Source organism: Aquarana catesbeiana, linkage group LG09 (assembly GCF_042186555.1).
Source record: "Aquarana catesbeiana isolate 2022-GZ linkage group LG09, ASM4218655v1, whole genome shotgun sequence".
Classification (NCBI taxonomy): domain Eukaryota; kingdom Metazoa; phylum Chordata; class Amphibia; order Anura; family Ranidae; genus Aquarana; species Aquarana catesbeiana.
In genome coordinates this window covers 226,930,932-227,075,110 of record NC_133332.1, presented here as the reverse complement: position 1 = coordinate 227,075,110, position 144,179 = coordinate 226,930,932, and the positions used below count along the sequence as shown (strand labels likewise).

At 43.1% G+C, this 144,179-nt stretch overlaps 2 protein-coding genes and 1 non-coding gene across 6 annotated transcripts; 1 reads left to right on the top strand and 2 right to left on the bottom strand.

Annotated features, from left to right (window-relative positions):
- The first annotated feature begins 28,991 nt into the window (after positions 1 to 28,991).
- On the top strand, positions 28,992 to 42,375 carry LOC141108347 (leucine-rich repeat neuronal protein 1-like). Its single transcript, XM_073599883.1, has 2 exons — positions 28,992 to 29,568; positions 39,692 to 42,375. Exon 2 carries the CDS (start codon positions 39,742 to 39,744, stop codon positions 41,950 to 41,952), a length of 2,211 nt encoding a protein of 736 aa, XP_073455984.1. The 5' UTR covers positions 28,992 to 29,568; positions 39,692 to 39,741; the 3' UTR covers positions 41,953 to 42,375.
- Positions 42,376 to 62,936: 20,561 nt separating this feature from the next.
- Positions 62,937 to 108,719, bottom strand: ELK1 (ETS transcription factor ELK1). 4 transcript variants are annotated; one of them, XM_073599881.1, is made up of 7 exons: positions 107,739 to 108,719; positions 107,427 to 107,567; positions 95,840 to 96,048; positions 84,235 to 84,663; positions 79,142 to 79,543; positions 75,838 to 75,939; positions 62,937 to 72,766 (listed from the first exon to the last, which is right to left on the bottom strand). In XM_073599881.1, the coding sequence occupies exons 3-7, from the start codon at positions 96,044 to 96,046 to the stop codon at positions 72,668 to 72,670; spliced, it is 1,239 nt and encodes a 412-aa protein (XP_073455982.1). In that variant the 5' UTR covers positions 96,047 to 96,048; positions 107,427 to 107,567; positions 107,739 to 108,719; the 3' UTR covers positions 62,937 to 72,667. The 4 variants fall into 4 exon arrangements, with proteins under 4 accessions (XP_073455982.1, XP_073455981.1, XP_073455983.1 ...); XM_073599880.1 differs by having other exon boundaries at positions 107,427 to 108,719; XM_073599882.1 differs by lacking the exon at positions 107,427 to 107,567.
- LOC141109120 (U5 spliceosomal RNA) lies at positions 97,061 to 97,171 on the bottom strand. Its single transcript, XR_012236136.1, has one exon. It is a non-coding gene; the product is annotated as a U5 spliceosomal RNA (small nuclear RNA).
- Positions 108,720 to 144,179: the final 35,460 nt, after the last annotated feature.

Here is a 144,179-nt window from a genome sequence, read left to right as displayed (position 1 = left end):
TTCACAGATAAAGGACCTTTAAGCATTCTGTGAAATCAAGGGAGAGGCTACCACACTTCAGTCAATGACCAAGCTTCCATCATCTTTTCAGATCCTCTGAGGTCTGCTGCCTGAGGACCATGTGCCTGGAAGACCAGGTTAGAGGCCTAGTTTGCTGAACACCAGTGGCGGCTGGTGCTCAGTATTTACCCGGGTGGGGGGGGGTGGGCTGGGGGGGGGGCAGGGGCGGCAAACCAAAACCTATTGCTAGGGACTTTCCCCAGCAGCAGGTATAAGCTCTATCACTGGGTGATTACACATCTCAACAGACTGATTTTTCTGGCAGTGTTAAGCCTCGTACACACAATCGGATTTTCCGCAGACAAAACCTCTGACTTTTGTCCAAAGGCGTGTGCCTGGATTTTGTCTTGCGTACAAATGGCAAGGAATTGTCGGCCAACAAACACAAAAGTACTGATGTACTACGTGGTTTTTCAGCTCTTTAGTGCCACCCTTTGGGCTCCTTCTGCTAATTTCATGTTAGTAGAAGTTTGGTGAGTGTTGAGTCGTGCTTTGCATTTAGCGCTTTTCAGTTCGCGCTTTTCATTTCATGCTTTTCAGTTAGTTTCTGAACGGCCGTTCGTCAACCAGACATGTTGCGGAATCGAAGGAGATAACGTCTTATTTATTATTGGCCTTGGAGTTATTGCTTTGACCCAAGTCCAGTCCAGGAACAGGAGGGGGAGGAGTTCTTGGACCAAAAATTGGTTGCTTTATTAATCGTGACCAATTATGTCATATGCCTTTGCTGCGGAAGCTCCATGAGAATAATCCAGATGATTTTAAGGAATTATCTCCGGATGACGGACCCCTGCTTTCACCAACTCTTGGCATTGTTGACTCCCTATATTAAGAGGCAGGACACATGCATGAGGCTTTTATTTTATTTTTTAGTTGAATAATGATTTGATTTGTTATATTTTCTATATTTTTGGATGCATAGAATGCACTTTTTGGTTAAGTTCTCTTGGCAGATAGCATGCCTACTTTTATTTGTCTTCTTTTTTAATGCACAATAAAAAAATTGTGGCGAATAATACTTGGCTATGTGTTTTACTTCAAATGACAGTTTGGGAGTAGGCAGTTACATTTAAAAAAATACAATGTAAAATTGACAAGGGACACCAACATAGTTGTATCTTTGATCTTAAAAACTACGGGATAATGGTGTGATATCACTAGAAAAAAAAAGCCTTTGAAAATACGTTTGTAATAACTCCATCAGTATCACCAGCAAAGCAGCTTCATTATTATCCCATTAAAGACGAAGAGAATTGTGCGCTGCATTTCGAGATTTCATAATTTGCTGCGTCACGAATGTTAATTCTCTATTACAAACGCTAGTTTACAAGACCAACCGCTTCTGGCTCATCCTTGCTTCCGAGCATGTGTGTTTGTACTTTGGACTTTTGTCCGATGGACTTGTGTACACACGAACGGAAAATCCGACAACAGACATTTGTCCGTGGAAAATTTTAAAACATCTGTCTGCGGAATATCCGACAACAATTGTCCAATGGAGCGTACAAACGGTTGGATTTTAGGCCAACAGTCTGTCATCAAACATTTCCCGTCGGAAAATCCGATCGTGTGTATGAGGCTTTAGCCTGCTGTAAAAAACCATGCCAGGTGGTCACTTTGTAGGAAGATGCTGGGTGCCATCCTAACAAGTTGGAACTACCACTCTAGCCACCCTGACTCTCCACCTTGTCCAATCAGTGAATGCTTTGCATTCATTCAGAAAATGTAAAACATTCTATGGTGGTGTGCGTGCAAAGCAGGCTGATCTGTTTTCAAAATGCAGCAGGGCAACCTCTCGGCAAGGGACCCAGAAGCAAGTGGAGCTCACTGGAGTAGCAGTATCTACTTTTTTGATTTCCATCTTCCAGGGGCTTCAGACAGGTATGGTATGTACATAGTTGCATTGACCAAGCTGGACCAATATAACTATATATACTATCCATACCTGAAATTCTTTAAATGCTCCATTTTTGTTTGTAGATGGAACATAAAAAACATTTTTTTATGTTATCCCTTGCTCCTGCAAGCTTCCTCCTACCTGGTCACAGGCACTCTGACATAATCACATACAATGCAGAACAAGCTGTCCTCTATTGTGAGAGCTGGCCCACAATCAGAGGGAATCTGCTTTTTAGTGTCCATTTACACTTGTGCGATGTAAAAATCACGCAATTTCCATTGCGACTTTAACCGTGCGACTTGATGCAACTGTGATGCAATTTTAATGCATTTTGGATGAGTGTGACTTTGTTACAACTTTGGCTTTGATCAATGTGATCATTTTGTTTGTGCTCTACAAAGTCGCTAGACGTGCAAAACAGAAAAATCAGATACAGTGGGGCAAAAAAGTATTTAGTAAACCACCAATTGTGCAAGTTCTCCCACTTAAAAAGATGAGAGAGGCCTGTAATTGTCATCATAGGTATACCTCAACTATGAGAGACAAAATGTGGAAACAAATCCAGACAATCACACGTCTGATTTTTGAAAGAATTTATTTTCAAATTATGGTGGAAAATAAGTATTTGGTCAATATCAAAAGTTCATCTCAATACTTTGTTATATATCCTTTGTTGGCAATGACAGAGGACGTTTTCTGTAAGTCTTCACAAGGTTGTCACACACTGTTGCTGGTATGTTGGTCCATTCCTCCATGTAGATCTCCTCTAGAGCAGTGATGTTTTGGGACTGTCGCTGGGCAACACGGATTTTCCACTCCCTCCAAAGGTTTTCTATGGGGTTGAGATCTGGAGACTGGCTAGGCCACTCCAGAACGTTGAAATGTTTCTTACGAATCCACTCTTTCTTTTCCCGGGCGGTGTGTTTGGAATCATTGTCATGCTGAAAGACCCAGCCACGTTTCATCTTCAATGCCCTTACTGATGGGAGGAGGTTTGCACTCAAAATCTCACGATACATGGCCCCATTCATTCTTTCATGTACACTGATCAGTCGTCCTGTTCCCTTTGCAGAGAAACAGCCCCAAAGCATGATGTTGCCACCCCCATGCTTCACAGTAGGTATGGTGTTCTTTGGTTGCAACTCAGCATTCTCTCTCCTCCAAACACGATGAGTTGTGTTTCTACCAAACAGTTCTACTTTGGTTTCATCTGACCATATGACATTCTCCCAGTCCTCTTCTGGATCATCCAAATGCTCTCTAGCAAACCTCAGACGGGCCAGGACATGTACTGGCTTAAGCAGGGGGACACATCTGGCACTGCAGGATCTGAGTCCCTGGCGGTGTAGTGTGTTACTGATGGTAGCCTTTGTTACGTTGGTTCCAGCTCTCTGCAGGTCATTCACTAGGTCCCCCTGTGTGGTTCTGGGATTTTTTCTCACCGTTCTTGTGATCATTTTGACCCCACGGGGTGAGATCTAGCGTGGAGCCCCAGATCGAGGGAGATTATCAGTGGTCTTGTGTGTCTTCCATTTTGTAATTATTGCTCCCACAGTTGATTTCTTCACACCAAGCTGATTGCCTATTGCAGATTCAGTCTTCCCAGCTTGGTACAGGTCTACAATTTTGTTTCTGGTGTCCTTCAACAGCTCTTTGGTCTTCACCATAGTGGAGTTTGAAGTGTGACTGTTTGAGGTTGTGGACAGGTGTCTTTTATACTGATAACAAGTTCAAAGAGGTGCCATTAATACAGGTAATGAGTGGAGGACAGAGGAGCCTCCTAAGGAAGAAGATACAGGTCTGTGAGAGACAGAAATCTTGCTTGTTTGTAGGTGACCAAATATTTATTCTCCACCATAATTCGCAAATAAATTCTTTCAAAAATCAGACAATGTGATTGTCTGGATTTATTTCCACATTTTGTCTCTCATAGTTGAGGTATACCTATGATGACAATTACAGGCCTCTCTTATCTTTTTAAGTGGGAGAACTTGCACAATTGGTGGCTGACTAAATACTTTTTTGCCCCACTGTAATGCCCCATACACACGGTCGGATTTTCCGACGGAAAATGTGTGATAGGACCTTGTTGTCGGAAATTCCGACCGTGTGTGGGCTCCATCACACATTTTCCATCGGATTTTCAGACACACAAAGTTTGAGAGCAGGCTATAAAATTTTCCGACAACAAAATCCGTTGTCGGAAATTCCGATCGTGTGTACACAAATCCGACGGACAAAGTGCCACGCATGCTCAGAATAAAAAAAGAGATGAAAGCTATTGGCCACTGCCCCGTTTATAGTCCCGACGTACGTGTTTTACGTCACCACGTTCAGAACGATCGGATTTTCCGGACAACTTTGTGTGACCGTGTGTATGAAAGACAAGTTTGAGCCAACATCCGTCGGAAAAAATCCTAGGATTTTGTTGTCGGAATGTCCGATCAATGTCCGACCGTGTGTACGGGGCATAAGTGTCCTTAAGCTTCTTTATTTTCTAATGAATTCCAAATTTTCAAAACTATTCAAATTAGTTGAAAATTGATTGACCAATTAGAATTCTGTGTGAAGAATAGCTGGTTGTTAAGGAGCGGGTCTGGAAGCTGGAAGCCGGACGTTGAGTCCTTAACAGCCAATGACTCATCAGCGGTCAGCCGGTTTCCCCACTGACAGATGAATTTCAACAAAAGAATACTGGCAATGAAAAATAAATGAAAAAAAACTGGATGGGGTCTCGCCCCCTATTCATACCAGGCCCTTCGGCTCTGCTATGGATTTTAAGGGGAACCCCATGACAAATTTCTTTTAAAAAAAACAACATGATGCCCCCCAAAATCCATACCAGACCCTTATCAGAGCATGCAGCCCAGAAGGTCAGGAAAGGGGGGGACGAGTGAGCACCCCCCTCCTGAACAATACCAGGCCACATTCCCTCAAAATTAAGGGGGGTACTTTGGGGAACAAGGGCCTCCTCCCCACAACCCTGGCTGGTGGTTGTGGGGGTCTGCGTGTGGGGGGCTTATTGGAATCTGGATGCCTCCTTTAACAAGGGCCCCCCCAGATCCTGGCCCTACCCCATGTAAATAAGTACCACTACACCAGAGTAAAAAGTAAATAAAAACACAACACACGTTTTTGACAATTCCTTTATGAAAAAAAATCTAAAATAATGTCCCCCGGTGAAGATCCATTGTCAATCACGATGCCTGCCACCACCCCTGACCCGAAAAAAGAAAAAAAGAAACAACCTCTGGTCCCAACGAAGGCTCCCACCATCTGCCAGCTCTGCTGTCTACCACTCCTAAATAACTTAGGTGCGGGGACACCCAGAGGGAGGGCTGACTTCTTACCTCAGAGCCAGATCCATTCCTTGGCAAGTATTTGGGGGTCTGTAAAGAACTGGGCACTGGTCATGTTCTTAAAATTAGGAGTAGGTTTATTAATCCACATGCTGTTGCACAGGAAAGGGCCTTTAAAGAGGAAGTAAAGCCTGATGGGTTTTACTTCCTCTTTTTTCCCCTGCAAAGTAAAAGCATAATGGGCTAGTATGCATCACATACTAGCCTATTATGTGGCACTTACCTGCATGTACGCGGGAGCTGTCAGTCATGGCGAATGAAGAAACATCACGAAGGTCCGTTTCTTCACAGCACATGCGCCGATGACATCATCAGCACACTACACGGTAAATATCTCCTAAACGTTGCACTTTAGGAGATATTTCCATCCCAAATAGGTAAGCTTTATTCTAGGCTTACCTATAGGAAAAAGTGAGGATCAGGGTTTTACAACCACTTTAAGGTGGAACTCACACTCCAATCTTCTAGCAACCTCCAGCAGACATCTTGGCCTGCAATAATATTCTTCTTCAGGTTAGTCAACCAACTTCTTTGGGATAGGCACAGGCCTAAGCTCCAGGCATTATCACATACAGGCTTCCTCAGGAAGGCAGGCAGGCCTAAAGAGACAGCTCTGGAACGTATGCACCTCCCCAGGCTGCAGCCAGCGGAGAAGAAAGTTTGCTTCAGCTCACCCCAAATATTTATAATCTTTACCATGATGCTTTACTGGTAGGGATGAGCCGAACACCCCCCGGTTCGGTTCGCACCAGAACCTGCGAATGGACCGAAAATTCGCACGAACGTTAGAACCCCATTGACGTCTATGGGACTTGAACGTTCGAAATCAAAAGTGCGCATTTTAAAGGCTAATTTTCATGGTATTGTCCTAAAAAGGGGTTGGGGACCCGGGTCCTGCCCCAGGGGACATGTATCAATGCAAAAAAAACTTTTAAAAACGACCATTTTTTTAGGAGCAGTGATTTTAATGATGCTTAAAGTAAAAAAAAAAAGTGAAATATTCCTTTAAATATCGTACCTAGGGGGTGTCTATAGTATGCCTCTAAAGTAGCGCATGTTTCCCGTGCTTAGAACAGTCCCTGCACAAATTGACATTTTTAAATGAAAAAAAGTCATTTAAAACTGCTTGCTGCTTTAATGTAATGTCGTGTCCTGGCAATATGGATGAAAATCAGTGAGACAAACGGCATGGGTACCCCCAAGTCCATTACCAGGCCCTTTGTGTCTTGTATGGATATTAAGGGGAACCCCGCACCCAAATTAAAAAAGGAAAGGTGTGGGGCCCCCAGGCCCTATATACTATATGCATTTTCAAAGTGTAGCTCCAGCCAAAAAATCTGTTTTTAAGCTTTTTGGAAAACATAGGGAAGGGTTATCACCCCTGTGACATTTGATTTGCTGTCTGTGCTCCTCTTCAGAAGATTTCACCTCACTTTTTGTCGCAATGACAAATGTTTTTTGAAAATTTGGGGTTTTTAGTGAAACAAGGATTGGTGATAAAGCATCAGTGTAAAGGAGAAAAGTTTTTCCCATATTAACTCTTACAGGAGAGAATTTCCCTTCCTATGGGGTAGATTTCATCTGTTGTCTCCTTCCATTTGCAAGTAGGAGTCGTTTGTAAGTTGGATGTTTGAAAGTAGGGGCCTGCCCTATATACTCAGCAGAAATTTGGGCCTTAGGTGTTGTTGTGGCCACAACACTGTAAGCCCTCACAGGGCCCTGCTGTGAAAGTATTAGATCAAGAATTGTAATTACATGCACCTGTTGAACAGGGTCAGAAAAATTGGGCCTTTGGTGATGGTGGTGGTGGTGCTGGTGCCACAGCACTGTAAATCCTCACAGTTACACTTGGTGGGCGCAGAAACGGGCCCTGCTGTGAAATATTAGATCAAGAATTGTAATTACATGCCCCTGTTGAACAGAGCCAGAAAAATTGGGCCTTTGGTGGTGGTGCTGGTGGCACAACACTGTAAGTCCTCACAGTTACTCTTGGTGGGTGCAGAAACGGGCCCTGCTGTGAAATATTAGGTCAAGAATTGTAATTACATGCCCCTGTTGAACAGGGCCAGAAAAATTGGGCCTTTGGTGGTGGTTGTGGTGGTGCTGGTGGCACAACACTGTAAGTCCTCACAGTTACTCTTAGTGGGTGCAGAAACGGGCCCTGCTGTGAAAAGATCAAGAATTGTAATTACATGCCCCTGTTGAACAGGGCCAGAAAAATTGGGCCTTTGGTGGTGGTGGTATTGCTGGTGGCACAACACTGTAAGTCCTCACAGTTACTCTTGGTGGGCGCAGAAACGGGCCCTGCTGTGAAATATTAGATCAAGAATTCTAATTACATGTCCCTGTTGAACAGGGGCTGAAAAATTGGGCCTTAGGCACTGGTGCTGTTGCCACAACACTGCAACACCTCACAGATACTCTAGTTGGAACGCAGGAACGAGCCCTGCTGCAAAGTATTGCATCAAAAATTGTAATTACACGCCCCTGTTAAACAGGGACTGAAAAATTGGGCCTTAGGCACTGGTGCTGTTGCCACAACACTGCAACCCCTCAGAGATATTCTAGTTGGAATGCAGGAACGAGCCCTGCTGCAAAGCATTGCATCAAAAATTGTAATTACACGCCCCTGTTAAACAGGGGCTGAAAAATTGGGCCTTAGGCACTGGTGCTGTTGCCACAACACTGCAACCCCTCACAGATACTCTAGTTGGAATGCAGGAACGAGCCCTGCTGCAAAGTATTGCATCAAAATTGTAATTACACGCCCCTGTTAAACAGGGGCTGAAAAATTGGGCCTTAGGCACTGGTGCTGTTGCCACAACACTGCAACCCCTCATAGATACTCTAGTTGGAACGCAGGAATGAGCCCTGCTGCAAAGTATTGCACCAAAAATTGTAATTACACGCCCCTGTTAAACAGGGGCTGAAAAATTGTGCATTAGGCACTGGTGCTGGTGCCACAACACTGCAACCCCTCACAGATACTCTAGTTGGAGCGCAGGAACTAGCCCTGCTGCAAAGAATTGAATCAAAAATTGCAATTACGTGCCCCTGTTAAACAGGGGCTTAAAAATTGGGCCTTAGGCACTGGTGGCGGTGCCCAGAACCAAAATTGTCCTTACAAGCTATCAGCATGATCATTGAGGAGGAAGAGGATAATTACTCAGCTATCAGCATGATCATTGAGGAGGAAGAGGATAATTACTCAGCATAACAAGATAGTCACTCAGCATCAGCATAGGCAGTCTTTGAAGGGATCTGACATTTCCAAAAAAAATTATTGGGTTACATCAGCATCAGGTGCTTGGTATCTGGTGGTGATCCAAGACTGATTAATTTTTATGAAGGTCAGTCGATCGACCGAGTCGGTGGACAGACGCACCCTGTGATCGGTTACAAAGCCTCCAGCAGCACTGAATGTACGTTCCGAAAGAACGCTGGATGCAGGACAGGCCAGTAGCTCAATTGCATACTGTGCAAGCTCTGGCCAGTGATCCATCCTCAAGACCCAGTAACCCAGAGGATTTTCGGTGGTAAAGGTGTCCAAGTCAGATCTTGCCCCTAGGTATTCCTGCACCATGTAAAACAGACGCTGGCGATGGTTGCTGGAACCGATCATACCTTGGGGCTGCGGACTAAAAAATTGTCTGAACGCATCGGTCAGACGGCCACCTTCTCCACCGCTCCTTTGACTGACCGAAGCCTCAGCAACACGTTGTCCAGAAACAGGAGTTTGTAACCTCCCTGTCTCTGGGAATGCACAGACCTTTCTGCAAGGTCTCCCGAAGATGTTTCATCCTCTGCGACAGCAAGGTAAGGTCCGCAACCTTACCCTTGTAACGTGGATCAAGGAGGGTTGCCAGCCAGTATTGGTCCTTCTCCTTGATACCACGAATACGAGGATCCTTCCGCTGGCTTTGCAGGATCAGGGAGGCTATGCAGCGTAGGTTTGCTGAGGCATTCGGTCCGGAGTCCTCTGGGTCACTAAGGACGACATGATCCGCAGCCACCTCCTCCCAGCCACGTACAAGTCCATGTGTTTCTTGGGACTCTAAATGATCCCTTAAAGACTGCTGCTGATGCTGAGTGCCAGGCTCCACCTCCATAATGACACAATCCTCCTCCTGCTCCTCGTCCTCTTCCTGTGTGATCGGTGGGCACGCAGGAACACTGTCTGGATAAAGGGGGCCTTGAGAGCTATGGAAGTCCTCCTCTTCCTGCCTCTGTTCTGCCTCAAGTGCCCTGTCCATTATTCCACGCAGCGTGTGCTCCAACAGGTGGACAAGGGGGACAGTGGACAGTGTCACTAATGCATGCATGCACTGTCACTGCTCACCATCCTCGTGGCCTCCTCAAATGGTGACAGGACAGTGCATGCATCCCTGATCATGGCCTACTGGCGTGGGGAAAAAAAAACAAGCTCCCCTGACCCTGTCCTGGTGCCATAGTCACACAGGTACTCATTGATGGCCCTCTGCTGCGTGTGCACCCGCTGCAGCATGGCCAACGTTGAGTTCCACCTGGTGGGCATGTCACAGATTAGGCGGTCCTTGGGCAGGTTAAATTCCTTTTGGAGGTCTGCCAGCCGAGCACTGGCATTATATGACCGTCGGAAATGCACACAGACTTTCCTGGCCTGCCTCAGGATATCCTGTAAGCCCGGGTACCTGCCCAAGAACCACTGCACCACCAAGTTAAGGACGTGAGCCAAACAGGGCACATGGGTCAGTTGTCCCTGTCGGAGGGCGGAGAGGAGGTTGGTGCCATTGTCGCAAACCACCATTCCTGCCTTAAGTTGGCGTGGCTTCAATCACCTCTGAACCTGCCCCTACAGAGCTGACAGAACCTCTGCCCCAGTGTGGCTCCTGTCCCCCAAGCACACCAGCTCAAGCACCGCATGGCATCATTTGGCCTGCGTACTTGCATAGCCCCTTGAACGGCTACAGAGCACTGCTGGTTCCGAGGACAAAGAACAGGAAGAGGCCATGGAGGAAGAAGAAGAGGAGGGGGTGGAAGAGAGAGGTGTGTCACAATCATTAGTAGTGGCATTTTGGAGGCGTGGTGGCGGAACAACCTCCAACACTACTGCACCTTGTCCTGCATCCTTCCCAGCTGCCAGCAGAGTGACCCAATGCGCCGTGAAACTTAGGTAACATCCCTGTCCATGCCTGCTGGACCATGAGTCAGCGGTAATATGCACCTTACCACTGACTGCCCTGTCCAGCGAGGCCAAGACACATGCCGGTAGAGAGCCGGAATCGCCTTCCGTGAGAAAAAGTGGCGTTTGGGTACCTGCCACTGAGGAACCGCACATTCCACAAACTCACGGAAGGGGGCAGAGTCTACCAACTGAAAAAGTAGCAGTTAAAGTGCTAACAATTTTGCCAAGCTAGCATTCAACCGCTGGGCATGTGGATGGCTGGGAGCGAACTTCTTTCGGCGGTGCAGCAGCTGGGGCATGGAAATTTGCCTGGTACAATCTGACGTCGGTGTACCGAAAGGAGATTGCCCACAAATACTTGGCCGTGACACACCTAATTCTACACCTTCATTCCTCTCAGTGCAGGTCTCAGAGAGGACTGAAGATATAGTGGGGTTGGAGATCTCAGCTGATGAGGAGCAAGGGGAGGTCCTCTTTGTTCTTTGGTGTAGGTCTTTTAGATACGCTTGCCAACGAACTGCATGGCAGGTCAACATATGTCTGGTCAAGCATGTGGTGCCCAAGCGGGAGATGTTTTGGCCACGCGAGATACGCTTGAGACATATGTTGCAAATAGCAGTGGTGCGATCTGATGCACTCATCTCAAAAAAGGCCCACACCAAAGAACTTTTGGAATAACAACAGAGACAGCAACGCCCTGCACATGCGGAGCTTTGCGGTGTGATGCAGTCAGTGTGCTGCCCTTAGGCTGGCCCATGGAGGGCATCCTGCCTCGTTGGTGATGTGCCTCCTCCTCCTCCTCCTCTCTCCTATCAGGCACCCACGTTGAGTCAGTGACCTCATCATCTCCTCTCTCCTCATTACTGGAGCAAACCTGGCAGTATGCTGCAGCAGGGGGAGCATGACTGCCAGATTGCTGTCCTTCTTGGACACCCCCTCTGTCTGTGCTTACGTTACTGCCTTCATCTAGCTCAGTATCATCATCAGAGCCTTCTAAACGCTGGGCATCCTCCTGGAGCATGTACCCAACACTGCAGTAAAACAGTTCGAGGGACTCCTCAGGAGGACATGGTGGGGCTAGGGAAGGAGTCACTTATGCCATTGAGCCGAGGGAAGAGGCCGCGTTGGCAGCTGCTTTGCCAAAATACCCTGAGCATGGGTGAGGGAGGATGAGGAGGATGAGGACGGCTTGGTCATCCACTTGACCAAGTCTTCCACATGTTGCGGCTCAACACGGCCAGCTGCCAAAAAAAAGGCCAAGCGTGTCCCACGGCCACGTGCTGATGAGGATGCACCGTCTACACGACCAGCACCGTTGCCTCTAGACACAGAGCCTGCTTGCCCTCTTTTATTGGCTTGTGACTGTCTGCCTCTCCTTGTTGGCCTTCCAGACATACTAATGGCCTGTAGCTGCACTAAGCTGGGATATATATATATATATATATATATATATATATATATATATATATATATATATACTGATACTGCAGCTAGCAAAATCAACTGCCTGCCTACAGTATGAGAACACCACCAACCTTCTACAGGTAGCTTTAGCTGAACACTGTGCAGAGGTCGCACTACACTAACGTGTAAATAATTTAGTTGCCTGCGGTAGTGATAGGATCAGGAAAACACCACCGACCTTCTACAGGTAGCTTTAGCTGAACACTGTGCAGAGGTCGCACTACACTAACATGTAAATAATTTAGCTGCCTGCGGTAGTGATAGGATCAGGAAAACACCACCAACCTTCTACAGGTAGCTTTAGATGAACACTGTGCAGAGGTCGCACTACACTAACGTGTAAATACTTTAGCTGCCTGCGGTAGTGATAGGATCAGGAAAACACCACCAACCTTCTACAGGTAGCTTTAGCTGAACACTGTGCAGAGGTCGCACTGCACTAACGTGTAAATATTTTAGCTGCCTGTGGTAGTGATAGGATCAGGAAAACACCACCAACCTTCTACAGGTAGCTTTAGCTGAACACTGTGCAGAGGTCGCACTACACTAACGTGTAAATACATTAGCTGCCTGCGGTAGTGATAGGATCAGGAAAACACCACCAACCTTCTACAGGTAGCTTTAGCTGAACACTGTGCAGAGGTCGCACTACACTAACGTGTAAATACTTTAGATGCCTGCGGTAGTGATAGGATCAGGAAAACACCACCAACCTTCTACAGGTAGCTTTAGCTGAACACTGTGCAGAGGTCGCACTACACTAACTTGTAGCTTTAGCTGAACACTGTTCAGAGGACGCACTAAACTAACTTGTAGCTTTAGCTGAACACTGTGCAGAGGTCGCACTACACTAACTTGTAGCTTTAGCTGAACACTGTTCAGAGGACGCACTACACTAACTTGTAGCTTTAGATGAACACTGTTCAGAGGATGCACTACACTAACTTGTAGCTTTAGCTGAACACTGTGCAGAGGTCGCACTAAACTAACTTGTAGCTTTAACTGAACACTGTGCAGAGGTCGCACTACACTAACTTGTAGTTTTAGCTGAACACTGTGAGGAGGACGCACTACACTAACTTGTAGCTTTAGCTGAACACTGTGCAGAGGTCGCACTAAACTAACTTGTAGCTTTAGCTGAACACTATGCAGAGGTCGCACTACACTAACTTGTAGTTTTAGCTGAACACTGTGAGGAGGACGCACTACACTAACTTGTAGTTTTAGATGAACACTGTTCAGAGGACGCACTACACTAACTTGTAGCTTTAGCTGAACACTGTGAGGAGGACGCACTAGACTAACTTGTAGCTTTAAATGAACACTGTTCAGAGGACACACTACACTAACTTGTAGCTTTAGGTGAACACTGTGCAGAGGTCGCACTAAACTAACTTGTAGCTTTAGCTGAACAATGTGCAGAGGTCGCACTAAACTAACTTGTAGCTTTAGCTGAACACTGTGCAGAGGTCGCACTACACTAACTTGTAGTTTTAGCTGAACACTGTGAGGAGGACGCACTACACTAACTTGTAGCTTTAGATGAACACTTTTCAGAAGACGCACTACACTAACTTGTAGCTTTAGCTGAACACTGTGAGGAGGACGCACTACACTAACTTGTAGCTTTAGATGAACACTGTTCAGAGGACACACTACACTAACTTGTAGCTTTAGCTGAACACTGTGCAGAGGTCGCACTAAACTAACTTGTAGCTTTAGCTGAACACTGTGCAGAGGTCGCACTACACTAACTTGTAGTTTTAGCTGAACACTGTGAGGAGGACGCACTACACTAACTTTTAGCTTTAGATGAACACTGTTCAGAGGATGCACTACACTAACTTGTAGCTTTAGCTGAACACTGTGCAGAGGTCGCACTAAACTAACTTGTAGCTTTAGCTGAACACTGTGCAGAGGTCGCACTAAACTAACTTGTAGCTTTAGCTGAACACTGTGCAGAGGTCACACTACACTAACTTGTAGTTTTAGCTGAACACTGTGAGGAGGACGCACTACACTAACTTGTAGCTTTAAATGAACACTGTTCAGAAGACGCACTACACTAACTTGTAGCTTTAGCTGAACACTGTGAGGAGGACGCACTACACTAACTTGTAGCTTTAGATGAACACTGTTCAGAGGACAGTAAGGATGCACATCACATTTAGTGCCCAGTTGGGTGGTGTAGAGGTTGGGAGGTGCAGGAGCATTAGCAATCTAAGCTGTGGTCAGAATTTGCAGTGTTGTGGGTTTTATGGCTCTCCAGGTACTGTGGAAGTAAACAGAAGCTTCAGGTCCCTACAGATTTGCTTTATCCTAGGTTCACACCTATGCGTTTTTTAGTGCATTTCCACAGTCCAAGGGTCAAAGGGTCAATCACTTTTTTCCCACGTTTTGCGGGTAATAGACTTCAATGGAATCGCACCAAAAATACAAGTGTTGTGTTTGTGATGCGATTTTTGAGGTGTTTTGCTTACTGCGGTTTTTATTTTCTAACACTGTTAATAGCTGATTGTTAAGCAGGGGGCCGGGAAGCTGGCCGCCGTGTCCTTAACAACCAATGAGTCATCAGCTGTCAGCGGGATTCCCCACTGACAGCTGAATGTAAAAAAAAGAAATTGGCGGCAAAAAAAATTGCAAAAAAACGGCGTGGGCCCCCCTCCCCCAGATCCATGCCAGGCCCTTCAGGTCTAGTATGGATTAGGAGGGGACCCCCCCACGTCAAAATGTAAAAAAAAAATGGCGTGGGGTCCCCGCCAAAATCTATACCAAACCCTTATCTGAGTATGTAGGTCAGGAAAAGGGAGGGGACAAAGGAGTGCCCCCTCCTGAACCATACCAGGCCGCATGCCCTCAACATGGGGGGATGGGTGCTTTGGGGGGGCGGGATCTGGGGGTTCCAGATTCCAATAAGCCCCCACTCGCTGACCCTGACAACCACTGGCCAGGGTTGTCTGGAAGAAGCCCTTGTCACCATCAACATGCTGGTTGGTTCAGGAGAGGGGAAGCACTCACTCGTCTCCTCCCTTTCCTGACCTGCGGGGCTGCATGCTTGGATAAGGGTTTGGTATGGATTTTGGGGGGGCCCCACACTATTTGAAAAAAAAAAAAATTGGCATGGGAGGTCTATTCCAAATCTATACTAGACTCGAAGGGCCTGGAATGGACCTTGGGGGGACCCCACGCCATTTTTTTCACAATTTTTTTTTTACATTCAGTTGTCAGCAGGGAACCCCGCTGACAGCTGATGACTCATCGGTTGTTAAGGACGTGGCGGCTTCCCGTCCCCCTGCTTAGCAACCAGCTATATACAGTGTGTTTACAGTGTGTTTAAAGATGAGCACATTTCTATGGCACATGGGTGATTCTGATCAACTGTTTAGGAAACTGTTTAGGAAACTTCTACAAATCATAGCCAAGCTGACACTGTCTGCAGCTGCTGTCATGTAATTGCCCATGGAGTGATTACTTGCAGTTGAGGTTGGATATGTGCCCCTGGATGCAAATTTTCTGTATCCAGGCATGTACATCTATCCCTAACCACAGGTAATCGCTCCATGTAAGATTACATGCAAACAGCCATGGACAGTGTTAGCTTGTAATTGGTTTGTACTGGCTTCCTGACCATGGCTGTTCATAAACACATGGCTGTACCCGCCACGAAAATACACTGATCTGCGTGATGTATGTCTCTAATGGGCCATGTGCTTAAACACTAATTCTATATTTTATTATTTTTTTAGGGATGAAAAGTTTACAACATTCTGTTGTTTTGTGGTTTTGTCTGTGAGAGCAACCAAAACTTACACGAACCATGCACCATGGTAACATCCTCCACCCCCTATGTGATTTCTGGGTCTTGTAAAGAGGGGGTAGAGGATGGAACCATGGTGCATGGTGGGGGACACAGGTATCTGACACACTTGTGTTGAAATCCAAAGAAAGAGTCTTACAGAGACCGCAGTGCCAAAGCAGGAGGAAAATTGGAGACATGGCTCAGAGAGGTGAGTATAATAGCTTTCCTCCTATGGGGCAACTTTATATGTCTTTGTTTTAACCTGATAAGGTCTCTTTAAGACACTGACCTTGAACAGGCATCCAGATCAAGAACAAGTCAGAACTCTTAACATGTATACATATGCCAAGAGTCACTAAGAATGTAATGAAACCACTGGATCACCATGACAGCCAGATGACCAACATTTTCAAAAAGAGAAGCTGGCAATGACAGCTTTCATACATTCTCACTATATGTTTTTTTTCATTTATAAAGGAACATTCTTCAGACAAAACACAATTACTGCTTATGGGATTTGCATGCCATTTACAGTATTAGGCCTCATGCACATAGACATTTGGCAACTCCTGTGTGCTGAGGCATAAAATCCCATTCAGGCGCCTGGGGGGGGCGTTCATGTACAGCCGCCAATACAAGAGAATGGCTGTACAGGCTCCAACACTAAAGTTGTTCATTATGTCAGGTACTTCACTGCTAATTCATCTTTTACTTATTGCAAAGAAGTTAAGTAAAAGTGATTACTAGTTGCATTTGGTCATTTCAACAACCCTGCCTCTTTAGAATAAATTTCTGCTTGTAAAATAGATTATAGTTGAACTCCAGGCACACAACTGAATACATGTGAGCCGTCTTATCTGGCAAAGAATTCATAATTCTGCACAGCCACTTTTGTAATCCATATACCTCTGACAGGCAGGCGACAAACATTTTTCCACTTCCATCCAGACACAAGGAACAATTTTTGAGCTTGGTTTTTGTTGTTTATTAGGGGTAATAGCTTGGATGGGGAATTGCCCTCTTAAAGATAGCTAAAAAGAGAAATGGTGTCAGTAGGAACTTATCTGAAAGGCAGACATTGCTCATTACTCAAGGAACCCCTAGTAACCTCTGGAGGAACCCTAGGGTTCCATAGAACCCTGCTTGAGAAACCCTGGCATAGTAGGTGATAATCTAAAGCAGAATCTGTGGCCCCCAAAGAGCACAAAAAAATAATTTTACAGTGAATACAAAGACTCTTATTCTCTTCTCCTATTCTTCTCTTTAGTTTATTGGAGGACATAGATTCTGATTCAGATCTTCACCTCCTGCAGGTGGCACTATAATGCTCAGGGGTCTCCAAACTTTATAAACAAAGGGCCAGTTTACTGCCCCTCAGACTTTGAAAGGGCAGGACTGTGGCCAGTGTGAGTGGAAAATGTGCTTGTGTCAATTAACGTAAACATTGACCTGCAGAATAGTGCCCGATTGTTGGCATCAGGGGAAGGAATGGTGCCCCATCATTGGTATTAGTGGGAGAAATTGTGCCCCGTTGTTGGTATCAATGGCAGGAATTATGCCCCATTGTTGGTGTCAGTGGGAGGAATAGTTTCAGTGGTGGCCCGTGCACTGTGGGCGCAAGGGGCTGCCCCCCCCGTCCATGCGCCTGACCCCTTTCAGAACGTCGGACGCATGGATTCCTATGGCTGGGGTGGGAGGGGGTGTTATTTTTTGAAGCACCTGATTAGAGCCAGAGGCCAGAAGGATTCAGCCAGAGCCGCAAACCCCGTGAGTGGGAGGGGGGGATCAGTGGACAAAGTGGCTGCATTTGATGGGCACAGTGGCTGCATTTGATGGGCACAAGTGGCTGAATTTGATGGGCACAAGTGGCTGCATTTGATGGGCACAGTGGCTGCATTTGATGGGCACAATTGGCTGCGTTTGATGGGCACAAGTGGCTGCATTTGATGGCAAGTGGCTGAATTTGATGGGCACAAGTTGATGCATGGGCACAGTGGCTGCATTTGATGAGCACAAGTGACTCCATTTGATGGGCAAGTGGCTGCATTTGAAGGGCACAGTGGCTGCATTTGATGGGCACAAGTGGCTGCATTTGATGGGCACAATTGGCTGCATTTGATGGGCAAGTGGCTGCATTTGATGGGCACAGTGGCTGCATTTGATGGGCACAAGTGGCTGCATTTGATGGGCAAGTGGCTGCGTATGATGGGCACAGTGGTTGCGTTTGATGGGCACAAGTGGCTGAGTTTGATGGGCACAATTGGCTGTGTTTGATGGGCACAATGGAATGCGTTTGAAGTCCAAAATGGCTGCGTTTGATGGGCACAAGTGGCTGCATTTGATGGGCACTAGTGGCTGTGTTTGATGAGCACAATGGCTGCATATGACGGGCACAAGGGGCTGCATATGATGGGCACAGTGGCTGCATATGATGGGCACAGGTGGCTTCATTTGATGGGCACAATGGCTGTGTTTGGGCACAAGTGGCTGCATATGATGGGCACACGTGGCTGCGTTTGATGGGCACAATGGCTGCATTTGATGGGCACAGTGAGGCTGCAATGGATGGGGGAGGTTTCAGTATTTTTCAGTTTGTTTGCGCCCCCCCACAAATTTTGAGCACCAGCCACCACTGAATAGTTCCCCCTTGTTGGTATCAGTGGGAGGAATTATGTCTCATGATTGGTTTCAGTGGGAGGAATAGTGTCCCAAGGACCAGATAAAGGCAATTAAAGGGCCACATTTGCTCCCGGGGCACGGTTTGGAGACCAATGCTCTAAAAGCAGAAGCTGTGTCCTCCTACAAATGCCGGTATTTACGGTGAGTACCAAAAAAAATCCTATTTATTACTATTACAACTATCATTAGTAGTAGTTGTATATAAAAATGTGCTTTTCATATTTGCTCAAAGTTCAGCTTTAAATGTTTTTCTTTTAGAAGAAGAGCAATTTTCCGGTTACAGTTCCTTTAAAGGCTATGTTTTCTGTGACGCGCTTAGAGTGCTGCTCGCATAGCCGTGAAATTCAGATTCTCTAATAGTAATCGAGGCAAGCTCAGGATTCCATGGCTACAGCATCTGCATATTGTTTTCTGATTGGTCTCAGCAGAGAAATCCCAGAGGGCATCGTTCCTGAAAATCAGACACTGAGATGGCTAAGATGGAGTCACCTGAGGCTACAAGGCATGATTCCCATCATGTCACCGTCTCACGGAGGGAAGACTTCTCAGTATCGCATTAGATCATGTTGTGGATCAATACGGGGGGGGGGGGGGATCTGTGTGCTTCAGCAAAGTAATTTATCAGCAATTCCATACAATAATCATTTTTATTGATTTGTAGAGTGGAGTAATTTCCCAGAAGGCTGTGCGAAGTAATGACAACATAGAAACAGTCTGTTTATATGACCTAAGCTGCTCAAAAAAAATAAGTCTTTGCTCATGTAATGCTGCAAAAAGGTGAAATTCCAAAAAAAAAATGTTAACTACTTCAATACAACTTCAACAGTTTTACCCCCTTCCTGCCCAGGCCAATTTTCAGCTTTCAGCGCTGTCGCACTTTGAATGACAATTGCGCAGTCATGCAATGCTGTACCCAAACAAACTTTTTATAATTTTTTTGAGACAGATAGTGCTTTCTTTTGGTGGTATCTAATCACCACTGGGTTTTTTATTTTTTGCTAAACAAATGAAAGAAGACCAAAAATTTTGAAAAAAAAAAAAAACGTTTTTCTCAGTTTCTGTTAAAGAATTTTGTAAATAAGTAATTTCTCTCCTTCACTGATGTGCGCTAATGAGGCTGCACTAACGGGCTCCGATAGGCTGCACTGATGAGGTGGCACTAATGAGGAGGCACTAATGTGCAGCACTGATGGGCACTGATAGGCAGCACTGATATTCAGCACTAATAGACACTGATGGGCAGCATTTATGAGCACTGATGGGTACTGATAGGCGGTACAGATGTGCACTGATAGGTGTCACTGGTGGGCACTGACAGGCATCACTGATGGGCACTGAAAGGCAGCACTAATAGGCACTAATTGGCATCACTGGTGGGCATTGATTGGCATCACTGGTGGGCACTGATGAGCATCACTGGGGGGCACTGACAGGTACCACTGATGGGGTTGCACTGATAAACATTGCACTGATTATCAGTGCAGATGTCCCCACTGAGGAGAGTCGCTTATCGGCTCTCCTCTCCTCATGCGCTGTCAGCGTGAGTAGAGGTAAGCTGATATCCGGCACTTCCTATTTACATTATGATCAGCTGTGATTGGACATAGCTGATCACATGGTAAAGAGCCTACGTCATAGGCTCTTTACCGTGATCTAACACACTGCACCACCAATGGCCATGCTACGAGCCCCCAGGGGCGTGCACGAGCGGCTCTTTCTGAAGGACGTCCACTCAGAACAATGAAACCCCCGCCCAGCCGTCATTCTGCTATAGGCCAGGTGGGAAGCGGTTAAAGAGTAAATTTGGTGGAATCAACCAAATTTTAACTTTGATTTTTTAGCTTTTTTTTAATTCTCATTGACAGGCAGGCTTTATTTACTTTATGGTTTTTTTTTTTCTCCTTTTTTTATACAATATATTTTTATTAAGTTTTTCATCATAAAAAGAAAGAAAAAAAACAGGTATGCGGTAGAGCCTGTAGGTAAATTAAATACACTTAATGACATGGTTATAGCTCTTGGTATATGTTGCTATACAAATATTAAAACAACATTGTAAATATGCATTTAAAGTTTTGGATACCAAAAACAATGGTTAAGTATAAAAAAAACAAGGGGATAAAAGAGAAAAGGGGAGTGGGCCTATTGGCGAGGTATCCAATACTATATAAAAAGATGGAGTTTCTGGAGATCAGGTACTGTAGAAGAATTCTACAGTTGCAAAATTAGGGTTATTCATAAAAGATATCCAGGGGAGCCATATGTCCTGGAAATGAGAATGTCGGTCATGTAACTGCGCTGAGAGTTTTATCCATGCAATTTTATTATCCATTCTGTTACAGAGGGTATACGCTGGGATTTCCAATATTTCAGAATTACCGCCCTGGCAGCCACTAAAAAGACACGTAAAATCCCCTTCCTAACCCTTGAAATAGGTTCTGGAAGCAGGGATAATAATGCTATGGGGGGGGGGGGGGGGGATTGGGGGCACTGCCTTTTAGGCGAAAGAATTATATATTTTGAAAACATTATCCCAGAATGGACACAAAATGGGGCTATTCCATCATATATGTTGCATGATGAGATAAACATCGCCAACATTGGTCTGATGTGTTTGGAAATGTTTATATCCAGCTGCAACAGTACCATCTCGTAATACCTTAATAGTTTCACTCCTGTACTTTACTCACGACAGAGACAATATACAAGATTTATGAACTTCTTCCTCTATGAAAGTAACTCCTAGCTCCTTTCCCATTCAGCAACAGGCTGTATTTATAATAATGCCACTTGTGTGCCAGTGCCAAGGGCAACACCAAGCCCCAAAATGTACAAATTGTGATAAAATGTCCTTATTTTGTTTCCCTCTTTTGGCCACCTCTGGATATTTGAGGCTAAATTCGGCTAGAGAACTTGTAGGGGAATTGAGAGCACTGAGAGGTGACAGAAGACTCGTAACAGCTCAGGAAACATAAAGCCATATCTCTTTTCTCTGTGCTGGTTGTCTGTACAGAAGAAAAATAGCTCTATATATAAAACAGAACACATGATGCCTCCAATAGTGTACAATAGCGTCAGCATTTTTCTAAAAAGAAAAAGATAAATTGTAGGAGAAAGGAGATACAAGGGCATTCTCTGTGTTAGTAGTCTGTACAGTAGAAAAGTACCTCTATATAAATCAGAACCCCCAGTAGCGCATGTTAGGGTCCGTAAGAGACCTTTTAGGGAATAAGGGGTGTTGCAAGGATCCAGAAGACTCTTCAGCCTAGAAAACATAAAATCGTCTCTCCTTTCTTTGTGTTGGTGGTCTCTACTGTGACAAAGTAGTTCTATACGTAAATCAGAACACAGGCTACCTCCAATAGTGCATGCTAGTAACATTTTTTTTTTAATAATAATCAAATGACAGGCAGGAGGTACCAAGTCCACATCTATTGTTTTACTCTATGGAGCTCTTTATCCTGGCATACTCCACACAGCACAATGTGATGACCTATTTATGCTTGAGAGATACTCTCTGTACATTATGAGTCAAGTTTAACCTCTTCCCGCCCACACTATAGCCAAAAGACAGCTACAGCGCCAGCTCACGTTGCCGGGAGGATGTCTATGGACGTCCTCCCATGATCCCACTGCCCGCATGCGGCAGGGGGTGCACTCTGTGATCGCTGTGTCCTTAGGACACAGCTGATCACAAATCAGGGTAAAGGGCTGCCTTTTACCACTTGATCAGCTGTGTCCAATCACACAATGACATTTTATAAATGAATAAAGAAACCAACCTAAGCCACCTGTGTCCTTAGACAACTGTCTAATTTTATATGTATGTGGTGGCCACCTGTGTCCTTAGACAACTGTCTAATTTTATATGTATGTGGTAGAGGTTTGGTTTCTTTATTCATTTATAAAATGTCATTATGTGGATTTTTTCAATAAAGTAATTTTTATTCGTGAATACCGATAGCTCCTCTCTGAAGAATTCTTTGGGACACTCTTTCTTTCCCCACTTTTTTGTATGCCTAATCTAATTCAGAGGAACACACTTATATGGTTGATTATTACTATTGGGACTATTCTACTGTTAAAGTCCCCACTCTAGTCTTTTCTACTGGGATGTAGCTGTGTAGTCCTTTTTTCTTTTTTTTTTTTTTTTACATTTTTGTTTTGTGTGTCCAATCACAGCTGATCACAGTGTAAACACAAGCCAGTCATCAGCATTCCTTTTCTCACGCTGAGAGCGTGGGGAGAGGAGAGCCGATAACCAGCTTGTGTGAAAGGAACATCTACACTGATAATTAAGGCACTGATTATCCGTGTCCTGATTATCAGTGCAGTTCCAACAGTGCCCATTAGTGCTGCCTTTCAGTGCCCATTAGTGCTGCCAATCAGTGTCCACCAGTGCTGCCAATCAGTGCTCATCAGTGCTGCCAATCAGTACCTATCAGTGCCTCCTCATCACTGTCACCTATCAGTGCTGCCTATCTGTACCCATCAGTGCTGCCTACCAGTGCCCATCAATGCCCCTCAGTGCCGCCTATCAGTGCTACCTATCCGTGATGCCTATTGGTGCCGCCTCATCAATGGCCATCAGTACAGCCTATCAGTGCCCATCAATGCAGCCTCATCAGCCTCACATCAGTGAAGGAGAAAAATTACCTGTTTACAAGATTTTATAACAAACTATGAAAAAACTTTTAAAATTTTCTGTCTTTTTTTGTTTGTTCAGCAAAAAAAAAAAAAAAAATCCAATGGTGATTAAATACCACCAAAAGAAAGGTGGAAAAAATGATAAAAATGTCATATGTGTACAGTGTTGCATGACTGCGCAGTTTTCATGTATGACAGCGCTATAAGCTGAATATTTGCCTGGACAGGAAGGGGGTAAAAGTGCCCAGTAGGCAAGTGGTTAAAGTAGAACTTTAAAATCCCTCCTGTGCTGTGCAGAGGGCCTAGATAAAAATGTTGTACTTCCGTAAGGTGCTTTATGTATGGACTCTGCACGACCCGCTGCCTTAGCCAACTAGGGGGAGTTCAAAAACGAAAGCAAGGAAAGAAAGAAAAAGGCGCGTGGCCTAGTGCATTATCCTTGGTAAAAAGTTTTATTACAAAGCAAAAGTAAGTGTAGTACTCACATTTGGTATCTGGAATAACATCACATCATTCCTCTAAGAGGTCATAAAACAAAGCCAATGTCTCATGGGATGGTAAGATGGAGTATTCTGTGACGCGTTTTGAGGGTTTTTCCTCTTCCTCAGAGCCTTATGAAACCGAGTCTGGTCTGCATGTTTATATGTAGTGGACTGGCTGGATGGTATAGCCTTGGGGGAATAATCCTCTTCGCTGATGCAATAGTCTTTACTCATCACAGCACACAAAAAAAATGATGATAGTATGGCCCTTCTACCACAATCCTGACACGTTGATAGGCATCCAGATATGGGCTGAACTGAACATGCAGTGCCTTGGGGTCTCCTGGGCGGGTGTTGCACAATATGGACAGAGATGTTCAAGTGGTGAGCTTCCCGGAGGTCCGAATTCAGCAGACAATGTGCATACAGGCTGCACACAGTGTCAGAGCCAGAGGATTATTCCCCCAAGGCTATACCATACATCAGCCGATTACGTCAGCCAATTACTCCATCTTACCATCCCATGAGACATATGCTTTGTTTTTTGACCTCTTAGAGGAATGATGTGATGTTATTCCAGATACCAAATGTGAGTACTCCACTTACTTTTGCTTTCCAATAAACCTTTTTACCAAGGATAAAGCACTAGGCCACGGGCCTTTTGATTTCTTTTCTTGTTAAAGTAGAACTATAAGCAAGAAATCCCTGCTAATTAAGGGAATCCCTTGGAGACCCCTCCCCAGGTCACCTGAACTAGTGTCCTTTTTGGAAGATTTCTCCTCTATTACTTTTCTGGGGACAACCTAAAATTTGGGATTTTCTTTTACTTTCACTTTCAATGATAATAGTAAAAAGGACAAATAGAGAGGGTGAATCTCCTTAACAGGGGCATAGACAGCAATAAAAATGTACATGTGTTCTAATCCATCCCCACCATATCCAAAACGAAAAAAATATTTTTCCTTTAGTTATACTTTAGAATTTGCATACTAAGCAATTCCTGGGTGAAGGTAGCTACTGGTGCCTGCAAGAACCAGATTATTACTGTGCATTGGCATTTGGCATTTACTCTCAGATTGTCCCATATTTGTTGTACAGTATTTTTTGATGACATGTACTCTTTAGCCATCAAATAACAATAAGAATGAATCTGCAGATTTCCATTGTGTCTAAAAAATGTCCTAGTTGTATCTTGTCCAAATAAACATGACAGTCAAATTCTACTACGATATTGAAATCCTTAAAGTATATCAATAGTCAAAATGTTTTATTTTAGTATTGGATGGATTAGGAAAGGGTTGAAACCCCCTTGAAATATCCTTCTCCACACTATCCAGCTGAAAAAAGTTTTGGCTATGAATACAATACTATATGGCTATACACTACTACATTGCTATACATATAAGACTGTTTTGGTTCCTGCTTTCTGTTGGTGTCCATCGGTAATTTCATTTGTTTCCAGCTAAACTGTAACCAGCCTAGGGGGGGCGGGGTTTGGGGCGCAAGCTCGTCCCCCCTTTCCTGGCCTGCTGGGCTACATGCTCAGATAAGGGTCTGGTATAGATCTTGGGGGGGACCTTGCGGCATTTTTTTTTGTTTGGCATGAGGCCCCCCTAAAATCCATAGCAGACTTGAAGGGCTAAGATTGGTCTTCAATATTATTATTATTATTATTATTTATTTTTTTTTTTTATTATTTTTTTTTTTTATTTTGACTCTTTTGTTTGCATTTGGCAGGCGCCAGCTCCTTAACAATCAACTATTCACTAGTTATTAATGACGCCAGTGGGTGCCGGCTACTTAACAGCCAGCTATTCCCTGATTCCTAAGGACGATGGTGTGTGCCAGCTCCTTAAAGCGGAGTTCCACCCAAAACTGGAACTTCCGCTCATCTGATTCCTCCCCCCTCCGGTGCCACAATTGGCACCTTTCAGGGGGGAGGGGGGTGCAGATACCTGTATTAGACAGGTATCTGCACCCACTTCTGAGAATAGACTCCAACGGGAGTCACGCCCCCTCCCGCACCCCCCCGCTGTCTCCTGGGAAACACACAGGTCCCAGGAGATAGCAGGGACCACTTAGGACGCGCAGTGTGACTCGCGCATGCGCAGTAGGGAATCCGGGAAGTGAAGCCACAACGCTTCACTTTCTTATTCCCTCACCGAGAATGGTCGCTGGACTCCAGGACAGGTAAGTATCCATTTATTAAAAGTCAGCAGCTGCAGTATTTGTAGCTGCTGGCTTCAACTCTTCTGTGATGGCTGTCCACAAGGTTTAGGAATGTGTCTATGGGAATGTTTGACCATTCTTCCAAAAACGCATTTGTGAGGTCAGGGACTGATATTGGACGAGAAGGCCTGGCTCGCAGTCTCCACTCAAATTCATCCCAAAGGTGTTCTATTGGGTTGAGATCAGGCCAGTCAAGTTCCTCCACCTCAAACTTGCTTATCCATGTCTTTATGGACCTTTTGTGTGTAAAGGCAGGCGTCCCAATACTTTTGGTAATATAGTGTATTTAACAAATGTTTTTGTTTACTTTTTTGTGAATTGACTTTTAGACATGTTTACCCAATATTTCCTGAACTTTTCTTATTTTCTCAGTAAATTCCGCATAAACCTGTAGTGAATGGCCATTTTTAATATTGCATGAGATATTTGGTTTAAATGTGTTGCATGTCCCAAATATCTCATGCTATTTCCTTTTGTGAATTGTGCACTGTGTACTTCTGACTGCTACTGTTGAGTCTTCTCCACTGGATAGAGTAAGACAACACAATATATGTGGTTATAAATGTATTCATTTTGCCTTGGCCAATCACTAAGGGGATTGTTCCAGTGATGTGGGCTAGGGAAGTGGGTAAATATTTGATGCAATTTTTCTAGAAAGGTCCTTTCCTTCCCAGATTTGACCTGGAAAAAGATGTAGTGATGGTGGGACCATGCCTCCCAGACTTTGCCTGGAGAGGATGTGAGTCCAGAGGTCCTACTTCCCCAGGCCTGCTGCCTGGGGAGGTTATAACTCCAGAGAGGTCCATATATTATGGCAATCCAGAGAAGTCCAGTCTCCTCCCAAGCCCCCTGCCTGCCTGGGGAAGAGACCAGAGCTAAGAAGATAATTTGTTTCCTAGCTACCCGGCTGGGTCTAGAGCAGTGGTTCTCAACCCTCTAGTGCCGTGACCCCTTGATAAAAATTTCCCAAGTTGTAGGGACCCCCAAAAGTAAAATTATTTTCGTAGCGTGGGTTGTCAGCACCCAAGGCAAGACAAGTAATTTGCGCCCCTAACCCGCAGACATTTAGCACTCCCTGAGTCCTTTTAATGGCAACTATAACCACAGGTAGTGTTACTCACTGTGTCTCTGACTTTGTGGTGTCTCGCAGCAGTGAAAACTATGCCAGAATCAGGAGATAGGGTCTCCTCCAGCCCCTCCCACTTCACATTTCTCACCAGTCAGCTGAACTCTAGTCTCTGCCCCCCAGCCATGCCGTGAACTGAATGGGCGCCTGCGAAGGGGCTGAGAGGATGGCCACAGGCTCCAGAAATAGCCGTGCTGGGCGGCCGCAAAAAGGCTGGGAGAGCGGTGCGGGCTTCAGGAACAGCCCAGGATTCGGTGACCCCTGGCAAATCATCATTTGACCCCCAGGTTGAGAACCACTGGTCTAGAGTGTCCTAAACTTACCTGTGAGAAGTCTGAAGAGTCCCAACCTGGTCTTAAAGGTAGCTGCTAACCTGGGCCTACAAAGTTCACATTAGGCTATAGCAGGGGCATAAAGTTACTGGAAGATAGTTTTCAGAGGGAATCTATGCTGCAGTGTTTTGGATAACCTGTACCCCTAACCCTCTAACTGCTTCCAGACATTTGAGCAAATCAATTTTGATTCTCCTTGTCACCACAAGGAGATTAAGGAGATTGGTGGGGAGGGGATTTTATGTTGAGAAGGGGAATTTGGGAGACAGCAGGGGGGTAAGAATTGTTCTAGGAGGGCAAATTTAAGAAGGTGAGCTAGGATTGGTGATTTGGGGGATTTGTGTTGGAAGGGGGGATGAGGCTAAAGGATTAGAGCTAGGAGGGGGGATTTTGGGGATTTGTGCTACAAAAGTAATATATATCCTTTTTTTTGGGGGGGGGGGATTTGTGCTAGCAGGAATGATTGGAGGGTATTTGTGCTAGTGGGGGAAATTTTGTGGTAGGGATATGTGCCAGGATGGGGGATTGGGAGGAGGGGAAAGATTTGTACTTGGAGGGGAAATTTGAGGGGTAGAGGATTTGTGTTAGATGGGGGATTTGGGCTGGGGACATATGAGGAGAGAGAGGATTTGAGCTGGGAGGGATGGGGGGGTGGGGGTGATATTTGTGTTGGGAGGAGGGATTTCAGTCAGCAGGGATTGGATTTGTACTGGGAGGAGGGGCAATTTATGTTTAGGGGGTGAGCATGCATATTAGTGCTTGATTTTTTTTTGGAGGGGGGAGGGGATTTTCGCCAACACATAATGCTCATACATTTTGGGAGAGGGGGGGATGCAATTTGGCATGTTCGCTGTGGGCTCTAGATGACCTTGTCTCGGCACTGACTGGTTGTGTCACATGATGGCAAGATGGTCACATTCCTGATGTTTGATAATACAGCAGAGCTCACTCCCTACCGACAGCATGAAACTGTTTGACAACACAAATTGCATTTGAATTTAAATAGAATAAAAAAAACATGCATTAATCTTTGTAGAGAATAACATACAATTAATAGTTTTACTGTATTTCTGTACACAGTATGCACGGTACATGTACTCCGTATACTTATTGCATGGCTGCACACAGCATTTACAGGACAGACAGTAACTGGTACCCTACACTTATCGCATGGCTGTACACCGCATTTACAGGACTGAGTTATCTACTGCATGGCTGCACACATTATAGGACACAGATATGAACAGCATGATTGCACAATATTTTAGCCACGCAGAGATATAAATGGCATGGTTGCACGCAGTATTCATTAGAAGCGTATGTTGCGGCTTAACGCTGCACCCGCGGTACATATATATATATATATATATATATATATATATATATATATATATATATACAGCATGGTTGCACACACTATTCACTACAAATAAACTACAAGCTTAATTTAAGGTTGTAGAGAATTATGCATATGTAAGTATAATGTATGAAGGACACCATATTGAATGACTGCACAAATTTTGCACATTTGCAGCATACTGCATAGCTGCCCACACTATTCATTACAGATATAGGCTGAATGATCACACAATATATAGCCCCTTTACATCTCGGCTTTTAAGGCATTGTTGTTTTCATCTGCAGTATGAAGCAGACTGTGTCCTGATCACGTAGCTCTACAGCTTGCACCCTTCCTCTGTCTGCAGCTGGCAGCCAATGATGTCACTGTTTCCCAGTGCAGTCTGAGCCAGGCAGGGAAGGGTTAAGGATGAGACTCCCCCTGTTTCCAGGCAGGTCAGTGATGTGATCCTGGTCTGACACCAACACACAGCTTATCCATATTTATAATATCACTGTGTGTTGTCAGTTTCTATATCAGAAGCTTTACACTATCCATTCTCTCATTCCAGCCCTCCCTTCTCTCCTCATCATTGGCTGCTGCCCTGGTGCTTGGCAAATCCTATTGGCCGTTCTCAGCAGCTGTCAGATAAAAAGCTGCTTTTATACAGCATAAGGACAAGAAACAATCAAGCACAGAGAGGAACACGAGGGAGAGAGAGAGAAGGAGAGAGAAAGAGATAACATGATAGACAAAGGCAAGGCAGGCGAATTTTAGAGAACAGGAGAATTTTCAGGGTTACGACTCTGTAGAGAAAGGCAGAAGGCCGCAAGCGACCAGAGAGGGCTCGCGAAGAAAAGGGCGTGGAAGACAAAGAATGAGAGAACGCCAAACATAAAGCCGATGGCATAAAGTTCAGGACGTCAATTGTGCAAACGCAAATAGAGTCAAGACTCTTGGTGCTGTGTACAGCCAGAAGACCTACATAGTAAGTTTTTTCTTTGGCTTTTGTTTGACTTTCCATTGGGTTGCCTCATCACCTCCTTTTTGAGTTTCTTATGTGTCTTGCCTGTTTTGTCTATTAAGTTGCACATCCATTTTTTAGGTGGTAGCCTATTCCTCTACACTTTGTGCCTCCATCTTTTCTTTAGGTTGCCTTTGTCCATATTCATATTTGTCTCCCCATTATGTTTACTCTACATCTTACCTTTGGGTTACCTCTCTGACACCACTTAGAATGACTTACCTTCCCATTGGGTTGCCTATCTTTACTTTGGTCTGCTTAGTAGAGTTCCCCCTTGGGTTGCCTATTTTACCTTTAAGCTACCTATTAGTCTTCCCCCTTGGGTTGACTATCTTATATTTGGGCTACCTAGCATTTTTTCTCTTTGGGTTGTATATCTTACCTTTGGGCTACCTAGAAGCCTTCCCCTTTGGAATGTCTATCTTAACTGTAGGCCAACTAGTAGTCTTTCCCTCTGAGTTGTCTATCATCATTTTGGGCTACCTAGTAGCCTTCCCCTTTAGGTTGTCTATGTTACCTTTGGACTACCTAGAATCTCCCCCTTTGGATTTCCTATGCATTTTTACTTTTTGCTATGTAATCAACTCCCAGTTGTTGTTTTTTTTTTGTCTTTGTGTTGAGTTCCCTTCTTTACTTTGGGATACCAACCTGCCTTACCTGTCTTTTCTCTTGGTGAAGTTGAAGTTAATTTGACCTCTTGCTTGCTCTTTCTATCTTTTTCAACATATTATCTTCTTCATCATAATATATGCTTCGTCTTCCAAGAATCTGTTCCTCCACTTCTAATTCTCTGATATTTGACAGTACTGGGCCCTCTCGTCTATTACAGAGGATACTTTAGTTTACATTTTTAGCTCAGTGGTTCAGGTAGACTTTACACCTGTTCTAGTGCAGTTTTGGTCAAAGTGAGGCCCACTATTGCCCCTTAACAGCTTAAAGGGCTACATGCTTACACTATCTAAAGTGAAGCACTTCTCTTAAGTAATCGTGAGCCATTTTTAAGCTTACAAATGCTTTCTTGCCCTTATTCATATTTTCTAAAGTCAGCAAGAAAATTGTTTTATGGGAGGGAAAGGAGCTAAAATGGCAAGAACAATGGTGATGTACAAAGAGCAGAAACTTATAAGAAACCAATTGGATTCAATTTACTGCCGTTAGGTCAGTGAAAGAAGACTTCCTGTTGGTTGTTATAGCTTGTTGTACTTAGTGTATTGCTTTTTGTCTTACTGAACTGTTTAAACTATTAAGCCTAACATGGTTACACTAGCTATTTTGTGTTTGTTCTGCATGAAATTACGTTATGTAACAAAAGTGTGGGTGTGACCTGGGAATTTGAGAATGCAAAGTCTTACAACCACTTCTCACAACATCTTAGTTTTGGTAAACTTAAACCTTTACATCACTAAACATACTAAATTTAAATATATATTTTAATATCGCTACAGTTACTTATACTAACACAGGCATGACGCTACTGCAGCAGGCTAAGGAAGGGCTGCAATTTTAATTTACAGTCTCATTTTCTTCTTTTGTTTGTCTTGCCTAGCTACCCCTGAACACCTGTGGGTGAAAGAAAGAGACAAATCACAAGGCTCTCTGCAACTTTCATATTAAACAGCCGTTCTTTATCCCTGCAGGCTGCTGATTGGTGGACCTTGCAGTGATCATTCTGCCTATACAGCTGACAGCACGCTTCTACCAAAAGCCTATGCTGGTTTTTGGATACCCATCATCAGCAATAACATAACTTGGTTGGTGACAAAGGGGTGTAGCCTGTACAAAAGAAAGTCATTATTCACATTAATACAGCACTCAAGAGAGCAAAGGGAGGTTCTGATTCCTGACTTCTTGACTTCTTCTGAAAATGTTAGTTGCCCTGCTGTCATACTGACATTTACTGTACTCTAAATCAATAATCCTGAGCAAGACAGGGACTTTTCATTTTCCTACAGCTTTCCTGAACTGCATATTTGCCCCATGTCAGTGACTCTGAGGGGTTGATTTACGAAAGACAAATTGACTGCACTTTGCAAAGTGCAGTTGCACTCTGCAAGAGCAGTTGCTCCAGAGCTTAGTAAATGAGGTAAACCTTAACTTTTCAAAGAATACCCAATCACGTGCAAGGAAAATTAAAAAACAGAATTTTTGCTTGCACATGATTGGATGATGGAAGTCAGCAGAGCTTCTGCTCATTTACTAAACTCTGGAGCAACTGCTCTTGCAAAGTGCACAGTCAATTTGTCTTTAGTAAATCAACCCAAGTGTTGAAGCCAGAGGCTCAGTATAACAAATAGGCAGCTGGTATTTTCAGAGGGAGGCCCCCAACTCCCATCTCTGACTTTTACCTATAAGTAAGCCTATAATAAGGCTTACCTGTAGGTAGTGGAAATATCTGCTAAACATGTACCGTTTAGGAGATATTTACTGTAAATGTAGCTGGTGAGATCACCAGCGCATGCGCTATGAAGGAACGGCCACCCGGGCCATTCCTTCAGACTGTGCCATAAATGGCGGCTCACACAGGAGTGACGTCATCGGGGCTCCGGCCAATCACAAAGCCGGAGTCCACAAACCCAGAAGGAAGACTGGGTGAAGATGGAAGCGCCTGCAGTGGTGACAGTGTAGTGCTGGAAGGCTTCATAGAAACATAGAAAAGTGACGGCAGAAAAAGACTGAGTAGTCCATTGAGTCTGCCCATTTTATTTATTTATTTATTTTTTTTGTTTGTTTTTTTTTTATTTTCTTTCTTTTATTAACTTTGTTGTCTGACTATAGATCTATGATTATCCCAAGCATGTTTGAAGCCATTTATTGTTGACTGTCTCACTACCTCTGTTGGTAGTTTACTACAATCATCAACTACCCTTTCAGTAAAATAATACTTTCTAAGATTAGTTTTGAACTTTCCTCCAGTTAGCTTGAGGTCATGTCCCCGTGTTCTTGATTTTGGTTATATATTGAAAAGACTGCCTTCCTGAACCTAACCCCTTAGTTTTAAGGTAAATTTAACATAATGTGCTAGTATGCAATGCATACAAGCACATTATGCCTTTACCTTGCAGGGTACAAAAAAAAAAATGGCCAGTTTACTGCCGCTTTAAGGTTACTTTAACTATGTCTTACATGTATTTATGTTAAAATGTTATGAAAATACTTCATTTTTAATATTATATTACAGTCTACTCAAGATGGATACAAAAGTTGTTTGCTGGCAAATGGCAATTAAGGCTGGGTTCATGCATTTCTGGTGTGGTGCATTTTTATGTGCATTCACCTTCACCTGCATTCATGCAACACACTGCAGCGGAAAAGTGTGAACCTGGCCTTAGGCCCCTTTCACACGGGGCTGTCCGTTTTGACAGACTCCGCTTGCAGAAGGAACTGTCAGAGCCCCGCTCTCCTCTATGGGGATCGGATGAAAACGGACCACCTGTCTGTTTTCATCCGATCCGATCCACCAGAAGGATGGAAAATAAAATAGGGTTTCCATCCGTCTGCATTTAGTGGATCGGAGCGGATCAGATGTCAGCAGACAGGTCACCTCTGACATCCGTCACTCCATAGAGATGCATGGAGTGTTCAGGTCCGCATGTGTGAAAGGGGCCTAAGACCCCTTTCACACATGCGGACCTTTCAGGTCCACCTGTCACTTTTTTAGGCGGACCTGAATGGACGCTCCATGCAGGTCTATGGAGCAACGGATGTCAGCAATGACATGTCCGCTGACATCCGATCCACTCCGCTCTGATCCGCTGAATCCAGACGGATGGAAACCATTTTTTTCTATCTGTCTGGCGGATCGGATTGGATGAAAACGGACAGGCTGATCTGTTTTCATCTGATCCCCCATAGATGAGAGCAGAGCTCTGACAGGTTTGTCTGTGCACAGTGAGCAGAGACGGACCTGTCATCCGCTGGCTCAGCGGGGATCAAAAAGCGATCCCTGCTGAGCAGCCGGAGTCTGTGACGATGGACATGTGTGTGTGAAAGGGGCCTTAGAGGTTTTTTTTTATGTATTTCTTAGGGACTTAGGTATTGCACTTGCATTTTTAGGTCTACACATTATCATAAGAGGCTCTCACTCTCCCTGCTGGGAATTATATTGATTTTATATTATGGAGAATGTGACAGGAGGAGCTGGTGCACACAAAGGTGGGAAGGGACACCCCAAACTCCCAGGCGGACAGAAAAAGACAGGAATTATTGCAGGGGGATCTCGCTATTGGAGTATCTATAACCCATAGAAAGCCAGGGGCTGACTCAGACCACCAGACAACACCTCTAATTTGAATATGTGAAATTTCTCTTTTGGTTGGACCACTCTTTTCAAATTGACCTGTAAGTATTCACACTGAAAACAGACGTGTTTGGACTGAACTTATTTTCATGAAAATGCTTTTTTTGCAACATCATTAAGGATCCAATACAATAATATGAGGCAAACCTACTTCTAATAGATAGGATGTTTCTTCTTATTAGGCAGACAGCCAAACAAAAGACCACAAAGAATAATTTGTCCAGTGACATTGGCTGTAGTAATGTACAAACACCCTGGACCTCAGTGTGTCTGAAATAATATCTATCTATATTACCTTCTAGCTGTCAATCACATTCAAACTTTGCCTTTCCAATACTGCTTTCCAGTGCAGAGTGGAATCTGATTGGTGGTTTTTGGATAAGGTAGACAGCTCATGACCGAAGACTAACTATAATACACCTACAGACTAGGTACTTAACAATAGGAATTGGTTGCAGAGAAGATGTAAGTACATTCAAAAATGAAATTCCAGTTTCACACGGTGACTACCTCTCCACCCTTCATAGAGTCATAACACAAAAAGGCTTACTTGACAATGGTATTATTCTTGGATAATCATGGCATCACTATTTGGCTCTGCAGCCATCCTGGAGCCAAATGGCAATGCCATGGTTATCCAGGAATAAATGTGCAGTCCATTCTCAAGTAATTTATTTTCTTTTATGGCTTTATGTAAAGTGGAGACATGGAACAAGAGATTCTGGTGCCAGGATTCGGGTGCTGGAATCGGTTGTTGCAGAGGAGTGATCTCCCAGCTCACGAGAGGTGGGTATGCAAACAAGGACTTACAGTGAACCTATGCATTGACCATGCAGGGCAAATCACCAAATGAATTACCACCAGCAGCACATACTTCCTGACCCTTCAATTTCTGTGGCTGAGTAGACCACTGTGAGAAGAGGAAGCCATGTGTAAGCACCAAGCTAAAATGGGACAGCTCTGTATGCCTAGGCAGCCAATCACCAAGCACCAGTGCTGTCACCAGTGAGTCACATGCTCCCTCATACATGGAAGTATTAGGAAAAATAAGTGTAAGGGTTACATGTTGTGTTAGGGCTACAGGAAGAGTTAGTGGAGGTGGCCTTAGGTCAGTGCAACACTTTCTGCACTCTCATCTCTGTGCTAAAAACTGCCTGCTCAGTGCCTAGCACTCAAAGTTAAACTATCAAATATTTACTGTAACAAAATATTTCCACTGAAGTCTCCAAAACTAGTCGCCAACACCAGCTTCAGCTCACTTGTGCTTTAAAACCCAACTCCGGGCAACTAAGAAATGATCCCCTGCAGTGGGGCTCTGCCTGCACTGCAAAGGTTAATTGCTTGCAATGGTCTAGGGAAGGGGTCTCCAAACTTTCTAAACAGAGGGACAATTTACTGTCCTTTAGACTTTGAGGGAGGGGGGCTGGACTGTGGTCAGTTGGAGTAGAAAATCCTCCAGTGTCTGGGAGAGTAAAAATGCCTCAGGCTTGGTGGTCAGTGGGAGTAAAAAACATTACATAATGCATTAGTCAGTAGAATGAAGAATAGTGCCTCATCATTGGTATTAGTGGGAGCCTGAGAGGAATAGTTGCACATTGTTGATATTAGTGGGAGGAATAGTGCCACATTGTTTGTATCAGTGGGAGTAATAGTGCCCCATTACTGGTGTCAGCTGGAGGAATAGTGCCCCATTATTGGTGTTAGTGGGAGAGATTATGCCCAATTGTTGGTGTCAGTGTGAGGTAAAGTACCCCATTTCTGGTGTCAGTGAAAGGAATGGCACCTCATTAATGGTGTTTGTGGGAAGAACAGTGCCTCGTACTAGTGGGAGTGTCCCAAGGGCCAGATAAAGTAAAGAAAAGGACTGCATCTGGCCCATGTGCCACAATTTGGAGACCTTTGGTCTAGGGGAGCAAAAAAAGATTTGCTTACCCTGATTTATTTATTTTTACTATATCACTAATGTTTTGGACCAGGGTGGTGCCGTGGGCATAGCCTCGATTTAAGCAAGGATTTTGATACAGTTCCACATAATGATCTAATAAAAAAGTTGTACAAGCTACGACTTAACCCTTGGGTGGTTCAGTGGATATGCAGTTGGCTAAAGGATAGATATCAGAGTGTGGTTGTAAATGGGATTCATTCAAAACAGAGCAATCACTAGTGGTGTACCGCAAGGTTCTGTACTATGTCCTGTTCTATTTATTCTATATGTAAGTGATATAACTAAAGGTTTGTTGGGCAAGGTATGTCTTTTTCTTGATGGCACAAATGTGTGTAAAAGGGTTGATATCCCTGGAGGTGTCTGTAACATTGAACATGATTTGGCGTTGCTGGAAGAAGCAGTGGAAACAGCAGTTCAGTGTGTTTAAATGTAAAATAATGCACCTAGGGAATAAGAATCTGTTGACAGAATACAACATTGGGGGTACAGTGTTGGCCAGCACTACAGAAGAACAAGATTTTGGAGTACCTATCTCAGATGATTGGAAAATGAGCAAACAGTGTGACCAGGCAGTTAGAAAAGCAAATAGAATTCTAGGATGCATCACTAGAGGGGTCACCAGCAAGTGGAAGGAGGTTCTGATTTCCCTATATAGATCTTTATATCACTAGAGGGGTCACTAGCAGGAGGAAGGAAGTTCTGATTATCCTGTATAGATCTTTAGTGAGACCTCATTTAGAATTCTGTGTCCAATTCTGGAGACCTCACTTACAAAGGGATATTGATAAAACAGAATGAGCCCAGAAACAGGTAACAACAATATTGAAGTGTCTTGGGGATAAAACTTATCTGGAAAGACTTGAGGAACTTAAAGGGGTTGTAAAGGTAAAATTTTTTTTTTTTAAAAATAACAAACATGTTATACTTACCTTCACTGTGCAGCTCGTTCTGCACAGAGTGGCCCCAAACCTGGTCTTCTGGGGTCCCTCGGCGGCTGTTTCAGCTCCTCCCCGCAAGCATTAACCACCTTAATGCGAGCTCCCTCGCATGGTGGTTAGTGCTTGCGGGCGCGCTCCCGTGATACAGCCGGCGGCTATAGCCGCTCACTGTATCACTCGGCCCCGCCCCCCAGCGCGCCGCATCATTGGATGTGATTGACAGCAGCGCGAGCCAATGGCTGCGCTGCTTCCAATCCATCCACTGTAGCCAATCAGCGGCCAGGGTGAGTGGAGGAATAGATGTCGGGAACGAGAAGCTGACTTTCGAGGCGTCAGGTAAGTAAAACGGGGGGGCTGGGGGCGGCGGTATTGTCAGAAGTTTTTTCCCCTTAATGCATAGAATGCATTAAGGTGAAAAAATTTTTACCTTTACAACCCCTTTAATTTTTACAGTGTGAAGAGAAACGAAAGACATGACTGAAACCTTTAAATGCATCAAGGGGTTGAATATGGTTCAGGATGGCAGTATTTTTACTATCAAGCCAAGATCAAGAACCTGGGGACATGACCTCAAACTAACTGGAGGAAAGTTCAAAACTAATCTTAGAATTGCTGAAAGGGTAGTTGATGCTTGGAAAAGACTTCCAGCAGAGGTAGTGAGTGAGTTAACAGTAAGTGGATTTAAACATGCGTGGGACAAACATAGATCTATATCCAGACAAAAAAAAGTTAGCCAAAATAAGAAAAAACATGTGTAAATTAAAAAAAAAAAAAAAAGACAGACTCCATAAACCAATTGTTTTTTTTTCTGCCGTCAATTTTCTGTGTTTCTATGTCCCCCTGCAGTGTGGGAACATCCCCACTGCAAGGAATACCTTTACATTTTCCCAGAGTTGGGCTTTAACTATACAAAAATTAGGAAAACTGTGAAAACGCATATAGAATTGTCATAAGCATATGTACCAAGGTGTGTAGCCAGGGGCAGGTGTGGAGGAGCTGAAGTGACTGATGTACAAGCAATCTTCCCTGTGTCTGCAGGAGCCGCTATATCAAGTCACAAAACCCACCACTGATATATTTTCCTCTATCAGCCATGTTGGGCTCAGTATTCTGTACACATCCAGCTGCCGGAACTGTCCTTGGTGCTAAAACCGATTGCAGAGACCAAAAGCCATCTAATATTTGAGATGTTCATGTTAATAAATCTAATTCCAGGCACCAAGTGGAGTCATTGTCAAAGCAGGTGCAACTCTAGTCCAAGCTGTTTGCTTTCTTGGATAAAGTGGAGAAGGGTTAAAGCTTTTGTCAGCGTTTTATTTTTGTGGGTTAGGTTTTTATACTCGCTTCCTGTCCAAGTGGAACATCCAGTTATACAGCGGGCATCCCTAGAGGAAGAGGGTTTAAATTCTTGAATAAAGGGAACTGCAATAAGTAATGGACAGAGCAACAAACCATTTGCAACACCACTAAAAATATGTATTTATTTGGCTTCTCAGTGCCTAACATAGCTTCTGTGCAGGACTGAAGCTTCAGATTCCCCGAGAACTGGAGAGGACAGTCCTAAAAACCTGGAAACACAACACGGTGTAGGTTCAGGATCATTTAGGAATAAGGATACCAACAGCACTGGGATTTTAAACAGCACGGCAGCCAGGTGCAGAAGATGGATGACTCGGATGACAATGACAGCCACATAGCAGTTAGACTGTGTCTGCTCGATCAGTGAAAATGGGATATGTTCTTGTTGGCCTGGAGTGTACCTTCAATATAATTCAAGTATTAACAGAGCTTACTCATGTGATCCACAGTACACACACAGCTATAAAAATGTGTATGTGTATAGCAGCAGCATATGATGTCTGTCATATTCCAGACATCTGTGTACATTGCCCTTTTATTTTTCCTTTCCAGTTGCCACGCCTCCACAGCTATGGCGTAATAAATGATACAGGCTACTCAGGGTTAATTCTGTGCCTTCATTTCCATGTAGTTGGTTAGATAGAGCACTCAGGGTGTTGCCATGGTAACATCTTAGTGTGAGCTAAAAAGAGCGTAGGAGACGAGGCTTAAGATGGGGAGAAAAACGAGGGGAACTGGCAAATATGGAGGGAGAAGAAGTAGGCAAGGGGCTGACCAAAAACGTCACAAGGTGGAGGAAACAAAGAGGGCCCGGGGATGTATTGTGCAGTGACAGGAATTACATGCAAACGCGATCATGAATTGTGGAGTTTGGGATCAGGAGGATTAGCAATGTAATGGTTTAAAAAGAAAACATAATAAAATAATAATCTTTTTTGTGGCAATAGCAGGCCTCACCATTTGAAAGTGCCTGTGTGTTTTCCACTCAGCAACCAGTCAACATAAAAACGAATAAATTAAAATAAAAAATGGCATGCTGTACTTTCAGCATAAATGAGGAAAACATCCTAATCATGTATTCAAATACATAAATAATAAATCGTAGTAAACAGAATGTTTTGACAGAGTGAGGAAGTAAAGGTAGAAGCTGTATCGGGTTCTTCTAGTGATGAAAGGGAACCTGTCACTTTGACTATTCATGGCAACTCCATGCTTTTGTGTTTGATACTGTCATGGTTACTTATAAGCCTGGTTGACAGAGCAAGTTATCGGCACATGTTCAGGCAGCTGACAAGAACTCAGTGGGTCTCTCATCTCTGGCTCTCTGCTCAATACCTGAAAAAAATATATAATTTGGCTTTTATTTGCCAAACTACCCTGCAAAAATGGTAGGCAGGGTCTTGTCGATATGGGCAGTATAGATTTCTTTGGTCCAGTTTTGGCTAAACAAGTGTACAGAAAAATGTTGTCAGTACCATGCCATTTTAAATTATTTAATTATTTTATTACATTATCCATTCTAATTCCAGTCTCTTGGTCTCATTACAGGTCAATTGTTTCTCAACTGGATTACTGTGATTTTCAAGACAACATTGAACATGCTTCGTTTCTTATGTGTGAGAATGAAAAGACTGCTTTCTTGGACTGAACTTTGTATTCTTCTTATGATTTTCCATGTATATTCTACATCTTGCCTGGCATTCTGTCCTCCTCAGTGTGTTTGTGAGACAAGGCCTTGGTTCACACCTCAGTCAGTTTACCATGAAGCCAAAACAGTGGACTGCAATGACCTTCTGCTGACTCATATCCCAGAGAACCTCTCCATAGACACCCAGGTTTTGCTGCTTCAAAGCAATAAGATCTCACGTATGGGTTGGGAACTTCAGGATCTAGTCAACCTTACAGAACTAGACTTATCACAAAACCACTTTCAAAGCATTGAAGATCTGAGCATTTCAAACCTGTCTCATCTCATCACCCTTTATCTGGAAGAGAACCAACTCACAGAACTTCCAGACTATTGCCTAAAAGACCTAGAAAGCCTAGAAGAGTTGTATATTAACCACAACCAGATTAACTTTATTGGTCCCCGTGCCTTTGCTGGCTTAGGTAAGCTTCTGAGACTTCACCTAAATGCCAATCGACTACGTGTTATAGATTCAAGGTGGTTTGAAGATCTCCCGAATCTAGAGATACTTATGATTGGAGAAAATCCTGTAAGCGCTCTTCAGAACTTTAACTTTCAGCCTCTCGGGAAACTACATAGTCTTGTGTTAGCAGGGATGGAACTTGACCATGTTCCAGAAAATGCATTTTATGGACTGGACTATCTAGAAAGCCTCTCCTTTTTTGACAACCGGTTGGCTTCTGTTCCCAAGGAAGCACTGAAACCTCTCAAATTGCTAAAATTCCTAGACCTCAACAAAAATCCCATTAGCAGAGTTCAAGCAGGAGATTTTAGAGACATGCCACATCTTGAAGAACTAAGCCTTAATTCAATGGAGGAGCTTGAATATATTGAGAGTGAGGCCTTTCAGGATCTGCCTGAGCTAATTAAACTAGAAATCTGCAACAACCCCAGATTGACCTATCTAGATCCTGGTGCATTTGTCTCTAACGTTGGCGCCTTGAAAACGCTACTTCTCAGCAATAATCGACTAGCATTGATACCACTTAAAGTATTTCAAATGCTACCAGGGTTAACCGAAATCAGTTTGTACAGTAATCCTCTCCGCTGTGACTGTCAAAACAATTGGAAAGGACTTTCATCTCTGAGATTAATTGAAGCCCAAGCAACACTTTGCACAAGCCCTCCCCTGGTGAGTGGACACCCTTTTCAGGAAATACAAGGCCAAGCATGGCTGAATAGATGCCCACCGTTAATAGATACACACTCCTTTCCTTCTCGGCTCCACCTTTCCAAGCACCAGCTAGTAACTCTAACTTGCCAAGCAAGTGGTCATCCAAAACCTGAAATCTACTGGATAACTCCACATGGAGAAAGAATATCAGGAGGAAATGGCAGAGTACGTATTCAGGGAGAAGGTTCCTTGGAAATACTGGATGCCACAGAGGAGGACTCTGGGTCATATATGTGCCAAATGTGGAACTCAGATGGTACAGACAGCAAAAGTGTGGTTCTCTTCATCAATGGAACTCAGGAACAAGAAGTCACTTCCCTCTCCATCATTACCAAGAAAGTTCATTCAAGTTTTGTTGTAGTGGAATGGAAAATGTTGGGTGGCCCTGTGAATGCTCCAAGTGTTCTAGTGCCTGTCCAGTGGACCTCAGCAACAATGAGGATACACAACCCACATATCAGTTACACAGCCAAGGTTCCTCTTGAAATCCAGGAGTATAATCTCACTCATCTCCAACCAGCCACCAAATACGAGGTGTGCCTTACCGTTTCTTCTATTTCTCGTCCAAGTCAACAGTCTTGCCTCAATGTGACCACTAAGGATGCTTCATTTTCCATGGCAGTCATGGGTAGGCCAGTGAGTATTGCCTTTTCAGCAGCTCTTGGCTCTCTCATTGCTGGTTTGTGCATGGCAGCTGTCATTGTGTATGCCGGACATCACCTCCGTCACAAAAGCTGCGGACACTCTTTAAAAAAGTACATGCAGAGAGCTTCATTCATCCCCCTAAATGAGTTTTACCCTCCACTTATCAGCCTTTGGGAAGGAGAAGCAGAGAAAGAAAAGGAAAGCAGCCTTGAGCAACCTGTTCTGGTGCCACCACAAGAGGATAACACATTCCCAACCATTGTTCAAATTGACACTTCAAAAACATATATGTGGCAGTCATAGACTCACACAGGACTGATGACATTAAATATTGACTTTGCTGCTTTCCATTCGTAGAGGGTGTTCCTGTCTTAGATCTTTTTGTACAAATGGTTATGAAGCAGTGGTGAACTTAGCACAAACCCACCCAAAACTGGCATTAAAGACAATGGGGGGGGGATTCTTGTCTTTTTTTTTTTCGTTTTTAGGGAAAAAAAATCCACTGTTTTGCTCCATTACCAGCATCCAACAGTAAGGTTTAAGTGTCTTATGTGGACTTTTTCTGTGAATAAGAAGGGAGTTTTGACTTATGGAAACTGTCTCATGTGTATTGATTTAACAATGTGAAAGACTTGAGGCAAAGGGGAACTAAAAGTTTATTTTTATGCCATGTTGTGTGAAATTGACTGTAATCCTTTTTTAGATTAAAGGAATATGAGACTTTAACCCTAAAGGCCAATTATATGGTTTTTAAAATTGCTTGCTAGTAAGATTTTGGTTATTTGAATGGGTCTACTGCTGCGGTCTTGTTCAATAAAGTGGGGCAAAGGGTAAATATAAAGTGCAGTAATAAAGCAGCAAAACAGATCTTTTTTAAATTTAACTTAGTTTCCTATAAAGGACATTCTGATTGCGTGCTGCAATTGCTCCTCATTGTTCTCCAATTAAGCATGGTGGCATGCACGCCAAGCAGCCATTGGCATTTAGGAAGGTTCACATTTAGAATTAAAGAGGAACTGAACTCTGGAAGCTGTGCCTAAAAAATGTCATGCAGAGAGGAAAGGACTAGTCAACAGTATTGCCTGTGGTCTCCCTGCAGCTGATCCTTTCTCCATTGCTGACCTACAATGCCTTGCTCTGCGTTGTGTTTCTGACTGTAGGCAGCCGTCTTGGTAGAGACAGGGATTTGCTCCTTGTTGTCAGAGACTCCAGCCTAGAGAACAGTGAGCAGTCAGAGTCAGCAGAGCCTTAGGCTAGATTCACATCTGTGCAGGTCTGGGAGTGCGTGTAAATCACACGTGGTCCTGCACCCACATGCACACAAAACATGCTGCTTTTATTACAACACACAGGGGTGCCATTAACTTTTATTGGCACCCCTATGCACTGCAAATTGTGGTGCAGTTTCCAGCATGTGGAAATGCATGGTCCCAAGCATCATGCGGTTTCTGTGCTGCCATGTTTTGAAAAAGCTGCAGGGACCTGTTTCCTGCTGGAAATGCAGATACAGCAGCCCTTTCAAATGAATGAGCTTCTGTGTCTGCACAAACGTGGCACACACAACTGCATAGATGTAAACTTAGCCTGAGATCCTATATTGCAGATATACAACTATAAGACTCAATTCACTAAATTGATGAGTTCTTTTGATTTGACTCTTTTTTATTTTATCTCATAATTTTCCCCATAAATTGTTCACTCATGAAATATAAATATCTCTTTGCAGTGTGCGTGTTATTTTTCCACATAAAATAAGCATTTAACAGCTAAAAGCCTTATTTGTCATACATACACTGTATTGTCAAAAGTATTGGGATGCCTGCCTTTACACGTACATGAACTTTAATGGCTTCCCTGTCTTAGTTCGTAAGGTTCAATATTGAGTTGGCCCACCCTCTGCAGCTATAACAGCTTTAACTCTTCTGGGCAGGCTGTCCACAAGGTTTAGGAGTGTGTCTATGGGAATGTTTGACCATTCTTCCAGAAGCGCATTTGTTAGGTCAGGCACTGATGTTGGACGAGAAGGCCTGGCTCACAGTCTTCACTATAATTCATCTCAAAGGTGTTCTATCTGGTTGTGGTCAGGATTCTGTGCAGGCCAGTCAACCCCAAACTCCCTCATTCATGTCTTTATGAGCCTTGCTTTGTGCACTGGTGCGCAATCATGTCTGAACAGAAAGGGGCCATCCCCATACTGTTCCACAAAGTTGGGAGCATGAAATTGTCCAAAATGTCTTGGTATGCTGACGCCTTAAGAGTTCCTTTCACTGGAACTAAGGGGCCAAGCCCAAACCCTGAAAACAAACCCCACACCATAATCCCCCCTCCGCTAAATTATTTGGACCAGCGCACAAAGCAAGGTCCATAAAGACATAGATAAGCAAGTTTGGGGTGGAGGAACACGAATCAGCTGCAGATGCTGATTCGTGTATTCTGACTTAGGAGTCCCACTGTAAGAATACAATGTCCGAACAGGGAGGACTCCTCCATCCACCTCAAGGGGGGGGGGGGGGGGGGGATGGGGAAATTTTTTGGGTTTTTTTCCAATCAGCCCACTGGCAGAACAAAAAAAAATATCCATCAATAGCCAGCCTTACATGTTACTTAGTACATACAGTGGATATAAAAAGTCTACACACCCCTGTTAAAATGTCAGGTTTCTGTCATGTAAAAAAAATGAGACAAAGATAAATCATTTCAGAATTTTTTCCACCTTTAATGTGACCTAAAAACTGTACATATCAGTTGAACAAAAAACTGATATGGTTGCATAAGTGTGCACCCCCTTACACTAATACTTTATTGAAGCACCTTTTGATTTTATTACAGCACTCAGTCTTTGTGGGTATGAGTCTATCAGCATGACACATCTTGACTTGGCAATATTTGCTCACTCTTCTTTGCAAAAACATTCCAAATCTGTCAGATTGTGAGGGCATCTCCTGTGCACAGCCCTCTTCAGATCATCCCACAGATTTTGAATTGGATTCAGGTCCTGGGCTCTGGCTGGGCCATTCCAAAACTTGAATCTTCTTCTGGTGGAGATATTCCTTTGTTGGTTTGGATGTATGTTTTGTGTTGTTCTAATGCTGAAAGGTGAAGTTCCCCTTCATGTTCAGCTTTCTAGCAGAAGCCTGGAGGTTTTGTGCCAATATTGACTGGTATTTGGAACTGTTCATAATTTCCTCTACCTTGACTAAGGCCTCTGTTCCAGCTGAAGAAAAACAGCCCCAAAGCATGATGCTGCCACCGCCATGCTTCACGGTGGGTATGGTGTTCTTTTGGTGAGTGTTGTTTTTGCACCAAACATATCTTTTGGAATTATAGCCAAAAAAGTTCAACCTTAGTTTCATCAGACCATAACATATTTTCCCACATGCTTTTGGGAGACTTCAGGTGTGTTTTTGTAAAATTTAGCAGGGTTTGAATGTTTTTCTTCATAAGAAAAGGCTTCCATCTTGCCACTCTACCCCATAGCCCAGACATATGAAGAATACGGGAGATTGTCACATGTACTACACAGCCAGTACTTGCCAAGATATTCCTGCAGCTCCTTTAATTTGTTACTGTAGGCCTCTTGGCAGCCTCCCTGACCAGTATTCTTCTCCTCTTTTCATCAATTTTAGAGGGACGTCCAGTTCTTTGTAATGTCACTGTTGTGCCATATTTTCTTCACTTGATGATGACTGTCTTCACTATGTTCCATGGTATATCTAATGCCTTGGAAATTCTTTTGTACCCTTCTCCTGACTGATACCTTTTAACAATAAGATCCCTCTGATGCTTTGGAAGCTCTGTGCAGACCATGGCTTTTGCTGTAAGATGCGAGTGACTAACAAAAAGTCAGGAAAGACCTACCAGAACAGCTGAACTTTATTTGGGGTTAATCAGAGGCACTCTAAGTGATGGCAAGTGTGTACTGACTGCTATTTAACATCAGTTTGAATGTGATTGCTTAATTCTGAACACAGCTACAGTTATAAAAGGGGGTGCACACTTATGCAACCACATTATTTTAGTTTTTTATTTTTACTTTCCCTCCCTAAAAGATTTCAGTTTGTTTTTCAATTGAGTTGTACAGTTTATAGGTCACATTAAAAGGTGGAAAAAATTCTGAAATTATTTTTCTTTGTCTCATTTTTTACATCACAGAAACCTGACATTTTAACATAGGTGTGTAGAAAATACAATTGATGCAAGGTGCAATTCTATAATTGATGCAATAACTCCTTCATTTTAATAAATTGAGCATGAAGAACAGTTGTTTGAATGTCCTGAATCAAAACATTCCTAATTATTTTTTATATTATTATTTAAAAATAATGATTCATCATATAAGAAATATGTAAATGTAAGGCCCCTTTCAAAGGTCCGCCTGTCAGTTTTTCAGGCAGACCTAATCATATGATCTATTTACCCCTATGTGTCCGTTTACACCCACCTACCTCCGATACGATTAATTCCACTAAAAACAAACGGAAGGGGATCTATTCTCCTCCGTGTAGGCGGATCAGATCCTAGGGTGGTTGAGTTCAAATTGACAGCGGAGTTCATTTATACCAGCCTCCCCATAGAGCAGAGCGGGCTCTATCCGTGTCCGCTCTGTGGAAACTGTCATCCACCCGCTCCGCTCTGATCAACAGGGGATTAGCGGACAGATCCCCTGCTAATGAAAACAGAAGGCGTCTGTGTGAACGGGGAGTAAATCCTTGTACTACTAGTTTTTTTTTTAAAACTGACAGCTCAGGTCAGAGCCGCTGTACTAAGAATCTGATGTTAGTACAGCAATATCCCGTGCTGTGCTATTGTGTTCTGACAGGGAAACAGCCCCCCTGCCAGAACACTCCAGTGCCGATCGGCAGAACTTTTTCAATTATGACCCTTCGACAGGCCCGACATTTGGCCGGCGTGTACTAGGCTTAAGGCTTACATCTATTTCTTACCACTCACTATATCACATTACCCCCTGACAATACTTTCATCTGCTTTTCCCTTTAGAAGGATGGAGTTTTCCTTGTTCAGGTGTCATCTAGGGTCAACATCTCCTTCCTGGACTAAGATATTTGCTCACACATTACACAATCATGTAAATCCTTGTGTTGATGTAGTTCTTGGATGTTTTTACAAATGGCTGACACAGATCAATGCCTGCTGCCGCCACTTTACTTCTGTGATCGCTGGAGAGAGGTTGATGACATCTTATTCTAAGCAAAGTCACTTTTCTGGAGCTCAAAGCCTGCTTTTTAATGATAAAATGTACAGCTTTTATTTTTTAAATGAGTGTTGCTGGACATTGTGACAATGTACATGTAAGGAATTGATGTATGCAGATTTGTGAAGACAGGTCCACTTTAATTTTAGTAAATTGCTTGGAGCCATTTTTTTCTTTTGACTGGATAGATGTATAGATAAGCGTTGACAATTTTCATCCATGGGATTACCGAGAGGTGGCCATTTCATTTGCACACCTTGCAGCACCTGCCACCCACAAACTATCTTCATTTCCAAGATCTTACAATAATTTCCCATAGTTTTATTAAATTTTTTCCTATGTCTATTATTTAAAACTCTTTTATACAATCCAGTTAATGGACATAAGTTCATTTTGGGTCATGGCCCTTTAGCCCTTTAAGCCTTTCTATGAGAGAAACATTGGCTCTGCTGACATTGGGTCTGTTAGAAATTGCTAGTTGCTTGGTGGCCAAGTCAACCACTTGTTTCTGTTTTTTGAGTTATCGGTCCAGAACAAATTTCTTTAACTTTCCTGATCTGCATACCCGTTCCAAATGAGTTACTTAAAAATAATTAAACCTAGCAGGTCAGCATAAAATCCAGGCAACCATCATTTTCAGGAAAAGGTCAGTTATGGCAGCCCCATTTTTCTCCCAATTAGAATTTGATAGAGCAGGACAGGGATAAAACTTTTCTAGCCGTCTGTGTCATTATTAGGGAGATTTCCCTTGACTTCCTGTCAGGAGAGGAAATGATGGGAGGTCACTTCAACAGGGACACATACTAAAACAGGAAATTACACATTTTTAGTAGAATTTCTGTTTTTATAGCTGTCCGTGCCATCCTGCCCCACTGACAACCGTTTCCCCCATTTCTTGTATGACCATCACAGGGACAGGAAGTGACGGTAAAATCTCCCTAATGAAACAGAAATAAATACTTGACAAAAATGTTAACTTTACTCAACATTGCTACAGTTAGGCTTTAAGTAAATAAGGTGACATACTACTATATGACACCTCAGGTTCAATATCCCTTAGTGTATGTTTTATCCAGGGACCCTGTACTGAAAAAGAAGAAAAAAAAACACCAGAGCCAATGATTATTTTTAAAAAATATATTTACAGATATAACAATATAGAATGATTTACAGTGTCCTCAAAGGCCTTCATAAAACATTTTAAATGAACAATAGCAGAAGAGTGAGAGCAGCATAGAGACTGAGAGCGTCTCCTCATCGGTCAGAAAAGAGCATCTTACTTTTCAGCAAGAGAGGGGGGCTTGTCTGGAAATGGACAGTCTGCACCAAATCACTGCAATGATGGCATGGTGAGGAAGCAGGACAAAAAGGTCCCAACTCAATACCCTGCAAGAGAACTTAAGGCATACTAAACAGAGCTTAAGGCATGCTAAAATGACATGTTAATATTGTCTGAGAAGCCACTTCAGCATGTCTTAAGCCTGCTTTAAAGTTCTGTAGGTGCTGCTGGTAGACCATCTGGAGGAACAACAGGACTTGATGCCTCAAAATCAGTCAGCTATTCCTTTTGATTCTCACACTGTTCATTAGAACAACCAGATCACCTTTCCTTTATAGACTTACAAATATGTGTGTTTGTTTAGTGACTATACTAGTCCATACCTATGTCAGTTGAGGATTTTAACATACTAAACTGTATCTTAGACATAACTGACAAGATTTTTAGGGGCCGGCCATCCAAAAATGATATTTTCATTATAGATGGAGCCTAGTGGGCTGAGTCAGTTCCCGGCTTCTAATGTGTCTTGGATACTCCAACAGTGAGGTCTCCCTGTCAAAATTCCAGACTCTGTTCCTGTCCACATGGAAGTTTAGGGTGTTCCTGCTAACTTTTTGTGTGCTCCAGCTCCTCCTGTTACATTCTACAGGATATAAAAGAAATAAAAATCCAGCAGGGAGAGTGGAGCACATCATAATGGGCACAGCAGATGTGCAGACCCAATAACTAAGTGCTGAGACCTCACCATAGAGTCCCTGAGAGATAGAAGACATTGTCAGGTGGTGTACCTCTCCAACATCTACCCAACACTGAAATAACAGCTTTGTGTGGACTGACCCTTTAAGATCATTTCCAGGGGCAATGGTGCCTCCAAATTCATTGTGTATAATCAAGAATCACAGAATTGTAATATAAGAGTGTAATATAAAAAACACAATTTAAGACTAAGGTTAGCCATACACATATAGATTTCCCATCTTCAGCCAGCTGAATGAGAGAAATCTAATAGATTCCTTCATCTACGCTAAACAGCACAGATAGAGGAATTTCCCTGGTCAGCTATTGTACTGTATACTGAGAGCTTGCACCCGCACCTGCACCTGATTGGGTGCAGTCACTAGGTGCTTACATATGTCTGGTCAAGACTAGCCCTCTTAAAAATCACACTAAGGCAGCCCATAGATGAGTCTTTTTTTTTCTTTTGTTCAATCAACAGTTTGAATGAAAAAAATAGCTCAATTCCCCCTTTCACATAGCTGATGTGGATGGGGGATTCCTCTGCACTGAGCTACTGTATTCTGACAGCAGAGAGACTTCCCTGCTGTCAGAATACACTGATCAGTGCTGCAGGGGAAAATCTGACAGGGTGGTTGTACAGAAGTCGATCAGTAGATTGACTTTTGTACAACCTCCCTGCCCATACATGGATCAAAATTTAGCCGATCAATGCTGAACCCACCGAATTTCAATCCATGTATTGAAAACAATAAAACCAACAATTTTTTAAAAATCACACGCTGATTTTCTTAGATTTCAAAGTATCACATTTTTTTTTTAGATTGACTAGTGGGATTGAAATGTTTATGGACATTGTTTAACTGACAAAACATGGTATGATCCCCTTTATCTACAAACAACTATGTAGTACAAAGGCTCTTTTTTGTTTTTTTGCTGCTTGTTTGCTGGTTTGTTGTTTGCATATTGCCTCCAGACCTATCCATTAAGTCCCTCCCACTTTAAATGCACTTAAGCCACACCTCCGGACCTATCCATTAAGCCCCTCCCACTTTAAAATGCAATTAGGCCACACCCTTAATTTGGTTCCTCATGTGGGGTGGCTCAATTAGTTCCTAGGTATGTTTATTTCATCTGCACATGATTGGGTATCCAAAGCAAACAGGTATTTACTTTTCCTGAATGGATAATTGGAGTAAATATTCACACAGGTTATAGGGTAAAGGTTCTCAACCCCCTTAGTAAATGGGTCCAAAAATGTCATAGGACGTGAAAAAAGGGAACATCTCTCAAAAGGACAGAGACAGCAACACAAATACTTTTTCTAGTAGAGTGGGGAAAGGTTGACTAGGTCAGAAGTTAAGTATTTTATTGCTATCTGTGTCTGCCTGTTTCTGACACTTTTTCCCTCAATTCTTGTTCTGGGGTTATCAGGTCAAAAGTGATAGGCAATCTCCCAGTGGAGACCATAAAAATATTTTAACCAGTGTCGACCATTATAGATTGTTACCAAGTATGGAGGACACCAGGTGTATGCATGTATATAGTAACAGGATAAATAGCTTTGTAGAAAAGTATTTGTATGTGCCCAGACAGCATGTGTGCATGTGTCACTTTTGCTACGCACACTGATACTGTCTTGACATGGTAGGAGGGCCATCAATTTCCAGTGACTGGTGCATTCTGTCCACATCAGCAGCCTTTTTAGCTCTCTTAGTCAATAAATATATATCTTTTTTGCCTTTGAACTGGCAGTTCAGTGAACTGAAAATAAATAATAAAAGTACTTGCATGATACATAGTTCTTTTCAGCAAAAGCAGTATTTCCCTTTAAAGCATAAATATATTCCATAACAAACACTACTAAAGTCTGCATTAAGAAAGACTTCAGCGTAGTATTAAATTCCCTTTTAAAGGTTACGCACCCCACAAAAAGAGCACATTCAGAAACCACTTCACAAAAATATTGCATAAGACTTGGATTTGTCACCTGAACAAAATCTGAATTACTAAAACCTTGCATGAAAGTTCTAACTGACCTAGAGCTATGTAAAAACTGCCTAAATATTCCATATAGGTATATTTATATATATATATATATATATATATATATATATATATATATATATATATATATATAATTTTTATTTGGCACACAAACAGTTGGACCATGGCCAACAAAAGAGCACAAAATGGCAGCATGGAGCCACCACGACGAGTCAGCTGACACATTCACTGTCAGCTCTAAAAAAATGAGGCTGTTAAAGTTCACAGCAGCTATTTATTTCAGATGTGTTCAAAAATTTTTAGCACTATTCTCAGCTGGGCCAAGGGTAAATAAACTGACCCGTGAAAATATTTGCTTTAATCGTTACATGAAATGGTACGGCATTATGACAAGCAGCATTTACTGTTTTCCTTTGCACTAACTAAAATTCCCTTTTGACAATAAATCTTCTTTATCTAAAAGTAGCCCTCCATATGAGTAACCTGTCCCTGTATTCAGTGATAATTATGCACTATAACTGGACACCATTTTCTCAATGGCCAAATTTACAAAACAAGCTTAACTATAAATTGGCCAGAAAAAGGTTCAATAAATAGTGCCTGGTAATTAACTGTTGGCACTCTCAATGAAACGAATCCAAAGGACCAATTTTTTCCCACCACGTTATAGTAAGGCCCCAAAATAATTCAAATAGTTCAGTTCTGGATGGGCGCCACTGTACTATTGAATTTCTAAAGTTTCCAGTAATGAGATTTAGCCATGCCTGTTTGTGTTTCTGCCACCTCCCACATAATGATGGAGGGACAATGAAACAATCATGTAGTTTGGTAAAGTCTGAGCGTGTTAGGCAGAACTGGAAAATTTGAAGGAGATATTTTGGTGCTGGAGTGCACAAGAGATATAAGACTCCAGTATGTGATTTAACTAGCCAACAGCCATGCAAAACTTAGATATATTTTTTTGGGTGGTATTACACTTTAACTAAAAACAAATCAACTCTGTATTACATGGCCAAACGTATGTGGATTCTCCTCTAAATTACTGACTTCAAATGCACAGAGTCAGGTTCATGAAGACATGGTTTGATGAATTTGGTGTGGAGAAAATTGAGGTCTTACACAACAAACTCAGGTCAGGGCACAGAGCCCTGACCTTAATTCTATTAAACATCTTTAGGATGAATCAGTATGCCAATTGCAAGATAGGTGTTCTCATCCAGCAGCAGGATCTGACCTCACACATGCTCTTGTGCCTGAATAGGCACATATTTTTACAGAAACATTCCAAAATCAAGTGGAAAGCATTCTCAAAAGAGTGTATAGCCTCAAAGGGAAGGCCAGCACTTTATTAGTGTGATGGACAGGAGTCCAAAAAAGTTTGACCATACAGTGTATATAGAAAGAATGATAGTAGGTGGCAAGGCAGTTTGACATAAGATCAGCCTCTGCAGAGGTGTAAGTGGCAGTAGTATAATTTAATTAAATAGTGTGGATAAAAATAAGATATCACACAAAATGCCAACAGGGAGAACAGTACTCCTTGTAACATGGGCAACGCCATGACCCTGAAAGTATAGATCTCACATCTCAAGTTGATGGGCGGTATTAAAGCCAACATGTATTTTGGACCACCAATCTTTACCAAAAATTGAAATATCATTTGCAGGTAGACTGTTTAAACATTGGTGGTGTACAGTCTGTATTTCCCACCATTTGTGAACTGTCCAGTTCCTGCAGCATAAATGGCCAACATTCATCTTGTTTTGTTTTTCTTTTGCTGGTGAATTTAAGATTAAAGTGCTCCATAATATTAACATAGTGATTGAAATGTTCACCATAATTAAAACCGATATTTCAGTATTTGGAAGGTGTTGGCAGGTTCAGCTACCTAATGATATCTTATATTTTTCAGGGACTCCAGAAGTGAAACCGCTGTGCTTGAGTCCGGAGGTCTACACAACCCTTAAGTTGGGGTCCCACTATCCCTGTTTGACTTTTTAATTCATTTTTATGTGACAACCAATGCATGGGAGTTGTAGGAACACCCAGCCCAAAATAGAAAGAAACAGAATCAAGAAGTATGGCACATAGTTCTCACTAATGGTTTACCCAAAAATAAGAAGTCACCATTGTAATGCCAGTAGACAAGACTATAACTATAGTCTATTTTTTGGGTGCACTTACATCTGAAGGCCATGTGACAAACCAGAGATGTTTATTAAAGTGGAACTGGAATTCTTTTATTTTCTATCTGGAAAACTGAATAGTTGACTAGCACATTATGAATGGACATCAAGCATCTAGCTTGCCACTGGGACAATTTGTGTCTTTTGTGGGATCAAAAAAATTTTGACCAGGTCTACAGAAACTCAAATTTAAATCCTGAAGGATCTTTCCAATACTATTTTCCTATTTACAGAAATTTTGAGTCAGAGCAATGGCTCCTTTTATCTCTGCTATAACTACAACCTGGGTGGGATGTACATCAAAGACTTAGTGTGAGACGAGGCTCCATAAGAGTGTGCATTACCAAGTGCATTATTTATTAAATTGAACCCAGTAATAAATCTTCCTTTAATTTCAGAGCATGATTCAGAGTCAGTATGCTGATTAGAGTTTTAAAGGCTCCAATGATACAGTGCCTCCAGTTGCCAAACCTCAAAAAGAAACCGTCTAATACCTAATTCCATGCATGACATAACCTATCAATGGTAATAAGCAAAAAATATATACAAGGGGAAGTGTTAAAAGCAAAGAACAAGTTCTTGCTGGCTGATCTTCAAACAATAAGATTGCAAAGAACCACACGCACTTTTTTTTGTTGGGAGGGCTGGGGAAGGGGAGCCCATGAGGAATCCATTTTATAAACTTAAAGAATAAGTGTACCTTTTTTGTGAAAAAATAAGTAATAAGTTATCTTACTCTCCGTATCTGCCTAATCTAGTGTAAGCAGCCTAGAAATCACAATTGTTCTAAAGCACATGATACATTTTTTTCTGGCACAGGGAAGTCTGCACAGGTAAAGGGATGCCAGAGATGTTTCCTTTGCGAAAAATCAGTATATAGAGAGATCCATGTTTGCAGAATAATTTTGTTAGAAATTTGAAGGAAATATGAACTGGCAGGACTCTTAAAGATCATAGTACAGCTCATCAAGGACAGCAAAAAGTAAAACGGTACTAAGTTACATATGTAAATTGGAATGCCTAGATATATTAATGCAGATAAGTACACTTATTCTTTAAATCCAACTAACTCAATCAGTAAATTCCTGATTACTGACGTTAGGCCTTGTTACTGAAATATATAAACTATTTTGAAAGAAAAAATGGGATAAGTGGTGTTACCTTATTGTACCATACGGTGTAGACAAAGTAAGTGCCCTCCCACCAGGAGGGAAAAACCTATGCTTAGTAGGATTAAGTGTGTGTAAATATAACCGTCAGTAGTGAATATGAACGTGTAATGTGACATAAACCGTGCTGAGTGAGAGGGAAAAAAGAGGTATCTATGTACCCATAAAAGCTGATATGTCTATTAAGTCAAACAAAGAAAAATGTGTAGTATAAATCCATATCTAGTGAACCAAAAATGTGAACTAACATCATACATATAAATAGAAGGTACTAGTATAGGTAGGACCTCCAGGATAACATACCAAAAAAAATTATATATACATTGTAGTGGGCAAAATTTCAATAATATGTCAAAAAGTCCCGGAGCAGGGGTATATAAATATATATAAAGATGAAAATATAGAATGTGGACTCAGTTCTGAATGCTGGGAGTGATCTTTGGGAAGGTGCTGACCAGTGTGATCCCTTACCTGTGGAGATAGCTGGTGGATCCCAACAGACCTACAGACGGAACTTCGGGAGAGCCTAGGAGGAAGCCTACCCACGACCACACACTTATGCCTATTACCCCTGCAGGGGTGACAACATTTGGTGAGTGGGGACACAACGGGGGGAGCACCTTAAGTCACCTTATCTGCTGAGCACCGAAGTCACCCGAAAGGATCAGAACTGGTCATTTTGGAATTACACTCCTGTGATACACATCTTATTCCCTGGGACTTTTAATTTTTTTATTTATTTTTATTCTCATATTTATATATTTTTTTAATATTATTTTTATTGATATATTTCATTATTTTTGTTTTTTCACGCACAATCTGTATGGGACTTGGTTCATATTTTCATCTTTATATATATTTATATACCCCTGCTGCGGGACTTTTTCACATATTATTGAAATTTTGCCCACTACAATGTATATACAATTTTTTTTGGTATGTTATCCTGTAGGGTCCTACCTATACTAGTACCTTCTATTTATATGTATGATGTTAGTTCACATTTTTGGTTCGCTAGATATGGATTTATACTACACATTTTTCTTTGTTTGACTTAATAGACATATCAGCTTTTATGGGTACATAGATACCCCTTTTTTTCCCTCTCACTCAGCACGGTTTATGTCACATTACACGTTCATATTCACTACTGACGGTTATATTTACACACACTTAATCCTACTAAGCATAGGTTTTTCCCTCCTGGTGGGAGGGCACTTACTTTGTCTACACCATATGGTACAATAAGGTAGTGCCACTTACCCCATTTTTTCTTTCACTTTCTGTAAGTTCCCTTGGGAACCTAATAGGGGGGCTGCAACCCTTAATTATCTTAAGCGCAGAGTATACCATATATTGATATAAACTATTTTGCTCATGGGCAACCAATCACCAAACGTATTCTTCCAATATGTCCCAACCCATAGAGCTAATCTGCCCTTCAATTATGAGGTTCAATGTAGTTGTAGTAAAGGTAGTCACATAATGGCCTTTTCCAGTGGGAATTGGCCTTTGTATCACTTCTTGTATACAAATTGCCTTGAGCTTGCTATCTTAGCCCAGACTATCACCATCTCCCCTCATGGGGGTCTCAACCAGATTATTATCATCTCTGACATCTGAGAAGATTCAAGAAACTGACAAGGGGCCATGTTGTAAGTCACACCACTGTGTACAGGCCTAGTCGTTTACTGGGAAATGGTACTTCAAACTTTACTTTATCCTAAAACTATCTGCCTGTGTCAAGAGTAAAGGCTGTAAACTCATTTTCCTTTAATGGGCCTGAGATATGGGAACTTGAAGAAGGGAAATGTGTTAGGCCTCTTGCACACTGCAGCTTGAAAAAGCTCAGTATAGCTTTTTTTTTTTTTTACTGAGCTAAAATACAGCCCATTAATTGTAATGTGCCTATGCACGCAGGCACGTAAACAAGCGCCGTGCATTCTTCAGTAAAATAAAACCTAAATAATACAATCTGCTTTTTTGGTCAGCAATTTCCACAAATGTCCATTTACATATTGTGCAAAATGAGAACGCAAAAATACGTTTTCGATCATTTGCGTGAAAATGTGCGAGTGCGCGAACACATATACGCGAAAATGCGCATAAGTACGTGCAAATACATACATACAAAAAATTCAGAAAAAGTAGATGTTCAAACAGGAGTATCATGTGCAAGAGGCCGTAGAGTTGCCTCTAGCAATCAGTACAGTTTTGATTTCTTTCCCAGTCTCAATACAAGAGGCCTGGTGTATATGGTACAGAACCCTGTGAACTAACAGGCTAGTTTTGCTACTTGAACTGACTAAGTACCACAGTGGAAAAAAAAAAAAGTGTATGGAACCTAAATACTATAATTAAGCTATAATACAGCTAGATCAAAACACAACCAGTAACACTGGCTGTGATACATACAGGTAATATGGCTTCTAATAGACTGGCTAACACCGTTGGCCAATCAGAACATAAGAAGAGACAACGGAACAAGAACGCTCACATGCAACACTGTCTACAAAAACGCAGTGTTCCTGTAACCTGGGAAACTGAAATACAGGAGGCTAAGCCATCATTATACCACTATGTGCAGAGAATCTGCCATAGCCAAACTGGTGAAAAGAAGATACAGGGGTGGTACACACTGCAGCCAATGGGGTTTATAGGGAAACTAAGATCACATTTGGTATATTATGGTTCTGCTCCTCTCACAGGGGTCTCACAGTAGCAAAAGAAACTTGTATGTGACTCAACCAAAGGATTCTACAGATGTATCAGTTTGTGGTGGAGTAGACCTTCAAAGGTTATTTTAGGTATATGCAATTTTTGGGTATTACACAGGCAACTGTTCAAGGGGAAAAATACACAAATAAGGGTTGATTTAGATTTACTAATTGGGGAGTGCAAAATCTGGTGCAGCTTTGCATACAAACCAAACAGCTTAAAGGTTTCATTGTCAAGGCTTAACTGAACAAACTAAAGTTAAAAGCTGATTGGCTACCATGCAGAGCTGCGTCAGATTTTGCTCTCTCCAGTTTTAGTTATTCAACCTCATAGTGTCTATGGCATGGGTCACCAAACTATGGCCCTCCAGTTGTTCAGGAATTACAATTTCCATCATATCTGTGAATGTCAGAGTTTTACAATGCCTCATAGGACGTGTAGTTCCGCAACAGCTTGGAGGGCTGTAGTTTGAAGATCCCTGGTCTATGGCACAGATGGCTGCTTGGAACTGGCCAGCCTGCAAAAGCTGTTTTTTTTTTTTTTTTAACAACCATACCGCAGCTACATTCTTCTCAAACCTTCCAGCCTGTAGCAAACATCAGGGATATGGTAGGCAGATGTACTGACCTATGAGGGGCAATGAGCAGTCCACTTCTCCCCATAAACCATAATTCACTGTTTGTTAGGGGTGGTAGTATGGCAGGCTGCACAGTTCCTAAAACTACAGCAGACATGTACCGATTCTTACATTTGACCATTAAAAAGTTTACCTGTACAATCCCCCAAAAAATTGCTTAGAACTGCACCTGGCGTCTTCCAGGGACACCTAATCATTGCATTTAAAATGTTGGCCATACAGGTAGCTATTTTTTTAACCACTTTTAGACAGCTTGCCATCGCTGATACTTTTGAAGGCAACCTACCATTAACAAATTGGACCAACCAGCAAACTTTGACCATTGTTAGTGAGAACTGAAAACAAATAGAAAACAATTGAAACCAGGCACCCTGAAGACCAATCTCATGGAAAATGATCAGATTTTCCATTGTGTTTAATCTGGTTTTCTATTATAGTGGATAAATCACTGGATTGTATTATTATGGAACATTTAGAATGAGATTGAACAATTAGATTGCTTCATGCATGGCCAGCATAAGAGATTTGGTTGTTCTCGGCAACACCAGCACTTGTCAGTTCCTAAGGTTTAGCACAAGTTAAAATAATAAAAAGCCCTCCACTGTATCAGATCATCACCATAAACAGGTAGACCCATATTCCTAAGAGCTATGTTTTGTATTCATATTCTGGAGTCCAAATGAGTCAAAAAGCCAACATTGCTTTTAGGCTACTTTCACACTGAGGCTTGCGGGCGCTGGCGGTACAGCGGCGCTAAATATAGCGCCGCTTTACCGTCGTTTTAGCGGCGCTAGCGGGGGGCGGTTTTACCCCCCCCGTTAGCGGCCGAAAAAGGGTTAAAACCGCCCGCAAAGCGCTGCTGCAGTGGCGCTTTGCGGGCGGGTTTGCAGCGCTGCCCCATTGTTTTCAATGGGAAGGGGCGCTTTAGGAGCGGTAAATACACCGCTCCTACAGCGCTCCAAAGATGCGGCTTGCAGGACTTTTTTGACCGCCCTGCAAGCGCACCGCTCCAGTGTGAAAGCCCTGAGGGAGTGCATTGAGCAGCTCTTTCGGGGAGCTTGCAGGCACTATTTTTAGCACTTTAGCGCCTGCAAAGCGCCTCAGTGTGAAAGGAGCCTTAAGGTGCACCTGTACCAGACCAACAAGGCTGTGAAGCAGTATGATAGGAAAAACCGACACCTCTACTAGGTTTTTCCAATATTAAAGGTTTTAGTGAATTTTTGGAAGAATATAGTTTAATGCTCAGTCTATTCCTATGTGAGTCTGTGCTGGGCTTTCTTCACTGAACAACATCCTTCCAGCAGCAACACATAATAGGAGTTAACGTAAGGGCAGCTGCAATTTTTGTAACACTTTTTTTTTTCAGATTTGCATGTGAAAGGAATACAGGAGGTAAGTAATCTTATTAATATTTAAAATAGGATTGAGTGGGACTTTAAATGAGGTAATGATACATTCATTTACCTCCATCTCGGTTTTTGTATATAAAAAAGAGAGAACAGAAAGGGGCGGGACTTTAAATGAAGCATGTGCGGGATGAGGATATGATTATTTTGATGGTGGGCATATCAATAGTACATTTTAGATATTATATACGCATAATTGCTTCATAAATAACTATTTTTATATTCTTCAGAGAAATTCATAACTATACACATACATAAATACCAGTTTGGTTAAGGTTATTGGATGGATTGCTCTGAACCATACATTATTTTTATTCTATACAATAAAGATGTAAATTTTTTATTTTGTACATTTTCCTGTCTTTCCCAGTTACTAATTGGAATAACCTTAACCAAACTGGTATTTATGTATGTGTATAGTTATGAATTTCTCTGAAGAATATAAAAATAGTTATTTATGAAGCAATTATGCGTATATAATATATAAAATGTACTATTGATATACCCACCATCAAAATAATCATACCCTCATCCCGCACATGCTTCATTTAAAGTCCTGCCCCTTTCTGTAATCTTTTTAATGTTTTGTGCATAGTTTGTAAATAGATATGAATTGCAGGTGATCATATTTGCTCTTTGCTTTGCCTCCTCTCAATGCAAGTCTACCAATTAGGGACCCTCTGCTGGTAAGCAATAGAGGCTTTATAGTCTTGAAATAGGTGGAACAGCCACAATGCTTCTGATTGCCAGGGACCATGTGATGAAGGCTGCCAAGGTCCAAGAGGAAGCTTGGAAGCACTGATTTTATTTCATAGCAAGAATGAGGTTGTTTTTCAATTACAATAAAAACTATGGGTTGGCAGCACTTATCTACCCTACTGATGTATGGGAAGTGAGAATTTTAAGTACGCTTAATGGTTCATGGCAAAGACCTACCAAATACTCCAAAACCTTAATTTAGGAAATGTGCCAACCTTCCTTACATTCACTCTTCAGAGCATATTCCTTGATCCAGTAATACAGGTGCACTTTTTAGATGGATTGTTTCCTACAATAGTTTTTTTAGGCCAGCTTCCATTCAACTTCTTTGTTAAAACTGCATAAACAATGCTGGGTTTTTAATTCACTCCAGGGATCTGTTGGAGACAGTTATGCCCCTTTCACACGTGCCAGATCTGGTTTTTACTCAGCAGGGGATCCGTCGGCTGATCCCCTGCTGAGCTGCGGGAAGAGGTCAGATGATAGGTCCGTGTCCGCTCCGCTCCGCTCATGCAAAGTGGACAAGGACACAGCCTGCTCTGCTCTATGGGCAGTTGGGTGTAAGCACACTAGCTGTCCGTATACACCTGACTGCCCTCTGATCTGATTCGGCCAGAACAGGTCCCCTTCCGTTCGTTTTTGCTGGATCGGATCTGAGGTAGCCAGGTGTAAACGGACACAAGTCCGTTTACTTCTAACTGCCCATAGAGAAAAATGGAGGGTCCAATCGGGTCTGCTGAAAAACAGAGAGACGGACCTGTTTGGACCACTCATATGAAAGGGGCCTTACCCTCAAATCCTGACATGCTGACAACTGTTGTCTGGTAAAACAACGAGACAGAAAGTGAGGGTAAATGTCTCTAATGGAGTCGCAAATAGCAGTAAAAACCTGACTAGGGTTCTAATCCTACACTATTATGCATTAAGATAAATCTATCCAGAAATGTATATAGCCCCTCCCTATTTCATACCTGTAAGATATTTTAGTAGCTGTAATAAACAGTCCACAGATCGGAATTAAAGTCCCTCACAAAACAAATTCAGGTTTCACTACAACATTATGTTCTATTTACCATTATATAAAGAGAGATGATCTTTGATAGAGAAAGAAAACCCCCCTATTAAATCACACAAATCGGCTATCATATTACCGGGGATGGATTTAAATGAAAATCTGGAAAGCACACAATCTTAGGTAGACCTGTCAGTTTTGAAAGCTTTTTTATTTTGTAGTATACATTATCGGGCAAAAATGGTACATTTCTGAACTCCCTCCTGACTCTTGGCTGACAATTTGACCTACAGTGCCCAGGATCATTTTTTTTCCATGAAGAAGATGTTTTTGACCTACATTTTTTAACATTATGTACATCGACATATGTCTTAGCTAAGCTATGAAACTGTTTTGGAGCCATACATTTAGACATGACAGTCATATTGACAATGACTTTATACTTAGGAACTAAGGAACTATAGAGTTATACTTAGGAACTAAGGTTTACATTTTAGGATAAGGGGTTTGAGTAAGGGTTAACAATTAGAAGTAAGGATAGAGTTTCTTTTAATTCAGAGGGTTGTGTTATGCCGCGTACACACGGTCGGACTTTTCGTCTACAAAAGTCCGACAGCCTGTCCGACATACTTCCGACGTACCTTCGGCGGACTTGCGGCAGACTTTCTTACGAACGGACTTGCCTACACACGACCACACAAAAGTCCGACGGATTCGTACGTGATGACGTACACCGGACTAAAATAAGGAAGTTCATAGCCAGTAGCCAATAGCTGCCCTAGCATGGGTTTTTGTCCGTCGGACTAGCACACAGACGAGCGGATTTCGGGGTCCGTCGTACTTACGACGTAAAGATTTGAAGCATGTTTCAAATCTAAAGTCCGTCGGATTTGAGGCTAAAAAAGTCAGTTGAAAGTCCGGAGAAGCCCACACATGATCGGATTACCAGCCAGCTTTAGTCCGTCAGCGTCCGTTGGACTTTTGTAGACGAAAAGTCCGACCGTGTGTACGCGGCATTAGGTTGAGTTATAGGGTTAGGATTAGTGGTTGAGGTTTAAAGAATAGGCCAATCAGAAACAGACACAAGTTATACTTGTGTCTGTTTCTAATTGAATGCTAGCACTATTTAAGCCAATGTCTTAGTGCATAACTCTGCCTTGAGAAAGGGATCCTGTGAGGTCCAAAAACATTGGATTATGATGCCTGGTGCGTTATGTGAATAAAGGACAAGACTATTACTATACCAATGAATGCTGGTGAAGTTTTTGTAGAATAAGCTAATTTGCGCACTGCTGCTCCTTTATTGTGCAATCATGGGCATGTGGATGTGGAAGCCACCTAGTTGTAGCGCTGTAACTGCAGCAGACAAAAAAACAGGTCACCAACCTATTGGGTCAAAGTCTCAGTATTAACTGTCTAGACAAACAAACCCTTTGGCGAAAAAATAGCTGCTGTATATGTATTTCAACTGTGTATGTACCAATTTGCCTGGAGTTCAGTGTGTTCACGTTTAGGGGTAAGATTTGAAAAAATGAAGGTTTTCATTAAAGTATAATTTATTAGTGCCGAAATGTAATTTGCTAAAATGTTTGCCCCTTATGCTGCTGCAGAAATTTCTTAATAGTTTTTCTTCCAAAAGCACCTACCTCCCTTAACCCCCTTAGCATCAATCCTCTATCCCCAAGCCTGACATCACTAAACTTTGGAAGAATGGGGAGTCTGAAAAGGAACTTATAGTTGGTAGTCGGTGGGAAATAGATTTTGTAAGAGGGACAAATACAGGTATGTATTAGGGATGACCTAAAACAGGCATGGTAGGCCAAACTCTAAGCCATGCAGCCAATTGTTACTGTAGCTCTCAAAACTGTTTTTGGTTGGCCAGTAAAGAAGCTTAGAAAAGTTCATACCTTGCATCCAAATGATTGGTGGCTACCTTCAAAAGTGACAGGTACTCTTTAAGGTTTCCCTTGTCCATTAGAATAAACTTCTATTGCACACTTTCTCTAAACTTTAGTCTCATCTCACACATAAATTTAGTCATTCTTTTCTAGACACAATTGTAACAGACAAATGTTCTTTGCCAATGAATATAAAATATACAACACAATATGGTCAGCATATGTAAAGCCACGTCACAGCTTCTGACACCTTAAGACAAAGGCTCAGCTTAGTAAGAACTTGATCCAGACCCACCAGTTGTGCTTGGAGACTCCAGCAGCAAAGACTACAGTAGAACATTAGATAGTCAGCTGAAGAAAACGCTGGAAAAACCAACTTGTGATCCCGTTAAAACAAAGCCGGTACGGGCCACACTACTTAGGAAAAGTTTTTTTTTTCCCCAGAAGCCCTTTCAAGGACAAGACGCCCTTGTGATTAAGAAAAAGGCCTTAGGAATATAGAGGGGGAGCCTCGGGTGTCACACGCTCCAAGAAATAAAACACAAAAACAAAAAGTTACCCTGAAAAGTCAATAGAGAAGAGGTGTTCCTAGGCTCCCCCTCTGTCTGGCATCTGTGGAACATTCCTGAGGAGATCTTTGGAATAGGTGACCTCAATCACCAAGAGGGAATGTGATACTCTTCCGTGATTGGCTAAAGAAAGGGGAGGAGGGGTACACAACAAATATTAGATTATATACATACACAAAGTACAGAGTAGCATAGTAGGAACTACGTTCTGCAAAACAGATAAAAAGGATTGCAAAAGGAGGCATTTATAGCAACTGTAGGGATTTGTGGTTGCCAACCAATCGTAAACTAACCTACAAATAAAGCCAAACTATACAATGATCATTACAATTAATAATAAAGTGACACATTCAATAAAACACATCATGAATCAACCTGGTATAGGGCTTTCTCTGGAAAGTGTGTACAACCAGATTGTATTATTATACTCATTTATATTTCAGTTTTTCAAATTACCTGCCGGCTTGTCACATTCCTCAGAAACTTCAATAGCAAGATTTCCCCTGTATTGGTCACGTTTTTGTCTTCTTAAACAATGCCCTAAAGAGGGCCACAGACTTACCAGGAAGATCACTCTATGATCCTTTTTGCCAAATTGGTATATTGTGTTTATGGCCAGCTAAGGGCTAGTGTACACAGGCTTTTGAAATCAAGATCAATTTGATATATTTGTGCTGTGCTTTTATTTCTCCATATGAGCCAATGTGAATCCATGTAAAAACAGGTTAAAAAGCTAAAAAGGGCAAGGGCATTAAACAAAGTATTCAACACCGACGGAATGTGTTTTCCGGGCAGCTTGACAGAACCAAGGGTTTCAGTAAGGATATCTTGCCGCTGAAGTAGCAGGGTGACGTAAGGAGGCAGTGCGTGATTCAGCTTGCTAGTAAGAACACAGAACTGAAATATCGCTTTTGGGGGGAGATGACCTTTAACAAAGACCTAATTTCATAAAAAGGCAGGAAATCATTTCACAAATGTGTAGATAACCAGTTAACAGTTTTAGCTATTTTCCTTGCAACAGGGAAGCAGACAGTATGTTAAAATCAAGCGCTTGGCACCCTCAGGCACTACCGGGCAATCAGAATGTGCCAAAGGCAGTTATAATGTACAAAGAGCAGTAAACCATAGCAACCAATCTGATTTTAAAATGCATAAAGTGGTTGTAAACCTCCATAATGAAATAAAAACAAAGAACATCCCTCTATACTGTGCACTTGTCTTAATTAAGAGCTTATAGGCCTGGTTCACACCTATGTATTTTTTAGTGCATTTTCAGTTTTGCATAAACACTACAATCCGTTTAACATAGTTCACTATGGGTCACGTTCACGTCTGTGCATTTTATGGAAAGGGCCAGGGACCAGCAGATTGTGTTTTTGGTTTCATAGACTTCAATAGATCAAAAACATGCATTGCACCTGAAATATGCATCAACTGCATCCTGCATAGGTGTGAAAAAGACCTAAGTGTCATTTCTGTCTGCTGCTTCATTCCTCTGCTATCAGCATGAATCATTTCTGACAAGTTTTCCTGAAACCAAGAGACAATTAGTGACAGGGGAGGGACCTTCAGCTGATTGACAGCCTCAGCTCTGTTCCTGTGCGCCGTGTGAAGGGGGGGTGTCTCTTCCCTCCAATCAGCTCTCAGCACTCTCCTCACTGAGCCCTGCAGAGTGTAACTGCAGCACTCCGCCACTGGCAGCTCGGACAAGCTATATAAATTCTGGACTTTGAATAAATGTAGTGAATAGAAGACTGCAAATAAACAGGTACAACTTATGTAGGAGGATTTGTTTTATCTCCGTGTATTACCTGAGGCCAGTCACTTTACTGGGTATATGTAAGGATTTACAACCACTTAATGTCAGCTGGTTTCTAAATTGGTGGCTATAGGTTTCGACACTTTTGACACACCAATCGCTGTTTGCGGAATAAGCCTATCCAAGCTTGCACTCACCCTCTTCATTCCCTCATTCTTAAACAGCCTAGATCAGTGATGGCGAACCTTGGCACCCCAGATGTTTTGGAACTACATTTCCCATGATGCTCACCTACACTGCAGAGTGCATGAGCATCATGGGAAATGTAGTTCCAAAACATCTGGGATGCCAAGGTTCGCCATCACTGGCCTAGATCATGCAGGATTTTAGCAGAGACATCTATATATGGACCACGGCAACTAAGCGTTGCTTTAAATCTTCTTATTTATGACACCTTGCAGAGGAGGAGTAGCCACAAACAGCACCTAAAATTTAAATTTACCTTTAGCTGTCAATTGGCATGGAAAAACACTGAAAATGATATCAAATGATAAAGTGGTTATGCTACTTGGCCATTTTAAATGAAAACAGGTTAAAAAAAATGTCCCCTCACACTCAGATACAATCAGATGACCTTAGCAAGCAATCAGACTCCAGCTGTTTTAAGTTGGAAAGATAATGAAAGGAAACCCCAGAATGATTGCTACAAGCAACATCTCCACTTTTCTCCTGCCTTGATGTTATAAAGTTCTGTCTCGGTTTAAAATGGCTAAAACAAAGCATTCACTGCACCGGTAAAGCCTTCAAACTGGCGGCACTTCTACAATTTACGTTTACTGGTGATTTGGTAAAGTGACAAGAGGCAGAAATCCTTCTGTATTGGACAAAACATGCCCAGATAAGGATAAAGTATGCTAAACCTACTCATCGCTCATGTCTACACTGATGAAAATAAAGGCAATATGCAGGAATACTGATGCAGTTCGGCTGACTCAGCTTAGTAAGGTAGTACAAAGTGCATGGGTTATGTGCAAAGGCAAATTCCAAAGCAACCAACTGCATTTCAGATTACTGTTCTCAGACAGGACATGGTGAAGATTGGTTGGTTGGTATGCGTTACACATTGCCTCGTTTAGTGCTAAATGCCTTAGTGGAATTCCAGCCAAATATTTATTTACTATTTGCATAGGGCAGTGATGGTGAACCTTGGCACCCCAGATGTTTTGGAACTACATTTCCCATGATTCTCATGCACTCTGCAGTATACAGTAATACCTTGGTTTACAAGTAACGCGGTATACAAGCATTTTGAAAGACGATCAACATTTTTTTATAATTTTGTCTTGATATATGAGCAGTTTTACTGTAAGAACAAAAGAATTACACTCACAATGTTAAGGAGTCTGGTGTTTATCCATGTAATGCCGCTGTGTATATGTACAGTAAAGCTGCACCCAGAGACACTCCCAGCTGGGTGGGGCGGGCGTAACATGCGTTCGGAGCACCCGGAAGTGATGTCAAAAGTTCCCGAGTGTCTCCGAGTTCTCCAGAAAGTGCTGGGAGACACCATCGCCCCCGAACCTCTGGCAGCTTTACATGAATGAGCTCCAGAGTGTAATTCTTTTTTTTTTTTTTTTTTTACATTAAAACTGTGATTCTTCTTTTTCTTTTTTGAACACAGAGGTACAGTACAGTAGTATTCCTACTACAGTACTGTACAGTATTAATATGAGCTTATGCTCATATTTTGATAATTTTTATATGAATAAATGGTTGTGGAACGAATTATCTGCGTTTCCATTATTTCCTATAGGAAAATTTGCTTTGATATAAGGCCTGATTCACACCTATGCATTTTTAGTGCTTTTTGCATTTTGCAAATTTGAACTACAGAACGTGTTCCATAGGAAACCATGTTAAATGGGCTGTAGTGCAAATCTGCAAAATGCAAAAAGCAATAAAAAATGCATAGGTGTGAATCAGGCCTAAGAGTGCTTTGGATTACAAGCATGCTTCTGGAACGAATTATGCTAGCAAACCAAGTTCTTACTGTAGTTGAGCATCATGGGAAATATAGTTCCAAAACATCTGGGAGGCCAAGATTCGCTATCACTGGCATAGGATATGGGAACTGAACTTCTGTCAGTTTTTTTTTTTTGCTCTGCCCCCATTCTGGGAAATGTATCCTTGTTTCCTGTCTTGGTGGCCATGACGTGAAGAGGAAAAAATTCTAACAGGGACACAGAGAGCATTAAAAATCTGGTAAAAGGTTCCAACTTTTCTTCATTCTACTAAAGAAAGTGATTTCCTCTTGATGCATGCCCATTGGGGAGATTCCCCTCCACTCCCTTCTTGTGCCAAAAGAGAGGCTGGACATAAGCCTATGCAGTAGAACAAGGCAAAGTTCCCATGTGCAATATACAACAGCTCACCCAATTGGATTGCTCCTTTACCTGATCTGACAACATCTGACAACAGCAGGCTTAGGGCTGATTAGTTGCTATGAACCAAGTGACTGCTGTTGTGGCGACTGACCTTTCTCCTGTATATTAAATACGTTTCAAAGTTTGTGTTGGGAAAGTGGCTCATCTATAAACATCACAGGTTTTTCCTTTCACACTACGCTGCATTTTCCCATGATTTTTTGAATATCTTTAAGCCTAGGTTCCCATTGATGCGATTTGGCATGTGATATAACATGCCAAATCGGCGGTAATTGCCGACAATGGCGCTGTCCGAATCGGTGCAACGCCGCACCAATTCTCAAAAGTAATTTCTGTACTACTTTTGGTGACTTTGGGGTGCGATTTGTATAGACATCTGTGGAACCCGCACAGATGTCTCTGAAATCGCCCCCGAAGTCAGGCTGACATGCGGGAATGAAATCGTGCGAGTTCAGCTGAACTCTCACGATTTCAATCCTGCTGTCTGTGTGAACCTGGGCTAACAGTGATTTAAAAAAGCACTGACATAAAAAAGCTAGACTGACCAAAAATAAATAAATAAAAAAAAAAAAAAGCATCCTTCTTCACTAGTGAAATATTGCTGGAAAAGATATACACTTTTTTTTTTTTTTAGGTGAAAGGGATGACAGTGCAATATTTTGATTCCAAAAAGTGTAGGTGCTGCACCAATAAGTTTGTTCCTTTCACTTTCTAACCTGCATTAGAGAGATGACAGCTGGAACCTGATTGGATGTTATAAAAAACAGAGACGATTTCTTTTCAGATGCTTCACTACTCTGTCTTTGGCATCACTCAAATGCGTGATAAAAGAACTAAGACAGCTGGTCAATGAGGCAGCTAGAGGAAAAATGACAATACTTTCCACAGCAAACAATAAGGCTTGGTTCACATGTCAGGCTACGGTTTCAGCACGTTTTTTAAAAGGAGTCCGATGCAATTTTGTTCATCGATTCAGGTGTGAATTTTTACTTGAAATCGCTCATGAACCGGACTGAAAAACAAACAGGACTCCTTAAAAATGGACCACAGTAGCCCCGGACATATGTGAACCGGCTTCATTGAAAGCTGTTCGGTTCACATGTTATGCAGATCGGATGTGGTTCAAAACACCTCCAATTCACATATATTGTATGTGAACCGAGCCTTAAGGCAAAGTCCACCCAAGACAGATCTTTTACCTTAGGCTGGATATACGGTAATTTAAAGTGGTATTAAACCCAAAACCAATAACAAAAATAATATATTGCAGCTTACCAATTCTTAGATGCCTTTATTTTCACCTGGTCTGTTATTTTTCAGCTTCCTTTTACTGAACCTGTCCAGCAAATGTGGCACTTAGAGGGTAGAGACAAATCATTAAACACTGACATGGGTGCTTACAATGGTGAGCTCTTATTTATTTATATAAAAACTTTATCCCAGAAGAAAAAAACAGTTGCTGTAGCTGTTAAAAAGAAATATATGACCAGCTTTTTTTGGCTTTTTCTCTTGTGGGTCAAAGGAATGCATTTACTTTTGCTCTCCTGTGATCCACAATCAGTTGATAGTAAGCTATTGCTTGCTATCAACTGCCAGGGAAAAGCCGCTCCAGGCTCTGGAAGGATTTTGACAATATTGTTGGAATCCACACGCTGCCTGATTGACAGTTGGCTCTGCCTCTCAGTGCGCAGCTAAGAGCCGGAGCCAGCTGCGCCCGCCCCCTCCCCTGCCCGGTGCTCCAGTGAGCACTGGAGGAGCAGAGTAGAGACTAACAGTCACTGCTCTCTGCTCCGAGTAGACTGAAAAGTAGACTGAAAACTGAGCAATCAGCAGCTCAGTTCTTGAGCTTTGAGCTGACGTGGGACAGCTGCAGCATTGCACGGATACTGTAGCATAAAGGTGATTATGAGGCTGGGTTCACACTTATGCAAATTGGATGAGTGTTTCCCCACATCCAATTTGCATATCAGGAGATTGTAACCAGCTCTCTATAAGGACGGTTCACACATCTCAGGAGTGGCTCTGGTGTGAATTGCACAGGAGTCCTGTGCATCTTCTGGTCTGTTTCAGGTCTGAATTAAGTGCAAAATTCAGACTGAAATCAGACCTGAAACTGTGAACGGGGATGCACCGGACCCCTGCTGTGAGCCGCTCCGTGCTACAGTGTGAACCCAGCCTGAATGTTTGTTTTGTTCACAAATCTATACTTCCTGTTTAAAAAGTGTAAGCTGACGTTCAAGTCCATCTAAATCTGCTAGTACATCTAATGCTGTGTACACATGAGCGGACTTTCTGGCAGAAAAGGTCTGACGGAACGATTCCGTTGAACATTCCGATCGTGTGTGGGCTTCATCGGACCTTCATCGGACCTTTTCTGTCGAAAATTACGACGGACCTAGAAATAGAACATGTTTCAAATCTTTCCGACGGACTCCATTCGTTCGTCTGTATGCTAGTCCAATGGACCAAAAATGACGCAAGGGCAGCTATTGGCTACCGGATATGAACTTCCTTATTCTAGTCCAGTCGTACGTCATCACGTTCGAAACGATTGGACTTTGGTGTGATCGTGTGTAGGCAAGTCCGTTTCGTTGGAACTTCGTCGAAAAGCCCTTCGGAGTTCAGTCCCACGAGAAGTCCGCTCGTGTGTACGCGGCATAACAATACCCTCCCACTAGACTGACAATGCTGTTGTCCAAAGGTGTCTTAGTTGTTCCTCCAGGGGAGTGGAGACACCTGTAAGACAAAGTGTGTTACTGACCAGATCGCCAAGTACAAATCGAGGAAAAAAAGAGAAACAGATTGCAGCCACCACATTTAAGAACTATAGGCAAAACTTTTTTTTTCATTTTGGAAAGAGCAAGGGAAGGTTATAACCCCTGTCAGATTTTTTTTTTTAGCCATCTGTGTCCCGTTGTGAAGATTTCCCTTCACTTCTTGCCCCATAGCCAAACAGGAAGTGAGAGGAAATCCCTGCAAATTATGTGAATTTCTTGGAGACCCACTGGTCACCAGAACTAGTGTCCCCATTGGAAGATTTCCTCTCTATTACCTTTCTGGGGACAACCCAAAATTTGGGATTTTCTTTTACTCTTAGTGAAAATGGTAAACAGGACAAATAGAGAGGGTGAATCTTCTTAACAGGGTACAGAACGCAATAAAAAATAACAAGCGGTTTAATCCATCTCCACTCTGTCCAAAACTTAAAAAAAAAGTTTTGCCTTTATACTTTAAGACTAGGTAAGCTGCAACATATTGAATTTTGTTTTTTGGGTTTAACAAAATGTTCAGTTACCTCCTGCCCCAACTTTTTGTTGCAGCTATTATAAGGGTCCTTCTCTCTCTCTCTCCCCTTTAGAACCTCCTCTGAGTTTCTTACAAAAATGGTGTTCCGAAGAAATATAATAAAGCGGGAGGTGACTAAACAAAGTAGCACTCATCCAGTATGGGTGCTATAGTAGGAACCACAGGACTCTAAAGCTTGGAAAAGCAGAGCTTGGAACTATCTCTTTAAAAAAAATTTTAAAAATAGATGATTAAGCTCACCAGCATCTACCAAATACTGAAATATCTGCATCGGGTGGGCTATCCCAACTTTTTTTTAGGGCTTTAGCAATATCTACATGTGACAGCTAAAAAAAAGTGCATGAAAGAACCTGCTCTTTATGTGCCCTACAGAGAGGGACAAATGACACCGTAAAAGGCGGTGCAGAGACAGTTAAACATTTCAGTAGAAAAGAAAAAAAAACCATGGTTGGTAACACAAAGTCTAAATTTAGTCTTTTTTTTTTTTGCAGCTAAATCTTTTGCTGCTTGACGAGATGAGGTGACAAATTGTAATGTGTGATAGGCTCAGTGTTCCAGGATCTTGTTACAGATGTAACATAGATTTCACACCCCAAAAACAAAAGATTGGTCTTCCTAGCAAAAATCACACCCAGGAAAACACCAGTAGGTCATCTGTGCTAAGTAATAAATAAACATTTTCATATATTAAAGAAGATGTCACGTCTCCCATGAAGTAGATCAAACCTTGCCTATTTTGGAGGAAAGCAACATTACTAGAACTACGTGGCATTCATCTTTTTTTTCCAAGTTCGTTCTTTCAGCCATCTTGTATCCAGACAGTAGGCCCCTTTTGTATTTGCCAACTTTATTATTTACTCAAACCTTGAACATTTCCTCAAAGATTCCCTCACGCTCTTTTTTGAGTGTCTTTCTTTTGGTTTCTATGTAACCAGTGAAAGTCATCTCTTTTTCGATCTCTTTCAGATTTAGGCTCGTCCTCCCATATGAAAACAATTTGTTTTTAAAAAGACCGGCATTATTTGGAATACATTTTTCCCTAAACTTCATCTTTTTCTTTGTTCTTCATCTCAGCAGACAATGATATTAAGATTTCTAATCCCCTTCTATGCTGGGAACAGGCTCACTTTTATTAGTCTTTTAAAATCTGAACCTGTTATTTTGTGCTGCTCATGGAAAGCAAAAGTTGAGGAAAAGTCTTATAAAAAATTTCGGTGAGTATAATGGAGGCTCTGTAAGTTTGGTTTAACAAAATAAATTTTCAACCTGCATCTTGCAAAGCTGAGCACATTGTACATCCAGTGTTTTTTGTGGCATTCAAACAATATTTCTTGAGGGAGAAGTTCCTAGGTGTTGGTGTATGGTTCCTCAACCACCACACAAAAAAATAAAAATAAAAACCTCTCGACCTGAAAAACCAGTGATCACCTTTGTGTCACAAAAACATATTTCATCTCTTGACCTAGAGTCACATTCCTGTTTTGTTCACAAATACATGATTTGCAATATTACTGTGCTCTTGAACAACATCTGTTGTTTGTCACTTTGAGCTCCCACGCATACATACTGGATCTATACTTGCTTCACAGACCTCCGTATACGTAAACCTTTTCTTGGTCAACAAGTTTGGGAGTGCGCGGACATCTGTGGTCCTCAGACGAGCCCATACATAAGGTCTTCCTCTTTTGTGTAACTTGATGCATTCAAGATTACATCATGGATGACGTAGAGTCATCTACCAAGGGGAAAGGCAGAGTGTGTCCGAGCAGGTGTTACAACACAAAAATTACATCTCTTTCAACAGATAACGCAGACAAAAAGCTATCATAGATCCCAAGGCAGGCCGCATGGGTGTTGGTGCGTTAAGAGATCAAACATTGTGTATTTAAAAAGTCTTAGGAGGTCACAGCTCTATGAGTTCCTTATGGCTTCTGAGGTCCAGGAGATAGCACAACAGGGGTGGACAGCCCATCAACACTGAGAGTTGGAACATGGATCTGGCTGTTTCCATTGGCTGGGAACTGCAATTCAAGAGAGATTTTGGGTTATGCTACCTATACATATGAAATATCCAATTTCTGTCCTTTCACAAAGCTCAAATGACATTCCTCCCTGCAGGAGACAGAAACACCAGCTCCGCTGTTTGCTCCATAGCTATGTCAAGGATTGAGATACTATGACACAAAACCTGACAGAGGCACCCTTTTCCCATTCTGTCAAAAACAGTTCAGGAATTCCTTTAAGGTGGACCTGAAGGGATAAAGTAGGGTATAGTAAAACCCCTAACTATTTTTTTCTTCTTTATTTATTTGTTTAATTTTTTACTCTGTCACAACAGGAAGTAAGAGAGAATCTCTCCAAAGTGAGGGGAAAGTCCCTCTATAACAGTTGTCAATGGAACAGAACTCCTCATTGCAAGATTCTCCCTCATCTCCTGTTCTACTTTTTGTCCCAGGGACAATGGTCACTAAGACAAATAGAGAGCAGAGGGTAAATTTAGTTAAAATGTTTGGCCTTAAGCCACCTTAACACCTGCGAACAGGCCTGACAATGCTTACATGCTAGTACATCTGTAGCATGTTGCACCTTGAAAATGGGTGTAACATGTAACATGTTACAAAAGGTGAATTTATCCTTTAAGAAGGGATACTGGTCACATTCCTTGTTATGCAAATAATATTTAGATAACTGTTTACAAATCTATGTAAAAATACAGCAATAAAAATGTGTACAATTAACCACTAAGGGAAATATGGAAACTGCCACTGCTGAACGTCTTATGAAAAAGCTAGTTGACGGGCTGTCTATGACTTCAGTAATTTCTGAGTCACTGATCTGGAACAAGCATACTGGCAGTATTGTCTGAACTCCTTATTTGCATACAGTAGGGAAAATAATTATTTGATCCCCTGCAGATTTTGTAAGTTTGCCCACTTGCAAAGACATGAGGGGTCTATATTTGTTATCATAGGTGTATTTTAAATGATAGAGACAGAATATCAACCAAAAATCCAGAAAAAACACATAATACAAATGTTATAAATTGAGTTGCAGTTCAGTGAGTAAAATAAGTATTTGAGCCCTTACCAACCAACAATAATTCTGGCACCCACAGACTGGCTACAGTATGTTCTCATGTGGTACACAGATTAGTCCTGTCAATTTAAGAAGGTGCTTCTAACGACAACCCGTTATGTGTATAAAAGACACCTGTCCACAGAATCTCTTTCCTCCATTCAAACCTTACTATCATGGGCAAGACCAAAGAGCTGTCAAAGAATGTCAGGGACAAGATTGTAGACCTGCACAAGGCTGGAATGGGCTACAAGACCATCAGCAAGAAGCTTGGTGAGAAGGAGACAACTGTCGGAGTGATTATGCTCAAATGGAACAAATAAAAAATAACCATCAATCGCTCTCAGTCTGAGCTCCATGCAGGATTTTGCCTCAAGGGGTGAGGATCATAAGAAAAGGGAAGGATCAGCCCAGAACAACACGGGAGGAGCTTGTGAATGATCTCAAGGCAGTTGGGACCACAATCACCAAACAAACCATTGGTAACACAATACGCCACCATGGATTGAAATTCTGCAGCGCCCCGCAAGGTCCCCCTCTTCAAGAAGGTGCATCTACAGAAGAAGAACACTACGTCTACCGTTAAGCAAGGCGGTGGAAACATTATGCTTTGAGGCTGTTTCTCTGTTAAATGTACAGGCCGACTTTGATGCATTGAGGGACCAATGGATGGGGCAATTTTTTTGTAAAATCTTGGATAAGAACCTTCTTTCCTCAGCCAGAACACTAAAGATGGTTCATGGATGGGTCTTCCAGCATGACAATGACCCAAAACATACCGCTAAGGCAACAAAGGAGTGACTCAAGAAGAAGCACATTAAAGTCATAGAGTGGCCTAGCCAGCCCCCAGACCTTAATCCTATAGAAAATTTATGGAGGGAGCTGAAACTTCGAGTTGCCAGGCGACAGCCAAGAAATCTTAAGGATTCAGAGAAGATCTGTAAAGAAGAGTGGACCAAAATCCTTCCTGAGATGTGTGCAAACCTGGTAACCAAGTACAAGAAATGTCTTACCTCTGTGCTTGCCAACAAGGGTTTCTCCACCAAGTACTAAGTCATGTTTTGCTTGGGGATCAAATACTTATTTTACTCACTGAACTGCAACTCAATGTATAACATTTGTATCAGGTGTTTTTTCTGGATTTTTGGTTGATATTCTGTCTCTATCATTTAAAATACACCTATGATAACAATTATAGACCGTTCATTTCTTTGTAAGTGGGCTCACTTACAAAATCTGCAGGGGATCAAATAATTATTTTCCCCACTGTACTTGTTCTGGGTCAGAGATTGGGGAAGGCCACTGGAATTTTCAGAAAGAGAATTCAGCAATGCCATTCCTCGTATTTCTTTAAGCACAGGTTTCCTTTAAGAATATGAGTCTGAGCAAAGAAAATAATAAAGTATAAAAGCAGTAAAATGTAGATTCATTCTAGTAGATTCTAGTGACAGCTTCTACACTTGAAGTGGTTGTAAACCCCAGACATGAAATATGAACAAAGCATATCCCTTTATAGTGTGTACTTGTCCCAATCCAGAGCACTAAGTTTCATTTCTGTCCGCTGTCCTGTTCCTCTGCTATAAGCTTGAGTCACTGCTGATGAGTTTTCCTGACACCAAGAGTAAAATGGTGACAGGGGAGGGAACTCCAGCTGATTGACAGCCTCAGCTCTGTTCTTGTGTGTGCTGAATGCAGGGGGTGTGTCTCGTCCCTCCAATCAGCTCTCAGAGCTCTCATCACTGATGTAACTTTAGCTCTCTGCCCCTTGCTTTTTAGAGCTGAAAGATCCTGTGTAAATTCTGTACTTTGATTGGATGTAGGGGACATACTGCTTTAGATAGACAAGTACAACTTAGGAGGATTTGTTTCATCTCTGTGTATAATCTGAGGCCATTCACCTCACTGGACATATGTAAGGGTTTAAAACCACTTTAACAGACAAATTATCTAGCGTGGAACAGTTGGTAGATTAAGCTGTATTTATACTTCACCAACATTGCATGAAACAAAGTATTACCTGGAAGGACAGCTTGGCTGGACTCCGGGGAGCTATTGGGCTGAGTGTACTCCAGAAGTGGATGGAAGGAGGCAGGGAGCTTGGAGTAAGCAGCAAAGGAGTCTGAAAACACAAAGATTAAAGGACTTTCAATTGTTGTTTTGTAATGAAAGTGGACTTTATCTACCAGTCTTTCTGGCTTCAAGACAAAAAGTGCAGTAACCCTTGGTATCCAATTGGAATGTAGTTTTACTGTTGTGATTCTAGACAGCTGAAACCTAACTGGCTGCTAAAGACACTTTGCACATTATTAATATTTTTTGCACTGACTTAGGTTGGCAAGAAGTAGTCTGATCCTGCATCTGAATCAATACCCCATAGCTTGGGTGGGTGAAGCCACTTAGAGTTACCCAGTGAGGGTGATTATGAGAACATCCAACCATCACAATATCATTATTAGTCAGAGATTGTGCACCTGCTAGGAAATTTCCCATTCCCCTCTTCTTAAGAATAAGAAGAAAGGTATGAACCATATATGTGCACCTTCTTAGCCAGTTAAATCAATGCAGAGGATGTCCCTCCCTGCCCATCATATTCATGATATTTGAGGAGACATCTGCTCTTCTATGTCCAGCTTTATTGAACAAACCGGTAAGTCTATTTTTGCTGCTCATTTGTTAAACAAGGTCTGTCTTGCACTTTGATGGCTATACCCTGTAGGGCTGCGCCCACCAATGAATAGAGCAATTTTCGGGTGTATTTTGTTGAGCTAATGCAGTCTGATTCTGAACTGCAGTAACCTGCAGCTTGCAACAGCAAGGATGTACAGATAGATGTGAGGAAAGTAGAAGGATCTAACCTTTTTGATGTCTTGTCACGAGGCACTAGTGGTACAAAAAAGATGGCACTGCCTACATCTGACTTTTTTGTCACAGCAAAAGGTTTGGATAGAGGTTGGGAAAGCTTATACTGAAGAGTTCCATCAGTCCACTCAGGAAGTGCCAATATATACGTTTGGTGCTGTCTCCTTCTAATCTCCTGAATATATTTCTCTCTCTCTCTCTCTCTCTCTCTCTCTCTCTCTCTATATATATATATATATATATATATATATATATAGATAGATATACAGTATCTCACAAACATGACTACACCCCTCACATTTTTGTAAATATTTTACTATATCTTTTCATGTGACACCACTGAAGAAATGACACTTTGCTACAATATAAAGTAGTGAGTGTACAGCTTGTATAACAGTGTAAATTTGCTGTCCTCTCAAAATAACTCAACACACAGCCATTATTGTCTAAACCGCTGGCAACAAAAGTGAGTACACCCCTAAGTGAAAATGTCCACATTGGGCCCAATTAGCCATTTTCCTTCCCCAGTGTCATGTGACTCGTTAGTGTTACAAGGTCTCAGGTGTGATTGGGGAGCAGGTGTGTTAAATTTGGTGTTATCGCTCTCACTCTCTCATACTGGTCACTGAAAGTTCAACATGGCACCTCATGGCAAAGAACTCTCTGAGGATCTGAAAAAAGGATTGTTGCTCTACATAAAGATGGCCTAGGCTATAAGAAGATTGCCAAGACCCTGAAACTGAGCTGCAGCACAGTGGCCAAGACCATACAGTGGTTTAACAGGACAGGTTTCACTCAGAACAGGCCTCGCTATGGTCAACCAAAGATGTTAAGTGCTCATGCTCAGCATCATATCCAGAGGTTGTCTTTCGGAAATAGACATATGAGTGCTGCCAGCATTGTTGCAGAGGTTGAAGGGGTGAGGGGGTCAGCCTGTCAGTGCTCAGACCATACCCCGCACAATGCATTAAATTGGTCTACATGGCTGTTGTGCCAGAAGGAAGCCTCTTCTAAAGATGATGCACAAGAAAGCCTGCAAACAGTTTGCTGAAGACAAGCAGACTAAGGACATGGATTACTGGAACCATGTCCTGTGGTCTGATGAGACCAAGATAAACTTATTTGGCTCAGATGGTGTCAAGCGTGTGTGGCGTCAATTAGGTGAGGAGTACAAAGACAAGTTTGTCTTGCCTACAGTCAAGCGTTGTGGTGGGGGTGTCATGGTCTGGGGCTGCATGAGTGCTGCCGGCACTGGGGAGCTACAGTTCATTGAGGGAACCATGAATGCCAACATGTACTGTGACATACTGAAGCAGATCGTGATCCCCTCCCTTTGGAGACTGAGCCACAGGGCAGTATTCCATCATGATAACGACCCCAAACACACCTCCAAGATGACCACTGCCTTTCTAAAGAAGCTGAGGGTAAAGGTGATGGACTGGCCAAGCATGTCTCCAGACCTAAACCCTATAGAGCATCTATGGGGCATCCCCAAATGGAAGGTGGAGGAGTGCAAGGTCTCTAACATCTACCAGCTTTGTGATGTCGTCATGGAGGAGTAGAAGAGGACTCCAGTGACAACCTGTGAAGCTCTGGTAAACTCCATGCCCAAGAGGGTTAAGGCAGTGCTGGAAAATAATGGTGGCCACACAAAATATTGATACTTTGAGCCCAATTTGAACATTTTCAGGGGTGTACTCACTTTTGTTGCCAGCGGTTTAGATATTAATGGCTGTGTTGAGTTATTTTGAGGGGACAGCTAATTTACACTGTTATACAAGCTGTACACTCACTACTTTACATTGTAGCAAAGTGTCATTTCTTCAGTGTTGTCACATGAAAAGATATAATAAAATATTTACAAAATTGTGAGGGGTGTACTCACGTTTGTGAGATACTGTATATATCGATATATATATCTATACATATATTCTATATATATTGAATATTTATTAACAGAAGTGCAGAAATTGGGAGTGTAGGTGATACTGCAACACTTTGCTAGTTAATCCAGGCAGCACTGATAGCACAGAGTATACTGTCCATATTGTCTGCATGAAGGCTGATGTTTTGCACCCCTGATATGAGACCTTGTGAGGTTTAGGGATGCTGCAGAACTCTATAAGTAAAGTAAGGCAACATCATTATTTAAAGCTGCCTCCTACGAATCTCCCGTTAACATTTCTGAAATATACTCCTTATTAGCAAAAGTGGATGTTTTTGGAAAGGCAAGCAACACTGTTGTGAGCCCATCTAGGCAGCACCGATAGTACAGAACAATCCTATAGCTCTGCCTTACTCTGACCTCCAGTAAACTTTACTGGTTTGAGACAAGTGGAAAGCACATAGCGCAAACCTGTTTGAGTTTAAAAAACAGATAGTGCTGCCTACTTCTAAACTGCAGTTAATATCTATAACAGAATTCTGAAAATCCATCAAGTTCTGTTTTGTGTTTCACTCACCAGTGAATGAGAGGTGATGACTGATGATGCACTCCCAGGTGCCAGCAAAGAGTTAACAGCAGCATTCATCTTTTCCTGTCCAATCACAGTGGAGAAGGGGATTTCCAGGTCTTTTGGCTTCTTCCCTTTAACGGGATGTCCTTCCTGTGGCGGAGCTGCTGGAGGTGCCTCCTCTTTCTTCTCTCCTTCCTGAAGATCATCCTTAGCTTTTACTTCATCTTTCTCTGGAGAATTGATGACAACCAAGATCTCCTGAGCCAGCGGCTGCTCCGAGCTCATAGTCTTTATCTCAGGAAGAGATGCCAGAAAGACCTGGGGTTCGGAGAGGTCTTCTACATCGGAGGATGCATCTTCAAGAGGATCCTCCACTTTGATATCAGGAGTTGGGGGGTCCACTGTGACCTATAGGAAAAGAGGCAATAATATGTGCCAATGTGTTAGGGAAAACCAAAAATATAAGTCAAACATTAGTCAGAAAATTACGTCCTGCTAGATCACTTCAGGCTGGCCTCTTTTGCAGGTATAGCTATGTAAAACTTTAAAAATAAGTGTCTATACGGTTTTCAATTCAGTAGTACACAGTGTCTCATCCTGCTCTGCACATGCATTGGCATTGTGATGAAAATCAGAGTCATTAGAGGCCGATCTGTTGACAGCCTAAAGATTTACTAAATAGCTATAAGTAATAAAGTATAACCGCCCCTTACTCTAATTACCACCACCGCGCCACAAATGAACTTAATAAGTGTACAATTCAATAAATAAATAAATACATATATAAAACTGCCACTATAAACTAAAAAGTGCTAAATGATGACTAATCCTTCAAAATATCTAAATGGTGAACAAAATACATAAAAAGAGGAAAAATAGTGGCTCTACTACAGCATAATGTAATGAAAATTATGTAATGAAAAAAAGTGTGTAAATAAAAAAATACTAGGCGCAAACAAATGTGATGAAACACTCAAAACACCAAGTGACTTTTTAAAGTGATTGAATCCAACAAAATGTCCATAAAATAAGATGAAAAATGTCCATATAATCAATGGTTAACTGCATCCCATGAATAAGTCGAATCTGTGACGAAACATGTCGGGGGCGTGGCTGTGACGCATGACGCTGTTACCTTTGAGATAGTGGTGTTTTGATCTGCCGGCGAATTACCGAGGAGGGGGGTGAGAACATAGAATCTGACGCCTGTACACCTCGGGTCCGCCGTGACCACAATCCTATGCTGTGTGATCCATTTGCTGAGTTGCTGTGTTGTGATATTGCACTGAGTTTTGCTTATTTGGATTTTGTAATATGTGAGCGGCGATTTTGAAGATTGATAGTGTTTTTAATAAATTGATCATACAATTTTACACTATTGGAGCACCTTATTAATATTTTACATGTGGAGTGTTTCCCATACACACTGGTGGATATTGGGTTGCTGATCATACCCTATTTGTGTGGTATAAAAGCTTTTGGAGTCGGTAAGTGCGTTTCTTAAGGGAGTGGATTTACTGAACACTCTGGTGTGGCAGAAGAAATTAAGAAGACACTTGCAATTAACCATTGATTATATGGACATTTTTCATCTTATTTTATGGACATTTTGTTGGATTCAATCACTTTAAAAAGTCACTTGGTGTTTTGAGTGTTTCATCACATTTTTTTGCACCTAATATTTTACAGTGGACAATTTTTTATTTACACACTTTTTTTCATTACATAATTTTCATTGCATTATGCTGTAGTAGCGCCACTATTTTTCCTCTTTATATGTATTTTGTTCACCATTTAGATATTTTGAAGGATCATTCATCCTAAAGATTTACTGCTGCTTAGGGGCTCTGGGTTTCAGCAAAATTGCTGGGGCAATTTATATTACACTCTAATTTTGGTAGCATAATTATTAGTGTGGAATGTATATCCCTTGCTAAAGAACATTATTTTTTATTAAGTTATGTGTAAAGCTCTTTAAAGAAGAATTCCAGTCCTATTAAAAACAGGATATTGTAAGAATTAAGATTTGCTAAAATGTTTAAACATAATTAAGTGAAACTTCAGCCCAACTACTATACACAGGTGAAATTCATTTCTGTCAACTGTTTTACCTGGCAAAATAATTATAAAACTGTTCAACTGGTCTTGGTATTCACACAGCCCTGCCTCATTGTTCAGCTAGGAAGGTGGCACCATTATTCACTATTGCACCACCCAATGCCTTGCTTAAACATACAAGCTGAGACAGCATTGTGCAATACAACATGAATGGATTCACTGTGCACTCTACACCATGTTAATTCTCTTTAGAGCTTGCACTCAGCATTACAGAAGCTAAATATTTATTCCAGAGATATTTTTTTGTGAGCTAATGATGCCTAAGAACAAAATCACTTTAACATCTCCCTAATTTTACCACAATATGCAATAAGAGTAGGTCCAAAAAGAAACCTATAAATACCCAACAGTTTTTTCTGTATAGCTGAGGATTTGTTGCTCTCTCTCACAGCCAACCCAACCCCACATACACCCTCCATGCCATCTCACTAGTCCAGTGATGGTGAACCATGGCACCCCAGATGTTTTGGAACTACATTTCCCATGATGCTCATGCACTCTGCAATGTAGATGAGCATCATGGGAAATGTAGTTCCAAAACATCTGGGGTGCCAAGGTTCGCCATCACTGCATTAGTCAATGAAAGCTTAATTAATAGCATTTGTGATGATTCTGTTAGATATTGGCATAGCAAGGAGTATTTGGTAGAGCCAAAATATTTCTTTTTAGTTTTGGATAGAGTGAGAAAATGTCCCCCACTGGTGAGATGTTTTAATTCTTGTGTAGTCACTGGGACAAAAAGTATCAAAACATACAGGGAGGGATGGGACTGTGTGTAAAATTGTTTGGTCTGTCTGACCCAATTATAGCAAACATAGAAAAAACACCTGGTACCCGAAGGTACGGTGAGGAACCCCTCGAGGTCGTTAATAGACAGATCAAACCGATAGTATAAGGCCACTTTCACATGAGGCGGACTCCGTTTCCACGGAGTCCGCCTCTGTCCGCCGGCTCAGCGGGAGATCAATCCGTTGATCTCTGCTGAGCCGGCGGATGACAGGTTCCTCTCTGCTCACTGAGCAGGGAGGGGCTTGTCAGGCGCCGCTGCCGCCTATGGAGGGATCGGATGAAAATGGACAACATGGACATAGGGCCATCCGTCTGCTTTTAGCGGATCGGACGGGGTCGGATGTCAGCGGACACGTCTCCGCTGACATCCGTCGCTCCATAGGCTAACATGGAGCGCCCGTTCAGGTCCGCCATCAAAACTGACAGGCGGACCTGAACGGTCTGATCGTGTGAAAGGGGCCTAAAAGTATAAATTTTATTACAAAGTATCAATAATATACATGTGCAAACATTACATAAAGAGAATAAAAGTCAAATCTGATACCCTGATTGATACAATTGTATAGATGAATCACCATCCTGGTGCAAAGGACTGGCGGCGATCGCTACAATGTATATAACACCTTACATGTTACGGACTGAGAGTCCTTCTTCAGAGGTTTTATGTTATTGATTCAACTGGGTATAGAATTTATGGCAAACAATTTACATAAGAAATATCTGAAGGGATTGACTAGGTCATTGATCAGTGGGGCACACACCCTCCAAATCCACCAGGTAGCCAAACCATATGTAGGAATCAGGGCTTGCTTCACTATGAGGACTCAAACATGGTGGGGCGCAAAGTGGTCACCCACCAGTCCTGGAACCATTGCTTACAAATGGATTGTGCTTGTTCATAACCGACCGCTCCCTCAGCATCTGGTGCCACAAGCAATGGTTCCAGGACTGGTGGGGTGACCACTTTGCGCCTCACCATGTTTGAGTCCTCATAGTGAAGCAAGCCCCAGTTCCTACATATGGTTTGGCTACCTGGTGGATTTGAAGGGTGTGTGCCTCACTGACCAATGAGTTTCCTGACCTAGTCAATCCCTTCAGATATTTGTTTTATGTGAATTGTTTGCCATACATTTTATACCCAATTGAATCAATAACATAAAACCTCTGAAGGAGGACTCTCAGTCCGTAACATGTAAGGTGTTATATACACTGTATCAATCGTCGCCAGTTCTTTGCACCAGGATGGTGATTCATCTATACAGTTGTATCAATGAGGGTATCAGATATGGCTTTTATGGTCTTTATGTAATGTTTGCACGTGTATATTATTGATACTTTGTAATAAAATGTTTACTTTTATACTATCGGTTTGATCTGTCTTTTAACGACCCCAAGGGGTTCCTCACCGTACCTTCAGGTACCAGGTGTTTTTTCTATGTTTGGGACAAGAAGTAAAGACAAACAGAAAGCAATAAAGGATATGGGAGACTGTAATCCTTTTTCAGTCTACGAAAAAAGAAAGCTTCTGTTGGAGTTGTGTTTTAAACCCGCTCAGTAGATGATACTCTCAAATGATGCTTGATGTGGGACACAATATGGTTGCATTTGAGCCATATTTGCCAGAAGGCACTGTGCCCAGGGTGGTAAGGTATGAAAAGCTACACCAAAAGCCACAGATGTTAAAGGGGAAATTGTGGACTTGCTGACCTTGATATGGGAAAGGCTGTCCACAATTTATTTGTGTTGACTGGAAGAGATCACCCTGCCATATTATTATACAGTATTTTAAATTAAAGCTACTCATTTTGGAGAACATGGCTTTAATTTTCATCCTACCATCTTGTATTTGCTTAGCCTTCCAGCTAAGCCTCTTCAGTGCCAATATTTAAGGCTCTGTATCTAAGTGTGTTCCTTGGTTTTAGCACCACTCTCTCTATGCCTAATGCACCCCCACTCACATTAAGGGAGATGCACATTAAAAACTAAAGGACTGAAATAAATCTAGATGCAATGCATTACATAAAAATCAAACTATAGGCAAGCTTAGTGTCCTTTCAAACTTTAGCACCTCCGGATTTGTTTTCTGGCTTCATATAACTTGCTGCATAGAATTGCATTTTTAACTGAAAGATCCCTTTAAATATGGAAGTAGTAGAGTAATAAGATTACATGACATAATATGTAGGCATTACATGTAGCTGAAGTTCTTTGCTGCTGTGGATGTTGACTTCCAGAGAAAGATCTGCGTCACTCTGATCCATGGACTCATACTGTGGAATGTCAACGCTCTGACTCCTGACCTCCTGCAGGGGAGGAGCTTCAGCTGGAGGCAAAGCTTCCAGTTTGCTAGTCCTGGAATGCGTGGTGGGTGGGGTCTGCAGAGACTGGATGGTGAAGGTGGAATACAGGCCGGATCGCATATACTCATTTCGGCTGGTCTTGGGGCTGCTCCTCGCCATCTTAGGGACGTATGGGGAGCTGTCTCCAGGCTTGAGTGATTGGACCAGTTCATTCACAGAATCCCTACTTTTTCCATCATCCTTGGAGGCCTCTCCACAGGGATCCGGATAACACACAAACTTGTACACAAACTTTTGCCCACTGACTTTCTTGATAATGTTCTGAAGAATAAACAAAACAGTTAAAAACCAATGTCAGTAGTTGTTAAGTGAAGCATTCAAAGGCCTTTACAAAAGTAGGGACCTTTCAAACAGTTACAAATGTTGTTGCTCAGTCAGATCAAAAAAGTTATTTATTTGTAATGTTTTAGCTAAATTCCGCTTAATATTAATATTTTCTGGGTTGTTGGCAAATAGAAGTATTGACTAGCTTCTGTTCCCTCTCGGAGACTCAAGTGAAGATATCTCCCCACCAGAATTCTTATTCCGATGAATGGCCACATAAATCTTTAGACCAAATGATGGTGTCACACTTCTCACATTAATGAGACATAATGTACTGTAGACTAAAAAACTGCAAAAGCCAACCACCTGCATCATGGCCTTGATGGTGGAGAGACCCAAACAACTAAAAGTAAATCCCAACAGTGGATTCTCTGAAAGGTTTATTAAGCCAGAAGGTGATCACCCACCAGTTTTCACCTTAGACCAAATTATACCTTTTGGGTGGGAATCACAGTGGACTTAATGTATTAAAATGTTAGCACAGTGAGCTGGGGCTGATGATAAATTCTGAAAAAAACAAACAGTTTTTGTTAAAGCCCGACTCCAGGATATTAGCAACTTCCCCTACCATCCCGTCCTTCCTCCACCTCTAACTAACCACTGGTAGAAAAAAACATACCCAAATGCCCATTATACTTACCTAAAACCACACGTGATGATCCTTTAATTCATTTTTTGTTTCCTTCCTGGTCCTTTTACAGGTATCCACATCACTATCTGCATGATGTGAACACCTCCTTTTGGTGGAGGCAACACAACCAACGACCAGGTCCTGTCTCATAGGCTCCAAAGGCAGGAGAACTCACAGGGATGGTGAGGGGACCAAGATGATAACGAGTGGGAAAAAATGTCTGGTCCCCAGGTCAGCACATTAACTTGGCTCATTGGGGAAACTACAACTTTGATCCATAACACTGTGGAATGGTCTATGAAGGGATGTTTGGAATCAAGACTGAGGTGTAAGTTGCCTAGAGTTGGACTTTAAAGGATAAGTTCACCTTTGTGAACATGTTACACCCATATTTAGGGTGTAACATGTCCAACATCTGCCTGTTCTCCCCCTGATCTCCCCCCCCTTTCCTGTGACAGCAGGTCAGGGATCTTCTCCCTGCTCCCGCCACCATAATTCCCCCGCATCCGCCCACACAGGCGCGTCATTCATTCACAGAGTTCTATGAATTAATAAACTACAAGTAACGACGCTGTTTTTAAACTACTTTTATGTAAGTGCAATTTCTATTTTGAATAAATTGGATATACAGTATTACACTATTGGGCATTTTTACTTCATATGTGCCGCTGAGCTTGGGCCTGACTGGCCAGGACGCGTCCACGCTGCCCCGGATAGGAGCCTGTGGGTGTCATATCCCATTTGTCTACCATGTGAGGATGTCTGGTAAGCTGAATATCCCCTAGGATTCGTTGGTGTGTTCTTAACCTTTTTACACGTTGAGTTGTGTGACACTTTGCCTGTTCAAATTTGTTATTTGGTAAGCAGCCCGTGCATGCGATGTGCTGTCTGTCAATGTTTTTGCCTTTCCCTTTTTTTCACGCTCATATTGTTTTTTTGGGTGATTTAATATAGTTCATTATTGCCTGATTTCTACTTGAGATTGGGCGTTGCACCTATTTCACGTTTTTTGCATGATTGCATGATACTCATTCACCATCCATGGTTGCTGTGACAACTTTGGATGATATATGATACTCATGATTTATTTCTTTGAGTGTTGTACCAATTTTTTTTTCATTTTTTTCACTTTTTGAGTCTTTAATTATCAGTATTACGCTATGTTTGTGCTATATATTTTTTGGATTTAAACCTTGACGGACTGGACATATGAGACGGATGTGATCATCTTGACTCGGCTGGATCATCATTTTAAAGGCCCAGGCTGGGTTTAAGCCACCCGCTCTTATTTGGCTTACATCTGGTAAGCGCAGTATTTTGGTGTTTCCAGTTCCATTGCCGTTTTTCATCTACCACATTGGATGAAATCTTATGTTATTTGCATTTAACAATTCCACTCACCTCATTTTATGTGGACATTCATATGGGACTGCACGGACTATATTAAGACTTTTTATTTATTATTTTAGCGCGGTTTTTGTCTATTACAAGTAACGGCAGCCTTTGCAGCTGATGGCTTGTAGTTCTCAATTAACTACATGGGCGCTGGTGAGCATCCTCGTAGTTCATTGAATCATCCTGGACTGAAGTAATTGCCTGCCAGAATCAGAGGTATGGGCAGACAGCTACACACACAGTCAGTAAAGCATTGCACCAGCGATCAGCAGATCGAAGGTGCAGTGTCAGACTCCTAAAAAAAATTATAATAAATGCACATTTTTTAACCTGCATAAAAATGTACATTTATTTATTTATTTTTTTTTAAAGGTGAACTTATCCTTTAACTGCACTTTGCCTTGATGCATAACTATTTTCATCTGTAGTATTTGCATACATGTATCTTTAGTTTTTTTATAGCCCTGACTATATGATGTGTACAGACCTATTTTTAGCTGCAGCAGGTGTTCAGAGAGAAGCTGGGTATACATTAGTACATTTTTGATTTGTACGAAAATTCTCAGTACATTCGACGGCTTGATGAATCTCGTTCGAAAATAGTTCAAACTTTTTTTTTGTTTTTAACATTTGATTCTGGAGTGACTGGACTTTGCTGAACAAAGTCCACATACACTGTTAGAAATTCATTCCTTTGAGAAAAATTTCCCATCCTGCCCATTTTCTCACCACTGGCGTTGAAAACAAATGCCCATATGACCCCACCTGCTTAAAAGTGCTTTGTGCATCTTAACCACTTTTACTGCTATAGGGTGGCAGCTGTGCGCAGGATCATGTGTATATACGCAATCCTGCACTTCCGCCTGCAGAGGGTGCGTGCCAGTGGCACGCAGCTTCTGCTGTGTTTATTCACAGAAGAAGCCAATCTGCAGGTGGAGGGAACTCGATGTCCACTGGCACCCGCCGATGGTCGGGCAGAAACTCAGAACGGAGCTCTGTCTATGTAAACAAGACATAGTTCTGTTCTTACAGGGGGGGAAGGGATGGATTCTGTGCTCCTGCAAAGCAAGCACTCAAATCCATCTCTTCCCCTAGTAAAAGAAGCACACATAGTAAACACAAACACTGGTTAGGCACACATTTAACCTTTTGATCACCCTAGATCAGGGGTCTCAAACTGGCGGCTCTCCAGCTGTTGCGAAACTACAAGTCCCATCATGCCTCTGCCTGTGGGAGTCATGCTTGAAACTGTCAGCCTTGCAATCCCTCATGGGACTTGTAGTTTCGCAACAGCTGGAGGGCCGCCAGTTTGAGACCCCTGATCTAGATGTTTAACCCCTTCCCAGACAGTTAATGACAGTAACTGTGCATATTTTTAGCACTGATCACTGTAATAGTGCCACTGGTTACCACAAAGTGACAAAAGTGTCAGTTAGTGACAAAAGTGTCTGATTGGTCGCCGCAATATCGCAGTCCTGCTAAAAGTCACTGATCGTCGCCATTACTAGCATAAAAAAATACAAATTCCAGTATATATACCATAGTTTGTAGACGCTATATTGTTCTCATAAACCAATCAATATACACTTTTTGGGATTTTTTTACCAAAAACATGTAGCAGATTCCATACTGGTCTAAATTTATGAAGTAATTTGATTTTTTAAATTTTTTTATTGGATATGTTTTATAGCAGAAAGTAAAAAGTATTTTCAAAATTGTCGGTCTTTTTTTGTTTATAGCGCAAAAAGAATAAAAAAACGCAGTGGTGATCGAATACCACCAAAAGAAAGCTCTATTTGTGGGAAAAAATGACACAAATGTTATTTGGGCACAGCGTTGCATGACCGCGCAGTTGTCAGTTAAAATAACTGACTGCCATATCGCAAAAAGTGGCCTGGTCAGGAAGGGGGGGGGGGTGAATCTTCTGAAGGTCAAGTGGTTAAAGTGGACCTTTAATTCAGGGGCTGCCATTTCTGAGTATATGTTCCATTAGCCCTGTTATACAGTATGGTTAATTCACAGGCCAGCTGTTGGATGAGAAGGTCTAAAAGGGTGGGCACTAAATAATATGCACCTCTAAACTCAGGGTCAGGCTTGATTGGTTGTGTTGTGCCAGCTGACTATTTACAGATAGCCACCAGCTAATCCTAGGATGGTGAAACTGAGCGAATATGTCCTCAGTCATGTCAGAGTCTAAGCAATGACTCTCGCTGAAGTCATATTGAGATATAACCCCCACCATCCTCTCCAAGGCAGAGAGGTGCACAGAGACCAATACAACCCTGAACACTAGATGATGGGTACTTCTGCCACTAGCTGTAATACCAATGGTCTTCTTGTTAAACATCTGCTCTGAAGGACAACAGGTTCAGAAATAAGAGAGAAAATGCTTGGGAACAAAGCTAACTATCTTTAAAGAACACAGCCTGACAGAATACAGTTGGGAGTAGGAAGAGCAGAAGGTGATGAATCACAAGTAACAGTGCCATGTTCCTTGGAACCTTTTTCTATTTCACATGACAATGTATCATTTTGAACTTGTTTTGGATAGAGTGGGGAAGGGCAGCAGGGATACACCTCTGCTATGCTTTGATTTCCCTTGTATCTCTAGAGCAGCCATTCTCAACCAGGGTTCCATGGAGCCCTAGGGTTCCTCCAGAGGTGGCTAGGGGTTCCTTGAGCTGTGGCTGATTTACCACCTATTTGATGGTGCCTACATAGTTTTGAGCCAATGCCACTTGGAGGAGCCAGTGGTATGACACCAATGATATTTATAGTTCTCTGTAAGGGGGCCATTCTTACCACCACTGTAAAAAAGGGCATTCTTCTCACTGACCACCAAAATAAGGGGCATTGTTCCCACTGACCCCCGATTAATGGGTTTAATCAGGGGTTCCCCGAGACCTGAAAACTACTTTAAGGGTTCCCCTGGGGTAAAATGGTCGAGTAAGCCTGCTCTAGAGCAAGGGTGGGCAACTGCGGCCCTCCAGCTGTTGCTGAACTACAAGTCCCATCATTCCTCTGGAAGTAACTGTCAGTCTTTCCATCATGCCTCTGGGAGTCATGCTTGTAACTGTCAGTCTTAGAATGCCCATTGGATGTGTAGTTCCACAACAGCTGGTTGCCCTCCCCTACTCTAGAGACTCCCCCTTCATGTCCCAAAAAAGAGTAAATTAAAGGAAATCTCCCCAGAGTGAGGGTAAAATGTCAGTTTTGAAAGATCCTGGAACAGGTGGTGTCCCCTTTGTTAATACTGTTCCAGTCTGCAAAGATGAGAATTCTTTTTGTGGACATTATGATAGTGCTGCATCATGTCATGGTGTAGGAAAGGATTTGGTGTCACCAAGGGTTCTCATCCATGCAGGCTGAGAGTCTCTAAAGTGTTTGTCTTATTAGGAGTAAACCAACCTTTCATTTTGATCCAAGATTGGATCCCAATGTATTTGTAGAACATTGGAAGGGATGAAGCCTCCAGCCCTGAGTGTATGCTTTGATAGTGACTAACATCTGCAGATTGTGCACGTATGTTCAGGCCATTTGGTATGGCAGCTGAGTAGCATTCAGGGCTCCATCCTCCCAAGGAGACTGTTAAGCTGCCAGGGAGCAGCTAGCACATGGACACACTAGGGGTGTATGTCTGTCTGCATTGACCAGACTGCCACCTTTAGGTACAGTTGCTGCAGAGCAGCATATGGACACTCAGATCTGCTGTTAGAAATCACAAGGCAGTGTACAGCCTACCTGACAGGAGGACCTAGATTCATCAGTACCTTTCTCTGAAGCCTCACAGATGAAAGAATAGGAAGCACTCAGAGGCTCCCTATTCTTTCACCAAATGAATCCTAGTAAACACAGTTTATTATGCTTCAGTGATGAATGGACACAGAAGTGATCAGTACCAATCACTCACTGTGTTCATTCAGGAAAGGAAGGAGCCAGTAAATATGATTTAATAACCAGCCCCTTTCCCCGCTCTCCATCTAGTAATGACCCCCGTGCACCCTCAGCAAGAGAGGAGAGGAGGGAAGCAGCAGGGGAAAGGGCCACACAGGAAGGCCCAGACAGCAGGTGTAAGGGAGCACACAGGGGATACCCGACAGCAGGGGAGGAGGTCACGCAGATACAAGAACCGATCCCCCTGCAGCGCAGCTGGAGGGAGAAAGGGGTGTAGAAGCCAACAGTGCTGCAGGGGGAGGCACAAGACGATTGGTGTCAACAATAAGGCAGTACAGCTGGCCCTCCTGTACTGGGCCCGGGCCCCATCAATTTAAAAGGGGGGCACAGGCCCAGTACAGGAGGGCCAGCTGTACTGCCTTATCAGCGGCCCTGTGGACACTGTTGTGTTTCTTGAGAGGCTGCGTTCTAATAGCCTGAAAGCCAGTGCAGCCCCAGCTGGGCTGCTTTATAGCCAAGAGGCTGTTTTTTTACTTTGATTACTGTATGATTTTGTAACCCCTGTGTAGGAATCCTGCTGTTAGCAGCTTTCTCAATTATTTAAACGCTTTAAGAGTTGACTGTGTCCTTAACACCTTCCCGACCAGCCGCCGCAGTTATACTGCGGCAGGTTGGCACTGCTGTGCGAGCCGTCGTAGCTGTACGTCAGCTCTTTAAGACGATGTAGCAGGCGTGTGCGCAGAGTGTCCCCGGAGCCGATGCGCGTGCCAGGCGGGCACGATGACCGCCGGGCACCCGCGAACGTTCGTGACAGAGCGAGAACCGGGATCTGTGTGTGTAAACACACAAATCCCGGTTCTGTCAGGGGAGAGGAGACAGATCGTGTGTTCCTATCAAATAGGAACAACGATCCCTCTCCTCCTGTAGTCAGCCACATTCCCCCCACAGTTAGAAACACACCTAGGGAACACATTTAACCCCTTGATTGCCCCCTAGTGTTAACCCCTTCCCTGCCAGTGACATTTATACAGTAATCAGTGGCTATGTATAGCACTGATTGCTGTATAAACGTCACTGGTCCCAAAACAGTGTCAAAAGTGTCCGATTTGTCCGCTGCAATGTCTCAGTCCTGATAAAAATCGCAGATTGCTGCCATTACTAGTAAAAAAAAAAAAAAAAAAAAAGCCATAAATTATCCTATTTTGTAGATGCTATAACTTTTGCGCAAACCAATCAATATACGCTTATTGCGATTTTTTTTTTTACCAAAAATATGTAGAAGAATACATTTTGGCCTAATCTGATGGAGAAATTTGTTTTTTTTTGTTTTTTTAATTTTGGGATACCGTATATACTCGAGTATAAGTCGAGTTTTTCAGCAAATTTTTTTGTGCTGAAAGTGCCCCCCTCGAGTTATACTCGAGTCAAGCACTTTTCTGCAGCAAAAAATTTCATTTTCCGAACTGATTTTGGGGCCCCGTATCTCAGGGCCACTTGGTGCTATAAACCCCAAATTTGGTGTGCAAACCCAGTGGAACCGGTACCATAACATATCTAAAGATGGAGTTCCTAGCACCAAGTGGCCCTGAGATACGGGGCCCAAAAGCCGGTTCAGAAAATGTCATTCTCTGCTACAGAAAAGTGCTTGACATTTTCTGAACCGATTTTTGGGGCCCTGTATCTCGGGGCCACTTGGTGCTAGAATCCCCAGCTTTGGATATTTTATGGTGCTAGTTCCACTGGGTTTGCACACCAAATTTGGGGTTCTTAGCACTAAGTGGCCCCAAGATACAGGACCCCAAATTCAGTCAACTGTGTCAATCTGCAGCAATGTCATTTTGGGACCCTTTGGGTTCAGAGACCCCAAATTTTGGCTGTAGCTAGGGGACATCTAGTAACCCTTAACTACAGAGTTTGAAGTTCAGGGGACCTATGGCTGCAAATGGGCACAGTGAGGCTGCAAATGAGCATTGTTGACCCTCTTTTCCACTTACAGTAACTGTGCATTTCTCACCCTCGTCTTATACTCGGGTCAATAAGTTTTCCCATTTTTTTGTGGTAAATTAGGACCTCGACTTATACTCGGAACGACTTATACTCGAGTATATACGGTATTTATTATAGCAAAAAGTACAAAATATTGTGTTTTTTTTAAAAATTGTCACTCTTCTTTAGTTTATAGCGCAAAAAATAAAAACCACAGAGGTGATCAAATACCACCAAAAGAAAGCTCTATTTGTGGGGAAAAAAGGCATACATTTTGTTTGTGTACAACGTCACACGACCGCGCAATTGTCAGTTAAAGCGACGCAGTGCCGTATCGCAAAAAAGGGCCTGGTCAGAAAGGGTGCAAATCCTTCCTGGGGCTGAAGTGGTTAAAGTCCTACTCTGGGCAAATAAAAAAACTATCTCTTGCACTGGGGCTGTGCCTGCGATGCAAGGGTTGATCGCTGATTTGTGCCTAAAAAGAGATTTACTTGCCTGATTCTCTGCTCCTCCCTGCATCTAGTCCAGTTCCTGCAGCATCTGCTCCCCCATGATGGTCTAGGGTCCTGACGTCATTAAGAATAGAGCAGGGTCTATAGCCCTGTAATGCACGTGAAGACGCCTAGGGAAAATCCACTACTGTATTATGTGAGAGTTCTGCTGGGAGAGCGGAGGATCAGGTAAGTAAAACTGTTTCTCCTCCACCCTAGACAAAATGAGCTATTAACCCTTGCAGTGCAACCGCAGCCCCACTGCGAAGGATCATTGTTTAATCGCCCGGAGTTGGGCTTTGAACCCTTGACACCTAATCTTCACAACATGTGTAGACCTATTTCTGTCCACCTAACAGCCTCCAATAGGAAAGGAAGTAAGGAGAAAATTTAAAAAACAGCAGTAGCGCTAGCTGCAGAATGGCACGTTAAAAATTGCGCGTTTTGCAGTGTCTTTGCTTTAGTGTTTTTTTGCGTTTTTTAGCAAAAGTATACTCCCACAAAATGTACAACAAAGATAGTCAGTGCTAAACATATATCCTACAGCTACTGGCAAAAAGGTTATATATATATATATATATATATATATATATATATAAAACCTTCGTGAAACGAATGTGCATTAAATTGCAGCGCTAAAAAATTCAATAAAAAGTCCAAAAAGTTCATAAACTGTGATTCTTAAAGTGCAAATGGTCTTCAAATCCTCCCACAATAGCTGAATGTCTCACTCACCAGACATCCTAGCTGCTCACTTAAAGTGGTTGTTAAGCCACTGAGTGTTCTTTATACCATCCCCTTTGTTATAGTAAATGATGTGCTCAGTGTATGTGGTTTTTAAAAAATAAGCGTTATAAAACCTTATTTTATAGCGGCACTCAAGTGACCGGCCGCCTCTCTCCTCTCTCAATCTGATAGCAAAGTGGGAGGGGCTGAGACTCCCCCACTGACTGCAGCCAGAAGGAGAGAGTCGGCCCGTCACGTAAGTGCCGAGCGGAGCTATGAAAAAGGTATATAGAGGCTTATTTTTAAAAAAACACATACACTGGGCACATCATTTACTATACAAGAGGGAATTGTAGAAAGAACACTTAGTTATGATAGAAGCAGGAGGGGAGGGCCGGGGAGCGGAATGAGCTGACAGGCAGGGAGGGAGGGGGGAGAGGACAGAGGGGAGCTGTGGATGATGGAGGCACATAAACTGACCACAGTGTCAGGGCTCAGCAGCAATGATAAACCGTGGTCACAGGGGGAGGGCAGAATCGGGCAGGATCAGCCAGGTATTTCAGGTAATAGAGGGGGCCAAATTACACAGCACAAGCACTGTCCTGTATAACATGCTTTAAAAGAACAGAATCCTTTTTTTTTAGGGTTACAAACACTAAGTGTAGCAATAACACATGTATCTATAACCTCCGGGATAACTGGAACGTTTTTATAGTCTTTAGAACTCTAGATATGGCATAAGAGGAAAGAAAGACTATATAGTGTAATTACCATATGTACTACAACCATGCATGCAGTGTCACTGACAAAATATCGTGAGACACATGAACACCAGTGAGAGCCGTCACCACACCAACCGCCACTGAGATCAATTATCACCGCCACCGAGACATCCAGCGTGGTGGCGCAGAGTGTCAAGCTAGACAAGCTTGACATGCTGCTGCACCACGCTGGATGTCTCAGTGGCGGCAATATATGATCTCTGTGACTTCTGCATTGCTGTTGGAAGGATCCCTGTGACACCTGTATTATGATTGGAAGGATCTCAGTGATGCCTGCATGGTTAATTCACAGTAGCCTTATTCTTGCCTAACATTTGGACAGCATATGTGATGGTGGGTGCGCACTTCATGTGGGTGGCGATTGGTGTGGTGACAGCTCTCACCGGTGATCACGTGTCTCACGCTGTTTTGTGAGTGACACTGCATGCACGGTTGTGGTACATATGGTCATTTCATACAGTATTACACTATATAGTCTTTTTTTCCTCCTATGTCATATCCAGAGTCCTAAAGATCATAAAGAGGTTCCAGATATCCTGGAGGTTATGGATACATTCGTTATTGCTGCACTTAAGTGCTGGTTCACACAGGGGCGACTTGTCAAGCGACATAGTCGCCTGACAAGTCGCCTCCCGTTCTGTACAATGGAACTGTTCTAATAGGAGCGACGCAAGTCGCTCCGACTTAGAAAAAGGTTCCTGTACTTCTTTTGGGGCGACTTGCATAGACTTCTATACAGAAGTCGTTTTGCAAGTCGCCGTGGAAGTCGTTTGCAGGTCGCCTCACTGAGGCGACCTGCAAGTCGTGCCGCCCCTGTGTGAACCGGGGCTAAGTGAGCAGCCAGGATTTCTGTTGAGTTAAACATTTGGCTATTTTGGGAGGATTTGAAGACCGTTTGCACTTTAAGAATCACAGTTTATGAACTTTTTCAACGCTGCAATTTTATACACATACTCCCACAAAAGCTTGAGGCTCAAAAACACTCATAAACACAGAATAGCCATGTTTTTCAACGTTAGAGCATTTTTACAAGCTAAAAAACTTCCCTTCAAATGCATAGGATAACATGCTGGGGAGTTTACTGGCTGTAGAAAAACAACGCCTGACGCACAAAACAGCAGCTGTAAAAACGTCCCAGTGTGCACAGGACCTAACAATGAACTTCAGGTTTACTAGTGTCCCTCATCTCTCCATGTGCTGTACCCTACCTTATCGTAGTAGTATCTCAAAGCTCGGCTTAGCTTGTCGTAGTTCATGTTGGTCTTGTTTTTCCGCAGGCCCCAGAGTCGCGCCACCTCCTCCGCATCCAAGAGTTTGAACTCGCCGTCATTGGAGGTCCAGGAGATGAGGTGTCGGTGGCTCTGCTCCTCCAGCAGCTGCAGGAGAAACTGCCAGAGCGTGCCGGAAGGGTCCATCTCTATGAGAGAGGAGACCATTAGTCCAAGGGCAACATACAGGACAGGGTGCAGGGAGGGAAACGCCAGAGTGACAATAGACATTAGAGATGTCAGATGCAATGAGACATGAAAATGAGATGGAGTAAAAGTGCACCTGTAGCATCAAACCAAATTCCTAACAAAGAAGAAGGCAAGCAGTGCTATTTTTTTTATTTATGGTAGTTGTAGACCTTATGCTCACAGACGTATGCACTGTGCAGGCATTTTATATGCCTAACATAAAATTCCCAGTACACAGGGAGCCCCAGTGCTGGTGTGTACAGCCTGCCATGCAATCTTAAATTGTGTAAATACTTATGCCGCGTACACACGGTCAGAATTTCCGACAGAAAAAGTCCGATGGGAGCTCTTGGTCGGATAATTCGACTGTGTGTATGCCCCATCAGACTTTTTCTGTTGGCATTTCCGATGGACTTAGATAGAGAACATGCTCTAAATGTTTCCGTTGGAAATGCCGACGGAGCTTGTCAGGCTGGCAAGTCCGACCATGTGTACGGGGCATTATGCTTCTGTGCTTTGGTGTGTGTTCAATGTATTTTCCCAACATGAACCTTACATACATGAGCGGGAATACATTGATGTGCAGAAGCATCACCGTTTACACCAAGGCCATGTACAGCCATTCACTTGTATGGCAGGCTCATAGGTGTGCACCCTAAAGCTCAAACATATGTGTATATAGGGTATGTGGAAAATAAATGTGGGTGGATCGCCAAAAAGCCAACGCACCACATCCCATATATTGGAACAAACTTAAAAACTGGGTATTGGGATTTTTTTGGTGCTTTACATCAAACAAAACTAAATTATATTAAAATTTCAATATTTCTTTCAACATCAATAAAAACACATATTTAGCTCCAATAAAAAAATATATTTGTACTCGGGGTTCATTTTATATCAGTCTTGCTTTATATAGTTATATTTTGAAGGCAAATCCCAACATGTTTCGCCCTTTAGGCGTCTTCAGGCGATATTTTGTCCGCATAACGTTCCCATGTAGATTATTATGCTACTTTCTCTCCACGGAAAGCTTTAGTAAAAGGGGAAAGATTCATATGATCTGAAGAGAAACCAGATTTCCATCAAAGTATAACTGTATAAAGTAAGGCCGATATAAAATGAACCCTAAGTGCAAATATATTTTTTATTGGGGCTATATATGTGTTTTTTTTATGCTGAAAATAAAGGTTAACAATTTAATATAATTTAGTGTCGTTTGATGTAAAGCACCAAAAAAAATCCCAATATCCAGTTTTCAAGTGTGTATATACAGTATATTGAGGTGTCAGCAGAGCAATGGATGGTGTCGGTAGGGCAGAGATTGGTGTCAGTAGAGCAGTGGACAGTGTCAGTAGTTTTTATTTTTATTATTTTTTACAGTTTTTTAGGAGCCCTTTTAGGGGGCTTTGGTCAAATATCAGCAGTCTAAACAGGGGGAATCTGCACCACACAGGGTGATTAGGGTGTGCCCAGGCACACCTGGCACAACCTGTGCGCACACCTATGGCACACTGTTTGGACCAGCTGCAGCTCCCTGGGTAAAGGAAGCATCTGAAGTTTAACAGTGGGCATATTACCTGCATGAGACCTTATCGTATTTTATAAGGGTGGTATTAAAGCCACCTTCTGTACCATCTTGTATACAAGTCAATCAGTGGCTCTGCCCTAAGGCCCCGTTCACACCTGTGTGTGTTTTATGTGCCTTTTTGGTGCGGTATGTTAAAAGAAATCCTGCTCACTGGATCTTTGATGCACTTTCATGAAAACACATGTTGATATAACGTTCAATATTAATACACCCACTTAAAACACATGGTACAGATGAGAACCAGTCCTAAATGCCAACTCCAGCCAAAATGCTTAGCTTATATTGGATAAAGGCAGGAATGATTACAGCCTCTATCAGATTTTTTTAATTAAAGTGTTAGTCAACTCTTGGGGAAAAAAGAAAAGTTTCCTCCTGCTAGGCAATATCATAATGTGCTAGCATGTACCGCATACTAGCACATTATGAAAGACTTACCTTGAAACACAGCCCTCCATGGGCGCTCTGTCACCGTTGCAGAGGCTTCCATCTTCACCCGATCTTTCTTCTGGGTTCGAGGGCTGCAACCGCTTGAATGGCAGAGCTGCCATGACGTCACTCCAATACATGCACAAAGCTCTGAAGGAACGGAACGTGTATGCAGTTCTTTCAGAGCGCATGCACTGGTGACGTCACCGGCTGCTGCTCGCTAGAATATCTCCTAAACAGTGCAAGTTTAGGAGATAAGAATTTTACCTACAGGTAAACTTTATTATAACCTTACCTGTACATAAAAATCAAAATGCAGAGTTTACTACCACTTTAACAATTAACATGTGAGCCAGTCATATTTCCACTCCAGGCAAACAGCTAAATACACAGATGAGAAAAATAAATACATAAAAATAATCTATACACATACTCAAGGGAGCTGTTTTACCATCCAAAGTATTTATGATTCTACCCACCCAGTCCTAAAATGTATACAGCTATGCCACACAACACAACACACCTATCTGCTCAGACAGGAGACCGGATTCTCTGCTGCACTTAAGTAACAGAGCTCTTGTCTCTCCCCAGCCTGTGATTGGACAATGAAAGGAGAGGCAGCCTACTGACCAGCTCATCTCTCTGCTCTCTCCTCCTATCGACATGGTCCTTGTTAGCATATTTTGCAGCACAGTTGATTGGCTCCTTGTGCTGCTTCTCTTTCTCCCAGGCTAAGCTTTGCTGTAAAGGAATTGCAAACGGCAGATACCCAGTTAAATTTAGGTACTTATGCTGCTTGTATTTAAACTATACGTTTAATTACATATTTATATAAAAAGAGTCTATGGTGGAGATTTACTAAAACTGCTGCACACAGAATCTGGTACAGCTGTACATAGTAACCAATCACCTTCTAGGCTCAAACTATACTATACACAGACACAGTGGGTGGATTTACTAAAACTGGAGCATGTGCATTAGCCAATCAGCTTCTAAATTCAGCTTGTTCAATTAAGAGTTGATTAATAAAACCTGGAAGCTGATTGGTTTCTATGTAGATCTGCACCAGATTTTCCACTCTCCAGTTTTAGTAAATCAACCCCGAAGTATCAAAAAACACTTTTCATGCACATTGATAAGATTATTCACATTTATCTGAATATTGAAAAAATTAAAAAATTCAACAAGTTCCCCTGAAGAACCTGTAGTGCATTTTTACCTTTTAAAGTAAGAGTCCTGATTAAAAGGGGTTGTAAAGGTATAGTTTAAAAAATTAAAAATTAATAACAAACATTTTTTTTAAGATACTTACCTCCCCTGTGCAAGGGTTTTGCAGAGAGCGGCCCAATCCTCCTCTTCGGGGGGTCCCTCAGTGGCGCTCCTAGCTCCCCCTCTTCTTGAGTGCACCCACAGAGAGACGCATTTCATGGGGGCACTCGTGTGGGCGCATTTCCGTGTCCTGCTGCTGTGTCCATTGACACACATAGCAGGAATTTGGTGCTCCCATTTTACTGGATTTGATTGACAGCAGTGGGAGCCAATGGCTTCTTCTGCTATCAATCTATCCAATGAGGACCCGAGACAGTGGCTGGAGCTGCTGTGCTCATCCCCGTTGCTGGAACGATCGGGTTCAGGTAAGTAAAAAGGGGGGGGGTGCTTTCACCTTAAAGGGTAAGTTCACCTTTACAGAAAAATCTGTAAGGTGAGCATACACAGGACCCCCCCCCCCCCCAGTCCCACTAACCTGGAGCGAGGCGATCACCCGCACTGACACATCGGGTTGCCACCTCGCCGTCCGGGGCTTAGAAATCCCCTGCAGCTTAATCTCCAAAACGTACCTCATCAGGAGGTATGTTTAGGAGCATTCTAATTGGTCGGCACTGTCACATGGGCGGCACCAACCAATCAGAATCCGTCCTGTCACTGCGGGTGAAGAGGAGAGAAAGGCGCGGGATTTCAAATTCCTGGACCGGTACTGTGGCGATACAACTCCGGGTTGGCGGGACCGGGGGGGGGGGGGATGGGGAGGGGGTCCAGTGTAAGTTCACCTTACAGATTTTCTGTAAAGGTGAACTTACACTTTAATGCATAGAGTGCATATTAAGGTGTAAAACCTCAAGGGTTTACAACCCCTTTAAAATTAAATTTTAGGCATTTTTTTTTCTTTTTTTTTTTTTTGTTTAGTTACATCGGTTCAGGTTGGACCAATGTAACTATACGTATTCCATACCTGACTAATCCCTGTGGAAGCAGAAAATCATTGTAGTAGTCGCTGCTACTACACTGATACTCATTATTTTCTGGGTTCCCAACTGAGCAACTGCCTTGCTGCATAGTGAACACAGGGGGTTGCTCGCTTGCCAAGGTCGCCATTCAGAGAGGGTGTTCTTTGATTGGATGAGGTGAAGAGGTGGGCTGTACTTACATTGAACCAAGCTAGACCGATGCAACTATGCAAAAAAAAAGAAAACTGGAATTCAGCTTTAAGAACAGAGGCATGAAGATGCCAGTTAGTGATGTTATTAGCTAGAAAACCCTCCTCTGTGTGCCTCTCTGGTTTAGTTTCATGTCATTTGGGGACTGCTTGTTTATACTTTTATTGTGTTTATTTACCTGCCAACTGCCATTCCTGTGTCCAATAAGAGTGTCAGTAAGGACACTCCTATTGGACACAGGATAGCAGCTGGAAGAGCTTAGCCAATGAAATCAGGAAATACTGAGCACAGAGGGGCACAAAGGACGCATCTAGTGGTGTTCGCCCAAACCTAAAGATAAAAGGTGTTTTAAAGAGAACCTGTAAAGGTAAGGGAGCTGCAGACATTGCGTCCTCCTCCTGGAACTCCATCTGTTTACTCATCTTGTTTTTTGGCATTGTGTCTCAATGTATACTGATTTCTCAGGCAAACCTTTTTTTGTGAATCTGTTGCAGTTTCTTGCCTGGAGATCCTGCCACTAACAGTGCTTCCTGTTGTAGGCTGACACCAAGCCTACTGCTTCACAATGAGCAGCAGCGTTGTCAGCCTGCCGTGTGAGTGTCCTCATTTGGCCAGACCTGATAAGCAGCCTAGTGGCCGACAGAAGAAGTGCACCCAGCAGACTGACCACACTACTGCTTATTGCAAGGCAGTGTTTTAGCACTTTCGGCCTACAACAGGAAGCGCTGTTACTGGCAGGATCTCCAGGTACCAAACTTTGCAACCAGTTAAAAAAAAAATAACAAGTTGCTAAAGAAAACTTTAAATTTGGCACAGTGCCATACTGAAAAATAGATATTGGGGGGTTGATTTACTAAAACTGGAGAGTGCAAAATCTAGTGCAGCTCTGCATAGAACCAATCAGCTTCCAGTTTTTTTATTGTCAACGTTGAATTGAACAAGCTGAAGATAGAAGCTGATTGGCTACCATGCACAGCTGCACCAGATTTTGTACTCTCCAGTTTTAGGCTGCTTTCACACTGGGGAGGACGGGCGTTGATGATAAAACGCAGCTGGATTTAGAGGCGCATTACCGTCATTTTAGCGGTGCTATTCGGTCGCTAGCAGGGCCCTTTTAACCCCCGCTAGTGGCCGAAAAAAGGGTTAAATGCACCCGCGTAGCGCCGCTGCCGAAGCGTTTTGCAGGTCCATTCATTTCAATGGGCAGGAGCGGTGTATAGACTGCCCTCGCACCACCCCAAACATGCGGCTTGCAGGAGTTTTTTTAACGTCCTGCCAGTGCACTCTGGCTTTTACACTGGCACTGCAGGGGAGGTGTGTTTCAGGCGCTATTTATAGCCTAAAAGCGCCTGAAAAATGCCTCAGTGTGAAAGGCGTCTTAGTAAATCAACACCATTGGCATAGGTGTGTGCAGCCTATTGCATTAGAGTGTGCACCCCAAAGCTCAAACACACATGCCTTTCTCTGCAGCCTCAGCTGCACGGGGAAATGAATGAATGGGAAGTGCTCTGTGCTGAGCGGCTTCCTGTTCATTCACAAACTGAAGCATGGTAAACAGTTTACTATGCTTCAGTTATGAATGGACAGTGAGCGAGTGTGCTATCTGTGTTCATTTAGAAAAGGAAGGGGCCGGTAAATTACAAATTTACTAGCCCCTTCCCTCGCTCGCCATCCTGAATCATCCCCCCCAGCAGCCGGGGGGGAGAGGAGAGGAGGGAAGCCAGCAGCACTGCGGGGCCAACAAGAGGAGGGAGAAGCCCGGGCAGTAGGGGGAATCGGCACCACACATAGCAATTACAGTGTGCCCAAGCCCACCTGGCACAGCCCCTGTGCACGCCTATGCCCATTGGGTGTAGATACACTTTTATGCCCCGTACACACGGTCGGACTTTGTTCGGACATTCCGACAACAAAATCCTAGGATTTTTTCTGACGGATGTTGGCTCAAACTTGTCTTGCATACACACGGTCACACAAAGTTGTCGGAAAATCCGATCATTCTAAACGCGGTGACGTAAAACACGTACGTCGGGACTATAAACGGGGCAGTGGCCAATAGCTTTCATCTCTTTATTTATTCTGAGCATGCGTGGCACTTTGAGCGTCGGATTTGTGTACACACGATCGGAAATTCCGACAACGGATTTTGTTGTCGGAAAATTTTATATCCTGCTCCCAAACTTTGTGTGTCGGAAAATCCGATGGAAAATGTCCGATGGAGCCCACACACGGTTGGAATTTCCGGCAACACGCTCCGATCGGACATTTTCCATCGGAAAATCCGACCGTGTGTACGGGGCATTATAATACTAAATCTATTTTTACAGCACCTACGTATTTCATGGCATTTTACAAATGAGAGCAATCACAGAATGAACGTACAAGGGCTAATATAATGTAACACAACAAAAAAGTGTTCAGGTCCCGTTTGCAAGAGCTTACAATCTAAAGAAGTAAAAGAATCTCAAGAGCTCGTTCACATGTGCTTTGCTCTCTGAATAGCAATCTGCGTTTGGATCATTTTTTAAAGAGCATTTGATGAGCGCTGTATTGCCTCCTCACTGCCTGCTTTAACCCCTTGGATCCTGCACTGGTGCACAAAGTGGCTGCATTCACCATCAGGGGGCGGTAGTGCCTGCCAAAAACGACAGGGGGAATAAGCAAAGTCTGGCAGCCATGACATGTGCACACTCCTAGCTGCTGCCTCTGCAAATAAAGAGGGTAGTGGTTGGTGCATCGGCTCAACCGCAGGGTTTTACCGCCCCTCAACCTCACATGTAAACGAGCCCTAAGAGCCCACTCACACATGTCTGCACACGATTAAGCATTTTTTTTGTACGTTGATGGTTGTTGCGTTGAGGCAGCAGATTCATTTAAAGGGCCACTGGGTAGCTCAAAAATGGAAAACACATAAACTGCACAATAATATTGTGTGCTGGGTCAACGCACAAGAATACAGACACCTTTATATGTATTACCACCTATGGACAAGTGTAGAAAGTCCCTTGTGTTTCTTGCTCACCTGTTGGCACACCGGCCTCTCACTGCAGCCAAAACTGGCAGCTGCCCGCACAATAATCCGGGGTGGCAGTGTGAACGGGCCCTTGGGGTCTTTGCATATGAGTGACTCAGCCTGGTGCATTTCCCCCACCCGGGCAGCTCCGGTGCAGTGTACAGCCTCCCATAGACACAAATGGCTGTGCTCTGCTGGCGCTGATTATACATAAACATCCATATGACACAATGGTGTTTAAGATTGTAACGTTGTATACCCGAGAGACGGTATTCTGCACCTGGGCTGCCTAGGTGGGTAAACATGTCCGCATTTACATTGAATGAGCTCAGCTGCCTGTGTGCAAGGGCCCTTACAGTTTATTTGCTTTACGCTGGGTTCACACTGGTGCGTTGCCAGACATCGCATGTGATTCGCACCGCATGCCTGCGTCCATTACATGCGATGTCTGTGCGGCTGAAATCGCATCGCATTTGGACTAAAATGGTGCAGGATCCTTTTTTTGTCCGCACTGGAATTGGTTCGCATGGATTTTCACACCCAATGTGATCCGATTCCACAGTTCGCACTGCAAACTGATTTGGGGGTGTCATTAACTTTATACTGACACCCGCAGCGGTTCGTAGAGAGCAGTGTTAACTGCTTGCGATTCAGATGCGATGCGGGAACCTGCACAGGAATCGCTGTGGTCCCCACATCGCACCAGTGTGAAGCCAGTCTTAGAAAGCAGCCGCAGCCTGAGTGGCCTGTAATCTGCCAGCATGCTGCACAGAAAGATCCTAACTTTCTGTCTGAGAGCAGCAGTCTCTCTGCAGAGGTCCAACACAAACCCTGCTGAGACAGCTCTGCAATCAGCAAAGCTTGTGTTCCCTGCTGATTGGAAAGCTCCAGCTCTGACTGAGCAGGGGGACTGTTGGACCTCTGCTGAGAGCCCACTGCTTCCACTGAGGAAGCTCTGCAGCATGGTGATAGGGGATAGGTTTTTCTAATCAGGCTGTGGCTGCTGTCCAAAGAAAATAATCTGTAAAATTCTGCTTACTATTTGTTTTAAAGTACGAGAATGAAAATGTACAGAAGGCAGGACTTTTACGACATACTTATTTGTAAAATAACAATTATTTGGTTTAAAGTACCTGAAATGTATGTAGCTAATTTAAACTGAAAGCTCGGTTAAGCTGGCCATAGACGGTCCGAATCCGGCCCAGTTCAGCAGGGACCGGCCAAGATCCAAATGATGAATTGTCAAGCTGCATCGAACGATCAACTTGGCCTGTTGGATTTTACGTGCGATTATTGCAAGCGGCTATTATAGCCGCTTGCAATAATCACTGTCTTCTCCCAGCGACAAGTTGACAAGTTGTGCCGCTTGTCAAACGCTGCACCCCAATGCCATGGCCGCAGCAAGCGAACAGCCCCGTCTGGCTGTTTTACAGTTCAGGTGGGCGGCCCGGAGAGGATAAAACCGTGTCTCAGCTGCCTGTTTATACTGCCCCCTGACCTCCCATTTGAAAGAAACCTTAGGCCGGGTTCACGTGAATGCCGCTGCCTGTTTGTGCCTGGGGTCCGGTGCGTGTCTATTCTCCGGCTCAGATGCGATTCAGGTCCACATTTTTGCACCTGAACTGGATCCAAACACGCACCGGATCCTTTGCACCGGATCCTTTTTCAATCCAGACCGCGGCCGTCCCGGACCTGCTTCATTAAGAGCCAGTCACACTCGCCTGTCATGCAAATTGGATGCAGAGAAAAATGCATCCAATTCGCAAATGTGTGAACCCAGCCTTACCAAAACATTACATAGATGTGCAATCATTGTTTCTTCGCATTAAATTATTTACCCTTTGCAAGCTTGTATTTCTCATGAGCCAATTAAAATTAAACGTCAACAAAATGGCTTAATTTCTGTCAATGTTTAACTTAGCCCTGGTTCACACCGGTCATGCGATTTGACAGTTCCAAATCTCATGATAAGTCGCACCCCATTGTCGGCAATGGAACTTTTCAAATCACCTAGACTCAGACAAAAAGTTCCTGCACTGCTTTTTTCCCGATTTCATTGCGACTTGCATAGACTTCTCTTAAATTAAGTCGCAAGCAGCATCAGAGGTGCAAATCGCACTGACCTGCGGCTTTGAAACCTCGCTAAAGTAGAGCAATTTCGAAGCCGCACTGGTGTGAACCAGGGCTCATAGAAAAAAGGACAGAAGTCAGTGACATTTTAGAGAGTGAAAAGCTGCGAAAACGAGTTTTACATCCAAAATGCTGCAGAGCAATTAACATGTGAGTTAAGTGCGACTTACAAGAACACAACAACATAACAATCATTTTTAAATGACAAAAAAAATACAGCATGCTTTATACATTAGTTAACAGCCCTGACATTAGGTCACAAATGTATTTTCCCGTGGAGTTTGGCTACTTCTATAGCACGTGGTGAAGAGCACTGCACGGCCGCTATGGCCTAAGTTGATGGCATGATAAAAGTGGCCAAAGGGGATGTGTAAGCGACACTGAGGGGGGGGCATAGTCATGGAGCAAATGCCCTTTTATATAAATAGTTCAGTGCGTGGGCATACACCCATTTAATAAGCCATTTACTCCAGGACTGTGCGCTGAACCGTTTTGATAAAAGGGCATTTGCTGAAGGCCTGTGCAAAGACCTAAGCACTGAACCATTTTAATAAAAGGGCATTGGCCTGTGCAAGGGACCTAAGCACTGAATCGCTTTAATAAAAGGGCATTTGCTGAAGGCCTATACAAAGACCTAAGCGCTGAACGGTTTTAATAAAAGGCATTTGCTGAAGGCATGTGCAAGGACCTAAGCACTGAACCATTTTAATAAAATGGCATTGGCCTGTGCAAGCACTGAACCATTTTAATAAAAAGGCATTGGCCTGTGCAAGGACCTAAGCTCTGAACCGTTTTAATAAAAGGGCATTGGCCCGTGCAAGGACCTAAGCACTGAACCGCTTTAATAAAAGGGCATTTGCTGAAGGCCTGTGCAAGGACCTAAGCACCAAACTTTTTTAATAAAAGGGCATTGGCCTGTGCAAGGACCTAAGCACTGAACCATTTTAATAAAAGGGCACTGGCCTGTGCAAGGACCTAAGCACTGAACTGTTTTAATAAAAGGGCATTGGCCTGTGCAAGGACCTAAGCACTGAACCATTTTAATAAAAGGGCATTGGCCTGTGCAAGGACCTAAGCACCGAACTGTTTAAATAAAAGGGCATTGGCCTGTGCAAGGACCTAAGCACTGAACCATTTTAATAAAAGGGCATTGGCCTGTGCAAGGACCTAAGCACTGAACTGTTTAAATAAAAGGGCATTAGCAAAAGGCCTGTGCAAGGACCTAAGCACTGAACCGTTTTAATAAAAGGGCATTTGCTGAAGGCCTGTGCAAGGACCTAAGCACTGATGCGTTTTAATAAAAGGGCACTGGCCTGTGCAAGGACCTAAGCACTGAACCGTTTTAATAAAAGGGCATTTGCTGAAGGCCTGTGCAAGGACCTAAGCACTGAACCATTTTAATAAACGGGGCATTTTCTCTAGGCCTGTGCAAGGACCTAAACACTTAACTATTTAAATAAAAAGGCATTTTCCCCAGGCCTAGGCAAAGACATAACCACTGAAACATTCAAATAAAAGGACATTTTCTGCCAGCCCGCTCATAGAGAAGGCTCTCCCAGGACCAAATTACACATCCCCTACCCCCTTCCCCCCTCTTATCCAAAACTACGGGTGCACTTTACAGATCGAAAGAGAGAGGAAAAACAGCTTGAGAGAAAAAGGTGGAAGAGTAAGAGGGGGGAAGACGGCGAAGGCTGCTCAGCGGCGATATTGACGGCAAAGCGGTACACATGATCGTCTCACCTGTCTGTCGGCGCGCTCCATGCTTTTTTTTTCCCCCGTCACCGCACAGCTCTTTCCCCCACCGCTCTATGCTCTTGCTCGCTCTCCCCCGCACTCATGTTGTTTAACAAGTAGATGGTGTTGAGCAGAAGCAGACGGACACTGCATGACAGAGCAGGCAGAGTGGGAGGAACAAGGAGGGCACAGGATAAAGCAAAGCAAATGAATTGACAGCACAACATGCTTGGCACCTCCGCCACCTTTGCCAAGAAGCCCTTTTTTTTTTTTTGGTTGTTTTTTTTTTTTTTTGGTTGGCACGGCTGAGCCTCCTACCTGTCTCAGGCTCCTCTACAAGTCTGGGCCACTCTGCTCCTGCAAGGTCTTTGAGTCACATTCAGTGCCTGCAACCCCGAGGGCATGGAGGAAACAGCCTGAAACATGGTCCAAAGCCTGGAGGAAGGAGAAGAGGAGATGAGGGTTTAATGCTGGCCTATTTTCTTTTCCGCCACTGCTCTATTTTGCTTCCTCCCTCCCTCTCCTCTCCATCTCTGTTATGCACAGCCCCTCCGCCTTTTCCTTGTTTTTTTTTTTTTGCTCTCCTGTCTGCCCCCCTCTCTCTCCCTCTCTCTCTCTCTCTCTCTCTCTCTCCCCTTCACCCAGCAGACACAGAAGAGAATCCTTGTTTTACGTCAGAGGAAAGGAGAAAGCAGTGTGGAAGGCAGGAGAAGGGAGGCGACGAGGGAGGGGAGAGAGGAGAAGCTGGGATATAGGGCTGGATTGTACACACCTGCAGCAGCTGGATTGACAGAGGCTCAGCCTCCAGGCTACAGCCACACACCAGCCTGCCCACGCACCTATCAATCCGATTGTTCGACCGCACTCGATCAAATCCATCAGGAAATATTTGACTTTTTTTTTTTTTATTATTTCAATTTCAAAGGTTGGAAAATTGCCAATCAAATAAACGAGGGTTTTAAAGCACACTTTACCATTTTTTTTATTTAGTATTTTTGGTTGTCAATTAAAGCGGATCTTCATTGCATGTGAGCAACGCAAATGAAAAACACTATTTTATTCATTTTTAACTACTTCCCTACCAGGCCAATTCTGCCATTTCTCTCCTACATGGAAAAATCTGCATTTTTTTTGTTGCTAGAAGATTACTCAGAACCCCCAAACATAATATATGTGTATATATATATATATATATATATATATATATATATATATATATATATATATTAACGTTATTATTATTATTATTATACAGGATTTATATAGCGCCAACAGTTTGCACAGCGCTTTATAACATGATCGCAGACAGTACACTTACAATACAATTCAATACAGGAGGGATCAGAGGGCCCTGCTCGTTAGAGCTTACAATCTAGAACATACTGTCCCTGATTTCAAGGGACTGTCCCTGGTTTGTCCCTCTTTCCTCCTCATTTGTCCCTCATTTCGATCTGATCTATATAGATGTATATAAAATGCACTTTTTATCTTCCAAAAAGTGTTTCCCCAGCGCTAAACCTTTCATCCAATTTCTAAAGTGCTGAATTTGTAAATGTCAAAACCCAGTATAAAGGAATAGTGGTGGTAATAAAAAAAAAAAAAAGGACTGTGTTTAACTAATCATTTTTGGGATAATTCCCCTTTAAGGGGGCGTGGCAAGGGGTGTGTCCTATGCCTACATACTTTTGCTGATAGGTGTCCCTCGTTCCCATCTCAAAAAGTTGGGAGGTATGATATTAGGCAGAGGCCCTAGAGAATAAAATGGTGGGTGTTTTTTATGTCACACGGTATTTGCTCAGCAATTTTTTCAAAGCAATTTTTGGGGAAAAAAATACACTTGAACTTTAATGCAAAATGACACAATATATAACCCAATTTTTTTTTTTTTTAATATAAAAGATGATGTTACACCCAGTAAGTAGATACCTACCATGTTATGCTTTAAAATTGCGCACGCTTGTAGAATGGTGCCAAACTACGGTATGGTAAAAGTTTTTACAGGTTACCAGTCTACAGTTACAGAGGAGGTCTAGTGCTAGAATTATTGCTCTCCCTATAACATTTGCGGTGATAACTCATATGTGTGGTGCGGGCATGACCTAAGTATATGTTTGCTTTTGCGCGTGAGCATGAGGGGTGCTTTACATTTTTTTTACATTTTTATTTTGTTTATTTATTTTTTTACTCTGTTCCTTTAACCCACTTCAGCCCCAGACCATTTGACTGCCCAAAGACCAGAGCACTTTTTGCGATTCGGCACTGCGTCACTTTAACTGACAATTGTGCGGTCATGCGACGTGGCCTCCAAACAAAATTGACGTCCTTTTTTTCCCACAAATAGAGCTTTCTTTTGGTGGTGTTTGATCACTTCTTCGGTTTTTATTTTTTGCCCTATAAACAAAAAAAGAGTGTAAATTTTGAAAAAAAAGGCAATATTTTTTACCTTTTGCTATAATAAATATCCCCAAAAAATATATAAAAAAACATTTTTTTCCCTCAGTTTAGGCTGGCACGTATTCTTCTACATATTTTTGGTAAAAAAAAATTGCAATAAGCGTTTATTGATTGGTTTGCGCAAAAGTTATAGCGTCTACAAAATAGGGGATAGTTGTATGGCATTTTTATTAATTTTTTTTTTACTAGTAATGGCGGTGATCTGCGATTTTTATCGTGACTGCGACATTATGGCGGACAGATTGGACACTTTTGGCGCTTTTTTGGGACCACAGATCGGACACTTTTTTGGGACCATTCACATTTATACAGCGATCAGTGCAATTAAAAATTGATTACTGTGTAAATGTGACTGGCAGTGAAGGGGTTAAACACTAGGGGGCGCTGCAGGGGTTAAGTGTGTCTTAGGGAGTGATTCTAACTGTGGGGGGGCTGGGATACATGTGACACGACACTGATCACTGCTCCTGATCATAGGGAGCTGTGATCAGTGACAGTGTCACTAGGCAGAACAGGGAAATGCTTGTTTACATCAGCCTCTCCAAGACAATCGCGGGTATCCCTGTGGACATCGAGTCCGCGGGACTTGCGATCACAGTCACGGAGCTCGTGGCGGGCGCGCACGCGCCCACAATGCCGCGTCTTAAAGGGCAACGTACAGGTACGTTAATGTGCCTGTACGTGCCCTTCTGCCGACGTATATCGGCGTGAGCCGGTCGGCAAGGGGTTAACTAATCATTTTTGGAATAATTCCCCTTTAAGGGGGCGTGGCAAGGGGTGTGTCCTATGCCTACATACTTTTGCTGATAGGTGTCCCTCGTTCCCATCACAAAAAAGTTGGGAGGTATGATATTAAGCAGAGGCCCTAGAGAATAAAATGGTGGGTGTTTTTTATGTCACACGGTATTTGCTCAGCAATTTTTTCATAGCAATTTTTGGGGAAAAAAATACACTTGAACTTTAATGCAAAATGACAAAATATATAACCCAATTTTTTTTTTAAATATAAAAGATGATGTTACGCCCAGTAAGTAGATACCTACCATGTCATGCTTTAAAATTGCGCACACTCATGGAATGGTGCCAAACTACGGTACGGTAAACGATTTTACAGGTTACCAGTCTACAGTTACAGAGGAGGTCCAGTGCTATAATTATTGCTCTCCCTATAACATTTGCGGTGATAACTCATATGTGTGGTGCGGACATGACCTAAGTATATGTTTGCTTTTGCGTGCGAGCATGAGGGGTGCTTTACATTTTATTAAATTTTTATTTATTTTATTTATTTTAATGATGTATTAATATTTTTTTACACTGTTCCTTTAATTTATTTTTTTTAATCATTTTTTTTCCTATCACAAGAAATGTAAACATTCCTTGTGATAGAAATAAGGCATGACAGTTCCTCTTTATAAGACCCCAAATCTCTCCTCTACCCTGGATTATCTCTGTTTTCCAGAAAAAAAAAATGGCAGTGTTTACATCAGCCAGAGCCGATGTTCTATCAGATTACCGCTACCCATCAGATTGTGCAACGGAAGTGACATTCCGACCAAAAAAAGTACTGCGCATGCGCCATGTGTTCCACCATGTGTTCCATGGCGCAATGCGTTCCACATGCTTTATGATCTGATGGGTAGCGGCAATCTGATAGAACACCTAGGCAGACATCTTACTACACCCAGCTACATCTGATCCACAGCCGGCTCTGTGGTAACCCTGCAGAAGCGCCAGATCAGATCCTGGACTCTCTGATCACACGGGAGAGCCCGGAGAGGCGCCAGTGAGTGCTGGGAGGGGGGGATGCTCCCTCCCGCTGCTTTGTAAACGCAATCCAGTGGCTAACCAGCCGCTAGGATGGCTTTAAGACCCCTTTCACACTGGCGCGCTTTGCAGGCGCTACAGCTCTAAAAATAGCGCCAAAGCGCCCTGAAAGAGCCGCTCCTGTTTCTCCAATGTGAAAGCCTCGAGGGCTTTCACACTGGAGCGGTGCGCTGGCAGGACGCTAAAAAAAGTACTGCTAGCAGCATCTTTGGAGCGGTGAGTATACCGCTCCTCCACCGTTCCTGCCCATTAAAATCAATGGGGCAACGCGGCTATACTGCCGGCAAAGCGCTGCGTTTTAACTCTTTCTCGGCCGCTAGTGGGGGGGGTAAAAGCGCCCCGCTAGCGGCCAAATAGCGCCACCAAATTGACGGTAAAGCACCGCTAAAAATAGCGATGCTTTACTGCCGACGCACCCACCGCCCCAGTGTGAAAGGGGCCTTACAAAAAAGGGAATCGCTGGCTGAAAAATAAAAATACTGGGATGATGCCTGTAACTGCACATCAACCTAAGGACATCCATGGACATCCTACAGTCGGGAAGTGGTTAATATTCAAAGCAAACTCTCCCATCCATCCATGTATACCTCCCAACATTTTGAGATGGGAGAATGAGGGACACCTACTAGCAAATGTATGTAGGCATAGGACACACCCCCTGCCACACCCCCTTAAAGGAGAATTAACCCCAAAAAAAGTTAATTAAATCCACAAGTGCTTTTTTTACCACTACTATTCCTTTATATTGGCTTTTTAACATTTACAAATGCAGCAATTTAGAATTTGGATGAAATGTTTAGCACTGGGAATCATTTTTTGATAGATAAAAAGTAAACTATATAGATCAGACCAAAATGAGGGATAAATTAGGAGGAAGGAGTGTCAGTTAAGTAAATGTAATGTACTTTCCTATCTATTTACTAATGCTAGCAGCATAAGGAATAAAAATAATCATGGGTGATTGGGGGAGTGAAGTTCCACAGTGAACAGGGAGCATAATAAATAGGAGTTTCAGCAATAGCACAACTGTTCCTTGATTTTTAAAGGGTAACTCCACTTTCATGGGAAGTTGCATTTTTTCTGCACTGAACTGTACTAGAATGTGGTAAAATGCATAAAAAACGCACATAAATACACCAAATATGAACTGGAACACATATGTCCTTTTTTAAAAGTGAAGAAAAGAGAGGGGGAAACTGCACTGGAACGCATCAAAAACGCACTGGATTGCATGGAAAACACGTCAAAAACATGCATGCAGAAAAGCATCCGGAACGCATCCAGACTGCGTTTCTATGGTTTGAACTGGCCCTTTAAAAAAAAAGACACAAATGTGAGTAGACAGTGAAAAAAAAACAATACTAAAAACATCTGCATCAGGTTTCAATAAACTATAAGGCATCTAAACCTGCCAGCCCTTTTTTAACCCCATTTTCGCCAAACAGTGCAACGGCGTGCATTGCGAAAGCAAATTGACTGTATTGTACTGGCTTGTCCTCGTATTACACGTTTTTACTACATTTAGATGATTACCACATGCGCTTTGATTGTCTTATCCAATTGATGTGCAATTCGATCAAAGCGATCAAATCCGCAAACAATCGAGCACCCCTTCTGGTTCACACTGAGTCAGTCAGCAAGGGTGGAATATTATCGATCATTTTGCATCGATCAACAGCACTGAGATACTTTGCTAATAAATACGATTGTATTTCGATCGATCAGAACATGAGATCACATCCTGGGAAACAGAGATGCGATTGATAACTTATGATTATTTCATAACTATGAATCGAATCTTAACTATCGATTAAAATCTACGTCCTAATTGATCAGATAAATTGTTGATTGTAGATGGATTATTCCTATCAGAAGATATGGATCAGAAAAGAAACTGATAATCTATGGAAGCACATCGTTATCTGGCTGTCATGTTAATCCTATGGCTTCAATGCCAACGTGTATGTAGATAAACAAGTGAGTTTTCTTCCTCTCATTTTCTGATTGGCTCACTCATTCCAGTGATTTGGAAGGTACTGAAGTCAGATTACCAGAACAGCCAGGCAGATAGCATTTTCAGAAGGAGGCCTGCAATACAGCTCATGTATTCCTACAAGTATGGATTTCTTTTGAATAAAATACGTATTACCCAATCAGAAGCCTTCGTGTACTAGTCTGACCCCATAGAGAGAATTCTATAGGTCGGCATGGATTATTATTATACAGGATTTATATAGCGCCAACAGTTTACCCAGCGCTTTACAACATGAGGACAGGTACGGTACAATACAATTCAATACAGGAGGTATCAGAGGGTCCTGATCATTAGAGCTTACAATCTAAGAGGGAGAGTATATTGAGCAATTCTCCTTCTATGATTTATTGAAGTCTATGAATTCTTCATCACTATCTCTATATCTTGCCAACACAAATGATATGTATCACACGCGCTCATCTGTGGCATGTATGAACTATAAACATTTTGTGGTTCTCAATTTCAAGCTGCATCACACCCGACTAAGAATCTGAATAGAATATTTCTCCTCTATTGTTTTACCTTTATAGCACAAACCCCTCAAATCCCCCCCTCTAGCACAAATCCTGTTCGCCCATCCCCCCTCCCAACACAAACCCCGCAAACCCCCCCATCTAGCACAAATCCTGTTCGCCCATCCCCCCTCCCAACACAAACCCCCCAAATCCCCCCCATCTAGCACAAATCCTGTTCGCCCATCCCCCCTCCCAACACAAACCCCCCAAATCCCCCCATATAGCACAAATCCTGTTCGCCCATCCCCCCTCCCAACACAAACCCCCCAAATCCCCCCATATAGCACAAATCCTGTTCGCCCATCCCCCCTCCCAACACAAACCCCCCAAATCCCCCCATATAGCACAAATCCTGTTCGCCCATCCCCCCTCCCAACACAAACCCCCCAAATCCCCCCATATAGCACAAATCCTGTTCGCCCATCCCCCCTCCCAACACAAACCCCCCAAATCCCCCCATCTAGCACAAATCCTGTTTCCCCATCCCCCCTCCTAACACAAACCCCCCACATCCCCCCATCTAGCACACCTTCCTAAATTGGCCCTCCTAGAACAATTCTTACCCCCTGTCCCCTACTCAACACAACCCCCCCCCCCCAATCTCTTTGTGGTGCCCCCCCCCCCCACCTCACATGATACCACAGTGCCACCCCTCCTGCCCACCCCTTATCCCGGCCCTGACCAGAACTATAAATTATTAGGACCTACCTGACCTATCCAATTGATACCGGCCTTTGCATACTATACTTGTTGTTAGTTCTAATGGTGGCCATGCGCAGTAGGAGTTTTATAAACGATCATATTATTGATAGATTTACTGTCCGATCACAAATACAATCAGAGGATTGAAAAGATTTAATGAATCCTACCCTTAACGATCAATATTGATCTATCTACGTTCCTACGATTCGATTTTCCATGATATTGATTGATGACACAGGATGTGTCTTTTGGAGAATTTATAGATCCGATCATATTATCTGATTCTGTGAAGAATCGTTTGATCAGACTGTTACATGTATGGCCACCATTCGGGTTCTTTCACATGGAGAAGTGTCCGCTCTGATCAGCCGGGATCCATGAACAGATCTCCTGTTGAATCGAAGCTGAATGGGACGGATGTCAGTACTTTGAGATCGGTGATTGTTCAGTTTGTGTCCCGTGGACACAGGGCGACCTATGTTCTAAGGGTGGCCAGATATATTTCAAAAACTGCTGATCTACTGGGATTTTCACACACAACCATCTCTAGGATTTACAGACAATGGTCTGAAAAAGAGAAAATATCCAGTGAGTGGAAGTTGTGTGGAGGAAAATGCCTTGTTGATGTCAGAGGAGAATGGGCAGACTGGTTTGAGATGATAGAAAGGCAACAGTAACTCAAATAACCACTCAGTACAACCAAGGTATGCAGAATACCATCTCTGAACACACAACACATCAAACCTTGAAGCAGATGGGCTACAGCAGCAGAAGACCACACCGGGTGCCACTCCTGTCAGCTAAGAACAGAAAACTGAGGCTACAATTCGCACAGGCTCACCAAAATTGGACAATAGAAGATTGGAAAAACATTGCCTGGTCTGATGAGTCTCGATTTCAGCTGTGACATTCAGATGATGGGGTCAGAATTTGGCGTAAACAACATGAAAGGATGGATCCATCCTGCCTTGTATCAATGGTTCAGACTGGTGGTGTAATGGTGTGGGGGATATTTTCTTGGCACACTTTGGACCCCATTAATACCAATTGAGCCTTTTAAACACCACAGCCTACCTGAGTATTGTTGCTGACCATGTCCATCCCTTTATGACTACAGTGTACACATCTTCTGATGGCTCCTTCCAGCAGGATAATTCACCATGTCACAAAGCTCAAATCATCTCACCACTGGTTTCTCGAACATGACAATGTTCTCTGTACTCCAATGGCCTCCTCAGTCACCAAATCTCAATCCAATAGAGCACCTTTGGGATGTGGTGAAACGGGAGATTCATATCATGGATGTGCAGCCGACAAATCTGCAGCAACTGCGTGATGTTAGCATGTCACTATGGACCAAAATCTTTGAGGAATGTTTCCAACACCTTGTATCTATCTATACCACAAAGAATTAAGGCAGTTCTGAAGGAAAAAGGGGGTCCAACCCGGTACTAGCAAGGTGTACCTAGTAATAAAGGGGCTGGTGAGTGTATATTGATATTTTCATTTATTTACATTACTAATGGCGCGATCAGAGACTTATAATGGGACTGTGATAATGTGGCGGCAATCTGACACTAACTGACACTGGGTGGAAGTGACTGACTGACATCACCAGTGACACTAATACAGTGATCAGTGATAATACTATACACTGTCACTGTACTAATGACACTGGCTGGGAAGGGGTTAACAGCTAGGGCAATCAAGGGGTCAGTTGTGTGCCTGACAATGTGTAATTGTGTAATGTGTGCTGCTTTTTACTACAGATCTCTTTGTTTAGAAACACAGAGATCGTTCCCTCTGACCAGTGGAGCGGGGGGAGCAACTAAACCCTCCTACCCTCCTTTACAGCCAAGGAAGCTGCCATCTTGGCCTCTGTTTGATCTTCAAATGGCATAATGCAGCACATGTGATCAGTTATGACACCAGCCATTGGATGGTTTGATAGTTTGGTTGAGGGCACAAGCTAATGGGACAGATAAGATACAAAAAACACGGTCACTTCCGGCACTAATAGGTCTTCCAAGGTGAGGAGTAACAAATGTCAGATAAAATGGCGGTGTGAAGGTATATACGGTATCCAGAACTAAGTGGATGCGGTCTTCCTCTGATGGGGTAATCCAAAAGGAACTACAAGAAAAACAGAAATGGAAGGCGTCCACACCTAGTGCATTACCAGAGATCATTTAATAATAAGAAGCTTTTGGTATAAAAGTGAGTACTCACAAAATGCAACTGACAAAAGGCCATAAACACAGTGCATGGACATGCACAGAACACGGGGTACAGCTAACGCGTTTCGGGGGGCACACCCCCTTCCTCAGAGCTAGGCTAATCTCGTACACCACGGGCAAGAGCTTTTATAGGGAATGGTAGAATTGAAAATTGTAAATTGAAAACTGTGGAATTGAAAATTGTGTGCCAAAAAGAGCCACGCCATCAAAGGGGCAGGAAAAACCCCCCAAAAACTAAAAAAATAAATAAAAAAGAAAAATAAATAAAATATAAAAAATCTTTTGTATCACCATGAAAAATTCAATAAATTGTTTAGGCAAAAAAAAAAAAGAAGAAAAAAAAATTGTTGATAAGAAATTAATAATAAGAAATTGAATAATATATATAGTCACACTAAAGTAAAAAAATGACACAATCCATGTCAAAAACCTACATCCAAAAACAAAAAAAAATCCATCATAAGTACACAAATAAATAAAATGATGATTGCATTGTAAAGCCGCTGAGGAAGTTTCCCTTTAATACTCACCATACCTGTAACAATGAATTGGTGGTAAACCTTCACTTATACCTAGGGTTGCCACCTGTCTGGGATTCACCCGGACAGTCCGGGTTTTGAATCATGTGTCCAGGTTTCAGTCCACCTGAAGCCCGGACACATTATTCAGACAGGACTGTGGCTCTGAACAGGGTTTGACAGGAGGGTGAAGGGGCACTATGTGTGCTGTATTACTATTCTCTTTGGAGTGCCCAAAAGTGTCTCAGATCTGTTACAATCCTACAGTGTATGCTAAAACAAAATAAAATTTACCATGCATCGTTAAAGTGTTCGGGTTTGGCTTGAAGAAAAAGTGTCAACCCTACATATACCCAGTGAAGTGGCTGACCTGAGGTGATACACAGAGATGAAACAAATCCTCCTACATACGTTGTATCTGTCCATATGCAGTCTTCTCTTCTCTATATCTGTTCAAAGTGCTCAATTTATAAAGCTTGTCTGAGAGTTCAGAAAAAGGGGGGAGGAGAGCTGCAGAGTGCAAGTTTACACTCTGCAGAGCTCACTGAGGAGAGCTCTGAGAGCTGATTGGAGGGAAGGGACACCAGGGACACCCCCCCTTCACACAGCACATATGAACAGAGCTGAGGCTGTCAATCAGCTGGAGGTCCCTCCCCTGTCATCTTTTTTCTCTTGGTGTCAGGAAAACTCATCAGAAGTGATTCATGCTGATAGCAGAGGAATGAGGCAGCAGACAGAAATGACTCTTGCTCTTGAGACACACTATAGAGAAAATGTGTGAAACACAAGGCCATTTCATGTGGCCCTTGCACCTCTCCTGCAACTGCGGCACCCCCCTTCTCTCTGCCCCCACCTTGTCTCAGCAGTTGGCAGCAGAGAGGAGGACAAAACTCCTCTGCCAGTGTCTGTGCTTCTCCATGAAGCCAGCCCTCCTCTGGTCCTCCTCCAGACCCTGCTGCAATTTCTGCTTCTCAGCTCCGCCCCCAAATTCTTCCAATACAAGGGGGTGCCCTGTGATGTAAGGAACATTGGGGGACTTCTATTGTGGGGGGCTTTTGACGTCTGATGTAAGGATGGTGGGGTGCTCTGGAAATCGAGTTTTACAACCAGCCCTTTGAGGGTATTGTAAGCTATTGTAAGCGGCGCTTTACCGTCAGTATTCGGCTGCTAGCGGGGGCGGTTTTACCCCCGCTAGCGGCCGAGAAATGATTAAAAACCACGACAAAGCGCCTCTGCAGAGACGCTTTGCCGGCGGTATAGCCGCGCTGTCCCATTGATTGCTGGCAGGACTTTTTTTCCCGTCCTGCCAGCGCACAGCTCCAGTGTGAAAGCCCTCGGGGCTTTCACACTGGAGACAAAGCAGCGGCACTTTCAGGTCGGTTTGCAGGCGCTATTATTAGCGCAATAGCGCCTGCAAACCGCCCCAGTGTGAAAGGGCCCTAACCTCCTCGCACGGAGCGCACACAAATATGCGGCCTCTTGGCAGCCGGGCCTTGGTACTGAGTGGCGGCGATCGGCCAATCATGCCCCACCTCTCGGCATAGCAAACCCCTTAAAGGGCCGGCACCAAGGGGTTAAACCTTCCATTGTAAAGCCGCAGTTTCCCTTTAATGCTCGCCATGCCTGTAATGATAAACACTTCATGGATTATTGATCCTTAGCCCAGGTTCACACTGAGCTGCGGGAATGAAGTTCAGCTGAACTCGCACCATTTCACTCCCGCAGGTCAGTCCCGATTTCGGCGGCAGTTTCAGATATCTCCGTGTGTTTCTGCACAGATGTCAATGGAGATCGGACCTCGAAATAAACTATTTTTTTAAATCGGTGCGGCGCCACAAATGCAGCGTCACACCGATGAGGACGGTTCCATTGCTGCCAATTTGACATGCAATTTGCATAGGAAATTCGTAACGCTCTTCACATAAATATTTATCACAATATGGCGAGAAACTGTAACGCCAATGTTTTTATTTAAATGGAGTATTGGGTATTAGTCAGATACTAGGTGCCATAGGAATCCATAGAACGAATTGGTATGGCGGCAGGCGCGGTAATGTGCTCTTATTTTCTATTTACTGCATTTCATTAGCCTGTTAATTAGCCAACAAGGTTGTAACAAGGCCGCTCGGGCAAACATGAATTCCTGGTGATGTCTCTCCAGGGACTGTGATAATAGAACGCCATGGAATAGATCTTCTATTTATACTGTATATATATGATAGAGAAGAGCGCTCTGGATTTCCAGAAGAAGGACAATGGGGGTGTGAGGATTGGGGCCATGCTGTATGTCAAGGATGTGGATGTGTGCGGGGCGGGAACGAGGGCGCCACGCACATTCAGCATTACAATGAGGATTGTTTGTGTGGAGGTGACTCTATGCAGGCACCCCATTACAGGCACAGTGACAAGGCCTCGTCGCCATGGTAACAAAAAAAGAGAGACAGCAGCTGCCAATGGAAAGACAGGCAAGGATTAACTGTTTTTCACCACATAACGACTTTTAACGCTTTCACTCCCATTATGCCCCCCACCGTGGGCTGACAAATTTTAGAAACGGGGGGGGGATCACTTTAACTGCTTCACTGCCAGTGGCAAGCCTTCAGCATCCATGGGGCTTACTTTAATTGCTTCATTGCTAGAAGCTCTACGCTGCATTCCTTAACCCTTTATTCACTTATTAGATTAACATGAATCACCAAACCTTCCAAGCGCACCTGAACCGGGCATCACCTTTAGGAACGGTCGTCTGATCGCACGCATTTAACCCCTTCAGCTATATTTCCCTGCACAGTATTGATTGGCACATTTGGCACTCTGCACATCGTTAACCCTTTAATCCCGGCATGGCACTCAGTATCATTTGAACCTCTTTAGGTCCAGTGCCCTGAGTAGTGGCGGCTGCTTCTAAGGGGCACAGGGGCGCCGCTAGGGTTGCCACCTGTACGGGATTCACCCTGACAGTTCGGGTTTTGGCGGACTGAAACCCGGACACATTATTCAGACCAGGCTGTGGCTCCCCAAGTAACTAAGATAGTCACACACAAATCTGTTGCTGTCCGAGAGCTGCAGCAGCCATTTGGGGGCAGGTTTGGCATCACTGGAGGGCAGGGTGATGATGTCAGGAAGAGTAATCTGGCCACACCCACAATTCACTGCGGCACGCTATGTGCACCGCATTACTACTCTCCTTGGGGCACCCAAAGGTGTCCCAGGCCGCTAAAGTGTTCTGGTTTGGCTTGAAGAAAAGGTGGCAACCCTAGGCGCCGCCCCCCTAATCCATACACCCGGCCCCTAATCTCCATGCAGGGCGGCATCGATTTCAATGGGTTTTTTATTTTTTTTTAAGCACATAATTAGAGCCTGAGGCTCTAACTGTCTTCAAAAAGGGTAGGCTTGGAGTGCAGTACTTGTGTGACATTACCAAATTAATATTAGCTAATGTCTTCCTGCTTCTCCTCCCGGCCAATCAGGAAGCAGGTCCTGAGACCCGATTGGCCCAATACACAATATTCGATTTTCTGCAGATTTACCAAAACCACGTAGTGCAAGGGCCTGCCTGATTGCATACAAATTGAAACTTTTAGGCTGGGTTCACACCAATGCGAATTGGATGTGGATTTCTCTCCATCCAATTCACATAGCAGGAGAATGTGACCGGCTCTCTGCGGAGAGCGCATAGCACAGAAACGATGTGCGTCTTTAGCTCCGTTTCAGTGCCGAATTCAGGCAAAGATTTGGCCCTGATTTGTCCCTGAACCAAAGAATGGGGTTGCACAGCGTTCCTGTGCGATACGCAGCCGGTTCCAGTGTGAACTGAGCCTTAAGGTTTGACCTCATATTATATGGTTTTGGTAAATCTGAAGATAAAAATCTGCAGAAAATCTAATAGTGTGTATGGGGTCTAAGGCTTGATTCATACCAATGCATTTTTAGTGCTTTTTGCATTTTGCAGATTTGCACTACAGTCCATTTAACTTGTTACCTTCTGTAGAGCAAATCTGCAAAATCCAAAAAGCACTAAAAATTCATAGGTGTGAATCAGGCCTTAGACCCCATTGGCCGGGAGGAGAATCGACCACCAGGACTCGGGAGGAGATGCAAGGTGGAAGCTGCCAAAGGCGCAACCCGGATGGGGTAAGTGCGGGGCCGGTGGGTGGCCTGGCAAGCGAGCGAAACCAGGTTTGTTTGCTGCCCCCCCCCCCCAAAAAAATTGAGCACCAGCCTCCACTGGCAGTGAAAACTATTACTACAACAGTCCCAGCACCATAGGCATGCGTCGGGGGTGTGCCAGGTGTGCCTGGGCACACCCTAAGCACTATGTGCATTGCCAACTCCCCCTACTTCCAAGACCTCCCTTTCCTTGTTTCCTCCCTGCCTTGCAGTGCTGCTGGCTTCCCTCCTCTTCCCCCAGCTACTGCAGGGGATGTTTCAGGATAGAGAGCAAGGAAGGGGCTAGTAAATAGTTCCTTTTCTAAATAAACACAGTGAATAAACACTCGCTCACTGTGTCCATTCATAACTGAAGCATAGTGAACCATGTTTACTATGCTTCAGTTTGTGAATGAACAGGAAGCCACTCAGCACAGAGCACTTCCCATTCATGCACTGCGCCATGCAGCTGAGGCTGCAGAGAAAGACATGTGTGTTTGAGCTTTGGGGTGCACACCTATGCCTGGCATCCTGTACAGCACTGATCCCCTTGGCATTGTTTCCCTATGTAGTATAAATTAAATTCTTCAGCCCCACCGCCTTCACCAGTGCCCACGCATGCTACAATGCGCACAATACATACCTAGGGAATATTTAAACTCCTCCTCCTCCTGCACAGCATCACTTTACACTTTGGCTCCAGTGCCCTTAAAAGTAGGGATGCACCGATAGCGTTTTTTTTTTACCGGCGAGAACAAGTCAAGTACTCACCGATACCAAATACCGATACCTTCGTGGTGCGATTTGAGCTCATACAAAATGAATGGGCTCAGATTGCACTGCAAATAATTGCATGTGATTTGAAGAGGAATCCTGTCCTGTTCACACAGGAGCAGTGGGGGAAACCGTATGCGATTCGGACAGGAATTGGGACTGTATGCTACTGTATGCACATTATTATTACGTTTCTTTAGCCCTACTGCAATGAACAGAAACACTTGGCTCTGTTTTTGGGCGTTTTTCTGCTCTAATTCTCAGCTCTAAAAACACCCAACAAGACAAATCCCATTCATTTGGCCCCTGTTCACATCTGTGCGTTCTATCGCCTGATGCAAAACGCCATCGCTCAAAAAAGTACAGGAGCTTCTTTTTTGGCAGATTAGGGGCATTTTTCATTCTTTTACATTGGTGGCCTTTTGACCTGTACAAAATCGCTGCAAATATCGCGGCAAAAATTGCGGTAAAAATCACGCACCTTTCTGCCTGAAAACAATACGCTCAGGTGTGGACGGAGCCGAGGCTGCATTCACACCTGAGCGTTTTCAGCTTGTAAAACGTCCGAAAAAACACCCAACAAGCAAAATCCCATTCATTTAAATGGCCCCTGTTCACATCTGAATGTTTTGTAGCCTGAAAGGGATCGTAAAGGAAGAAGTTTTTTTTTTATGTTAATGCATTCTATGCAATAAGATAAAAAACCTTCTGTGTGTACCAGTCTCCCCAGAACCCCCCCAATTACTTACCTGAGCCTCATCTCTCTCCAACGATGTCCACGAGTGTCTAAGCCGCCTGGGACACTCCTCCTGATTGGCTGAGACACAGCAGCGATGTCATTGACTCCCTCTGCTGTCAATCAAAGTCAGTCAGCCAATCAGAAGAGAGAGGGGGCAGGGCCAGGTCAGGGCTTTGTGTCTGAATGGATACACGGAGCTCTGACTCGGATCGGGTGCCCCCATAAGGAGAGGCTGGCTGAGGGGGCAGTCTTGTGACATCTATCAGTGTCTGGGTAAACCTTGTAGGAGGAGTTTGTATTCTACTCTGGCTGTCCTATGAGGCTGCAGGACCCCTGACCCTCTGCCTGGACAGTGCTGATTGGCTCTGTGCTGATCACATGCACCCTCCCAAGAAATAAAAAAAACTCTCTAGCAATACACACCAAACTGAGCATTTGCAGAGGGACTCCAAAGGCTCTGTCTGGTTTAACCCTGTAGACAAAGTTAACTGCACAGCACCATTTAACCTAAAGATCAACCCACTTCTACTATATACTGTTACCTATGCTAAAGTGGTAATAAACGCAATAACAACAATGTAATATATTACAGCTTACTAGTCCTTGGATGTGGTGGCTGCATTTGTTTTCTTTTTTAGGCTTCTCTCCCTCTCTTTTCACCTGGTGATCCAGCCAGTAAAAGTGCATACACTCTGGATGAGTGAGCAACAGAGACACCCTTGGACAGCAGCATTGCTGGTGTGGGGGGGGGGGGGGGGGGGGTAGTTTTAGGCTCCATTCACATTTGGCGTTTGGGATCTCAGGCAGAATCGCCCATGATCTCAAATCGCACTGCAGTCGCAAAACACAGGTTCAGGTGCCATTCATTTTCAATTACATCTAAATGCGCTGCAGTTTTGCCACGATTATAGTGTGATAAATCGTAGAAAAACACATCGAGCGAAGCTTGTCACCCCAAATAAGCTCTTTTTTGGGCGACAAGTTTTGCACGATGCGGTTTTGTCCAACTGCAGTACGATTTATCGCGTGACGATGAAAACGAAGGGCACCTGAACACAGTTGCTGCATTTTGCCAGCATTGCAGAGCGATTTGGAATTGCAGACAAAACCATTGCACCTGCGATCCCAAATCTCTAGATGTGAACGGGGGCCTCAGATGGACTAGTAGATTTAGATACACTAACAAATTGTAGCCAAACTCCAGCTGTTACTTTTTAAGCAGTTACTGCAACAGGTGTTTTTTTCGGGGGGGGTAAAGATTTTAAACAAATAAATAAAAGCTGATCATTATAAGCACCCTTGTCAGTGATAAATGATTTGTCACAGCTCTCTAACAGGCTTACTAGCTGGAACATCAGGTGAAAATAAAACGAATGCAGCCATCACATCTAAGAATCGGTAAGCTGCAGTATAGTCAATGCTTGCTTTTGGGTTTAATACCACTTTAGCTTACTAGAGCCCCAATGGGTTGTGGGTGATTTGGGGGCTCATCTACATGTGAGATCTTGGAGGAGCTGAAAGCTGTGCCCACACAAATGTACCAGTATTGCCTTTGTCCTCCTTGCAGAGGATCTTTCTCCACTGCTGACTTATCATTCTTTGTTCTGCACAGAGGTAGGCAGGGTTGTGCTTCCCCATGTCAGAGCTACCAGCAAGGAAAACAGCAAGCAGTACATTAGGGACATCACTAAATCTCACTCCAAGGGGTCCTTTTTATCAATGGTTCCACCCATAAGTCACTTTTTTTTTTTTACTGAATTAAAGGTGGCCACTTTATTAGGTACACCTTGCTAGTACCGGGTTGGACCCCCTTTTGTTGTCAGAACTGCCTTAATTCTTCGTGGCACAGATTCAACAAGGTGTTGGAAACACTCCTCAGAGATTTTGGTCCATAACATCACGCAGATTTGCTGCCGCGTTTGTCCGCTGCACATCCATGATGGGAATCTCCCATTCCACCACATCCCAAAGGTGCTCTATTGGATTGAGATCTGGTGAGTGTGGAGGCCATTGGAGTACAGAGATCTTATTGTCATGTTCAAGAAACCAGTGGTGAGATGATTTGATCTTTGTGACATGGTGCATTATCCTGGTGGAAGGAGTCATCAGAAGATGTGTACACTGTAGTCATAAAGGGATGGACATGGTCAGCAACAATACTCAGGTAGGCCGTGGTGTTTAAATGATGCTCAATTGGTACTAAGGGGCCCAAAGTGTGCCAAGAAAATATCCCCCACACCATTACATCAGCACCACCAGCCTGAACTGTTGATACAAGGCAGGATGGATTCATGCTTTCATGTTGTTTACGCCGAATTCTGACCCTACCATCTGAATGTCGCAGCTGAAATCGAGACTCATCAGACCAGGGAACGTTTTTTCCAATCTTCTATTGTCCAATTTTGGTGAGTCTGTGAAAATTGTAGCCTCAGTTTCTTGTTCTTAGCTGACAGGAGTAACACCCGGTGTGGACTTCTGCTGCTGTAGCCCATCTGCTTCAATGTTTGATGTGTTGTACTTTCAGAGATGGTATTCTGCATACCTTGGTTGTACTGTTATTTGAGTTTATGTTGCCTTTCTATCACCTGGAACCAGTCTGCCCATTCTCCTCTGACCTCTGACATCAACAAGGCATTTTCATCCACACAACTCCCGCTCACTGGATATTTTCTCTTTTTCGGACCATTCTCTGTAAACCCTAGAGATGATTGAGCGTTAAAATCCCAGTAGATCAGCAGTTTTTGAAATACTCAGACCATCCTTTCTGGCACTAACAACCATGCCACATTCAAAGTCACTTAAATACCCTTTTTTCCCCATTCTGATGCTTGGTTTGAACTTCAGAAAGTCGTCTTCACCACGTCTAGATGTCTAAATGCATTAAAGTGGAGTCCCCCCCCCCATGAAAAAATTAGAAGTCAGCAGCTACAGACTTTTAATATTAGGACACTTACCCGTCCAGGGTTCCCGTGCTGTCGGCACCCAAACCCAATTTTCGGATCGGCTCTCGGGTGCTGCCGCCACCATTCAAGGTAAGGGAAACCTTCAGTGAAGCCTTTCGGCTTCATAGCTGGTTCCCAATTGCGCATGCGCAAAGCATGCTGCGCTTTCTAACAGGCCCAGTGGCAGAGGAAGGGGGGGGGGTTGAACTTCCGAGGGACGGTACCACGGCGCTGTCTCCCAGAAGTGGGGAAGGGTACCTGTCAAAAACAGGTACCCATTCCCCCCTCCATGCTCCATGCTGCCATGTGATTGGTTGATTAGCAATTTGTGATACCAAGCAATTGAAGAGATGTACCTAATAAAGTGGCCGGTGAGTGTAGATAAATGGACTAGAAAATGCCCCAAGACTGGCAGTTGAAGGCAGCAGAGCCTTAGATGATCTCACACTGCAGATATACCAGATATGAGTTTACAGACACAAGAGTGCCTAGGCACCCTCACATACCAGGAAGTTGACTGCTCGTTTTCAGGAAGAATTTCAAACAAGAACATTTTTCAGGGTTCTGCTTAGGCACAATTAACATTTCTAGATGTTCCCCTTAACCTCTTCACTCTTTGAGGACAGGTCCATTTTAATCAATAACTGTTATGCCTCGTACACACGATCGGATTGTTGGCCAACAAATCTGTGGAATTTTGCCCGAAGGGCGTTGGCCCAAACTTGTCTTGCATACAGACGGCCACACAATTGTTGGCCAACAATTACGAACGTAGTGACGTACTAGAAGTACATGGTTTTTCAGCTCTTTAGCGCCACCATTTAGGCTCCTTCTGCTAATTTCGTGTTAGTAGAAGTTCGGTGAGTGTTGATTCGCAATTTTCTTTTCGTGTTTTTCATTTAGCGCTTTTCATTTCTTGCTTTTCAGTTCGTCTCTGAACGGCCGTTTGTCAACAAGACATCGGAGGAGATAACGTGTTATTTATTATTGGCCTTGGAGTTATTGCTTTGACATAATTTTTTTGTGAATAATGATTTGATTTGGTATATTTTCTATATTTTTGGATGCATAGAATGAACTTTTTGGTTAAGTTATATTGGCAGATAGCATGTCTAATTTTATTTCTTTTCTTTTTTTAATGCACAATAAAAAAATTGTGTAGAATAATACTTGGCTATGTGTTTTACTTCAAATGACAGTTTGGGAGTAGGCAGTTACATTTAAAAAAATACAATGTAAAATTGACAAGGGACACCAACATAGTTGTATCTTTGATCTTATAAACTAGGGGATAATGGTGTTGTGGTAACTTGCACAAATAAAATAAAAAAAACATAATAATATTATTCTTGATATCACTAGAAAAAAAAAGCCTTTGAAAATTTATTTGCAAAAACTCAATCATTATCACCAGCAAAGCAGCTTCATTATTATCCCATTAAAGAAGAAGAGAATTGTGCGCTGCATTTGGAGATTCCATAATTTGCCACGTCACGAATGTTAATTCTCCATTACGAACACTAGTTTACAAGACCGGGGTTTGGTCAGCTAATTATCTGCAGATTGTGCCACATCCTAAATTTAAGAATTTGAACAGAGATAATTCCCCTAGTGGACTTTAAAGGCACATATAAAAGGATATGTAGGAGAGTATATTTAAGTAAACAACAATTTATTAATTACAAAGAATTCTCATAAAGACATCAAACAAATAACATAGATAAAAAAGGAATGCAGTTCCACATATTTTTTATAGCTATTGATACCAATACGCTTGCACCCGATGCGTTTCGGAGTTGTTTTAGCCTCCTTCTTCAGGGGTGGTTGTAAGCTTTTAATAGAAATTTCTGTATAGGGAATGGTAAATACAACATAGACATAATAAATACATGTGTATATCAAGCCATAAAACATATAGGTGCAATATTATATTCATTTTCGTTTCCACTTACATTGGTATAAATAAATGTTGGCTGCGCATTCCAGAGAGATTTTTAAAAACAACGATATTGACACATACTGCCCATCAAGTGCGTCCTCCAATCATGGTGTATAAAGCTTAGTTTAGTATATCCGAAGTATTCATATGGCCTCTATCGAGGTAGAAATAAATGGGTAAGGATATATGAAGTGGTTTTACTTCCTTATGATAGGAAGAGAGGCCCATTAATCGAGGGCATGCAAAAAAGTTTGGATCTGGAATCACACTGGGGCCAAATGCGGGTCCTGTAAGTTGTGAAAAATGTATAAATGAGTGTATAATAACTAGAAAAATGAGTAGATTCAGTGATGGGTAGGGGATCTTGAGATGTATCCTACCTGATAGGCCTACGGTATAGAGTTCGAAAAAGGGTCACCAGCTGATGATATGTGTAGACCAGGTGGGACTCAGAGGGCTAGAGGATCGACATAAAGGAGAAGGAACATAAAAAAATCTCATTTTAGTACTTCTGTCATTTGTCTTGACAGTTTAGGATATATTTAAAAAAAGATATGTGTTTGGGGATAGAATAGAATAGGGATTCAACAGCTTTGTCCCTGATTGGCAATGTTCAATTTGATCAAGAGGGGAGAAAAAAGGAAAAAAAAAAAAGGGGGGGGGAGGGGGGGGGTTGGAAAAGAGAGGGGAAGGAAAGAGGGAAAAGGGGGGGGGGAGAAAGGGAGACAGGGAAGGAGAAGGGAGGGAAAGAAGAAGGGGAAGGGAAAGGGGAAGGGAGGAGGGGGGGGGAAAGACAGGGAAAAAGGGCATGAAGAAAGGAAGGCGGGGGGGAGGGGAAGGGAAAATAAGCAGAAGAGAAAAAAAAGGGGGGGAAAAAGAAAGGGGAGGGAAGGGGGGGGAAAGGGGGGGTGGGGGGGAAAGCGAGAGTGGGGGGGGGAAAGAGAGAGGAAAGGAACGGGGGGGGGAGGGGGGAAGGGGGGGGAGGAAAAAAAGAAAAAAAGAAAGAAAGAAAAGAAAAAAAGAAGAAAAAAAGAAGCTTACAACCACCCCTGAAGAAGGAGGCTAAAACAACTCCGAAACGCGTCGGGTGCAAGCGTATTGGTATCAATAGCTATAAAAAATATGTGGAACTGCATTCCTTTTTTATCTATGTTATTTGTTTGATGTCTTTATGAGAATTCTTTGTAATTAATAAATTGTTGTTTACTTAAATATACTCTCCTACATATCCTTTTATATGTGCCTTTAAAGTCCACTAGGGGAATTATCTCTATTCAAATTCTAGTTTACAAGACCGTCCGCTTCTGCTTCCGAGCATGCGTGTTTGTACTTTGTACTTTTGACCGACGGACTTGTGTACACACACTCGGAAAATCCGACAACACACATTTGTTTGCGGAAAATTTGAGAACCTGCTAGCCAACATTTGTTGGCGGAAAGTCCGACAACAATTGTCCGATGGAGCATACACACGGTTGGATTTGCCGCCAACAGCCTGTCATCGAACATTTCCCGTCGGAAAGTCTGATCGTGTGTACGGGGCTTTATACCCTGATTTAAATGAAGACTGTTGGCAATGTGGGGTTAATCTCCTGAACTGTGAGATTAAACTCTTACCTGTACCTAAGCTCTTAATCTCGTGCTACTGGGTGATTTCGAGCATTTACAGATTTTAAGCTTTTTTTAAAGGAGACTTTGCTAGAAATAAAGGGTTTTCCACTCTATTTCTGAAAATGCCATTTTCCTCCATGTCACAACGAGCCTCTGGCTGCATTATTTTCTGAGTCAGTGACCAGGAACATGGGAACAGATCAGTATTTCTGGCTGCATGCCTGTTCCAGGTTAGGAGCTCAGAAATGTCTGGAGCCATAGATAGATTGAAAACTAGCACCTATAGAAGGTTAGACTCGGATAGCTAGTTATCTGGTTAACGTTTTGGAAGTTGTCTGCTCTTTGCAATGTTTATCTAACTGGGGTTATGTTCTCCATTTATTTAACCTCTTGCCACCCGCGTAACGCTTTAAGGCCCACACGCCGCACATGCAGGGGTTGGACAACGATATGGAAACAGTACATGATTTGCAGGTGTGAAAGTGACAATGTTTCACGTTGAAAGCGGAAGTTGTGTAACATGGGACGGTAGGCAGCATAAAGTCCAAACTTACAAAGAACACTAAACACATCAAACTGGGTTAATAATGGCTGTGCCTTTTTTTTATTGGTTATTTCTTGTTTTTCACAAATATACAATTCACTTTAACTCTTTTAATCTATAAATACTTTAAAACAGTAAACAAAATTAGCCAAAATCTTTAAATATGCCTCTGGTGATTGGCAAAGACCCCCCTCGGCCTCCTGTTTAAATACTGGTCCTGGCAATTGCTGAAATGTTCTGGGGGGGGGTCAGATGACACTAAATTACCTATCTTAGAAGACCCCCCCAGAACGTGTTTACATGTGGTGAACACCACCCCAAACTTATGACCCGGGACTCTCTTGTGCCAACTTTAAAGCATGGTGGCAGCACAATCATGGTTTGGGCAGCCATATCTTGGTATTCTGCAGGCCCCATCATCACCATGAAAGGTGTCCTAATTTTTGCCAACCATGTGCACCCCATGGTGCAGACATTGTTTCCTGAAGACCATTTACCAAGATGATAATGCTCTGATTTACACAGCTGGTGTTGTCAAATCGTGGTTTGCCAAGCATTTAGACAAAGTCTAGCACCGTCCCTGGGTGACGCATTTGCTGGACCTCAATATCATAGAGCCACTATGGCCAATTTTGGAGACCAAGGTTCGGGCTTGTTTTCTGCCTCCGGCATGTCTGCAAGGCTGGAATGATGGTATCAGATTCCATTATCCACCGTCCAAGACTTATATTGGTCAATTGCCATGAGAATTCAGGCTGTTTTGGATGCCAAAGCCGGTCCAACACCATATTGGGCAACTATGTTCCTCTTTAACCTGGTGTTTGCATATATTATGGGCAGCACAGTGGCTAAGTGGTGAGAAATTCCACCTAGCAGCACTAGGGTCGTAAGTTTAAATCCCAACCACGATGCTACCTGCCTGGAGTTTGCATGTTCTCCCTGTGCCTGTGTGGGTTTCCTCCTACACTTCAAAGACATGCTGGTAGGTTAATTGGCTTCTGTCTAAATTGGCCTTAGTATGTGTATGAATGTGAGTTAGGGACCTTAGATTGTAAGCTCCTTGAGGGCAGGGACTGATGTGAATGTACAATATATGTAAAGCGCTGTGTAAATTGACATCACTATATAAGTACTTGTAACAATAAAAAATAATATTTTTGTCCAACCCCTGTATGCGTCCATGGGTGGTCGAGCTTTCTGTGTTGGTAAGTAAGTGCGCTATCAGCACAGCTCTCAGTCTCTACTAATCATCAAGAGCTGAAGGAACTGAGCTGGGGAAACTGACCACTCTGTTTGGCCACTGTGATGGCCAATCAGAGTGGTCACACAATTGGCAGGCCCCTCCCACCTCCTGAGAGTAAAGACCCCATTAAAAGAATGCTGGGGCTCGACGTGAAGGGGTTAAAAACCTTTAATTATTTTTCTAAAAGAATGTGAAGGCATAAAAACCTCAGATTTTTATTGCCGTCTGTTTCCTCGCTTGGGAGACACACCCGCTTATTTTGTCCTGATGATGAGAAATTAAACACACACATGCACATGGGCACCTGAGGCTGTACAGTATAAAATTCAGGCATATTTCTCTGCCCAGAAACCACAAATACTGCACACAGTTGCCCATAAAATCAATGGCTGTTCTTTATGCAATGTGTTCCAAAATGCATAAAGCTAATTCAGGCTTGTTACCCATTAGAGATGAGTTTGGGTGTGTATGGATGCTCCTCTGAACCCACGTGGCCGAGCCTGCCAGAAGGCTCTCACCCGTTATGGGCCAATCATCCGTGGACAAGGCATTCCCCACCCTGCAGTTGTGAGTGTACATGCCCCTTGTATATGTGGGGCTCCGGATTGGGAATGCCCCCACTGCAGATGATTGGCTCATTAAATGATGACAGCATCCTGGCGGTCTCGGCCATCCTACTGGCCATCACCGATGTATGAAAACCATGGCTTCTATTGAGAAGCATAATGGAATGTTTTGCCTACTATCCTAAAATGAAAGTCATTGTAAAGATTTTTTTTTTTTTTTAAATAACAAACGTTATACTTACCTGCTCTGTGCAAGGGTTTTGCACAGAGTGGCCCCGATCCTCTTTTTCTGGGGTCCCCTGGTGGCGTTCCTGGCTCCTCCTCATCGAGTGCCCCCACGGAGAGCCGCATTCCATGGGGGGGCAGTCGTGTGGGTGCGCTCCTGAGTCTTGCGGCTGTGACCATTGACACAGACAGCAGGCTCGGCCCCACCCCCAGCTCCCGTGTCACTGCCGCTGCTATCAATCTATCCAATGAGGACAGAGACAGCGGCTGAAGCTGCTGGGCTCATTCTTGTCGCTGGAACAAACGTGTTCAGGTAAGTAAAAGGGGGGCTCTCTTGGGGGCAGCTGCAGCACAGAAGGTTTTTCACCTTAATGCATAGAATGCATTAAGGTGAAAAACCCCAAGGTTTTACAACTCCTTTAAAAGAGAAGTATGTTTTTTTTTTGTTTTTTTTTAGATTCGTACTTACCTAGGTGAATGCAGCATCAGACCGATGCTGCAGCTGTCCCTCGCCGCCTCTGCACTGAGAACCGAGCCACCGAACATCGCCGATGACTCAGTTCTCACTCCTCCCCGAGCGGAGAGCTGCTGACTGTCAGTCAGCATCTCTCCTGCTCTGCTCCTCCACGCTCATTGGAACTCTGAGCTGCGGAGGGCAGGGGAGCGGCCGTCTTAGCGTCTCGCTGACACTGCCATCAGTCCAGGCAGCTGGCAGATCTAGACTTCTGAAGTCGCGATGACGCGGTGCCTGGACTGATTGCAGTGACGTCAGCGGAGAGAGTGGTTTTCAGACCGCTCTCCGCTGAAAACGGGTCACAGGAGTGCAAAACGAATTGCATTCCTGTGATCCTTAGGAGAAGCTCAGCCTAAAAAGCTCAGGCTGGAATTCTCCTTTAAACATAAACCACTTCTATTTTTTTTTTGGGGGGGGGGAGATTTTTGATGGAAATGAGACATAGGTTCGACTCAGCTGAGCCTGCCTATAGGACACGTAAATACATGTCTATAGGACAGTAAATCTTGCGACACGCGGCACTGCAGCACACAGTGTGAATAGAAAAGTTGTTGACCTTCACTCTGGTTTAGTGGAAAGCTTTTGGTTCATTTTAGCCGACCTTACCATAACCTGTCTGGTTATTTCTCGTTCTTAGCCTGCTTTCACACAGATGAGCTTTATAGGCGCTATATCGCTAAAAATAGCGACAGCATAGCGCCTGTAAAGAGCCTCTCCTCTCACTTCAGTGTGAAAGCCCGAGGGCTTTCACACTGGAGCGATGCGCTGGCAGGACGCCAAAAAAAGTCCTGCAAGCCGCATCTTTGCAGCGCTGTAGGAGCAGTGTATACACCGCTCCTACAGCGCCCCTGCCCATTGATATCAATGGGCAGCGCCGCCAAACCTCCGGCATAGTGCCCCTGTAGCGGCGCTTTGCGGGCAGTTTTAAAAGTGCCCCGCTAGCAGACGAAAACCTCAGCAAAAACAACGGTTTTACCGCCGACGCCCCCCAACGCCCCAGTGTGAAAGTAGCCTTATAGTGTATGTAAACCCCAACAATAAACCTGTCTTTTTTTTTTTTTTTGTTCTGCTAAATATATAACATGAAAGCATTTTGGTATAGCTAAAAGGTGAACATATAGCACACTGCTATATACCCTATCCAGCAGGGTGGATTTGATTTAAAACACGATTTATATCATTAGTAAAAAGGCTTGCTTTAAATCATAATTTTTAAAGAGCAACTGGCTCTGCCTCTGACTTTTAGTTCACACATATTGCAATAAATGCTTAACCACTTAAAGACCGAGCCTCTTTCTAAGATTTGGTGTTTACAAGTTAAAAACATTTTCTTTTTGCTAGAAAATGACTTAGAAAAAATGGTTCTAAAACCCTAGAGAATAAAATGGCGGTTGTTGCAATACTTTCTGTCACACCGTATTTGCGCAGCGGTCTTACAAGCGCACTTTTTTTGGAAAAAATACACTTTTTTTAATTAAAAAATAAGACAACAGTAAAGTTAGCCCAATTTTTTTTTATCTTGTGAAAGATAATGTTATGCCGACTAAACTGATACCCAACATGTCACGCTTCAAAATTGCGCCCGCTCGTGGAATGGCGACAAACTTTTACCCATAAAAATCTCCATAGGCGATGTTTAAAAAATTCTACAGGTTGCATGTTTTGAGTTACCAAGGAGGTCTAGAGCTAGAATTATTTCTCTCGCTCTAACGATCGCGGCGATACCTCACATGTGTGGTTTGAACACCGCTTTCATATGCAGGCGCTGCTCACATATGCGTTCGCTTCTGCATGCAAGCTCGGCGGGACGGGTCGCATTAAAAAAAAATTTTTCTCATTTATTTTACCTTTTATCTTTTATTTTTACACTGTTCTTTAAAAAAAAAAAAAATTGTGTCACTTTTATTCCTATTACAAGAAATGTAAACATCCCTTGTAATAGAAAAAAAATATGACAGGACCTCTTAAATATGAGATCTGGGGTCAAAAAGACCTCACATCTCATATTTACACTAAAATGCAATAAAAAAAAAACAAAATGTCGTTTGGAAAAAAAAAAAAGTCTCTTTAAGAGCTATGGGCGGAAGTGACGTTCTGACGTCGCTTCCGCCCTGCAATGGTATGGAGACGGGTGGTGGCCATCTTCCCCTCACTCGTCTCCATACCAAGCCAGGGAGAGGACGCGATCGCCTCCACCGCTGCCGGCGGCTCCGGTAAGTGGCGGAGGGCACCGGAGAGTGGCGGGAGGCCCCTCTCCCACCAGCAATAAAAGTAAACTTGCGGCAAATCCGCCACAGAGACCACTTTTATCTGAAAACAGACCGCCCGCTGAAGAACAGGATATCATGGTTATGGTAGCTAGCTGCTGCCATAACAACCATAACCCTCTTCAAAGTACCGACGTATAACGACGGCGGGCGGTCCGTGAGTGGTTAAGCTGGCCAACTGCGTCAAAGTAATCCCTCTTATGGCCAGACCTACTCTGCTCTGCCACTGCAAATGCTACAGCAGACACAATGCCAACATGGTGCAAACAGACACAAAGTGGGCAAGAGCCACTAAGTTCAGGTTTGGTGCAATGCAACAGAAAGACGATATACCTGTGCTCAGATCCACCAGAGTAGGACTGGCCATAGGAGAGATTACTTTGATGCAGTTGGCTAGCTTAACTGCTTGCCGACCGGCTCATGCCGATGAACATCGGCATAAGGGCACGTACAGGCATATTAACGTATCTGTACGTTGCCCTTTAAGATGCGGTTTGCGGGTGCTGGCGTCGCGAGCTCCATGAGTGGGATCCCGCGGACCTGCGATTGTCTCACAGAGGGGAAGAACAGGGAAATGCTGATTGATGTAAACAAGCATTTCCCCATTCTGCCTAGTGACACTGACACTGATCACAGCTCCCTGTAATCGGGAGCGGTGATCAGTGTCGTGTCACACATAGCCCCTCCCCCCACAGTTAGAATCACTCCCTAGGACACACTTAACCCCTTCACTGCCCCTAGTGGTTAACCCCTTTACTGCCAGTCACATTTACACAGTAATCAATGCATTTTTAATCGCACTGATCACTGTATAAATGTGAATGGTCCCAAAATAGCGACAAAAGTGTCCGATCTGTCCGCCATAATGTAGCAGTCAGGATAAAAATTGCTGATCGCCGCCATTACTAGTAAAAAAAAAATTATTATTAAAAATGCCACACAACTATCCCCTATTTTGTAGACGCTATAACTTTTGCGCAAACCAATCAATAAACGCTTATTGCAATTTTTTTTACCAAAAATATGTAGAAGAATTCGTATCGCCTAAACTGATGAAAAAAAGTGTTTTTTTTTAATATCTTTTTTGGGGATATTTATTATAGCAAAAAGTAAAAAATAATGCGTTTTTTTTCAAAATTGTCGCTTTTTTTTGTTTATAGCGCAAAAAATAAAAAATGCAGAGGTGATCAAATACCACCAAAAGAAAGCTCTATTTGTGGGGAAAAAAGGACGTCAATTTTGTTTGTGAGCCACGTCGCGCGACCGCGCAATCGTCAGTTAAAATGACGCAGTGCCGAATCGCAAAAAGTGCTCTGGTCTTTGGCCAGCCAAATGGTCCGGGGCTGAAGTGCTTAAACATGTATTACAATATGTGTAAACTAAACATCCCTGTTTTTCATTGCAACGTTTGCTGGAGAGGGTATATAGCAGTATGCAGAGGGTTCATCCAGAATTTCTAGTGTTAATATGTGGTCACACCCCCTTTAGCACCTGATAGATTATATACATGTAAAAGCTAATGGGATTTAAGCACGGATCTTGTTTCTATACAATATGGTTGTACACTCAATCATAGATTATGTAGTGGAAGATCCTGTCTGATTTAAAACAAATCTAATGAGGTGTGTAGGTGTGTCCTCCTATTATATAGCTTTGAGAAATCTAACATTGATTGTATAGAGATTGTACAATCAACTTGTATAGTGCATGGTCAGCTTAGGGATTGGTAAACTGCAATATAGTGCATTCTTTGTTCTTAGGTTTAGGTATACTTTAAAACCCCCATCAGCTCTATACATGGTGGCAATGCTAATTTTAATGTGCATTATGACAACTCAAGGCATCTCACATGCTATTGCATTCATTTTGAATGGCACTAATACAATGCACCATCAATACATCTGTGTTGCAACACACCACAAAGCATGGCAAGGCATTACTTTCAGTATTACTTTATTTTGCTGCATTGTGGTGCAATGACAGCCCATTGAAATGACTGAGCTGTCCTAACCCGAGGCGTGTTATCGCACGTGTACATGCACTTATTAATGTGCAACAGAGCGTGGACATCCGAATCATGCCTAGAGCTTGAAATCTTCTTCATAATGGTCACTAGATGGCGCTACTGATTTGTGTTTACTAAAAAAATTGCTTAATATTAGAAGCATACAGCCAGGGAAGTCACAACTTCTGATCTGCTTACTTGTTCTAACGCTGGCCATACACTATACGAAAAATCAGCCAAAATTCCGTCATTTAGACCAGGGGTCTTCAAACTATGGCCCTCCAGTTGTTCAAGAACTACAATTCCCATCATGCCTAGCTATGTCTGTGAATGTCAGAGTTTTACAATGCCTCATGGGATGTGTAGTTCCGCAACAGCTTGAGGGCCGTAGTTTGAGGATCCCTGATTTAGACGGTTCGTTCTTTTTTCGGCCAGGTAACCACATGCTGACCAGCCGCCGCAGTTGTACTCCGCCCTGTGGCCACTAGGGGCCGCTCGCCCCCCCGAGCCAATGCGAGTACCCGGCTGTCTCGATCACCGCTGGGCTCCCGCGATCGCCGCTGAGACACGGAGAACCCGGAACTGTGTGTGTAAACACACAGTCTCCGGTTCTCTGAGGGGACTAGTGACAGATTGTCTGTTCATACAGAGTAGGAACCAGGGCCGGATTTGCCACAAGGCCACCGAGGCCAGGCCTCGGGGCGGCAGTGGTGCAGGGGCGGCGCCGCTCCTGCGGTGACTTCGCGGCCGCCCCCCCCTTCAGGCTGCCCGTTAAAGTCGATTAAGGGCACCGGTGCCCTTAGAAATGATGGCCGTGAGCCGCCCACTACTGCGCATGCGCCGTTCCAAAGCCGGCCGGGCTCGGGAAAGCTCGTATGCGCTCGGCTGGTCGGCGCATGCGCAGTAGCGTGATTGCGCTGCCCGGCGCCATTTTTGAAAAGATCGACGAGTAATGTCAGCAGTGCGGCGGCGGGGGGAGAGAGATGACATCTCTCATTGCCCGCACCGCTGTTCCACCCTCCTCCATCTGGTGGCAGCCAGGCAGCATGGCAAGTGACATCTCCATCTGGTGGCAGTGTGGCAAGTGACATCTCCATCTGGTGGCAGCGTGGCAAGTGACATCTCCATCTGGTGGCAGCGTGGCAAGTGACATCTCCATCTGGTGGCAGTGTGGCAAGTGACATCTCCATCTGGTGGCAGCGTGGCAAGTGACATCTCCATCTGGTGGCAGCGTGGCAAGTGACATCTCCATCTGGTGGCAGTGTGGCAAGTGACATCTCCATCTGGTGGCAGCGTGGCAAGTGACATCCCCATCTGGTGGCAGCGTGGCAAGTAACATCTCCATCTGGTGGCAGTGTGGCAAGTGACATCTCCATCTGGTGGCAGTGTGGCAAGTGACATCTCCATCTGGTGGCAGGCAGGCAGTGTGGCAAGTGACATCTCCATCTGGTGGCAGTGTGGCAAGTGACATCTCCATCTGGTGGCAGCATGGCAAGTGACATCTCCATCTGGTGGCAGTGTGGCAAGTGACATCTCCATCTGGTGGCAGCGTGGCAAGTGACATCTCCATCTGGTGGCAGTGTGGCAAGTGACATCTCCATCTGGTGGCAGGCAGGCAGTGTGGCAAGTGACATCTCCATCTGGTGGCAGGCAGGCAGTGTGGCAAGTGACATCTCCATCTGGTGGCAGCGTGGCAAGTGACATCTCCATCTGGTGGCAGGCATAGTGGCAAGTGACACGCTCAGGGCTCCCGATGATTCTGCATTATGGTGAGTTGAACTATTTCATTTTACATTACAATGTAAAGATAGAAGTAATGTGTTTCAATCATCCTGACACCATAACAACCATGGTGCTGGGGATGATTGAAGCACTAACACCAGCCATTGCCCTGAAAAATTGCCCTGAAAAATTGCCCGCAAAAAATCCTTACCCCTCGCGCGCTTACCCTGAAGTATTTTTTAGTCTGTACAATTAAAGTCAGTTATTTTCAGTGTTCTTGTGTGTGGAGATATGTTTTTAATTGATCTATTGTAGAAGTCATCGATAAAGGACAAGACTGGTGGTGTGTGTGTGTGTGTGTGTGTGTGTGGGGGGGGGGCGGCATTGAAGGACCCGGCCTTGGGGCGGCAAAGGGAGTAAATCCGGGCCTGGTAGGAACAGCGATCTGTTATCTTCCCTGCACATTCCCCTCCCCCCTTCAGTTAGAACACTCCCTAGGACACACTTAACCCCTTCACTGCCCCCTAGTGTTAACCCCTTCACTGCCAGTGACATTTTTACAGTAATCAGTGCATTTTTAATCGCTCTGATCGCTGTATTAATGCCAATGGTCCCAAAAATGTGTCAAAATTGTCCGACGTGTCTGCCATAAATGTCAAGTCATGGAAAAAAAAGCAGATCGCCACCATTACTAGTAAAAAAAAAAAATTAATAATAAAAATGCTATAAATATATCCCCTATTTTGTAGACGTTATAACTTTTGCGCAAACCAATCAATATACGCTTATTGCAATTTTCTTTACCAAAAATATGTAGAAGAATACGTATCAGCCTAAACTGAAGAAAAAAAAATAGTTTTTTTTATATATTTTTGGGGGATATTTATTATAGCAAAAAGTAAAAAAATTATGCGTTTTTTTCAAAATTGTTGTTCTTTTTTTGTTTATAGCACAAAAAATAAAAACCGCAGAGATGATCAAATACCACCAAAAGAAAGCTCTATTTGTGGGAAAAAAAGGATGTCAATTTTGCTTGGGTGCAACGTCGCACGACCGCGCAATTGTTAGTTAAATCGACGCAGTGCCGAATCGCAAAAAGTGCTCTGGTCAGGAAGGGGGTGAAATCTTCCGGGGCTGAAGTGGTTATTGGGCACAAAATCTATAAACTCTGGGACATTTTTGAGTCAAAAAAACGAAGGACAAGTTTGGAAATTTTCTGCCGAACGAACGATAAAATGAAAGGTTAATGTGTTTCCTGTGCGAACTGTCTGCACTAGGTATATGTAAAAAAATAAACAAAAAATGCAATAATTTATGTCCATTGAACGATTTATCGGTCATTACATGATGGCACTATCGTTTGCGCTCACGGCCGAATGTTCCTTTTTCCAAAAAGGCGTTTAGCCGATTTTTCGTATAGTTTTTGGCCAGCGTTAGTCATGACTTAGAATGTATTGAAGTCTCTGGATCAGAGAATGGAATGTGTCATTGCTGATCTTCTGAAAATGCTTGTTGACTGGCTGTTATGCTGACTCTCTGGCTTCAGTACTTTCTGAGGCAGTGACCTGGAACACGTATACAGATCAGGAAAGACAGAGTTAAATCAGAAGTCCTGCGTGTTTTTTCTGGGTTGATGAATCAAAGTATTGACGCAAAAGGTGTCAGGCAACCAACATTTTCACAATGCGAAGTCAGCAACGGCTGCCTTCGTGTTTTTCTCAGGAAAGGTTTACTTTTACTTCAGATACAGTAAACGCTTCTAATTCCAAACAAGAAAACTTCATTTTTGCATAAAAAACTATTGTAAAAATATCAATTGAAATGTTTTATGATACTAAAAGTGTCTCCTTGAAACTAAGGAGGGTTGAACATCATAGGGGGCTCTAGAAGTGGCCACAGTAGTCCTAAGCAGGCCAGGCCTCAGCAATAAAAAGAAAAAAAAAAAAACACCACAACATTTAGAGGATTAACAACACAATCATTGAATAAAAGAAGAAACTTTATAACAATTAGCATGTTCTTTGGGGTATTAAAGCAGAACTACACTGCAAACCAAAAACACTATTTAATTCATCCATCCATATCTCCATGCTTTACTTTACTAAATCACTTTGAACCCCTCCCGCAGCATTTTTGGCCCTGGCCATCTTGAGTAAGAGCAGATGGTTCATGTAGCATTTACTTCCTGGAATCCATCTGCCCTTAGCTCAGGCATGCAGGCTGGAGGGTGTGCTTAGCTGAGAGAACCCAGTGCAAAATTGAATAAGAAAGGACGGTTCTAATAATTACAATTTGGGGCATCTCTGAATTTCACTTATTAACCACTTCAATACCATAGCCAAAATACAGCGCGTATAGAGGCAAAGGAGACTATAGTTGGGACTTTAGATACACTTCTATGTATATTCATATAAGAACAAACAAAAGATTTTTTTATATAAAAAAACCCCACAATTTTATTTGATACAATTTTAAAATATCAGAAAATGCAGCACCGACATAGCTGCCTAAAATACATCACAGTAGACAATGCACTAGTCCTTAGTGTGGGTCTACGCGTTTCGCAGCTGCCCCCGCTTCTTCAGGGCCACTAAGAAGTAGTGCAATAGAAGACAATTTTTGATAATCATAAACACAAGTCCCAATAAATGGGACAATTGTGCAGAGTAGTAAGAAGAGAAAGAGTCAGTCCAATAAAAGCCTCCCGGCCCATAGGAGGATAACACCGCAGGGATAAAGGTAATATATGGTCACGTTGGTAAGGCAAGAGAGGAGCTCCAGAAAGAGGAACAGAAACCCCTTGAAATCAATCTATTACATTTAGATTGTTGATAGATGAGATAGGTTAGTATCAAAGTAAGTAGAGTGCTTGGACACAAAAAGGGGCCAGATATCCTCGATCCTAATGATGGATGTCTAAGATGTATAACATAAAATGAAATCCAGGGGTTGAAAGCCTAAAGCAATAAGACCCCTTTTACACTAGGACGCCCTGCCGTTAGCGATAAAGTGCCGCTCTTTTTAGCAGAACTTTAGCGCTGTTTTAGCGGCGCTTTTTGGCCACTAACGGGGAGCTTTGTTTTTTAAAATGGTAAAAAGTCCTGTTTTTCGGCGCTTTCAAAGCGATGCCCATTCATTGCAAGGGTGCTAAATACAGCGCTCCCGACCCGCCCCACAGATGCTGCTCGCAGGACTTTTCGGAAAGTCCCGCAAGCGCACAGCCACAGTGTGAAAAGACATACTGCAATGAATAGGAGGCTATTTCTAGCGCTAAATCGCCTGAAAACCGCCCCAGTGTGAAAGGGTTGCAGCTTGTCAGAAACAAATCCTAGCTCAGCATAGAAAGGGCATCTTTGCATAGACCAATGAATCAAAAGATGGGATGTCTCACCCCTTCAGAGTATAAAAACAAAATACAGCATTGCTCCCAAAACACATAGCTTCCCTTTACCATGTGATCAGCTGTGTCCAATCACAGCTGATCACATGTAAACAAAGCTGCCAGTTATTGACATTCCTTTCCTCTGGTGCTGTCACTGTGTGAGGAAAGGAGAGCCGATAACCAGCAAGGCTGACAGGGCACATTTACTTTGATAATTAGGGCACTGATCATCTTTGCCCTGATTTTCAGTGCAGCCCCATCAGTGCCGTCTCATCAGTGCTGTCTCATCAGTGCAGCCTTATCCGTGCCTCCTCATTAGTGCCCATCAGTGCAGCTTATCAGTGCCCATCAGTCCTGCCTCCTCAGTGCCACCTCATCAGTGCAGCCTCATCAGTGCCCATCAGTGGAGAAAATGACTTCTTTGCAAAAAAAATTATAACAGAAATGAATAAAAACGTTTTTTATTTTCAAAATGTTTCTGCCTTTTTTCATCTGTTTAGCAAAAAACAAAAAAACAAAACTGGTGCTTAAATACCAGCAGAAAGCTCTATTTGTCTCAAAAAAATGCTAACAATTTTAAATGGGTACAGCTTTGCATGACCGCGCAATTGCCTGGGCAGGAAGAGGGGAAAAGTACCCAGTATTGAAGTGCTTAACCTGCCAAGACAAGAGTATAGGTGCAGCCATTGCCAACTAATTTTTAAAGTAAACTTGTGTGTGAAAGAAAACGGCAAAGCAAACGAAGGCTACAGACGGGCAGGTCAGGCACACAGATTTTGATGTATTTGCTGCCTTATCAATGACATTTTATTTTACTTTTGCCCCAAAGACAAAAAGGAAGTGAGAGGAAATCTCTCCAATGTAACAGGAAATAAATCGCTCATTCGATCGTATGTCTGGAAGATTTCCCATCACCTCCTGGTCTGGTACAGCTTTAAAATTTTGCATTGTCTGTCACCAGGACAACAAAGAGGGTCCCTCTACAAATTGGGTACACACACTGATGGGGTGGGGCGAAACATGTTGTGGGGCGTGGCCTGGAGGGAGTTAGGCTGAGGCTGCCATCACTTATTACACGCTGGGTTGTATGGTGTGCAGTGGCTGAGATTTTTCTCTATTTGTTCTGTGGATTCACTGGATAGCAATTGATGATATATAGTAGGTATATGGGTATAGAGCAGGCATGTCCAAAGTCCGGCTCACGGGCCAATCGCGGCCCGCATTTCGGTTTCAGATGGCCCGCCTGGTGATTTTGACATGTATATCTTTTGTGGCCCCCCAACGAATCCCAGAGCACCGGGGGGCCACAAAAGATATATATATTCTGGCTGCCTTGGAGGGAACAGGAAGGGGATTTTCCTGTTTACACGGCAGCCTCTGTAAAAGGAATTCCTGTCTCCTGTGCTGCCATTGGACGACTGTTTTGTCCATCATAGGAGGTGGGACTTTCTATTAAAAAGGCTGCTGCGAAAACAGGAGTTTCTCCTGTATGTCTGTTGGCGCTCGTCCCGCCCCATCCCTGTCTCCTCCAAGGCTGCAGATGGGCATGAATCAGGCTGCACTGATGGTAATGGCGAGTCTGCACTCATGTCAATGGGGGTGCTGTATTCATGTCAATGGGAGTGCGGCATTCATATCAATGGGGGTGCTGCATTCATGTCAAGGGGGGTGCTGTATTCATGTCAATGGGAGTGCTGCATTCATATCAATGGGAGTGCTGCATTCATATCAATGGGGGTGCTGCATTCATGTCAAGGGGGGTGCTGCATTCATGTTAATGGGGGTGCTGCATTCATGTCAAGGGGGGTGCTGCATTCATGGCAACGTGGGTGCTACATTTATGTCAAGG

What these genes read in the sequence shown, in the direction of transcription:
- LOC141108347 (XM_073599883.1), top strand. Translation starts at nt 39,742, where the DNA reads ATGCTTCGTTTCTTATGTGTGAGAATGAAAAGACTGCTTTCTTGGACT.
- ELK1 (XM_073599880.1), bottom strand. Translation starts at nt 96,046, where the DNA reads ATGGACCCTTCCGGCACGCTCTGGCAGTTTCTCCTGCAGCTGCTGGAG. An exon ending in GCAAAGAACTTCAGCTACAT is followed by an intron (nt 79,544 to 84,234) that starts GTAATGCCTACA and finishes CTTTTCCTATAG; the next exon opens with GTCACAGTGGACCCCCCAAC. An exon ending in TCATCACCTCTCATTCACTG is followed by an intron (nt 75,940 to 79,141) that starts GTGAGTGAAACA and finishes TTGTGTTTTCAG; the next exon opens with ACTCCTTTGCTGCTTACTCC.